Here is a 144,179-nt window from a genome sequence, read left to right as displayed (position 1 = left end):
GTTTTGCATCGAGAACATTCCAGCCGAACTCAATTAGATGATTTGTGTGATGTGAGTGGTAGAAATAAGCTCTTTCCTGGTCCTCTGTTATCAAAACTATTCAACAGTACTTTAGGCGTGACAGCATGCTTTTCGATTTCCTCCATTGAATGGTAGCCTTGCTACTTATTATTTCCAAGAACACGATGCATCGTGATGATTTGGTTTTAGAAGTGGATCTTGGCATAATTGTTTCTGCTAAGAAAAATTATTGAAAAAAGCCTTCCGGTTGCCATGACCACTCCGGAAGACGGGTGTCAGAGCATGCATGCTCTGAGACGGGCGCCATCCTAGGTAGAAAGTGCCAATGATCTGAGATGGTGCTTGAATAGCTGCTTAACTTAACCAAAATGGCTTTTGCATTCACTTAAAAACCTCTTAAGGATCGGACCCTTTTTTTCAATTTCCGCCTAAAATGACCTACCCAAATGCCTGTAGCTCAGGCCCTGAAGCACATATTCTTGATACCATTTGAACGGAAACACTTTGAAGTTTGTGGAAATGTGAAATTAATGTAGGAGAATATAACATATTAAATCTGGTAAAAGATAATAAAATGAAAAAACATGCGTTTTTTTGTATTTTTTTTGTACCATCATCTTTGAAGTGCAGGAGAAAGGCCATAATGCATTATTCCAGCCCAGGCATAATTTAGATTTTGGCCACTAGATGGTAGCAGTGTATGTGCAACGCTTTAGACTGATCCAATGAACCATTGCATATCTGGTCAAAATGTTGTATCAAGACAGCCCAAATGTGCCTAATTGGTTTATTAATACATTTTTAAGTTCATAATTGTGCACTCTCCTCAAACAATATCATGGTATTATTTCACTGTAATAGCTACTGTAAATTGGATCGTGCACTTAGATTAACAATAATGTAAGCTTTCTGTCCATATCAAATATGTCTACATGTATGTCCTGGGAAATGTTTTTGTTATTTTCAACCTCATGCTAATCACATTAGCCTACGTTAACTCAACCGTCCCGCGGGGGGACACAGATCCCGTAGCCTCCTCAGACTCACAGGCCTTGTTTGAGAGAGAGGGGTCATGATATGGCAAAGCAGTCACATAATAAGCCATCACATAGCAGGGAGTATAGTATGGTGGGACCATAGGGAGTTGCAAATTACTATTTGTTGTCCTATTTGTTTAAAATGCAATTTTGTACTGATACAGTGGTAAGTATGAAAATGAAAGCTTATTCCAAATGAAACGAACACCCCCACCTTTCTGTCATAGTTTAAACTGGTGGCAGTTGGTTCAGGTTCTTTCATCACATTCATATCTCTACTCTGCCTGTCTGCCTCTCTCTCAATCTGTCTTGATCTTTCCCTAGCAACATTGTTTCAACTGGGCCTTTACAGTTTCCTGCGCCTATGACCTCCGGACAGATACAGCTGTATTTGCGTCCCGGATTTCAGCCCTTTTTCAGGTGTCCCGACTTTTCTTTTTGACAAAAGGTGCATTAGTCAGCAAGACACAGCAATTATTTCAGGCTTCAAGACTGTAGGCCTAATGACAATCGTTGAATGTCATTACACCTTTTGGTCCTTTGTAAGAGATGTCTCTTTCCTTTCATTCATTGGCTGGTGCACTGTTTGGATAATTTAATGATTTTGTAGTAGGCAAATGTGCGAAGGTGTCTAACTTTTTGAAGTGATTCGTTTGACAGAGAAGAAAACTTCATGAGTGGTTGTGTTTGTGCCACATTAAAAGGTAATACAGTGCCATGAAAAAACAATTTTCCCCCTTTCTGATTTTCTCTATTTTTGCATACTGATCCGGACCTCAGTGTCCTGTTCATGATTGAAAGTATTTGCTTCAAATATGTAACCGGGAACTTGAGTTGATTTCAAGCTATTTGTTATTTTTTCTCTTCTCTTGTGTAATTTCTTCTCTTTCAACATTCTGCAGTAGTCTTGGCAACCTCTCTCACTGTCACTCTCTCTCTTTCTTTTCCTCTCTCTCTCTGTCTGTCTGCACCCCACGTTCTTTTCAAACCTTCGTCAATCCCTCTCCCTCTCTCTATCACCAGCCTCTCTTGCTTCCTCTTTCTCCTGTTCATTCTCTCTCTCTGGAAATAAAGCTGTCTGATTTTGTCTCATGAGTGACATGTCTCTATATCCGATGGATTTTCCCTCTCTTATCCAACCATGCTTTCTCTTTCTCTCTCTCCCTTCTTCTCTCATCCTCTCTCGTTTCCTTTGTGTCTCAAACGTTGTGATTATGCAGCTGAATATAGCCACATTCTCCATACAGTACAATACATAGTCATTTATTACCCTAGCAGTGCTAAATAGGACATTTGTGTTTCTAGCCCAGTTATTTTGTTCTTTCCTATGTGAATTGTTAGTATAATTTTGCTGTTGAAATGGTGCAGAATCGCACAGAGACTCGTATTTACATAAGCAAACATTGATCACATTACTCCACAGCAAGGCAACAGCTGCTAAATAACCTGTCAACATTTCAGTAATGCCAAATTCTATAATCACAAAGACTTGTTAATTCTGTTTAAACCCATCAATAGGACCTCAATGAGGGGGAAACCATGAGCTCTTTCTGCACTTCTTCCAACACAAGGCACTGAGCATTCACACATTAGCGTTTCAAGGCAAGCATTTCCCAGCAGTGAATGGCTTGTTCATATGCAAATTCTACTCTTTAATCCTCCATTATTCTCCATTTGCACACGATTCAGAGAAATTGCCCTCTCCCTACCTATCCTTCATCACTTACAAAACAAAGGCACTTACATGATTCACTGTTGCAAATGCTGCAGTGAGGAACATGGCCTGAGTCTCTGTAGGGATCAAAATGAGACACAGGTGAAATGCTGTAGCGTCTAATCCATTTCCAGGCCCCGATTCTCATGACGTCGATTTTTTTCTTAAATCACAGTTTAATTTTTAACGTAATGGGCCCTTTGGGATTTTTACATTACAGCCTTAGACTATAGGAAGAATTATGAGAAAGAAATGCTAGAACCATGATGCAGCAGGGATATGTCAAAGCACTGCAGACGATAAAATGTATGTTTAGAATAATAATCATCTTTAGATCTATTTTCATAATAAGCTCCCAAGATGATGCCAAACTTCTATCTCCATAGAGATATATTGGAAATCTTATCCACATCTCAGTGCTGTTCTTGAGCTAAAGTCTGACTGGAATCTATATTCAGGGAAAGAAGCAATGTGCATGTCAGTTTCAACAAATCCAACTCAGTACAAAGGTATGCTATTGCTATTCCCAAGGTCGGGAGAGGGCTTTGATGATTTTCTTCCTTAAAACTCATTTTAATAGGATGCATTGAATTATCTATCAAGGGCAGATGACAAAGTAGACATGCACAACTTTATTAGGCATGTTCCTTTTAAATGCTGTCATAGGAACGATGACAAAAAAAATGCCTGCTCTCAGATATTCCAACCCAGGTGAAGAATGTTTCCGGGCCTCTTTGTCTTTGCTTCCACTTCTTTACCATGGTGCTCCTGTGTCTCTCCAACCGCGAGCTACAGTTGGACAGCTGAAAGAGAAAATGTGTGCAAACCCCCCCTAGCTCTTTATAGATTTGTGGTCTCCCCTGTTCATCCCACCTGATTGGGAAGAGAAAAAGACAGAAAGATTCAGGATATCTTTGGGAGATCTGTTTAACATCCTAATTGGAAATGACAAGCGCTGTGGCGCGTTCAGCCCTGCAGGTAAGATCAAAGAAGCATAGAGCTCCTAGAGACATATGAGGATGGATCAGAACCCAACCAATCCTTGAATCACCCCCTCGCCAGGGCTAATTAACACCTGTCTGCAACTAATTACCCAAATCCACAAGAACCATGTTTAAGAGGGGAAAATGCACGTTGACCCTTATATCTCTAGGGCCTCTGCATGTTTACCTGACCCTGAAGGTAAAGTTTGTTCAGATATTTTCCTCTCTCCACTGTATGACTTAGAATTGTGAAGTCGTGTGGGAGAGGATGGGGAAATGCTTTGCTCATGGGAGAAAGATGGTTTTGTGCAGCATTTACAATGAGACGTTAATTGCTTTTGGTCTAAAAAATTAATTGAAAAATAAGGTAACATTTTTGTTCATCCACTTGCACTTCCTCCCATGATTTTTCAATTTGTAAAATGTATTTATTATTTGGTGCCTGAACATCTATGTTCACAGTAAATTGAACAGTGCTTGGAGCCTAATATATTCTATGTACTTCACCAAGAGAATCACAAGGACACGTCTTCATGCTTTGTGTGCACACATTACTGCTCCCACAGCAATCAAAGACATCAATTTCATGTTTCCAAACTGTAGATTGCAGGGTTTCTTCTTTTCTCCCACTGACAACTAATAGATCGTCAAAAGGACAGCATACTGCGTGTTTTAGAATTGCTGTAATTCATGTTGTGATGGCAGTCAAATGTTGACAAGAAAAGATAAATGTTTGACTGTTTGATTTCTTGATGGAAGTGAAGGAGGATGAATGTTACAGTGACTGAATACAGTTGGTTGGATATTTAATTTAGGTGCCACGGCAAGAAAGAGAGGGTAATTAACCCTTAAATGTGTATGACGTTGGAAAAGGGTAATATTAGTTTGTAGCCCAAGTGGTCCGGACGCTACAGACAGAAGTTGGCACATTGATGGCGCCGTCTTCAGTCTGGTCCTGTGGGACTTGCGGGGTTGTAGAGCAAAACGGAGAACACCATTGTAGTTGTGAGAGTCATTTTTTCATAGAGTGATCATTGTAGTTTGTAGGCCAAACTAATGGCCGTTCGGATACTACAGACGTTTTCACGAGAAGACCGATTATCTGGACGTCTCCTGGTCTGACGAACAACGCTATAGGTCTGCGACTTTCCGCCGCAGATGCGGAAGGCCGACATAGGCGGATGTGGTGGATTGATGGGGATTATTTTATTATGTTGACGGACGGGTGCGTCAATCGACTCTTAAGGGTTAACTGTGTGGCTTGGCACGGCGGCGGAGGTCGCGGTGGCATCATGTCCTGGATGAGTGTTCTCTGTTGTCTCTGTGCAGCGTGGGCGTGGAGATGTTGCTAAGGTGGATAATAGGACCACAGCAACAGGCTGGTCATGACTACAGCACCTTGTAAATGGCTTCTATAGCCTTTGAGGTTGCCTGTGGACAGCAGCCTGTTCTACATCAAGAAACTAGGCATCAGAGGCCACACGTGTGAGGAACAGAAACATGCCCTTAACTGCACACGCCAACCTGTGTTCAGTTCATTCCCTTCATCGCATCACCTCTGGTGATAAGTGTTTGTAGCCTACACATCCCTTTCCTAGCCTCAGGCCCCATCGAGGGAAATTGACTTAACTTTGGAAAGTCTATTGTGACACTAGCATTTCAGGTAATGAGCGAGAAGATCTGTTTTCCGCTGGCTGATTACAGGCAGTAATTAAGACACTGATCCCGCAATTGGGTGGAGGCAGGTATCTCGTGCCTGGAATGCATCCTCTCTATCTCTCCTTCAGAAGACACCTACACCTACATAAAACAGAGATATGCACAACAATTTGATAAACATTGGTTTGAAATTGGAGCCTGGTTTGATGTCCATTTAGCTTTGTGTGTATTATAATACACTGCTCAAAAAAATAAAGGTAACACTTAAACAACACAATGTAACTCCAAATCAATCACACTTCCGTGAAATCAAACTGTCCACTTAGGAAGCAACATGGATTGACAATAAATTTCACATGCTGTTGTGCAAATGGAATAGACAACAGGTGGAAATTATAGGAAATTAGCAAGACACCCCCAATAAAAGAGTGGTTCTGCAGGTGATAACCACAGACCACTTCTCAGTTCCTATGCTTCCTGGCTGATGTTTTGGTCACTTTTGAATGCTGGCGGTGCTTTCACTCTAGTGGTAGCATGAGACAGAGTCTACAACCCACACAAGTGGCTCAGGTAGTGCAGCTCATCCAGGATGGCACATCAATGCGAGCTGTGGCAAGAAGGTTTGCTGTGTCTGTCAGCGTAGTGTCCAGAGCATGGAGGCGCTACCAGGAGACAGGCCAGTACATCAGGAGACGTGGAGGAGGACGTAGGAGGGCAACAACCCAGCAGCAGGACCGCTACCTCCGCCTTTGTGCAAGGAAGAACAGGAGGAGCACTGCCAGAGCCCTGCAAAATGACCTCCAGCAGGCCACAAATGTGCATGTGTCTGCTCAAATGGTGAGAACCAGACTCCATGAGGGTGGTATGAGGGCCCGACGTCCACAGGTGGGGGTTGTGCTTACAGCCCAACACCGTGCAGGACGTTTGGCATTTGCCAGAGAACACCAAGATTGGCAAATTCGCCACTGGCGCCCTGTGCTCTTCACAGATGAAAGCAGGTTCACACTGAGCACATGTGACAGACGTGACAGTCTGGAGATGCCGTTGAGAACGTTCTGCTGCCTGCAACATCCTCCAGCATGACCGGTTTGGCGGTGGGTCAGTCATGGTGTGGGGGGCCCCACAGCCCTCCATGTGCTCGCCAGAGGTAGCCTGACTGCCATTAGGTACCGAGATGAGATCCTCAGACCCCTTGTGAGACCATATGCTGGTGCGGTTGGCCCTGGGTTCCTCCTAATGCAAGACAATGCTAGACCTCATGTGGCTGGAGTGTGTCAGCAGTTCCTGCAAGAGGAAGGCATTAATGCTATGGACTGGCCCGCCCGTTCCCCAGACCTGAATCCAATTGAGCACATCTGGGACATTATGTCTCGCTCCATCCACCATTGCACCACAGACTGTCCAGGAGTTAGCGGATGCTTTAGTCCAGGTCTGGGAGGAGATCCCTCAGGAGACCATCCGCCACCTCATCAGGAGCATGCCCAGGCATTGTAGGGAGGTCATACAGGCACGTGGAGGCCACACACACTACTGAGCCTCAATTTGACTTGTTTTAAGGACATTACATCAAAGTTGGATCAGCCTGTAGTGTGGTTTTCCACTTTAATTTTGAGTGTGACTCCAAATCCAGACCTCCATGGGTTGATAAATATGATTTCCATTGATAATATTTGTGTGATTTTGTTGTCAGCACATTCAACTATGTAAAGATCATTCAGATATAGGATGTGTTATTTTAGTGTTCCCTTTATTTTTTTGAGCAGTGTATATTCACAGTACACATAAAATAAATAAATGTGTATTTTAGTTTTTGGTATAAAAAAAATACTATTTTTTGAATTACTTAAAAAAATATATATACATTTAGGAAATATTTTCACCAATTATTCCTATGAAGATGTGCAGAAAGAGCTCATGGTTTCCCCCTCATTGAGGTCCTATTGATGGGTTTAAACATAATTAACAAGTCTTTGTGATTATAGCATTTGGCATTACTGAAATGTTGACAGGTTATTTAGCAGCTGTTGCCATGTTGTAGAGCAATGTGATCAATGTTTGCTTATGTAAATACGAGTCTCTGTGCGATTCTGCACCATTTCAACAGCAATCTGTGATCGTGTGGCAACGTAATCAAGGTATGAAATTATTGTTATTTTCTAATACAATCTCTTTTTTGGGCTTAGTTGTGGTCCACTTGCAGTGTACAAGTTATTATAATTAAATTCCAGCCACCTAACCATCCACTCCAACAAAAATCATGCCATGGCTGAATCTAGTTGCCTACCCTTGTTCTAAAGACTGATGTTGGAAATCAACGTAAACTAAATGAGCTGTGTGTCTTAGTCTTTCTCCACTCCCTGTCACACAAACACATTGTCTCACTTCTCAGTTGCAGTGGCCAAGGCAACTTTCTGGCTGACGATGACTCATCACAGCACATATTTAAAAGACAGCTATGTGTTTTTGACAAGACCTAATATTCAAACGGTCAGATATCTAATTTCCTCTGTACTCTGTCTGAGTGTTTCTGCTGCTACCCAGAGACAAAAATAAAATAAAATGTAAAACAAGATGGACATGCTAGAATAAATGAAGGTTAAATAAAATAAAATAATGTCTGTCGGTACAGGTTCCTTCTACTAATATATTCTGTTTAACAAATAGTGTTTTCTACTTTTGTATTCCGCTTTGAACCAGTTTGTTTGTCGTATTCTTTGTGAGCAAGGCTGTTACAACTTTAAAAAGCTTTTCATTACATGATGACACTGATGTGGATGTCGCTACTGAAGCATCAAGGTTTGCTTGAGACATTTTTTTTCTTCGCTCTTTGTATAGAAGTAGAGAACCCACGTTTTAACACTCACCTTCACAGGCTGTCTCTGCCGCCGTCTTTTCCTTCTGGGAGTTAGTGTTATAGCACTGTGTAGGTACTAGGCAGGCAGATTTCATTGAACACACTTAGGGACGGACACCTTGGGAAAGCCTTGTAAGTAAAAGCTTGATGCCTGCTTGGCTACATCAAAGTAAATACACGATTATGCAAATGAAATGCTATTCACCAGCTATTGGTTGAGATCAAATGTGTGAAGGTGTGGCAGAGGTGTGTCTATAGACACGCCCTATTCTGACCTTGACTTAATTCCCTAATATCTCCAGCACCTTTACACGTTAGGAAACTATGAATAAGGTCTAGCCAACCTACCGGTCCTAAGTGGAACATCATCTACTTTATTTTTTCCAATCGAAATAACACCATTCTCCATGCACTATCATGTACTAATTGAAAAGAGCTATTGGTAAGAGCTAGGTAAATGAACAAGCCATTTGGATAAGGAAATTGTAAATATAAATTACACTTGTTTTACATATATTTGACCTTATAATCGCTGGAGACAAATATAAAACCAGTCATAAATCAGCAAACGGAAGCATATCAACATATCAACTTTCCTACAGTAAAGTTTATGAAATTATTTGTCATTATTTAAATTGTATGGCCTTTTAACTTGGAGGGATGGGCACTCTCCAATGTCTTAATGATAGGCTACCCTGACCTTCTCTGTCTCCTTTTTCTATCATGTTAAATATTAGCCTCTATCAGTATCAACCGTCAGTTGGCTTAATAACCACACATATTCAACTGACAATTTACTGTTAGTTCCCCTCAGTTGGTATAGCCTACATTATCATTCCATTTAGTTACATTGTTTCGTTTACCTTCATTTGCTTCCCCTGTAAACGCCGTCACTGCCGTGTGGTTGTTGCTGTGAAGATCATTAATAACAGTTGACAACGTAAAAAAATGACATGTAGGCTAATTATCATTTTATTGCAGTGGGCTAAATCAGGGTCACACAGAGTGATTCTTGGTTGTCTTAAACAAATCTACTTTGAAATGAAAGTATACACCTCACACACATGGTTATGGACATTAACACAAGAATAAACCTGTACACCACATTTTTTTTTTTTTTTTTTAAATGATGAAATGATGAAAAATATGAACATTACACCCATGAGGCCGAAGAGGGCGTTTTTGGTAATTGACTGCAGGAAAGAGCTACATCGTTATGGAACGAAGTGCAGGCCAAACCGTAACAGTTTGAACAGGATGATTAGTGCAGGCAATAGATGAAGATATAGTCTACTATCGTATACTATTCTCCCTATTATAATTATATGTACACTAATCTTCCAAAATTAACATGAATTTAGGAACTGAATATGGTGCCTTTAAGGATGACAAACCACTGTATTATTGATTCTTCTATATATTTAGTATGTAAAGGCTCTCCAAACCTGTTTTTATGATTCATAAATACTTTCCTAAACCTAAATAATCGACAAGATCAGAGTATTTCTTTTCTACATTATAGAATAATAGTGAAGACATCAAAACTATTAAATAATATTTGAAGAATCTCAAATATAAAATACACTTTGATTTGTTTAATACTTTTTTGGTTTCTACATGATTCCATATGTGTTATTTCATAGTTTTGATGTCTTCACTATTATTCTACAATGTAGAAAATAGTAAAAATAATGAAAATACCTGGAATGAGTGTGTCCAAACTTTTGACTGGTACTGTATTTATGTATGTGGCGCATCGGTCTAAAGAACTGCATCTCAGTGCAAGAGGTGTCACTACAGTCCCTGGTTTGAATCCAGGTTGAATCACATCTGGCCGTGATTGGGAGTCCCATAGGGTTGCGTACAATTGGCCCAGTGTCGTCCGGGTTTGGCCGAGGTAAGCCGTCTTTGTAAATAAGAATTTGTTCTTAACTGACTTGCCTAGTTAAATAAAGGTTAAATAAATAAAATAGATGGCTTTTTTTCATTGTTCCCTAATATTCTGAACTCGTTCTAGTGAGTTTGTCAGCAAAATTTGAACGACAAAGCACACCGTATTTAAAGAGATGGCTTAAGATAAATGAACTGAAAACCCTATTGAATGACAACTCCACAAGAATAGATATTGGCCAGTAAGTGGGAGGATTTTTAGCAGTTGAATGAAATGTATTACACAACTGAATAAGGTAACTCTGAATATCAAATACTGAGAAGTGCGTAGGAAAGACGTGTAGGAAAGGTGTACATTTCCTAAGTCTGAATAAGTCCCTTAAGGAACAGTGTGCTACCAGCAGAGCATCACATTCTGTGTTCTTTCATGGAGCTACCAGAAGGAGTGTTATCCAAGCGAGGGCATTATGGATTTGTATCTCAGTTCTCTGTTGAGTTCCTCCGTTGCTCCAGTAAGGGAGTTATTGCCTCAGTAAGAATACTAGTATAAATGATTCACAAAATGTATTCAGAGATGCTACTCAAGCTATTCTGTGTTCCACTACATGATATAGTTTCTCTAGGAATACAATAAACCTAGATACAAGTGTAATACCTATTTTCTATGACCAGGCGTAGGTTGCGTTTATGCTATTAAATATTGTTCTAAAACTACTGTATGCGTTTTTGAACAGGACAAATCGATTGGGAGCTCAGTGTAGCCTATGACAAGCCATGCCTCAAGATGATACTCTATTGGGGTCGTTCACATCATTTTAACATTATTTCATAAAGAGAACATGTTCAACTTCATAAAAAACATGTTTTCCCATCTCAAGAGGTTAAATAACAAAATGACTATAGTAAGTGCCTGTTAAGTGCCAAATAAAGTTCCAGCGTTGACGATTTCATTTGAAATCAGCCATAAATATCCTTGTGACAGGAGGAATGGAAGCTTGTTGTGTGCAACAGGAAGGTTCAATTGAATGCAAGATTCCCCAAAACATTTCAGTTGTTTAAACATTTCTAGCCTGTCTATCTATGGGCAACAGGATTGCCGTGTTATTCTCGACCCGTACAGTTTTCCACCACAAAACACTAGAAAATGGCCAAAAAGAGTAGAACCAGCTCACCTGGTTTTTGAACTATTATTTTACTATTAGATGTTCAATGTTTCTTTATGTTTTTTTTAATGAATAATTTCACCATATAAAAATGAGAGTTAAGTTCATGTAACAGAGTTATTCTCTATATTATGGCAAATCATTTAATATAACAGGGTTTTAAAATTACATTTTGGTGCACAATTTCTACTTAAAATATCAAAGGGACACAAAATGGAGTAATTTCATGGAACGACCCATCACTGTTGCAAATCCACAAAGGACAGAGTGACAGGTGCTGGTTTATGCTTGTTGCTCTCATCGCTGTGGTGTGATGCATCTCTTTAGGAGACAGCCGCCTTGATGCAAACAAGTGCTAACTAAAAATAACACACCGCACATTTTCAAAGACGAAAGGCAGAACATCATTTTTTTCCTGTTTAATATCTGTTTCTCAAACGGCTTTTTTCCTGTTTTGCTGTTGTTGTTGCCAAGGAGGAGTAATGTTGAGCTCTCTGGCTCAAACAGATTGTGGACTAAAGGGTTTGGACTCCTGACCTTACAGATAGCCACATATAAAGTTAGAGACGGAAGTTGTGTCTGGGAGGAAGGATATCAAAAAAGCAAACATTATTACTTACCGGATAGTTGTCTTTGAAGGAATTTAATGGTCAAAGTATATCTACAGGTTGGTTGAAAATATGCTTCTCTGTAACTCAGGGCTCTATTTTCGTCTGGTGTTGAGTGTCAAATGCAAACTCGTTGACACTTTCGACTTGTAAAAGCCAGCGCTCTTCTTTTTTCCAAGTTTTGCGCCAGGATTGGTAATTTACCTGTCTAACATCAGCTTGCTTGCGCTGAGGTGGGAGAGGTGGAAATATTTGAGGTGTGTCCTTAAAATACGTGTGCCAATATGGCCAGTTTCAGTTAGCAAACACATTGTCATATGATGCAATAGCGTCATAAGATTGTAAATACCAAAATATAGATTTGGGGTGGAGTTTTCCTGAATGTGTTATCGCTGTGTTTCATCTAATAGCAAAACCAGGTCCTAGATTGCAGTTGAGATTACATTAAAAGTAGCGTTGATGTATCCTCTGTAAGATGGTTCCATTAGGTTTATAAACATTATATTTGGGAGCATTATAACGGTGAGTGGACATTCTCTTAATATTGAATCTATTTCCAGCTCATAGGAAAAGCTTGGATATGCGTAAACCCTCCATAGTCTATGTTGTTTTAGGCCTAATATTATATGCCCACGGGGAGCAATTATGGTATCTGTAACTGTATTTAGCGTTTACTGTATTTAACTGTAAATTGTTGTTTTGTTTTATTCTAATTTGATTAGGATTAATCACTGTCTTTTTAGGTATTGTCAATAGTGAGTATAATCTTGCTTTTTGACAACTTTTGGTATGGCTCAGACATAATTCATTTTACAGTAGGTCTATATCAGTGTGAATGCTATGTTTAACAACATATGTCCATATTAAAGTCATGCAATTAATGTGGACTGCAAATATGGGATTGGCCTACATTTTGTTCATTTGTTTCTGTAGACTATTTAACAAATGAGACTATAAATGACTAACATTCAAAATGGAATTGATAACAACACAATACATAAAAGACTGTAAATACACAACTTGAAGTAACCAGGGTTCAACACACCTATAACTTGTTTATTCATCAAAAACACAGCCCTCTGCACCAGCGCCAGTTACTGCAGCCATAATTCCTGCTGTTAATATAGTTCAAATATTTCTGACACACCCTTAGACCAGTGAAGGCAGCTAAGGGGAGAATGGCTCATAATAATGGCTGGAATGGAGTAAATGGAATGCGATCAAAACATGATTTTCATGTGTTTGATACCATTCCATTCACTCCATTCCACTCCATTTCAGTCAGTATTATGAGCTGTCGTCCAATCAGCAGCCACCACTGCCCTAGAAATGTAATGCTACCGCCAGTGCTAAGATTTACCATTGCTTTAGGTTTGTTAAAATGCAGCCCTCAATGACTTATTACATTTGGAATAATTCTATAGCTACCAGTGGTGTAAAGTACTTAAGTAAAAATACTTGAAGGTACTACTTAAGTACTTTTTTCTTTACTTTACTATTTATATTTCTTACAATTTTTTCTTTTACTTCACTACATTCCTAAAGAAAAGGATGTACGTTTTACTCCATACATTTCCCCTGACACCCAAAAGTACTCATTTTGAATGATTAGCAGGACAGGAAAATGGTCTAATTCACACATTCACACAAGATAACATCCATGGTCATCCCTACTGTCTCTGATCTGGAGGACTCACTAAACATATGCTTAGTTTATAAATTATGTCTCTAGCTATGGAATTAGAAATTATTTATACTATATTTACAACCAAATACTTTTAGACTTCTACTCAAGTAGGATTTTACAGGGTGACATTCACAATTAATTGAGTAATTTTCTGTTAAGGTATCTTTACTTTTACTCAAGTATGACAATTGGGTTCCTTTTCCACCACTGATAGCTACTTACCATAATGATTTACAGAAAACCCATGGCCCTATATACACTACAATTTATCCATAGGGTTTCAATCCTTTTCCTCAAAGGCAAAGTTCAAACATATATAAATGAATCTTCTAACTGTGCCATCTGCTCTCCTCCCAGGGACCAAAGCCAAATAATACCCGGGTACAAAAGTCTGCTTCCTTGTATCTCCCATAATCCTTCTCTCTCCCAGCTATGCAGTAGCTGGAGGTTGAAGGTTATGTATCCTTCCTCTTCTGTGGTCATCTCTCGCCGCCTTGATAAATATTTCCCCCCCTTCAGCCATTAGACCCCTGCCAGCTCAAATCCATGCCCTGCAGAGACCAATGTGCCTTGATAAATTTGCCCTATTATGCTGATAAATTAGTGGCTTGTCTAAGCTTTCTGCAGTGCTCTGTTGCTGGTGGCAGGGTGCCTGTCATTACCCCAACTAAATGCTTTTTTACATAAAAAACCCCCACATAAAATAGCAAGGTAAGATTAGAAACAAAATAGAGTCAGTTACATGCTGACATGGCGTTTGGACATGTTGATATAAATTGTGGGAAAAAAATGGAAATACACTTGAAAGACTAACGTTACCAAACAGGGTTTCCTTCTGCCTGCTTTCTGTTCATTTAATGCCCACTGCCACTCATGTGTTTTGATTTCATTAGGGGCTAGATGGAATCAGATCTGCCTTAACCCATGATAACCAGCAACTGCATATCATAAACTAGTTTTTGTTTAGGCTATGTTGGAGGTGTAACTGAGCTGGAGCTGTCAAACCGGTGAGCGGCTGCTCTTGTGGTCATTGTCACGAAGCCACACCCGTCTCACCCACATGAGAAGTTTAGAATGAGAAAGTGGCTATATAGAAATAATGACTCTCAAATGTAATATAATGAAACAAAAGAATAAGGATTTCTATCAGCCTAATCAAGGTGTAGACTGCATCTCACATTCCAGTGTTCGATTTCTACTAATGCAACTCTGTGCATCCAATGGCAATGACCCCAATAGGTATAATGTAGGGAGCCGCTCCAACACAGTTACATCTCTAAACAACGCCTAACAGAAACAATTACATGCTACGCAGTTGTTGGTTATCACGGGTAATGGCAGATCTGATTGAATCTAGGCCTTATAATATGCCATGTTTTGCTGTATGTAAAATGTGAATTCCTTGGTGAGTGACTTGTTCTGAACAAAAATAATTGCTATTGACTTTGTGGTTGTTAGTATTAAATCTATTTATATTATTCAGTTCTACACAGTCCATGACATATTATTGGTTTGCATGAGATGTTTTTCTGCCATCTCACCATATTCTCCCTTAACACCATCATGGATGTTTTTAACTCTTACCTCCTGAGTCTGTAATCCATTATGTACTGCAGTAATATTTCATACTGGTAAGCATACCGTAATCCTGTATTATTTACCACTGAGAATCCTCCAAGGCAGTTACGAATTTTTTTTTGCATATGGTAAACATCCGGAGAGAAGCGAGGGAGGAAAAAGCCAGACAATAAAAAAACACTGAACACTCAGTAATATTAAATGTTGACCTGGACGTAAACGGCGCTGGTGGCCAAACTCCTATGTATTAGTTTGTGCGTGTGTGAACATAGGGTCAATGAGAGGACATGGGACGGTGGAGGAATCTGCCAAAAGGAACAGGGAGATGAGCCCGTCTTCTATTGCTCAAGTAGGGTAATACTATGGGGTTGTTCTAGGGAAGTCAGCTCCTAAAACATGAGGTTCAGACTGTACTGAGATGGTAGCCCTCATCAGGTCCTCTGAGAACAATGACATGTAAAATAGATTCCTCTCTCCCTGCACATAAAATCCATTACTTGACCGGATGTTACCATGCTGCAATAGAATAATTGACTGCATTGCCAGCTTTGTAATACTTGGACAACATAATAAATCACAATGTATTCAAGAGAGCATCCCCATCCACTCAACTCCCCGCCCCAGCACTTTTCTCTTTCTCCTCCTCTTGTTGTTTGCCTCTCAGTGAAACCATGGGCAGCATCACACAGCAGTAAAGGTCAGGAGAAAATCACTGTCGGAATACAGAGGAGGCATCTGACCAATCAGCCCCAAGCTGTGTGCCATTTGCTCCAGATTAAAACTAGGGAGCTGTGTGCAGTCAGGTAAGAGAGGCTGACCTGGCGGACAGCTGCACAATACCCTTTTATGTTTTGGGGTTTACAAAGTATGTGCAGTGCTAGGAATTAACTGACTTCTTTCTTTTGGAGGCCATTTCCAGAGCATGGTTTCATTATGATCAGGCATACATCTCAAAACATAACTGGAAATAAATCAGTTTGTATCAAAAGCATTTTGATTAGTTTGTGTGGATATTTGAAGGCCAAACAGACTGGTGCATCACTTGATTAACATCTATGGTGACTTGCTTTTGCGTGGCAAAAAATAAATCGCCACTTCTATGGATGATGTTATTGCTCCATACTTAACATATCCTCTGAGGGTATATAATAATTGGATTGAAAGGCAAAAGATGTCATGCCTCTTGCCATGAAAGCAACTGCAACCTGGACTGTAAACAATTCTGTCGTTTTCTTCCAACATGCTGATATGTTGACGTGTGGACGTATATGAACTGACAGTACTATATTGCCCGAAGGGATTACAGAAATGAGAGACTGTTATAGGATTTTATGAATAATGACTAAATAATGTATACATTTGATGCGGGATTGTAACTAACGTAATTCTACCCTGTCTAACAAAGAATGTTTCTACACAGGCAAAGAGGAAGTGTTAACAGACTAATTGTGACAGACAACTTGTGACCTCGTGACCAAGGTTCGGGAGAAACTGTTAGGCTTGCAGTAGATTATGCAACTTGTGGTAGCATATGATAAGCAATATGTGTGTGTTGGAATGGACTTTTGAAGCAGCTTTGTCCTTGTCGGAGAGGAGGAGGGACGCTATGCTATCATGCTATGAGTGATATATAAACTAATGTACATGTGATTATGATCCGAGCTCTCGGGAATAAACGTTATTGATTAATTTTGAGACTGATCTTTGTCTATTTCATGCAAATAAGAACCTTACAAATTCTTATAAACGGACAAAGTGTTTTGCTTTGTTATAATTGAATTGGTTAATGAACATATAGGAATTAAATTCCTCTAACAGAGACTAAGCTTAGTATTTATGAAAATGTGCTTATTTTCTTCTCACATAATCCGTTTTAATATTTGTAGTTGATATTTCCTAATTGCTTCTCTGAAATTAGGAGTTTTTCTGCTGCCTCAGAATATGTTTAAATACATATACAATACCTGTTGAGCTACTGTACGGCACAATAATATTCAGAGACCATAATTGGTGGTTTAGGGTAAGGTATCAACAACTAGAACAGAGGAACAACGCGGTGAACGTTTTAATCTTTAAATGTATTTATTTTAGATTTCGTCATCAAAATTTTTACAAAACATTTTCTGACAATAATATACTCAACGAAAGAGCCATATTTTGCGTTTGGACCAGGTCTCCACAAAACCGCTTTAGGTCTGAGTACATAAAAATAAAATATAAAAACCCAAACAACAACAAACCAACTACAGAAGAAAACAATGCAGCGTATATTTACATCCCACAGAAATCAATGCCCTCCTTAGGAGATGGATGAGAGGGAAAAGCAGGAATTCCCATGGAAATATCATGGAAAGAATAAGAGGATATTGGTGGGATGGGAGAGTGTGGAGAAGCTTGGAGCAGGCAAGGAGAAACATAATATGATAATATTGTTTTCTGTCAGTTTTACTATGCGTTCACATCTCTACATTGACTGTGGCAGTAAAATGGAGTCTATATGAAAGTAGTGTTCCTTGTTTTCTGTTAACAGAAATCCAATTAGGGGTGTAAACATGCTTGGTCAGACCAAAATATCGCCTGTTTCTCTGACAGAGCTTAATGGGTATTCTTAGATTTTACTCGGCCCTTTGGCATAAGCGATGGTTACAAACCAGGGTCAAGACAATAGGGATTAAGGTTAAAGACTTACAACTAATATGTAACAGCATGGAACAATAGAAATCAATGGGGAGGTAAAAGACTGGCCTGAACATCCGTAATGGGACATTGATTCAGGAGAATTACAGGGATGTAAGAGCTCCTCCTACTGTCCTGTGTGCCTCAGGTCTCCACATGCTCTGGGCCCTATAGAGGCCCTCTACTGTAACTGTATAACACCCCAGTGTTGGTCTCAGAGATGGATGGGAGGGACTAGAAAAGACGACCCAAAACCACATCTGGCTGGGAATACATTTTTCAAATCTATTGATCACTTAGAAGCCATTGAAGCTCTGTGGTTGGCCTCAGGTGAACTGGATGGGGGATGTGTTGTGTTGATGGCAGGGAGGCTGAGGTGCTGCAGAGCCCGGAGCCATGGTGAGATGGGCCAGGTTTAAGACACCACAAACTTGGTGTGCACCAGCAGTGACAGAGCCTGGGCAACAAAAGCCATGGTACATCAGCAGCAGATGTTAGGCCCTGTGGGGAAGTTGCAGAGTACAATGATGAGACCGCTCACTGCATCCTCAGCCATGTGCACCAGGCGTGATAAGACTGCACACAGCCAAGGTGTGGAAGGATTTAAGAGATAGGCAGGTGTCTGTGTGCCGCCTTCTACATGTTTACTATCAATGTGTAGCAAGGTGTTAGGATAGCATCCCCTGGTGTGCATGGGACACGGAACCTTTGTTTTAACCAAATACAGTACAATCCCCTTGTTCTTACCCCTTTCCTTAATTTCTGTTCTCCCCCCCCTCCCCATTCCCCCTAGCGATTTGCATTTTAACCATTCCTCTGAGCATAAACAAGGAAATATGAAAGGCTTCCCTGCAACACTTCAGACCTTCATTCAGCCCCCCTTCAGCAAAATCTGTTCCCAGCAGGGATTTGAGCCCAGACTCAGAGGGTGGGGGTAGAGGGGAAAACAGAACCAAAAGAAACAAAGCAGAGGAAATCTGGGCTAGCACAGATGTTCCTGAAGTTCAGTCCCGGTGCTGATAGCCCCCATACAGTACGGCATAGGAAAAATGGGACAAAAGACTAGTTAGTGCTGATCATGGATGTAGACAATGGTAAACCGATTACTTATTAGTCACTAATTTAATTGTGATCATAATGTGTTAATTTCACCTTCCAATTACATATTGGGGTGAAATCGCTTTGAACGCTGTTGGACTGCTGTTAAGAGATTACTGCTCAAGGAAACATATTGATGAAGAAAACTAAATAATGAAGACTGGTCTAGAAACGTATTACCAGGATAGAAGAGGAAAGCCTCTCTCTGGGGTATAACCTCATCCAACAAAAGCCTCTCTCTGCAATATGCATACAGACTGCATGGAGAATGGAGGGCCCATTGTGCTAGAGCAATCTACTCTGGAGAGGAATGGCTATGGTGGGCTCAGTGAACAGCTTGCTTGAGAGAAACCAAAGTGACCAGTGTGTGTGTGTGTATGTGTGAAAACATGTCTTTGTGGTTCTAGGGCATGTCAAACAGGAAAGATTCTCCATACTTTCTGTTTCTAGTTCAGTGCACACCCTCATATCAGGATGTGGTTTGCCTAATAGTCAGCATGCGGGAAATAATTTGAATGTTATAAAACAGGTTCACCAAAGTCACCAAAGACAGACATGAGATCCAGGCCAGGGAGATGGCAGGGGGCAGGGGAGTTGTCAGATCCAGGCCAGGTTGATGGCAGGGGGCAGGGGAGGTATCAGATCCAGGCCAGGTTGATGACAGGGGGCAGGGTAGGTATCAGATCCAGGCCAGGTTGATGGCAGGGGGCAGGGGAGGTATCAGATCCAGGCCAGGTTGATGGCAGGGGGCAGGGGAGGTATCAGATCCAGGCCAGGGAGATGGCAGGGGGCAGGGGAGGTATCAGATCCAGGCCAGGGAGATGGCAGGGGAGTTAAGAGATCCAGGCCAGGGAGATGGCAGGGGAGGTATCAGATCCAGGCCAGGGAGATGACAGGGGGCAGGGGAGGTATCAGATCCAGGCCAGGGAGATGGCAGGTGGCAGGGGAGGTATCAGATCCAGGCCAGGGAGATGGCAGGGGGCAGGGGAGGTATCAGATCCAGGCCAGGGAGATGGCAGGGAGCAGGGGAGTTAAGAGATCCAGGCCAGGGAGATGGCAGGGGAGTTAAGAGTTCTAGGCCAGGGAGATGGCAGGGGAGTTAAGAGATCCAGGCCAGGGAGATGGCAGGGGAGTTAAGAGATCCAGGCCAGGGAGATGGCAGGGGAGTTAAGAGATCCAGGCCAGGGAGATGGCAGGGGAGTTAAGAGATACAGGCCAGGGAGATGGCAGGGGAGTTATGAGATCCAGGCCAGGGAGATGGCAGGGGAGTTATGAGATCCAGGCCACGGAGATGGCAGGGGGTAGGGGAGGTATCAGATTCAGGCCAGGGAGATGGTAGGGGGCAGGGGAGTTACGAGATCCAGGCCAGGGAGATGGCAAGGGAGATATGAGATCCAGGCCAGGTTGAAGGCAGGGGAGTTATGAGATCCAGGCCAGGGAGATGGCAGGGGGCAGGGGAGTTATGAGATCCACCCCAGGTTGATGGCAGGGGGCAGGGGAGTTATGAGATCCAGGCCAGGGAGATGGCAGGGGGCAGGGGAGTTATGAGATCCACCCCAGGTTGATGGCAGGGGAGTTATGAGATCCACCCCAGGTTGATGGCAGGGGAGTTATGAGATCCACCCCAGGTTGATGGCAGGGGAGTTATGAGATCCAGGCCAGGGAGATGGCAGGGGGCAGGGGAGTTATGAGATCCAGGCCAGGGAGATGGCAGGGGGCAGGGGAGTTATGAGATCCACCCCAGGTTGATGGCAGGGGGCAGGGGAGTTATGAGATCCACCCCAGGTTGATGGCAGGGGAGTTATGAGATCCACCCCAGGTTGATGGCAGGGGAGTTATGAGAACCAGGCCAGGGAAATGGCAGGGGGCAGGGGAGTTATGAGATCCACACCAGGTTGATGGCAGGGGGCAGGGGAGTTATGAGATCCAGGCCAGGGAGATGGCAGGGGGCAGGGGAGTTATGAGATCCAGGCCAGGGAGATGGCAGGGTGCAGGGGAGTTATGAGATCCAGGCCAGGGAGATGGCAGGGGGCAGGGGAGTTATGAGATCCAGGCCAGGGAGATGGCAGGGGGCAAGGGAGTTATGAGATCCAGGCCAGGGAGATGGCAGGGGGCAGGGGAGGTGTCAGATCCAGGCCAGGTTGATGGCAGGGGGCAGGGGAGGTATCAGATCCAGGCCAGGTTGATGACAGGGGGCAGGGTAGGTATCAGATCCAGGCCAGGTTGATGGCAGGGGGCAGGGGAGGTATCAGATCCAGGCCAGGTTGATGGCAGGGGGCAGGGGAGGTATCAGATCCAGGCCAGGGAGATGGCAGGGGGCAGGGGAGGTATCAGATCCAGGCCAGGGAGATGGCAGGGGAGTTAAGAGATCCAGGCCAGGGAGATGGCAGGGGAGGTATCAGATCCAGGCCAGGGAGATGACAGGGGGCAGGGGAGGTATCAGATCCAGGCCAGGGAGATGGCAGGGGGCAGGGGAGGTATCAGATCCAGGCCAGGGAGATGGCAGGGGGCAGGGGAGGTATCAGATCCAGGCCAGGGAGATGGCAGGGAGCAGGGGAGTTAAGAGATCCAGGCCAGGGAGATGGCAGGGGAGTTAAGAGTTCTAGGCCAGGGAGATGGCAGGGGAGTTAAGGGATCCAGGCCAGGGAGATGGCAGGGGAGTTAAGAGATCCAGGCCAGGGAGATGGCAGGGGAGTTAAGAGATCCAGGCCAGGGAGATGGCAGGGGAGTTAAGAGATACAGGCCAGGGAGATGGCAGGGGAGTTATGAGATCCAGGCCATGGAGATGGCAGGGGAGTTATGAGATCCAGGCCACGGAGATGGCAGGGGGTAGGGGAGGTATCAGATTCAGGCCAGGGAGATGGCAGGGGGCAGGAGAGGTGTCAGATCCAGGCCAGGTTGATGGCAGGGGGCAGGGGAGGTATCAGATCCAGGCCAGGTTGATGACAGGGGGCAGGGTAGGTATCAGATCCAGGCCAGGTTGATGGCAGGGGGCAGGGGAGGTATCAGATCCAGGCCAGGTTGATGGCAGGGGGCAGGGGAGGTATCAGATCCAGGCCAGGGAGATGGCAGGGGGCAGGGGAGGTATCAGATCCAGGCCAGGGAGATGGCAGGGGAGTTAAGAGATCCAGGCCAGGGAGATGGCAGGGGAGGTATCAGATCCAGGCCAGGGAGATGACAGGGGGCAGGGGAGTTATGAGATCCAGGCCAGGGAGATGGCAGGGGGCAGGGGAGTTATGAGATCCAGGCCAGGGAGATGGCAGGGGGCAGGGGAGTTATGAGATCCAGGCCAGGGAGATGGCAGGGGGCAGGGGAGTTATGAGATCCACCCCAGGTTGATGGCAGGGGGCAGGGGAGTTATGAGATCCACCCCAGGTTGATGGCAGGGGAGTTATGAGATCCACCCCAGGTTGATGGCAGGGGAGTTATGAGAACCAGGCCAGGGAAATGGCAGGGGGCAGGGGAGTTATGAGATCCACCCCAGGTTGATGGCAGGGGGCAGGGGAGTTATGAGATCCAGGCCAGGGAGATGGCAGGGGGCAGGGGAGTTATGAGATCCAGGCCAGGGAGATGGCAGGGGGCAGGGGAGTTACGAGATCCAGGCCAGGGAGATGGCAGGGGAGTTATGAGATCCAGGCCAGGTGGATGGCAGGGGGCAGGGGAGTTATGAGATCCACCCCAGGTTGATGGCAGGGGGCAGGGGAGTTACGAGATCCAGGCCAGGGAGATGACAGGGGAGTTATGAGATCCACCCCAGGTTGATGGCAGGGGAGTTATGAGATCCACCCCAGGTCGATTGCAGGGGGCAGGGGAGTTATGAGATCCAGGCCAGGGAGATGGCAGGGGGCAGGGGAGTTACGAGATCCAGGCCAGGGAGATGGCAGGGGAGTTATGAGATCCACCCCAGGTTGATGGCAGGGGAGTTATGAGATCCAGGCCAGGGAGATGGCAGGGGGCAGGGGAGTTATGAGATCCAGGCCAGGGAGATGGCAGGGGGCAGGGGAGTTACGAGATCCAGGCCAGGGAGATGGCAGGGGAGTTATGAGATCCAGGCCAGGTGGATGGCAGGGGGCAGGGGAGTTATGAGATCCACCCCAGGTTGATGGCAGGGGGCAGGGGAGTTACGAGATCCAGGCCAGGGAGATGACAGGGGAGTTATGAGATCCACCCCAGGTTGATGGCAGGGGAGTTATGAGATCCACCCCAGGTCGATTGCAGGGGGCAGGGGAGTTATGAGATCCAGGCCAGGGAGATGGCAGGGGGCAGGGGAGTTATGAGATCCAGGCCAGGGAGATGGCAGGGGAGTTAAGAGATCCAGGCCAGGGAGATGGCAGGGGAGTTAAGAGATACAGGCCAGGGAGATGGCAGGGGAGTTATGAGATCCAGGCCATGGAGATGGCAGGGGAGTTATGAGATCCAGGCCACGGAGATGGCAGGGGGTAGGGGAGGTATCAGATTCAGGCCAGGGAGATGGCAGGGGGCAGGGGAGGTGTCAGATCCAGGCCAGGTTGATGGCAGGGGGCAGGGGAGGTATCAGATCCAGGCCAGGTTGATGACAGGGGGCAGGGTAGGTATCAGATCCAGGCCAGGTTGATGGCAGGGGGCAGGGGAGGTATCAGATCCAGGCCAGGTTGATGGCAGGGGGCAGGGGAGGTATCAGATCCAGGCCAGGGAGATGGCAGGGGGCAGGGGAGGTATCAGATCCAGGCCAGGGAGATGGCAGGGGAGTTAAGAGATCCAGGCCAGGGAGATGGCAGGGGAGGTATCAGATCCAGGCCAGGGAGATGACAGGGGGCAGGGGAGTTATGAGATCCAGGCCAGGGAGATGGCAGGGGGCAGGGGAGTTATGAGATCCAGGCCAGGGAGATGGCAGGGGGCAGGGGAGTTATGAGATCCAGGCCAGGGAGATGGCAGGGGGCAGGGGAGTTATGAGATCCACCCCAGGTTGATGGCAGGGGGCAGGGGAGTTATGAGATCCACCCCAGGTTGATGGCAGGGGAGTTATGAGATCCACCCCAGGTTGATGGCAGGGGAGTTATGAGAACCAGGCCAGGGAAATGGCAGGGGGCAGGGGAGTTATGAGATCCACCCCAGGTTGATGGCAGGGGGCAGGGGAGTTATGAGATCCAGGCCAGGGAGATGGCAGGGGGCAGGGGAGTTATGAGATCCAGGCCAGGGAGATGGCAGGGGGCAGGGGAGTTACGAGATCCAGGCCAGGGAGATGGCAGGGGAGTTATGAGATCCAGGCCAGGTGGATGGCAGGGGGCAGGGGAGTTATGAGATCCACCCCAGGTTGATGGCAGGGGGCAGGGGAGTTACGAGATCCAGGCCAGGGAGATGACAGGGGAGTTATGAGATCCACCCCAGGTTGATGGCAGGGGAGTTATGAGATCCACCCCAGGTCGATTGCAGGGGGCAGGGGAGTTATGAGATCCAGGCCAGGGAGATGGCAGGGGGCAGGGGAGTTACGAGATCCAGGCCAGGGAGATGGCAGGGGAGTTATGAGATCCACCCCAGGTTGATGGCAGGGGAGTTATGAGATCCACCCCAGGTCGATTGCAGGGGGCAGGGGAGTTATGAGATCCAGGCCAGGGAGATGGCAGGGGGCAGGGGAGTTACGAGATCCAGGCCAGGGAGATGGCAGGGGAGTTATGAGATCCACCCCAGGTTGATGGCAGGGGAGTTATGAGATCCAGGCCAGGGAGATGGCAGGGGGCAGGGGAGTTATGAGATCCAGGCCAGGGAGATGGCAGGGGGCAGGGGAGTTACGAGATCCAGGCCAGGGAGATGGCAGGGGAGTTATGAGATCCAGGCCAGGTGGATGGCAGGGGGCAGGGGAGTTATGAGATCCACCCCAGGTTGATGGCAGGGGGCAGGGGAGTTACGAGATCCAGGCCAGGGAGATGACAGGGGAGTTATGAGATCCACCCCAGGTTGATGGCAGGGGAGTTATGAGATCCACCCCAGGTCGATTGCAGGGGGCAGGGGAGTTATGAGATCCAGGCCAGGGAGATGGCAGGGGGCAGGGGAGTTACGAGATCCAGGCCAGGGAGATGACAGGGGAGTTATGAGATCCACCCCAGGTTGATGGCAGGGGAGTTATGAGATCCACCCCAGGTCGATTGCAGGGGGCAGGGGAGTTATGAGATCCAGGCCAGGGAGATGGCAGGGGGCAGGGGAGTTACGAGATCCAGGCCAGGGAGATGGCAGGGGAGTTATGAGATCCACCCCAGGTTGATGGCAGGGGAGTTATGAGATCCAGGCCAGGGAGATGGCAGGGGGCAGGGGAGTTATGAGATCCAGGCCAGGGAGATGGCAGGGGGCAGGGGAGTTACGAGATCCAGGCCAGGGAGATGGCAGGGGAGTTATGAGATCCAGGCCAGGTGGATGGCAGGGGGCAGGGGAGTTATGAGATCCACCCCAGGTTGATGGCAGGGGGCAGGGGAGTTACGAGATCCAGGCCAGGGAGATGACAGGGGAGTTATGAGATCCACCCCAGGTTGATGGCAGGGGAGTTATGAGATCCACCCCAGGTCGATTGCAGGGGGCAGGGGAGTTATGAGATCCAGGCCAGGGAGATGGCAGGGGGCAGGGGAGTTATGAGAACCAGGCCAGGGAAATGGCAGGGGGCAGGGGAGTTATGAGATCCAGGCCAGGGAGATGGCAGGGGGCAGGGGAGTTATGAGATCCAGGCCAGGTTGATGGCAGGGGGCAGGGGAGTTATGAGATCCAGGCCAGGGAGATGGCAGGGGGCAGGGGAGTTATGAGATCCAGGCCAGGGAGATGGCAGGGGGCAGGGGAGTTATAAAGAGTAAGGCAAGATGATGATAGAACTGAGAGTGAGACATTTGCTCAACATTTATTACAATTTAAACTCAAACCAGTACTGCAGTCAGAAACCATTTTGAGTAAACCGACAGTTTTTATGTAATATGTGGGGCATATCTGAAAAAACTTCTAGATCATGATATCATTATAAGAGCATTATTTCTGTGTTTGCTTAGGGGTTGGTAAATTATTAAATGAAAAAAAAAGTTATCATGGCACAACAATAAATAACTTGTGTCGAAAGAATGATTTGTACAAAGAACATTTGGGTGAGAATGAAGTAATAATAATAGTAACCGCGGCTTATTTGAAGCTTGCTGTGAAAAATACTCTACTACAGGCCAGACACTTCAAATTATTGACACTTCAAATCATTATGTTAGGGCTTCCAATGTCCCTGTCATGTGTGGTTCTGGTAGGGGGTGTGACCATGAGAAATGAGTAATAACCTCAGTGATAGACTATCTCTGCAAGAATGGTGACTTGGTGGAGGGACGTGGTGGAGGGACATGATGGAGGGAGGTGATGGAGGGATGTGATGGAGGGATGTGGTGGAGGGACATGATAGAGGGACGTGATGGAGGGACATGATGGAGGGACGTGATGGAGAGACATGATGGAGGGACATGATGGAGGGACGTGGTGGAGGGACGTGATGGAGGGATGTGATGGAGGGACATGATGGAGGGACGGGATGGAGGGATGTGATGGAGGGATGTGGTGGAGGGACATGATGGAGGGACGTGATGGAGGGACATGATGGAGGGACGTGATGGAGAGACATGATGGAGGGACATGATGGAGGGACGTGGTGGAGGGACGTGATGGAGGGATGTGATGGAGGGACATGATGGAGGGACGGGATGGAGGGATGTGATGGAGGGATGTGGTGGAGGGACATGATGGAGGGACGTGATGGAGGGATGTGATGGAGGGACATGATGGAGGGACGGGATGGAGGGATGTGATGGAGGGATGTGGGAGCAGTTAGAAACATATTCATCATTAAAACAAGGAGAGCAGAGCAAATGGTGGGAATCATCACCTCCCTCCCAAAGCCATCTTCAGGACAGACTCCCTTCCTCACACTGGTTCGTGGATAAGGCTCCTCTTCTGGCCACAAAAGCAGTTTGTGTTTCAGAAGAAGTGAAATATGTAACTTTTTTCTATATTTACAAGACACATAAGTCCAGATGGATGTTGTCCTTTTGATTGAGTATTTTATAGAATTTCTTGACATCTTTGATCATCTCAAAAAGTGTCACTTTTGCTCCCAGGTCAAGAAACATCACAAAAGCATATCCCCCCCCCCCCCCCCCCCCCCCTTTCCAATCCATATCACGGCCCTTACCTTCTCCTGTGGCAGGCCAATGATGACCACAGACAATTATCCAGACAGATACAAAAATGACCATAGCATGTTGTTATTTGGACATGGGGAGTATTGGAGGGTGGGGGATGCCGATTGAAAGCAACCACAACAAATGTTCAAGTCCATCATCAACTCCATCAATCAATGGTTAAGGATGTCCAATAGTGGCCATGGGTGACAGAGAGAGTGTCCACATTCATCTGGTTAGAGTCCGAACACTGTCAGGCACACTGGCTGGCAAATGGCTGTGTTGTTAACAGGCAATATCCATCCCCAGTGGCAGTTCACCACAGTCAGTGAGTTCATCTGGAGGTCGAAGGAACATCAACGTGTCAGCCAGTCCAACAAGCCCCCACGAGGCACTGGGCTCTGTGTCTGCACTGTCTCTGAGGGAGTAGTGGGCAGCACAGGAGCAGTACATCACCAACCTATCGGTCACCTCACAAACAGTTACAAGAAAATTAAACATTGCTTTGAGAAATCAAATATGTAAAATGGCTTGCTAGGCCTTTACAGGTGGTAAGAGATTCAACCTTCAGTTGACGTCCCTCGAAGGACCTGCAGACATCCTTGTTAACTGCTTTGCCCAATTTGATCAAACTGAGCATCGCAAAGCATTGGCATTTTAAAGAGCTTCATTCTGCCCCAATACTTCACTTCCAGCTATTCCATTTAAAGGATTTAATGAGATAGATATCAACCCACGAATTCCCCGGATCATAGAGAGTATAATACATGGTGGGCCAATTCCAGCCAGCTGCCAAATCTCGACAAGCCATTACACATGCTTGCTATATTTTACCTATAGATCGGACTACATCAAATGATCTTTTTGTAATGACAACTTGGCAAACTGAGTAGGCTCCGCAACCATTTACAGACACAGGCCTCGGCAGCCTGCGTAGACGATATCATGTGGTTTGGTTGTACATGTCTGTATACAGGTGGCGGACGTACATTTATAAAAAGCAAACCATCCAAAGCGTGTATTTAATGTGTACCAGTTTGGATGTTTTCAGAAACAAAAAGTATAAAGAAAACAAATGCTAGTATGTACATCTAAAATAACACATCTTTGGTATGACATGAGCACATGAAAAGAACTTAGCATGAGACTGTGACCTCCATGGAAATCATACACTGCTCAACTTCTTCTCCCTCGCCACGTCATTCTCCTGTTCAGAAAAATTAGCTCATTTTAATGAAATAATGATTCCCATTAGATAGCATTATGGCCGCTGACTGGCAATTTTAATGGGAATAACAGCAAGCCTTTGAGCTCTGGTAAACATGATTTTGTATCATGATGTTTCTCTTTCTTTATATCTCCCTCATTTCATTTTCCTCCAGAAACCTTGTTTATTGCACATTCCTTTTTCACTCCAAACACAGCGTGAAAGAACTGTCATTATCCATTCCCTGGTGCAGGCACCCTACAATGTTGTCGCTGTATGGGCCAGAGCTGTAACCAAAGCGATGTTAACGTGTCATGCATGTTGCATCACGTTTCAAGTTTCCCAAGAGCCAGGAGGAGGGGAGCAGGAGGGCCACTTTGAAGTGTTTGGAAAAATAAAGAGAGATGATAGCAGAACTCCCAGGATGCATCAGCCTTCATAATGGTCACATTCCGGGTGCCAGATGCCGAAGGCATCTAGCCATGTAAATTTATATTTTTTTGTTTTCTTCTCCTCACCTCCGCCCCCTTGTGGCTTCCCATGCCAATGTGCTAAAAAAGGCCCCAAAGAACCACTCCGCTCCATTGCCCTCTATTCAAGAGTCATGGTGGACCTGTGGCATCCCCACCCTGCCTCAACTGACAGCCTGTCGCTCCAGCTGTTAGCGTCCAAAGGTGAGCGTGGTGGTGCGCTCTGGGGGAGGGAAGGGACCACCGGTGCCCTCGGACGGGACTCTGAGGATAGAGGGCGGTGAGCGGGGCCTGGCCCTCACCCCCATGGTGGCAGAGGGCACAGTGGGCAGCGCTACAGTCTGTATGGTGGCCCTCTCGCGTGGCCCCAGCTCCTCCAGGCCCTGTGGGGGGCCCTCGTAGCCCATGTTGAGCCGCAGGGGCTGATGGGCTTGGCAGTAGTCCACGATAGGCTGCTCATACCGGTAGTACGTTAGGGCGCCCATCTGGTGCGGGGCCTGTTTAGAAGAGGGAGGGAGGGAGGGAGGGAGGGAGGGAGGGAGGGAGGGAGGGAGGGAGGGAGGGAGGGAGGGAGGGAGGGAGGATGACGCAGGGATTGAGAATGGCAGAGGGAGAGAGAGAGAATGTGGGAGAAATTAGGTGGGAGAGGGAGAGGAGGGGCAGAGAGAAAAAAACATCAGAGATGTCAATCTCAAATGCTTCTATTTTTTGTTGAGAGCTCTGTGCACTCTAGATATCAACAAGCATTTGGGAACAAATATTCATCAATAATTATAGTAATATCTACAATTCAAACAAATATTTTTGTCAAACAGTGAGTCGTTTGTCAGAAAACAATAACAATGTGTATCAATTCCCTAAATGAGTCATTCATTTACATTTGAGTCATTTAGCAGACTCTCTTATCCAGAGTGATTTACAGTTAGTGCATTCATCTTAAGAAAGCCAGCTGGAACAACCACATATCACAGTCACTTATCGTTCTATGTCATTTCAGCAAGCCATGACACCATCTCAGATTATTCTGAAATCTTTTCTGTAGTTAAAAACAGAATAGATGAGCTTTCCCGCAAAATTATTTTGCTGACATTTAATTTGATCTCTGAGAAATTAAGCTAATTGATTGTACCCAAATTGGCCCTTTTAATTAAAAGGATTTACATTAAATTATATTTATTATATATTTACATTACATATCAGTATAGTACCCAACATCTGATTTGGACTATTGAGAAAGACATGAAGAAGATCCGTTTCGGATCAAAACATTGTCATTAAAGAGGTGAATTGGGAAGTTCAACAATATGGACGAACACCCCACACACCATGCCACCCACGAACACCCCACACACCATGCCACCCACGAACACCCCACACACCATGCCATCCACGAACACCCCACACACCATGCCACCCACGAACACCCCACACACCATGCCATCCACGAACACCCCACACACCATGCCATCCACGAACACCCTACACACCATGCCACCCACGAACACCCCACACACCATGCCACCCACGAACACCCCACACACCATGCCATCCACGAACACCCCACACAACATGCCACCCACGAACACCCCACACACCGTGCCATCCACGAACACCCTACACACCATGCCACCCACGAACACCCCACACACCATGCCATCCACGAACACCCCACACAACATGCCACCCACGAACACCCCACACACCATGCCACCCACGAACACCCCACACACCATGCCACCCATGAACACCCCACGCCATCCACAAACACCCCACACACCATGCCACCCACGAACACCTCACACACCATGCCACCCACAAACACCCCACACACCATGCCACCCACGAACACCCCACACACCATGCCACTCACAAACACCCCACACACCATGCCACCCATGAACACACTACACACCATGCCACCCACGAACACCCCACACACCATGCCACCCATGAACACCCCACGCCTTCCACAAACACCCCACACACCATGCCACCCACAAACACCTCACACACCATGCCACCCACGAACACCCCAAGCCATCCACGAACACCCCACACCCCATGCCACTCACAAACACCCCACACACCATGCCACCCACGAACACCCCACACACTATGGAGCTGCACTTCGAGTATTGGTTCTTCACCCTATGTAATTTATTTCCGTGCAAATCCGGTGATGTTTTTTTTCCCTGTTCAGAGACATTAGCAATTGAAGTTGCTTGTATTATTTACCATATATTTGTGTGAAAGTACCGGATGCCACTGTTCCTGCTACTGCCACACCCTTATCCATTATCCATTTTGCTGGTCTCTTGTGTTTATTAAATGGATCACAACATTTTCTTTGCAAAAGGTGGGTAGAAACACAATAGCTTTTGCTCAATGTCTTTTTACCCAATGTGAGGGTAGCATCTGTCTTTTTATACGGTGTACACCATGCTGATTTCTATTTTCAAATAGGCATGCAGCCGTCCACATACATAAATATGTCCTACATAAAAGAGAGGATCAGTGTAAACTGAAGCAGAGATCCATAGAGTCTAGACAACCACAAATGATACAAAATCAGCCACAGACACAGGATGTTCACTGCTGTTACAGCATTCTCCCCTCATTCAAGTACAATGACATAACTCAAAATTACTATGCTCGCTCCATCACCATGTCACTTGTGTCAGTGCCAGAAGCACTCGTCACATTTGGTGCTGTGTCAAGTCTCCCATTCCCTCCGCAACCAGAGCACAGTGCCAAACAAACAGATGAGGGACTTCCAGCGTTTTCCCCAACTCACTGCCTGAGTTCACTGCCTTAACAAAGACCAATTAGTGGAGGTTGAAAGGTGCCCAGAAACAATAGTGAGAGATGGCAGTCGTCTGGAATTAAACACATGTGCCTGACAGCGATGATCAGATCTTACAATGGCGGCTGTGACAGAAACAAACAAAACAAACAACAACAACAAATAGGAAGCTAAGAAAGAAAGCAGAGAGAGATAAATAATTCCAAGGGTGCTGTCTTGTCTGGGAGGATACTGCATCAATTCAGCCCTATAAGTTCTCTAGTCTGTTGGCTGACAGAGCAAAAACAAAATGAGCCTCCTCTTTGGGTAACATGGATTCAAGGTTTATACAAGAGTAGAAGTCATGGACCCAGTCAGTTGAGCAAGATCAGTCATTCAGATAGTTGAGTTACCACAGGCAGAAGTGTGGAATAACAATCAAAGTAGCCGTGCGCAAAGTTAAAGAGATCAGACAGATACCAAACATATAGTCCCACTGAGCTATATTGACTTGATTTGGTGTCTAATGAGCAGGGTTGGGGGCAATTCCATTTTAATTCCAGTCAATTCAGAAAGTAAACAAAATGCCAATTTCCTCATTGAAAAGCATTGAAGAGAATTGGAATTTCAGACTACTTCCTGAATTGATTGGAATTGAAATGGAATTGACCCCAACCCTGTTAAGGCATAGGTTCCAATTCCTGGCTAATCTGACTGGGAACAGACTGGCCTATGTCAATAAATACAGAAAACAAACAAACTGTACAGACTACAGAGAAAGTATGACCTCTTTTCACAAATCTGTCCCTCCCCCCTCTCTCAAATGGACTCCATTAAGCTAGACCTATACTCATTACATTATGTGCACTCAGCGGATTACTCCCCCCTCTCTCTGAGTCTCTCCCCCTCCTCCCTCCTCCCCCCATACACCCCTCCCCCTTATGATTAATTAATGGATATTAACTCCTAACTGTTTCAGTGGATTCTGTCGAAGTGCCAGGGCATAAATCTTCCCAGAATGCTAGGAATGTGTGTGTGTGTGTGTGTCAGAGAGAGAGACAGAAAGAGAGAGAGAGAGAGAGAGAGAGAGAGAGAGAGAGAGAGAGAACCTGTTAACACACACCTGGCAGTCTAGCAGCAACTCCACAGCACTCTCTGGCCTCAGCGTTTTGTGATTGAATTGTCTCCTCAGAGAGGAGTGGAATGGAATTAGGTGTAAATCTCAGACTGATGCGCTTGGTGTGATGAACCAGCTTAATTGGCTTACATTGTTCTTTTTGTTTGTCTCCAAAGAGAGAAAAATGTCCCCATTGGTTAATATTTATAACAGTGACAGTGCCTCGGGCAAAGACAATGCAAATGGTTCCCTTGGACCGCTTCGCCAAAACACTTTCACTTTGATCCTCTCAGCTCCGCCTCGTCTGTCTGTCTGGACACTAGGATACTATAGCAAAGGGGAAAGATGGAGAGCGGACCCATACTCATGCATTTGCAATATGACCTTACAGTATGTTTCCAGGTAGTCTCTTAGGAACCAGGATGTGAGAGTGAATCAGAGCCATTGATTCTCTGTGCTGTGGAAGGTCACATTCAGAGAAGTGTATCCATCCCACATGCCTGCTACTCATTACGGATAGCAGTGTGCACAGTGACCGGAAACGTCATTTGCAGCTGCTAAAAACTAGTACAGTGTGGAAAGACATTACCATCATTTATTGCAATGTGATATCTATATTTAATTAAATGTAATTCACTTGTCATGAAAATACTTCACTTACTCTGATTATATGGAATAGAAATAATTGTGTTCCAGAGTGCTGATTTGGTAAGGTACTTATAATGCTATCAGGGGTAAAGCTCTGTTTTCATAATGTGTTTGCAACGTGAGTGATCTCCCTCTCTTTGTGTGTGTGTGTGTGTGTGTGTGTGTGTGTGTGTGTGTGTGTGTGTGTGTGTGTGTGTGTCTGCTGAACTGTAGGCCTAAATATATCCAATAAAATAAATAAAAAATTGTCACATGCTTCGTAAACTACAGGTGAAGAGCAACAGTGAAATGCTTACTTACGGGTCCTTTTGCAGAGTTAAAGATTTAAAAAAAAGTGTTATTAAAATATAAATAATGACACAAGGAATAAATACACAGTGAATCACGAATAACAATAACGAGAAAAATAACATGGCTATATGTGTGGCCTATACACTGAGTGTACACAACATTAAGAACACCTTCCTAATATTGAGTTGCACCACCCCCTTTTGCCTTCAAAACAGCCTTAAAGCTTTCACCTGGATTCACCTGGTCTGTCATGGAATGAGAAGGTGTCCTTAATGTTTCGTACACCCAGTGTATGTGTGTGTGTCACTGCGTAGGTGCGTGAGTCTGCAACATTAATGTTGTCCTTTCCTTGCGTGCAGGTTTAGACGGCACAGATATTGCACTGGGGGCATCCATGACATGGAGCCCACCAGACAGGTTTTCAGCCCCAGAAAAACAGACGGTGTCTGAGGGGAAGTTTAGCCAAACATCATTACATTTACAAAAACAAAGCATGACCCCAGAGGAAAGCAGCTGCAATCCATGTACGTACAGTCCATTACTGTGTGGCCATTTGCATCTGTGTGTTTGTGTGTGCATGTGTGTGCGTGTGTGTGTGTGTGTGTGTGTGTGTGTGTGTGTGTGTGTGTGTGTGTGTGTGTGTGTGTTTGTGTGTATGTTTGTGTGTATCAAATCATAGCAAATTTTATTAGTCACATGCACCGAATACAACAGGTGTAGGTAGTAGACCTTACAGTGAATTGCTTACTTACGAGCCCCTAACCGACAGTGCAGTTTCAAAAAATACGGATAAGTATAAGCGATAAAAGTAACAAGTAAAAAATAAAAATAACAATACATACAGGGGGGTGCCGGTACAGAGTCAGTGTGTGGGGGCACCGGTTAGTATGTGTGTGTGCCCGTGTATGTGTGTGTGTCCGTGCTAGCTAAGTGAGTGAAGTGAACATTCTGGCATTCCTATTCCATTCCGTAAGCAATCATCATCTGCTGTAAAACAAACCCAACAGTCTAACAAGTCACTAAGCTTGTCGTAAGGACCGGATGTTGGGACAACCTTAAGGGCAGTAATTAGCAGGAGACAGCTGGATCAGGTGCAAAATAGTGTCCAGTGAAGGTAGTTCCAGGTGAATGACAAAATACAATGAATATTTACAAAATGAACAGACTCAAGTCTGAATCGAAAACCTAAGCCTCAATCAGGCCTACCTTGCCAAACCAACTATAGCAGATTGGGGTATACCAGGCTATGGACAGCCTCCCCACACAGCTCACATACCAGAGCTGAACATAACTCCTGCTGACATACCAGAGCTGAACATAACTCCTGCTGACATACCAGAGCTGAACATAACTCCAGCTCACATACCAGAGTTGAACATAACTCCTGCTCACATACCAGAGCTGAACATAACTCCTGCTGACATACCAGAGCTGAACATAACTCCTGCTCACATAGCAGAGCTGAACATAACTCCTGCTCACATACCAGAGCTGAACATAACTCCAGCTCACATACCAGAGCTGAACATAACTCCAGCTCACATACCAGAGCTGAACATAACTCCAGCTCACATACCAGAGCTGAACATAACTCCAGCTCATATACCAGAGCTGAACATAACTCCAGTTCACATACCAGAGCTGAACATAACTCCAGTTCACATACCAGAGCTGAACATAACTCCTGCTCACATACCAGAGCTGAACATAACTCCTGCTCACATACCAGAGCTGAACATAACTCCAGCTCACATACCAGAGCTGAACATACCTCCTGCTGACATACCAGAGCTGAACATAACTCCTGCTCACATACCAGAGCTAGAACATAACTCCTGCTCACATACCAGAGCTGAACATAACTCCAGCTCACATACCAGAGCTAGAACATAACTCCAGCTCACATACCAGAGCTGAACATAACTCCTGCTCACATACCAGAGCTGAACATAACTCCAGCTCACATACCAGAGCTGAACATAACTCCAGCTCACATACCAGAGCTAGAACATAACTCCAGCTCACATACCAGAGCTGAACATAACTCCTGCTGACATACCAGAGCTGAACATAACTCCTGCTCACATACCAGAGCTGAACATAACTCCTGCTCACATACCAGATCTGAACATAACTCCTGCTCACATACCAGAGCTGAACATAACTCCTGCTCACATACCAGAGCTGAACATAACTCCTGCTCACATACCAGAGCTGAACATAACTCCTGCTGACATACCAGAGCTGAACATAACTCCTGCTGACATACCAGAGCTGAACATAACTCCTGCTCACATACCAGAGCTGAACATAACTCCTGCTCACATACCAGAGTTGAACATAACTCCTGCTCACATACCAGCGCTGAACATAACTCCTGCTCACATACCAGAGCTGAACATAACTCCTGCTGACATACCAGAGCTGAACATAACTCCTGCTGACATACCAGAGCTGAACATAACTCCTGCTCACATACCAGAGCTGAACATAACTCCTGCTCACATACCAGAGCTAGAACATAACTCCAGCTCACATACCAGAGCTAGAACATAACTCCAGCTCACATACCAGAGCTGAACATAACTCCTGCTCACATACCAGAGCTAGAACATAACTCCAGCTCACATACCAGAGCTAGAACATAACTCCAGCTCACATACCAGAGCTGAACATAACTCCAGCTCACATACCAGAGCTGAACATAACTCCTGCTCACATACCAGAGCTGAACATAACTCCTGCTCACATACCAGAGCTGAACATAACTCCTGCTCACATACCAGAGCTGAACATAACTCCAGCTCACATACCAGAGCTGAACATACCTCTTGCTGACATACCAGAGCTGAACATAACTCCTGCTCACATACCAGAGCTAGAACATAACTCCTGCTCACATACCAGAGCTGAACATAACTCCAGCTCACATACCAGAGCTAGAACATAACTCCAGCTCACATACCAGAGCTGAACATAACTCCTGCTCACATACCAGAGCTGAACATAACTCCAGCTCACATACCAGAGCTGAACATAACTCCAGCTCACATACCAGAGCTAGAACATAACTCCAGCTCACATACCAGAGCTGAACATAACTCCTGCTGACATACCAGAGCTGAACATAACTCCTGCTCACATACCAGAGCTGAACATAACTCCTGCTCACATACCAGATCTGAACATAACTCCTGCTCACATACCAGAGCTGAACATAACTCCTGCTCACATACCAGAGCTGAACATAACTCCTGCTCACATACCAGAGCTGAACATAACTCCTGCTGACATACCAGAGCTGAACATAACTCCTGCTGACATACCAGAGCTGAACATAACTCCTGCTCACATACCAGAGCTGAACATAACTCCTGCTCACATACCAGAGTTGAACATAACTCCTGCTCACATACCAGCGCTGAACATAACTCCTGCTCACATACCAGAGCTGAACATAACTCCTGCTGACATACCAGAGCTGAACATAACTCCTGCTGACATACCAGAGCTGAACATAACTCCTGCTCACATACCAGAGCTGAACATAACTCCTGCTCACATACCAGAGCTAGAACATAACTCCAGCTCACATACCAGAGCTAGAACATAACTCCAGCTCACATACCAGAGCTGAACATAACTCCAGCTCACATACCAGAGCTGAACATAACTCCTGCTCACATACCAGAGCTGAACATAACTCCTGCTCACATACCAGAGCTGAACATAACTCCTGCTCACATACCAGAGCTGAACATAACTCCAGCTCACATACCAGAGCTGAACATAACTCCAGCTCACATACCAGAGCTGAACATAACTCCAGCTCACATACCAGAGCTGAACATAACTCCAGCTCACATACCAGATCTGAACATAACTCCTGCTCACATACCAGAGCTGAACATAACTCCAGCTCACATACCAGAGCTGAACATAACTCCAGCTCACATACCAGAGCTGAACATAACTCCAGCTCACATACCAGAGCTGAACATAACTCCAGCTCACATACCAGAGCTGAACATAACTCCAGCTCACATACCAGAGCTGAACATAACTCCTGCTCACATACCAGAGCTGAACATAACTCCAGCTCACAGGTGAAACAGGTACCTTTATATCTATGGCCCTTCCCTATGGACCAAACCTTTAACCATGGAGCTCTTTACCCAAATATGGCATATCAAATCATGTAACAGACATCATCATTATACCCACATTTACATATTCCATCTAAATAAACATCTTAAACATTCCTAGCTTATCCTCAAAGCGAGAATACTTTCCATGAATGAATACACATTTCATAATAATAGTTCTGCAGGCCAACAGGAGAGAAAACGTACTCCTTATGGAGCCGTGCACCCATTTTGCCCGGACATGACAGACAAGACATGAAGCTTCGAGACACGCAAACTTCAAACACAGGACGCATTACAATATTTAAATAAACACACTTTTCTCGTCAGTGTGCCAAAGTGCTCATGTGCACCTAAACATCACATCCACTGGGAGGATTGCAAAGTGGTAAATTACTGCATTTAAATGTGAAACTGAAATACGTCACAATGCAACTTGACCAAACATTTCCACTACACATAAATAGCCTTGCGCACAGTAAATACCCAAAAGTATATATATTTAGGATAAATTAATTACTACATAAAGTATGTGGGGAAACATGAACTCCCTAAACAGTTTATAAGGGGAGTTAATGCGCGTTTGTGACCAGAGCTACCGAGTCAGCTTTGTCACAAAACTCTTCACCCAGGCTTTTGGCCCTGTCTACAGAGCTCTGACACCCTCTGTCCTCAGTCATTTGGCAGATAGCCCTGGAAGTGGGGCAGAGTTTTCCTTTATGGGTGTGTTATCCAGGTGTGTTATCCACATGTGTGTATTTAAATCCAAGTGTTTCTCTAAACAAGCTGTTACCCTCCTGCTAATTCCTTAATGCACGCCACTCCCTTTATGTGCACTGCAGTATTGATTACAGGTCTCTGACACCACACAAATGAACCGGCTTCACTCCACACATAAGCACACACACACGCATTGACATACACACGCACATACAGAGCTAAATAAAATGTTCTCTGCCCCCTTCACGCACCAGCATCTGACCACCGTTGATGCACTGTGTCCTCAGCTGTACAGACACTAGAGGAGGTTCTAAGGACAGATCACAGCAAATGGGCCTTGAAATGTTAGTCAATGCTCAACACGGGTCCCCCTGTACTACATTCCCAAGTTTTTCTCTTGTACTCCATGCCCTAGTCTTTCACATTCAACACAGAGCATTATTACCGCTGCTATTGATTTCTCTGCTGCGTTTCTGCGGCTGCATGGAAAAGTAGTACGGCTAAAATGGCCAACAACTCGAACCTCTCAGAGTTTGACAGGCTCTGTAGCTGCTACTGGGAATATAAAACACTTGCTTCTCCACTCAGAGTGGGAACAAGAGATTCTGTCGTGACATTTCATGTACTGCTCTTTTAGTCCACAGTTCCTTGCATCGCTCAAGGATAAATCTGTGTCTGCACTGTCCTGACACAGGGGTCAACGACCTTAGATTCATTCATTAGGGAATCTGTCCGTAGACTCTTATATGTTGTTGTTGTTTTTTATTCAATAGAAGGGCTTCGTGTGTTTGCTCATTCAAATCATCACAAGTGTCCCCCATGAATAAGGATGGGGCTTATTCAGTTAACTCAAACAAAAGGGATGAGAATTAATGCAAAAAAGACAACAGGGTGTCCTTGTAGGTACTTCACATGGCTTTCATTTAGTCTAAGTCAGCATGGGGCTATAAGTTCTAGAGTGAGTCATCTATAGTTCATCATGGTAATGCCGGGTTGACCGAAAAGACATACTGTAATAATGAGTAAAAAGCTATCCTCTACACAGTCTGACTGATGCAAACACTCAAACAACAACTGATAGAACATTCGCTCTTATTAAGCAAGTGCATTTTTTTCTGTGGAAATGATGTCTGGCAAGATAAACAGAAAAACGGGTATAAAGGAAGTTATGGCGAGGTGTTATTTGTGTCAAAGGGATACCATTAGTTTAATATTTTTCTGTTTTTCTTTGTGAATTTAAACTTTCCAGATTACTTGGCCTGAACCCTGGGTGCTCTGTCCAAGTGATGACCACAGGGCAAAATAAGGACTGTGTGGCCAGTCTTGGCTCCACGCTAGGCTGTGTGTCTGAATTTAATCAGAGATATTGGGAAGGAGTGAGCCTGACGTTGTACAGGCTATTAAAGACCTGACTAATAAGACATGTCAGGACGACCTAGGTGACCACCATCCCAATATACAGAACTTTAACTTACCTAGCTATCTCCGTCCCTGTCTCTTCCTGTCTCTCCCACTCTCTAATATACAGACCTTTAACTTACCTAGCTATCTCCGTCCCTGTCTCTTCCTGTCTCTCCCACTCTCTAATATACAGAACTTTAACTTACCTAGCTATCTCCGTCCCTGTCTCTTCCTGTCTCTCCCACTCCCTAATATACAGAACTTTAACTTACCTAGCTATCTCCGTCCCTGCTTCTCTTCCTGTCTCTCCCACTCTCTAAATATAATATAAATATAAAAATATAAATATAAAGTCTCTCACAGTTGCCGTCTGCTATAGACCACCCTCTGCCCCCAGCTGTGCTCTGGACACCATATGTGAACTGATTGCCCCCCATATATCTTCAAAGCTCGTGCTGCTAGGCAACCTAAACTGGAACATGCTTAACACCCCAGTCATCCTACAATCTAAGCTTGATGCCCTCAATCTCACACAAATTATCAATGAACCTACCAGGTACCACCCCAAAGCCGTAAACACGGGCACCCTCATAGATATAATCCTAACCAACTTGCCCTCTAAATACACCTCTGCTACCAAGATCTCAGCGATCACTGCCTCATTGCCTGCATCCGTAATGGGTCAGCAGTCAAACGACCTCCACTCATCACTGTCAAACGCTCCCTGAAACACTTCAGTGAGCAGGCCTTTCTAATCGACCTGGCCGGGGTATCCTGGAAGGATATTGATCTCATCCTGTCAGTAGAGGATGCCTGGTTATTTAAAAAAAATGCCTTCCTCACCATCTTAAATAAGCATGCCCCATTCAAGAAATTTAGAACCCAGAACAGATATAGCCCTTGGTTCTCTCCAGACCTGACTGCCCATAACTAACACAAAAACAACCTATGGCGTTCTGCATTAGCATCGAACAGCCGCCGTGATATGCAACTTTTCAGGGAAGCTAGAAACCAATATACACAGGCAGTTAGAAAAGCCAAGGCTAGCTTTTTAAAACAGAAATTTGCTTCCTGCAACACAAACTCAAAAAAGTTCTGGGACACTGTAAAGTCCATGGAGAATAAGAACCTCCTCCCAGCTGCCCACTGCACTGAAGATAGGAAACACTGTCACCACCGATTAATCAACTATAATTGAGAATTTCAATAAGCATTTTTCTACGGCTGGCCATGCTTTCCACCTGGCTACCCCTACCCCGGTCAACAGCACTGCACCCCCCACAGCAACTCGCCCAAGCCTTCCCCATTTCTCCTTCTCCCAAATACAGTCAGCTGATGTTCTGAAAGAGCTGCAAAATCTGGAACCCTACAAATCAGCCGGGCTAGACAATCCGGACCCTTTCTTTCAAAAATTATCTGCCGAAATTGTTGCCACCCTTATTACTAGCCTGTTCAACCTCTCTTTCGTGTCGTCTGAGATTCCCAAAGATTGGAAAGCAGCTGCGGTCATCCCCCTCTTCAAAGGGGGGGACACTCTTGACCAAAACTGCTACATACCTATATCTATCCTACCCTGCCTTTCTAAGGTCTTCGAAAGCCAAGTCAACAAACAAATTACCGATCATTTCGAATCCCACCATACCTTCTCCGCTATGCAATCTGGTTTCAGAGCTGGTCATGGGTGCACCTCAGCCACGCTCAAGGTCCTAAACAACATCTTAACCGCCATCGATAAGAAACAATACTGTGCAGCCGTATTCATTGACCTGGCCAAGGCTTTCGACAATCACCACATCCTCATCAGCAGACTCGACAGCCTTGGTTTCTCAAATGATTGCCTCACCTGGTTCACCAACTACTTTTCTGATAGAGTTCAGTGTGTCAAATCGGAGGGTCTGTTGTCTGGGCCTCTGGCAGTCTCTGTCGGGGTGCAACAGGGTTCTCTGTATACATCAATGATGTCGCTCTTGCTGCTGGTGAGTCTTTGATACACCTCTACGCAGATGACACCATTCTGTATACTTCTGGCCCTTCTTTGGACACTGTGTAAACAACCCTCCAGGCGAGCTTCAATGTCATACAACTCTCCTTTTGTGGCCTCCAATTGCTCTTAAATACAAGTAAAACTAAATGCATGCTCTTCAACCGATCGCTGCCTGCACCTGCCCGCCTGTCCAACATCACTACTCTGGACGGCTCTGAATATGTGGACAACTACAAATACCTAGGTGTCTGGTTAGACTGTAAACTCTCCTTCCAGACTCACATCAAACATCTCCAATCCAAAGTTAAATCTAGAATTGGCTTCCTATTTCGCAACAAAGCATCCTTCACTCATGCTGCCAAACATACCCTTGTAAAACTGACCATCCTACCAATCCTCAACTTCGGCGATGTCATTTACAAAATAGCCTCTAATACCCTACTCAATAAATTGGATGCAGTCTATCACAGTGCCATCCGTTTTGTCACCAAAGCCCCATATACTACCCACCACAGCGACCTGTGCGCTCTCGTTGGCTGGCCCTCACTTCATACTCGTCGCCAAACCCACTGGCTCCATGTCATCTACAAGACCCTGCTAGGTAAAGTCCCCCCTTATCTCAGCTCGCTGGTCACCATAGCAGCACCCACCAGTAGCACGCCCTCCAGAAGGTATATCTCTCTGGTCACCTCCAAAACTAATTCTTCCTTTGGCCGCCTCTCCTTCCAGTTCTCTGCTGCCAATGACTGGAACGAACTACAAAAATCTCTGAAACTGGAAACACTTATCTCCCTCACTAGCTTTAAGCACCAGCTGTCAGAGCAGCTCACAGATTACTGCACCTGTACATAGCCCATCTATAATTTAGCCCAAACAACTACCTCTTTCCCTACTGTATTTATTTATTTATTTTGCTCCTTTGCACCCCATTCGATCTTTACTTTGCACATTCTTCTACTGCAAATCAACCATTCCAGTGTTTTACTTGCTATATTGTATTTACTTCGCCACCATGGCCTTTTTTGCCTTTACCTCCCTTATCTCACCTCACTTGCTCACATTGTATATAGACTTATTTTTCTACTGTATTATTGACTGTATGTTTGTTTACTCCACGTGTAACTCTGTCGCCAGGTTGCAATTGTAAATGAGAACTTGTTATCAACTTGCCTACCTGGTTAAATAAAGGTGAAATAAATACAATTATAAAAAATATACAGAGCTATCTCCGTCCCTGTCTCTTCCTGTCTCTCCCACTCTCTAATATACCGAACTTTAACTTACCTAGCTATCTCCGTCCCTGTCTCTTCCTGTCTCTCCCACTCTCTAATATACAGAACTTTAACTTACCTAGCTATCTCCGTCCCTGTCTCTTCCTGTCTCTCCCACTCTCTAATGTACATAACATTTTAACTTATCTAGCTATCTCCGTCACTATCTCTGCCTTTCTCGCCCACTCTCTGACTCACTTGTATTGTCCTTTCTCCAAAGGTATTTGCTTCTAATAGAAATAAACATGATACAGGTAAGAGATGCATCTCTAAATGGTAGGCAGCACTATGAGGTCACTCAATTTCCTCATGATCTCATCCTCCTCGGCCGTATCGCTCTAAGACAGTAAAAGCACTGGAAGTTATTTTTTTGTACTGTAAAGTTGATTTCCCGTTTCAACAGAATTTCATTTAGGGCTTACACAGCTGAAAAGGGGAGTTTGCTGTGAAATGTCAGGCTGTAATTATAGTGTGGTGTAATGCCGCTCCTCTCTCCTCGCCCACCACTCTTTGTGTGATTGCATTAGCGAGAAGGTACGGCAGTGTGAGAAGCAGCCTTGGTGCAATGCTGGGTAGCTTATTTGAGTGTGGCATCGCTTAGTTTGACTGTTTTCTTTATGTGATTAAGTGTGTGTTTATGTGTGTGTTTGAGTGAGTGTGTGTGTGATACTGGGTATTCTAATGAGTGAGCATCACAGCCACTAATTTTAATTAAAGCAACAACCACTTATTTGGTAGTAATTATGATAGATTGTGGACTGCTGAATTAATGAGGGGGTGTACGTTTTAAACTGTAAAAAATAATTAACCATGTGGGCTAAAGTGATGAGGGAAGAAGAATCCAGGTTGTTGGAAACAGCCCCTAAAGAGATATGTTGTTTTCATACACGCAGCGTACATCGTGATCACTCTTCACAATCAAAGAGAACATTTCACTGAGAAACCTTGACCAGGCTGCACCTCTGAGGCTGGTGCATCACAGAGCTGAATATCAATCAGAGGTAATGGATACAGGTTAGGACTGCTAGGCAGGAAGCTAGGCACGATTCAGACAGTGTAGGGCCAGGTAATTAGTGTAACGACTTGGCACATTCCTAGACCTTGATGCAGCACTGCAAGAGACGGAAATGGCACAGCTGCTTCCCCTATAAACTTTTCCTAACAATTTCTCTTTCTCTCTGTCTCTCTGTTTCGCTTGCTCTCAATCACTTGCTTGCTCTTTGAAACGTGCACACAGATAACAACAACACAACATGCACCCAGCAGCACAGGTGCACACAGAGACACATGCAAATACTGAGTGACAAGACCAGTGTTTCTCTACTAAACGTGGTTAGATGCCTGCTTTGCAAATGGTAATTAAAACAGCTTGGATCCTCAAATCCCTGATAAATATTTCATTAGGTGGCTCTTGGTGGATGCTATTGTTGACAGCACAACAATATTTACAATGGCCTTTAGAAATTATCGCACCCACAGGGACATCACCTACTCACACACAAATAACACAAATCCTAGACAAATTAATATACGTAATACTTGCTCATAACAGTAAATTCACATAACATATCAGTAGTTTTGAGTTCTGCAAAGTTGGTGTAAAAGGGGTGAATACATTTTGCTATCTATGAATAAGGACAAGTCATCTGGCACAGACAACCGGAATGGTAAAATGCTGAGGTTAGTAGTGGAATACATTGCGACTCCTGTTTGCCACATCTTCAGTTTAAGCCTAGAAGATGGTGTGTGCCCTCAGGTCTGGGGGGAGGCAAAGGTCATTCCGCTGCCCAAGAATAGTAAAGCACCCCGTTAATGGTTCAAACAGACGACCAATCAGCCTGTTACCGATGCTTAGCAAAAAAATAAAATAAATGGTGTTTGATCAAATACAATGTTATTTTATAGAAAACAAATTGGCAACAGACTTTCAGCATGCTTATAGGGAAGGGCACACAACATGCTTGACACTGACACAAATTACTAATGATTTGCTGAAAGAAATTGATAATAAGAAGATTGTGTGAGCTGTTTTGTTAGACTTCCGTGCTGCTTTTGATATCATTGATCATAACCTATTGCTGAAAAAACTTAGGTGTTATGGATTTACACCCTCTGCCTTATCATGGTTGAGAGTTACCTATCTAATAGAACACAGAGGGTTTTCTTTAATTGAAGCCTATCTAATGCAAATTTGGTTGAGTGTGGTGTACTGCAGGGTAGCCGGCTTGGGTCATTATTGTTTCTGTTTTTACTAGTGACCTTCCACTGACCTTGAAAAAAGCCTGTGTGTCTATACATGCTGACGCCTCAACAGTATACATGCCGGCTACGACAGTAAAATAAATAACTGACCACCTTAACATAGAGCTTCAGTCAGTTTTAGAATGGGTAACTAGCATTAGGCTGGAAATATATATATTTTGGGATAAATCACACACTCAACCCTAAACCTCATCTAGATATATTATTGAATAATGTGGTGATTGAGCAAGTTTAGAAGACTAAACTGCTGGGTGTAACCCAAAATAGCAAGCTGTCATGGTCAAAACATATAGACTGCTAAAATGGGAAGAGGTCTGTCCATGATAAGGCGTTGCTCTGCTTTCTTGACGTCTCAATCAACCAGACAGGTCCTACAGGCCCTAGGTTTGTCACACCTGGACGACTGCCCAGTTGTGCAGTCATGTGTGGCAAAGAAGGACCAAGGCAAATTTCCATTGGTCCAGAACAGAGCTGCACATATTGCACTTAGATGTACACGGAGGGCAAATGTCAATGACATGCATGTCAATTTCTCCTCACTATTGGTCTTTGTGCGAGGTGTTCATGTGTTGAAGGTACCGAACTGTCTGTTCAAGCAGTTCGGACACTAATCGGTACCACACAAGACATGCAACCAGAGGTCTCTTCACAGGTCCCAGGTCCAGAACAGAGGCTGGGAAATGCACAGTATTAAATAGAGCTGTGATTACATGGAACTCTCTGCCACCCCAGGTAACTCAAGCTAGCAATAAAACCAGATTGAAAAAACTGAAAAAAGAACACCTTACTGCACAACAGGGACTGTGAAGAGACACACAGACATTTGTATATATTTGGTATTGTAATTTGCATTGTATTATACACTGCTCAAAAAAATAAAGGGAACACTAAAATAACACATCCTAGATCTGAATGAATGAAATATTCTTATTAAATACTTTTTTCTTTACATTGTTGAATGTGCTGACAACAAAATCACACAAAAATTATCAATGGAAATCAAATGTATCAACCCATGGAGGTCTGGATTTGGAGTCACACTCGAAATTAAAGTGGAAAACCACACTACAGGCTGATCCAACTTTGATGTAATGTTGTTAAAACAAGTCAAAATGAGGCTCAGTAGTGTGTGTGGCCTCCACATGCCTGTATGACCTCCCTACAATGCCTGGGCATGCTCCTGATGAGGTGGCGGATGGTCTCCTGAGGGATCTCCTCACAGACCTGGACTAAAGCATCCGCCAACTCCTGGACAGTCTGTGGTGCTACGTGGCAATGGTGGATTGAGCGAGACATGATGTCCCAGATGTGCTCAATTGGATTCAGGTCTGGGGAACGGGCGGGCCAGTCCATAGCATCAATGCCTTCCTCTTGCAGGAACTGCTGACACACTCCAGCCACATGAGGTCTAGCATTGTCTTGCATTAGGAGGAACTCAGGGCCAACCGCACAAGCATATGGTCTCACAAAGGGACTGACGATCTCATCTCGGTACCTAATGGCAGTCAGGCTACCTCTGGCGAGCACATGGAGGGCTGTGCGTTCCCCCAAAGAAATGTCACCCCACACCATGACTGACCCACCGCCAACATCTGAGAAGTGGTCTGTGGTTATCACCTTCAGAACCACTCCTTTATTGGGGGTGTCTTGCTAATTTCCTATAATTTCCACCTGTTGTCTATTCCATTTGCACAACAGCATGTGAAGTTTATTGTCAATCCGTGTTGGTTCCTAACTGGACAGTTTGATTTCACAGAAGTGTGATTGACTTGGAGTTACATTGTGTTGTTTAAGTGTTCCCTTTATTTTTTTGAGCAGTGTATTATAATACACACAAAGCTAAATGGACATCAAACCAGGCTCCAATTTCAAACCAATGTTTTTATCAAATTGTTGTGCATATCTCTGTTTTATGTAGGTGTAGGTGTCTTCTGAAGGAGAGATAGAGAGGATGCATTCCAGGCACGAGATACCTGCCTCCACCCAATTGCGGGATCAGTGTCTTAATTACTGCCTGTAATCAGCCAGCGGAAAACAGATCTTCTCGCTCATTACCTGAAATGCTAGTGTCACAATAGACTTTCCAAAGTTAAGTCAATTTCCCTCGATGGGGAAAATTCCACTGTAACTTGAAACAGCCCAGCATTGGGGGGAAGAGAGGGAGAGGAGAGGTAGCTAGAGCAAAATAAAACCAATTGCCAAATTGCTTTAAGATGAAGCAGACACAAAAAAATGTAGAAACACTTTGGGTGGATGTGTCCTGTCTGTTTACTTACGTTTCAGGAGTGACAGTTTTGTTTCTCCATCAGTAGAGGCCTGAGGCTAGGAAAGGGATGTGTAGGCTACAAACACTTATCACCAGAGGTGATGCGATGAAGGGAATGAACCGAACACAGGTTGGCGTGTGCGGTTAAGGGCATGTTTCTGTTCCTCACACGTGTGGCCTCTGATGCCTAGTTTCTTGATGTAGAACAGGCTGCTGTCCACAGGCAACCTCAAAGGCTATAGAAGCCATTTACAAGGTGCTGTAGTCATGACCAGCCTGTTGCCGTGGTCCCAAGTGGACAGTTTGATTTCACAGAAGTGTGATTGACTTGGAGTTACATTGTGTTGTTTAAGTGTTCCCTTTATTTTTTTGAGCAGTGTATATTGTATTATGTAGGTTTATGTATATTAAGTATTCTATTTGGTGTGTTTTGTTTCCTGTTTGGACCCCAGGAAGAGTAGCCACTGCCTTGGCAGCAGCTAATTGGGGATCCTAGTAAAATACTACATACTAAACACACACGTGCACACGCAGGCACATACTCAGAAAGATGTTTTCACAAATTGGTAATCAATGGCCTTGTTTCCAACAACAACCTTGCTGGCTGTATAGCAACATGCACACACACAACCCACCCAATCCCTGTGAATACTTGGAATACGATATCAGATGAAGTGAATATTGGAATATGAGGACAAGAACTGGGAATTCTTCAAATGTAAAATATCTGAAGATCTGAATTCTTCTGAAAATTGAGAGTTTGGAATGGAGATTGGATTCCTCTTCTACACATACAGTGCCTTCAGAAAGTATTCATACCCCTTGACTTATTCCACATTAATTGTGTTACAACCTGAATTCGAAATGGATTATATACATTTCTATCTCACCCATTTACACACAATACACCATAATGACAAAGTGAGAACGTGTTTTTTTGAAAATGCTTTGAATATGAAATATGAATATGAAATACAAAAATATGAAATACAGAAATACAGAAATATGTGTTCACACCCCTGAGTCAATACATGCTGTATTTGTATATTGACTCAATAATACTTATTATTATAATACTTATTGACTTCGATGTTTCATTTGTAATTAATTTGCAAAAATGTCAAAAACATTATTCGACTTTGACATTGTGGATATTGTGTATAGGCCAGTGACACAACATCTCAATTCAATCCATTTTAAATTCAGGCTGTAACACAACACAATGTGGAAAAAGTCAAGGGGTGTGAAAACTTTCTGAAGGCACTGTACACATCTGACTGACAGCGTCTCTCACCACGTCCACAGCCTCTACGGTACAGCCCTGTCTGTGTCAGATCACTACCAAGGCAGTTATTGAGGCTAAGGTACATCTGTTTTTCGACCAAGTCCTTACCACAGCCAACAGTACAGCCCTGTTTGATATTCTCTGATGTGATGATCACATGCTTCGTAAATAACAGGTGTAGCCTAACAGTGAAATGCTTAGAGAAAAATAATATAACGATAACTATACATCTTTCTATTAAGATGTATAGTTAAGTAAGACTTCACAACGGGCTGATGTTGATTCAGTCTTACCGGCTATGGATTCTCTCTTCTGGATAAATCACACAAAACTCTTGACATGTCTGAATGCCTCACTGCACAGAGCATTCTCTGGGGAGGAGGAGAAGGAGAGATATACAGGGGTGCTACTCTTATCCTTACTCCTCCCTTTCAATCATGTAGGATTCATTCACTTTCAGTTTAGACTTAAAAGTGGGCCGGTGGTTCTCCCCTGTTGCTGTAATTGCTGTTTCCCGGTGTCTGTGATAGCTCAGATAGACTGTCTGACGTGCTAAATGACTTCCTTGAGGTAACCCGAAGCAGCACTGTCTATATAATAAGAAAAGGCTGATATTAAAGGAAGCCTGGAATCACAGTAATCCGGTGTGCTCCCTGGTATAAGTGATTTGAATATATTATTACACTGTGAACATCACACTACCTGTTACTGGAGAAGTGCTACTGTCAAATCGAAACAGGCCTCAACTGACAATGACTGGTTCAAAACCATCTCACAGAGGGGATGCTTAGTTATGAAACACTTCACTTAAATTATACATCATAACAGTGCCATAATATATTGTTGTAAACAGTACAATAAATGTCATAAGACGTCATGATATTTTAAGTGGCAGGACAGTGAGGCTATAATCAGCAGGCTGCACATGCCTTGTGAAGTTCAGCTGGAGGTAGAATAGAAAATTATTCTATGCGTGTTTTCTCATTATAGCCCTTACAAATTGTCTCGTTGTCCTGCTCCTATCGTGGAGCTAAAGTTGCCTTTTACTTCCATTATGCTAAGTTGATGCACCTCCTTTGTGGCTGTTGTGTCCTATTTGGAGTCAATGAGGAAGGCTCACAGGGGAAGGAGTCATTATCACTGTTTATTCACAGCAAGTCAGATGTCTGAAAGGACACAACTGTTTCTGTGTGTCACACTAGGCCTATTTTAGAACGTCATTTTTTCCTTTAACAAGCACTGTTTGGTAGCAGCCACTGCTGGTACATGTATCAAGGTGAATGCTATGATATTTCCTAGCAGATTAGCTATGGTCAGTCTTATACTGGATAAACACCTATGAGACAGGTTTGATCAAATATAATATCGCCATTAAGATCCTACATCTTATCAAATCAAAAATGTAATCAAATCAAATTTGTATTAGTCACAAGCGCCGAATACAACTGTCACGATCGTCGTAAGAAGCGGACCAAAGTGCAGCGTGGTGTGAATGCATCATTTAATAGATGACGAAAAACACAAAGTAAACTGTACAAAAACAATAAACAAATAACGACCGTGAAGCTATCATAAGAACCGTGCTGACACAAGCAACTAACATAGACAATCAACCACAAACAAACAGTGAAACCCAGGCAACCTAAGTAAGATTCTCAATCAGAGACAACTAATGACACCTGCCTCTGATTGAGAACCATACTACGCCGAAGCATAGAAATCCCAAGATCATAGAAAAACAAACATAGACTGCACACCCCAACTCACGCCCTGACCATACTAAATAACGACAAAACAAAGGAAATAAAGGTCAGAACATGACAACAACAGGTGTAGACCTTACATGGAAATGCTTACTGACGAGCCCCTAACCAACAATTCCAACAATCAACATAAAAATATGAATAATAAATAAATGTAACAAGTAATTAAAGAGCAGTAGTAAAATAACAATAGCGAGACTTTATACAGGGGGATACCGGCACACCGAGTCAATGTGAGTCAATGTGCGGGGGCACCGGTTAGTTGAGGTAATATGTACATGTAGGTAGAGTTATTAAAGTGACTATGCATAGATGATAACAACAGAGAGTAGCAGTGGTGTAAAAAGTGGTGGTGGTGGTGGGGGGGCAATGCAAATAGTCTGGGTAGCCATTTGATTAGTTGTTCAGGAGTCTTATGGCTTGGGGGTAGAAGCTGTTTAGAAGCCTCTTGGACCTTGACTTGGTGCTTTGGTACCGCTTGCCGTGCAGTGTCAGAGAGAACAGTCTATGATTAGGGTGATTGGAGTTTTTGACAATTTTTAGGGCCTTCCTCTGACACCGCCTGGTATAGAAGTCCTGGATGGCAGGAAGCTTGGCCCTAGTGATGTACTGGGCCGTACGCACTACCCTCTGTAGTGCCTTGCGGTTGGAGGCCGAGCGGATGCCATACCAGGCGGTGATACAACCAGTCATGCTCTCGATAGTGCAGCTCTAGAACCTTTTGAGGAAATATTTTCAGTCTCCTGAGGGGGAATAGGTTTTGTCGTGCCCTCTTCATGACTGTATTGGTGTGCTTAGTTTGTTGGTGATGTGGACACCAAGGAACTTGAAGCTCTCAACCTGCTCCACTACATCCCCGTCGATGAGAATGCTCGCTCCTCTTTTTCCTGTAGTCCGCAATCACAATCTTGATCATGTTGTGGGAGTGGTTATTGTCCTGGCACCACATGGCCAGGTCTCTGACCACCTCCCTATAGGCTGTCTTGATGCTGTCGGTGATCAACAACCAACAATCAAATGTTGCCGATGACATTGTTGTGTCATCGGCAAACTTAATGATGGTGTTGGAGTCGTGCGTGGCCATGTTGCCATGAGTGAACAGGGAGTACATAAAGGGACTGAGCACACACCCTGAGGGGCCCCAGTGTTGAGGTTCAGCGAGGCAGATGTGTTTTTACCTACCCTTACCACCATGGGGGTGGCCCGTCAGGAAGTCCAGGATCCAGTTGCAGAGGGAGGGGTTTATTCCCCTCCCTCTTTAGTTGTGGGCACTATGGTGATGAACACAGTTATAGTCAATGAATAGCATTCTCACATAGGTGTTCCTTTTGTCCAGGTGGGAAAGGGCAGTGTGGAGTACAATAGAGAGGGCGTCATCTGTGGATCTGTTAGGGCAGTATGCAAATTGAGTGAGTCTAGGGTTTCTAGGATAATGGTGTTGATGTGAGTCATGACCAGCCTTTCAAAGCACTTCATGGTGTGCTACGGGTCGGTAGTCATTTAGGCAGGTACCTTAGTGTTCTTGGGCAAAGGGACTATGGTGGTCTGCTTAAAACATGTTGGTATTACAGACTCGGACAGGGAGAGGTTGAAAATGTCAGTGAAGACACTTGCCAGTTGGTCAGTGCATGCTCGCCGTACACATCCTGGTAATCCGTCTGGCCCTGCAGAGAGCATGATCACACAGTCTTCCGGAACAGCTGATGCTCTCATGCATGTTTCAGTGTTAATTGCCTCGAAGGGAGCATAGAAGTAGTTTAGCTCATCTGGTAGGCTTGTGTCACTGGGAAACTCTTGACTGTGCTTCCCTTTGTAGTCTGTAATGGTTTGCAAGCCCTGCCACATACAACGAGCGTGAGAGATGGTGTAGTATGATTCAATCTTAGTCCTGTATTGACGCTTTGCCTGTTTGATGGTTCGTCTGAGAGCATAGCAGGATTTCTTATCAGCTTCTGGGTTAGAGTCCCGCTCCTTGAAAGCGGCAGCGCTACTAGCCTTTAGCTCAGTGCGGATGTTGCCTGTAATTCATAGCATCTTAGCATCTGCTTCATCTGACCACTTTTTTATTGATTGAGTCACTGGTGCTTCCTGCTTGAATTTTTGCTTGTAAGCAAGAATCAGGAGGATAGAATTATGATCAGATTTGCCAAATGGAGGTCGAGGGAGAGCTTTGTATGTGCCTCTGTGTGTGGAGTAAAGGTGGTCCTTTGGTTGCACATTTAACATGCTGATAGAAATTTGGTAAGGTGGATTTAAGTTTCCCTGCATTAAAGTCCCTGGCTACTAGGACCACCAACTCTGAGTGAGCATTTTCCTGTTTGCTTATGGCAGAATACAGCTCATTCACTGCAGTCTTAGTGCCAGCATCAGTCTGTGGTGGTATGTTGACAGCTATGAAAAATACAGATGAAAACTCTCTAGGTAGATAGTGTTGTCTACAGCTTATAATGAGATACTCTACCTCAAGCGAGCAAAACCTTGAGACTTCCTTAGATATCATGCACCAGCTGTTATTTACAAAAATACATAACCAGCCAGCTGTATGTTGATAATGTCGTCGTTCAGCCACAACTCCGTGAAACATAAGATATTACAGTTTTGAATGTCCAATTTTCGGTCATAAGAGACGGTAGCAGCAACATTAAGTACAAAATATGTAAAAAAAAAAGTTACAAACAACGCAAAGAAATTATAAGAAAACCACAATTGGTTAGGAATACGTAAAACGTCAGCCTTGTTCTCCAGCGCCATCTTGTCAATCTTCAGAGTAGTTTGCTGTGTTTTTCTGTCCAACCACAATTCAAAATGGCCTTGTACGGTTGTATTGTAAAATGCCCTAAACCCCTCAAACTCAACTCTGGACCTCAGAGCCAGTTCCACTGTGTTTCTTTATTATTCCCCTCTAACCAGGGACTGATTTAGACCTGGGACATCAGGTGGGTGAAATTAAGTATCAGGTAGAACAGAAACCCAGCAGGCTCCGGACCTTGTAGGGTAAGAGTTGAATGCCCTAAACCATCCACACTAACAATAGCAGTGCCAGAGAAGCAGGGAAACTCTTTGTTGGATGAAGGGGGTATGTGTCTACTGGCTTCTATACTTCCTGCTAGTGGGGTAAGGCCCAAATCAGCTTGGCTATAAGCAGGGCTGATTGGTGCATAATTGAATGGCTTCTCCAGACGGTTTTCAAGGCTGACTCTATAATCATTTTAATTGAACTGTGACTCAGGGTGCAGGCCTAATCAGAGAATCTGTGCCCAAGACTGTGTGGTGCCAAGAGTTCCGCGGTTGCAGAACAGAAGTCACTCAGCAGTAAGAGGTGAGCTGAAACTAGTGTTCTGTTACAGGCTAGGGGGAGAACAATAGCAGAACAATATCATTATGCTGCAAGCCGAATGTGCGAACGGTTTCCTTTTTGTATATTGCTTTGATACTGATATCTGTATCGTAAACAAACTACATGAAAAAATACTGAATCAAATAAAATATATATTTTTTTTATTTGTCACATGCTTCGTAAACAACAGGTGTGGAATAACAGTGAAATGCTTACTTACGGGCCCGTCCCAACAATGCAAAGAGAAAGAAAATTGAGAAGTAATAGAAAAGTAAAACACGTAATAATAAAAGTAGTAATAGATACATAATGAGTAATGATAACTTATATATATATATACAAGTGGTACCAGTACCAAGTCAATGTGCAGGGGTACGAGGTAATTGAGGTAGGCATGTACATATAACTAGGAATAAAGTGACAGACAGTAGACCAGTAGCAGCAGTGTATGTGATGAGTCAAACAGTTAGTGCAAAAAGGGGTCTATGCAGATAGTAAATGTAAATAGTTAACCAAATAGCTACGTAGACTAACTATTTAGCAGTCATGTGGCTTGAGGGTAGAAGCTGTTCAGGGTCCTGTTGGTTCCTGACTTGGTGCATTGGTACCGCTTGCAATGCGGTAGCAGAGAGAACATTCTATGACTTGGGTGGCTGGAGTCTTTAACAATTTTTAGGGCATTCCTCTGACACCGCCTGGAATAGAGGTCCTGGATGGCAGGGAGCTTGGCTCTACTTATGTACTGGGCTGACCGCACCACTCTCTGTAACGCAGTGAGGTCGGATGCCAAGCAGTTTCTTATTCTTTATAATACATTTTTTTAACCTTTATTTAACTAGGCAAGTCAGATAAGAACAAATTCTTATTTAAAATGACGGCCTACCCCGGCCCAATTGTGTGCCACCCTATGGCACTCCCAATCACGGCCGGATGTGATACAGCCTGGATTCAAACCAGGGTGTCTGTAGTGACGCCTCTTGCACTGAGATGCAGTGCCTTAGACCACTGCGCCACTCAGGAGTCCAGTTGCCATACAAGCAGTGATGCAGCCAGTCAAGATGCTCTCAATCATGCAGTTGTAGAACTGTTTAAGGATCTGAGGGCCCATGCCAAATCTTTTTAACTTCCTGAGGGGGAAGAGGCATTTTCGTGCCCTTGTCACGACACAACAGTAGTGGGCTTGATTACCAACAACAATGTGGCAGCCTACAGGGAGGAGGTGAAGGCACTCGGAGTGTGGTGTCTGGAAAACAACCTCTCACTCAACATCAACAAAACAAAGGAGATGATCGTGGACTTCAGGAAACAGCAGAGGGAGCAGCCCCCTATCCACATCGACGGGACATCAGTGGAGAAGGTGTAAAGTTTTAAGTTCCTCGGCGTACACATCACGGACAAACTGAACTGTTCCACCCACACAGACAGTATGGTGAAGAAGGTGCAACAGCGCCTCTTCAACCTCAGGAGGCTGAAGAAATGTGGCTTCTCACCTAAAACCCTCACAAACTTTTACAGATGCACAATTGAGAGCATCCTGTGTGGCTGTATCACTGCCTGGTAAGGCACTCCAGAGGGTGGTGCAGTCTGCACAACGCATCAACGGAGGAAAACTACCTGCCCTCCAGGACACATTTGCTCGAACCTTGAGTGGGGGGGTCCGTGAAACTGTACTACGCCACTGTGTAGTACTAAACTGTAGTATCTTTTCATGTAGGAACGCATGCTTTGCCAGCTTGCATGTTGAGCCTATAGAGTAATCGACATACCATAAATTAACTGTCGTTAGGACCAGTGACGTGGGTTGTCAAGTGAGCGTTGATGGGGTTTTTCATCGTGATTTCAATTGGGAGGAACTGAAGTGACTGAATTACTAACCAGCCTTTCCACTCTCTGTGAGGCTAACATACGGTGAGGCTCAGCAGTCTCTCTCTCTCTCTCTCTCGCTCTCTTGCTCTCTGTGTCTGGCAGCCCACAGGCAGTGTCAATCCCAGTCTTTGAAAGCCAGTTACGGTGACGTGCCACTGAGCTTTTGCTGCGACTTCATGAAATCCCCAGCTGCATCTGAGTGTCACGCCGTCACCCCATCCATCGGTCCCCTGGGCCAACCCCCCCACCCCTCCGCGCCTGCCCGACATCACCAATTTCCTTTATTTCCTTAGCAATGTCTACCTGTGCTCATGTTTGTCTCAATCTAAAGCCCGTACAACGAAACACCACAATGCTCAACACTTCACTGCAAACAGGTTCATCAATGGGGAACTAAAGGGGATGTGCAGATATGTGCTTCACTCCTTACTGATATGACACAGTCCCTCAAATGTCTTTGTCACGTCAAACTAAAAGGAAAATAAGGAACAGTGTCTTCTCAATGAACGTTCTGATAATTTTATGCTTCATTTAGCATATACAAAGGATTTTTTAAAATAAGACAGAGGAATGCAGACAAAAGTAAGGAAAGAGGATATTCACCCCCCAAAAAACATTCAGACAGCGAGAGAAAGGGATTGGCAGAAAGAAATAGAGCGAGAGATGAAGAGCGATAGAGGAAATAACATAAAGAGAAAGATAGAGAAAGAACAGACAAAGAAAGAGAGAGTGAGAGTATGGAGCCACGTGAGCAGTGAGCCGTGGCCATCATGGCTGGGCTGAGGTGCTCATTATTGATGTGGCAGAAAATGTGCGCCGACAGGAAACGAAGCTGCCAGCTGTCCCCCCCGTTATGACATTATCTCAGAACAATGGGCGACAGCATCACTGCATCCTCACACCCAGGCAGTCAGCCCATGGCAAGATCAGGAGAGCCTGGGCCCACCGTTGCTACATAGGCTACATGCATGCACGCATGCAAGGACGCACACAAGGACGCGCACACACACAATGCTAAGCTCGGGGCCCTGGGTCTGAACCCCATCATGTGCAACTGGGTCCTGACAGGCCGATACCAGGTGGTGAAGGTAGGCATTAACACCTCCGCCACACTGATCCTCAACATGGGGGCCCCACAAGGGTGGTCACTCTGACAGAGCTCCAGAGTTCCTCTGTGGAGATGGGATAACCTTCCAGAAGTACAACCATCTCTGCAGCACTCAAGCATTCAGGCCTTTATGGTAGAGTGGCCAGAGGGAAGCCACTCTTCAGTAAAAGGCACATGACAGCCCACTTGGAGTTTACCAAAAGGCAGCTAAAGGACTCAGACCATGAGAAACAAGATTCTCTGGTCTGATAAAACCAATATTGAACTCTTTGAGCTGAATACATGACCAGTGTGGAAAATATTTGTGATAAACTTGCGGAGGAGACAAAGACGAACAAGCGGAAAAAGTTTGAGCGTGATACTTTCGGACTACAAGGAGCAGAAGGTATATTTCTGAAGGGATGGTAGGAGACAGCCAATTGGCACTCCCCACACGAGAACGCTGGAAGGGCAAACGCCAGCCCAGCTGTAATCCTAGAGGGCCACTAATGTGGCGCTTAACCAAATCCCTCACATCTGACTCCAGTGACCAATCTAGAGCCGGAGCGTCTATTTTTGGGGGGAATCCCGACGGACGACGTCATTGACTAGGCCATCATCACAACCACCGCCCACCCTGCTTCCCCACAAGAAATGCAGGAGAGGACTATGTAGGAAGACGGCAACACCCAAAGTTCCCGCTACATACACGGACGGATATGGTAATTAACTTGTCTGATACATAATCTGATACATGTTCATCTGGCCTAGGTAAGGGACTATCATTTGTCCCAACATCACAGGCCAATGACTTTGATGCAGTTATAGACTTTCAAAAGTTTTTTTGCAGTTTGAGATTGACTGGGTTTTTTGGTAATGGGCTTGCTGCCTATGCACCTGCACATGTTAATATATTGAACGATATTAGTAACCAGACAGGAAATAGTGCTAATGATTTCCCCATTGATAACCTGAATGACAATGCCCTGAGGACATAACAAGGGAAAATACATATTTTAAGAGGAAAAGCACATTTTTACAACCCAAAGGAAATCCCTTTCTTGAAACATATTGCTGCCTAGTTGAGAAAGATGTGCATAATCTCCTGGCTAAGAAAAAAAGAATACAAGTTATTCCACAAAATGTCCAAAGCAGAGAAAGAATCTCTTATGGAACTGAAAAATGACTCCGGTATCATTATAAAACCTGCCGACAAAGGAGGTGCAATAGTGATACCAAATGCAGCAGACAATGAAAAGGAGATTCTGAGACAAATTAGTGGTGATGAATTTTACAAAAGACTCCCAAAGGACCATACTAATCAATTCAAGTCTCAGATCCATGATAAATTGTAAAAAAAAAAGAAAAAAAAAGTTGAATGAAAGGGAAATTACAAAGACAGAATATGAGTATATGAAAGTTGACTGCCCAACCACACCTGCCATATATGCTCTACATAAAATTCACAAGAGCATGACACCACCGATACCAGGCAGGCCCATTGTGAGTAGTAATGGATCTCTGACAGAATATCTCTACCTTTGTAGACTATTTTGTGAAACCCTGGGCGATCTCCCTCCCCACGTATACTAGAGACTGTATTGATTTTCTTACCTTTGAAATCTGTGGACCATATACCTGAAAATTATATTCTGTGTGCTTTTGATGTTACCAGTCTATATACTAACATCCCCCATCAGGGCGGCCTAGAGTCCTTCAAGTTCTACTTCAATGAACGTCCCCCTAATGCTCTACCCAGCACCAATTGTATTGTGGACTTGATTGAACTGGTACTAACCTAAACTATTTTCTCTTCAGAGAATACTTTTTCCTCCAGACCAAAGGGGCAGCGATGGGGAGCACTGTGGCTCCTAATTATGCTAACCTATATCTAGGAATGTTTGAAAACAGGTGGTGCTGAATCCAGACCTTAACCTTTTCTCTCCAATATCCTCCAAATTCTGAGATATTTGGATGACATTTTCGTGATCTATACAGGGACCCAAGAAGAACTTTTGGAATTCCATGTTTACCAAAACTCTATGAATGAACACCATTTCACCATTAACTATGACCTATCACAAATCAGTTTTCTTGATGTGATGGTTATAAGGACAAAACCTCCCTCTCTACATATCTCTATAGGAAACCTATAGACAGGAATACCCTCCTTAGAGGTGACAGCTTTCATCCACGTCCACTTATTAAAAGTCTTCCTATAAGTCAATTCAGTCACATCAGAAGAATATGCAGCTCTGATGCTTCTTATCAGGAACAGACCACGGACCTCACACAAAGGTTTAAGGAAAGGGGGTACAAAGAAAATTGGGTAAAACATGCCGATGATCGTTTTGAAGGACTAACACAGCGTAATGAACATGATGGGAGACAGAGCTGGTTTCAAGAGCAGGGCGCAGCAGGTGTTTATTGTAAAGGATGACAGGAGGAGGCAGGTAGCGGGGTCCAGGGGCAGGCAGAAGGTCATACACAGGGGGTCCAAAAAGGCAACAGTACAGGCAGGGAAAAGGCTAGTAACGTTGTCCGGGAGATCAGGAAATAGGTTGATAACAGGAAATCCGATAGGCTAAAGTACAGACAGGGAATAGACAAAAGGCGTCGTTAGTGAGGCAGGCAAAAACTATCATACACGGGAGGAGTAAATTATGGGCAAAACAGAGCTCCGAATAGAAGTGTCCCAAAACAAACAATACCTCTCAATGATGGGGTGCAAAGAACTGAACTAAATAGTGCGTGATAATGACATACAGGTGTGTGATCAGAATTCAGGTGATTGTGATCTGGAGAGTGAGCTGCGTTCAGGGGATCTACATGTTTGAGAGTGTGAGTTGGAAGCAGATGTTACACACAGTGTAAAGAAAGCCTTCAACCAAAAGTTAAAGAAAAAGCAGAACATGTCCCTTCATGCTTCACCCAATACTCACCATTGGGGAAGGCATTTAAGGACATTATCAGGAAGCACTGGTACATTGTTGATACTGACCCACAATTGAAACCCATTTTTAAATATCCCCCATATATGGTCTTTAAAAGACCCCCAAACGTGAGAGACATTGTAGTTAAATCTGATTACCCACCAGAGAAAAGGGAAACTTTCTTGGAAAAGGTTCTGGAGAGTAATAACACATATGGCCAAAGTGCTCAATGCACCTTCACATACAAATGCAATTCATTTACCCACCCCAGGACAGGACAAATATTTAAGATCAAGGGCCTGATTACCTGCATGTCCACCAATGCTATTTACATGTTGAAATTTCCTTGTGGTCTGTCTCACATAGGGAAAACGTTTAGAAGCCTTAAGATACGGATCAGTGAGCACTGCAGCAATATACGGACAGGTGAGACAAAATAATCTGGTTGCTGTTCATTTTGTACAAGCTGGACATCCTATTAGTTCTTTGAGATAAATTGGAATTGAAATGGTCAAGATGTCATGTAGGGGAGGAGACATTAAGAGGAAACGTCTTGAAAGGGAATCTTTCTGGACCTAGCTAGCCAACAAGCTTGTGTGTGCAGAGCGGCACCAGAATTAAAATAAAAACAAATCTTACCTTTTCCTACTTAATAAATCCAATGTAATACGTGATAACTATAGTATCCTTAACTGGCATTGTAAAGGTTAATCCATTCTTTTCTAAGTAGAAATCTCTCTCCATAATTTCTGAATCATGCTTGTAACGTCAGTAAACTCCTATACTATGCTTCAGAGTGGAAGGGGCAGGTAGCCTACGCACACACTGGCAAAGATTTGCAGCTGGCAGGCAGGCAGGCACTGGAATAGGTTTCTGAGTGACAGAGTGAGGGCTTTGCATAGCAGCTTTGTTGAGTCCTTTTGTGTGACTGGAAAAAAATGCCCGGAACGTAAAAGAACATTAATAATCGGTTCCATTCTGGAACAGTACTTTCGCTCTTGGTTCTGATTCTGTTCCTCGGTTTTCTGTTCTGTTCCCTGAACCGGTTCAAACCCCTGGTATAAAAAAAGTTTACAATATTACAGGGTGAGAGATGAAGAGAATACATCAGTATCACTTCTTAGTGAATGATATGCACATAATAATGTTGTCTTAGTTGTAGGGACAGCATAACATTTGTACTTAGTGATGCCACCTTATGTTTTATTGGCATAGGGATGAAGCTCGGCGTGCTGAGTTGGTGCAGGTAGGTGATGTGGCTTTCATTAGACTGAAGAGAATAGGCTGCCTGCTATAAGCCCTGGCAGCTGCCGCCATAGCTGCTCTCCAACACAAGCCAGCCATGGCTGTAATCATGCTGAGGACAGAGCCCAAAACGCAGTGCAACAACACAGACAGAAATAGACTTGAACTCTGTCCGGCAACCAGCCGTATAGCCTACAAGCCACTGATGCAGTCCTTTGGAACATCTACATTTTAAAAAGTCTAATAAATCAATTTAATATAGTCTACACTGTCACAATAAATCCATTATTTATTTTAGACAGGTCTAAAGAAACACGATATGAAGAAAATGTAGCCTATTTCAGAATAACAGAATAGCTCACTCTGAGTTGTCCTTATGTTAGGTCCTGATCTGGCTACGTCATATGGCTGTGGGCTACACTTGTTCATTTAGCAGACAAGATTAGCTTAGAATTCCGTGGAATTATATATATATTTTTTATAGTATGAAGAATACAATTGAACATAGCTTAATAAAATATAAATAACTTTCAAAAGAAGTGCGTTCATGTGGATATTTTGTGTTGAGCGGTTAACAAAGAAACTGGTCCTCCTATATGTTTAATTTAAAGTTATTTATTCAACTTCAGTTATGATACAAACGTTGGGCTATATATTCCATTTTTAATACATTCTAAGGCTGCATGAAGGGACTCATGAAGGGATTTGAAAAAAGTCACAAGCTGCACACACTTCATGTCTCTCATTCATAATTTGACAATCACTTGATAATATTCACACCAGGCCTCAAATCCACCTTGTGTGGCCGTAATGACCCCTAAAAAATTCCATGCCTTTTGCAGCCAAAGTGGCCGTTGTGCCCTTGGGCTGAATATAATAATTATAATTCCCTTCTCCAAGCTGCCCTGTTCCGAAGCACTTCTCACTCACATGTCTCTCTCAGCCACTTCCCATCACGTGATCAGGTCCATCTCACAGTCATTTCAGATAAGAAGTAAGATACCTCTTGCGCACTATGTGCGTCCCTCTTATGGAATTCCAAGGCACATATTGAAGAGGTTAGAAATGTCCACATTTAGCCTACATTTCGTCTGCCAACAAGATCAGTAGGCCTAGCGAACAGCATAAGCATTAGCCTATGCCAATCTACTATCCCCCATAGTACAAAAGTTGACCTATGCTATTGGTCAACTTGTCTTTCCGTGCAATAAATACATATTCCAAACCTACTCTGGGACTGTTGTAGGATGTGATAGATCCAAATTAATACAACCACTCACATCAAATAACCTTTTAAAAGCAATGAGGCTGATGCAACAGATCAGAACGTTTAGCTTAAAATGTTCATCAACTATTAGGCTATTTCTTAACATTATAAGCGCAGCAATGCGGACACGGCAGTATAAGCCGAATGTTCCAAAATGCAATCAATTAGTGGAAAAACAATGTTCTCGAAAGTGAAGGCAAATGCGATTATGCATGTAATGCTTTATTAAAAATGTGCGTTTTTATGGTGAAAATGATCTTTCCCAAACTTGAAACTCACTCGCTGCTTATGTATAGGCTCTACACCCCTTGTAAAGCGGATGAATATGCTTAATTTTAAGGAAGTATTTGGCCACTTTAGTTGTGATACAGACCTTATCATAACATATAGGCCTATTGCTAGGCTACATGAGGTGTGTGACTATGATTTGAAAAAGTCACAACAGAAAGGCATGTGCTGTTCCTTGCCTTACTGCACAAGCTGAGCATCATTCACAAGTGATAATACATAATCCACAAGTGATAGGATAATATTGTCACCATCAGCTACTCTTAATTGAATGTTGTCTTTACACATATTAAATAATATGTGTGAAATTTGTTTTGATGTAGAATGGACCATTATCATGCACCTGTCTCTGAACAGGAGCAAGGGGAAAAGATATGTGTCATCTATGCACTTAAAAAGCGAATGGAGGACGCTTTTCCCATAGTTCATTTTCATGCCAGCCAGGTGGCCTATACTCCTGTGGTAAAGTGAAGCAATGTGCTTAATATTAGGAAAGTTAATAAATAGTAGGCCTAGCCTTTAGAAATCTCCTCTTTTTAATAGAGGCCATCAAAACTATTTTCTCACGCAACTGCATAGCCTGAGCTCATGGGCTCTTATGAAGTGTTTGATTCGATTTCTGATAACATTTGCATTGATGTCAGAGTGATTAAAGGGAACATAGAGTGCTGAGTACCAGGCAGTTAGCAAGTTTGGTAAGCTACTAATGACCATCAGCAGCATCAAAGCTTGGAGAAGCCTAATTACCCTGACAAAAGGGTCAAGTGGAATTTAACTGCCGTCATGACTCGTGACCGCCCGTGTGGCGGTAATACGGTCACCATAACAGACCTATCTACAACACATGGACCTCTGAACTTTGAACCTCTGTCATAAAGCTGCGTCTTAAGTCCCATGCATACTTTTAAAATGAAACAAAATGTCATACAGTATATACAGTATGTATACTGATTTAACATTTCATTTAACTTATACAAAGACTGTTTGCACGCTAAGTATCACAGCTTCCATCCACTGCCTACAAGTAATCAGAATAGGGGTCAGCTAGCAATGAAACAAGTAGTTAATCCCTCCTTCCAGTGTGAACCCCTCAGGTATAAATACAAGCAAAGAAATGACAAGGCTTTAAATGCTGTCTAACAGCACTGCACCTCCCAATTACACACACAAATGCACGCACACAAGCACGCACTCATGCAAGAACGCACGCACGCACGCACACACTCACGCACGCACGCACGCACACACACACACACACACACACACACACACACACACACACACACACACACACACACACACACACACACACACACACACACAGGGAGAGAGACAGCAGACATGGATAAGTGTGTGAGGCAGTCTAGATGTGGAGGCTCTCTGAGGTCTTCCTCTCCTGCTCAGCAGTAATTGCTTGTGTTGGATTTCAGGTCCTGTGAAGGGCGTTAATGGCTTAATTTGGCATTAAGAGAAACATCAATAGGTGACACATGCGCTGGATCCCATATGCTCTGTGCCTGGCTACATTACCTGCCTACATCACCATGCCTTTTAGGGGTATATAAAAGGAGAGGTGCTTAATGTAAGCATCTGATATGAACAGGCGCTTGATTGCCTGAATGATTATGTTTTTAAAAAGATGTGTTTTTTACATCCTTGGGTCATTTTAGTACTCGTCAACAATAGCTTCCTAGTGCCTACGGAGCTGGTATTACAGCGTAAGAACATGACGTACTGGGTGACTTGATGGCTTGTACAGCAACTGGTGCATTGATTTCAGTGACTAACAGTAAAGCAGCAACCTTGACCATCACTACTAATTTGCTAGCCTCTGTGCCGTTGGCCCTCAGTGTCTCCATACCTCCTGATTGGTTATGGTAAATGTCACTCTGTATGCTGCAGATGTGTGTAATGGAAGAGGGGTGTGCCGGGTCGAGTGTTTGTTTAGCAAACAGGTAATGCAGCTTTCTGTTGCAGCCGCTCACAGGAGTATTTACAGCTGCCCTTTAATAGAATCCTGCCTCAAAACGCAGCGAGCTGATGAGCAGACCTCTGAGCTGGGTTGTAAAATGTTACATTTGACTCTTTTCCAAAGGATTTTCTCACGGGCTGGTTTGTTTCCTGTCTTTTCCCCCTGATTCGGTGCATCCTCCAAGGCCAGTGAATAAAAATGTCATGTCAAGGAGGTATGAAAGAAAATCTCCACGTAGACCTGCCAGTGATTTTCCATTCCCCTTTGCTATCGAGAGCAAGTGTATTGTTCACCTTCCTCACAAAAGAGAGGGACAAATTATTTTCCCCCTGACATTTCCTCTTGAGATGTCACCAGGCCCCTAGGCTGTCTGCTCTTTTCAGGGAGGTGACAGGACTATTGTTGGGTGCCCATCGACAGTGCCTCTCTGGCCCCTTTGTACCTTTTTGCTCTTTGTTATTTGCATGAAGACAGCCAGCTAAAGACAGGTGTCACTTTCTCTCAAGTGCCGAGTCAAAGCGACCCCTTGCTATTCCTGCTATCCAGGCCATGGATAAAGCTGCAAGGAACACACTGTTTCTCTTTTCACCTTTCCTAATAGTATAATTGCAATAGCCAAACTTCCCCCACATCTCACAAGCTAATATGAGACAAGCATGGTGGTGCGGATGGCAGGTGTGAATGTGAATTTTGTCAGATATTAAGGATGACAAATCTGTTAGGCTCTAAAGTATGCGTCCCTGGAATACAGAATTCTTAATTCCCCCCACATATACACAACTCTTCTCTTTCCACCCGCATATCCTCATTCCGCTGCTTATAATGAGCCCGGCAACATTTTGGTACCTCATTGCACCCCCACACACCTCCCACACTGTAAAATAAACTCATTATCTGGGGAAATAGATAGCATGATCCTCTACAAATGAAGAGTATAAGTGAAAAATCCAGGTGCATATTTCTGGGGCCTTATAAAAACGCACTGTCTTTAACACCGGTGCTCATTTACATATGAAAGAGTAGGCATTTCCCAGGAGATTGACATCAAGTGTAAATACATCAATTCAAACCTCAGAGGCCTTATTGTGTATAGCAAGGCTCAAACCATGCCCACCTGCGAATACATCTCTCTTTAGCTTTCATTTGGAGTGTTGAAGTGAATAATCCCTTTCTCAGCTAATTGTCACTTCACTGATTTCTTTCAAAATAGAAATGTACAATATTCATACTGTTACCTGTGAAAACCACCTTTACTCATGGATTTTTACTATTGGGTAAAAGTGTGAAACAATGTCTCACGAGGATGAGGGTATCGTCAAAAATCGTAGACATGGGACTAAAAGGATTTGACCTAGGTGTTTATAAAAGTTGATATATCGATGGGGATTAAACGCACTGACACTGACCTTTGGCAGCGATTACAGAGTCTTTCTGGGTAAGTCTCTAAGAGCTTTGCACACCTGGATTGTACAATTATTCTTTAGTCCCAGTATTCTTTTCAAAATTCTTCAAGCTTTGTCAAATTGGTTGTTGATCATTGCTAGACAACCATTTTCATGTCTTGCCATAGATTTTCAAGCAGATTTAAGTAAAAACTGTAACTCGGCCACTCGTGATCATTCACTGTCTTCTTGGTAAGCAACTCCAGTGTAGATTTGGCCTTGGGTTTTAGGTTATTGTCCTGCTGAAAAGTGAATTATTCCAGTGTCTGGTGGAAAGAAGACTGAACCAGGTTATCATCTAGTATTTAACTTGTGCTTAGCTCCATTCTGTACATTTTTTTTATCCTGAAAAACTCCCCAGTCCTTAACGATTACAAGCATAGCCATAACATGATGCAGCCACCACTATGCTTCAAAATATGAAAAGTGGTACTCAGTTATGTGTTGTATTGGATTTGCCCCAAAACATAACAGTTTGTATTCAGGACAAAAAGTGTGTTGCTTTCCCACATTATTTGCAGTATTACTTTATTTAGTGCCTTGATGCAAACATGTTTTGGAATATTTGGATTCTGTACAGGCATCCTTCTTTTCACTTAATCAATTACAGTAGGTTAGTTTTGTGGAGTAACTACAATGTTCTTGATCCATCCTCAGTTTTCTCCTATCACAGCCATTAAACTGTAACTGTTTTAAAGCCATCATTGGCCTCATGGTGAAATCCCTGAGCGGTATCCTTCCTCTCCGGCAACTGAGTTAGCCTCTATCTTTGTAGTGACTGGATGTACTGATACACCATCCAAAGTGTAATGAATAACTCCACCATGCTCAAATGGATATTCATTGTCTGTTTTTTGTTTTTGTTTCTTTTATCTACCAATACTGTAGGTCTCCTTCTTTGCGAGGCATTGGAAAACCTCCCTGGTCTTTGTGGTTGAATATGTGTTTGAATTTCCCTGCTCGAATGAGGTTTCTTACAGATAATTGTATGTGTGGGGTACAGAGATGAGGTGGCTATTAAAAAAAGCATATTATTAAAAAACTATTATTGCACTCAGAGTAACTCCGTGCAACTTATCATGTGACTTGTTAAGCAAATTTGCACTCCTGAACTTATTTAGGCTTGCCAAAACAATGGGGTTGAATACTTACTGACTTTCCCCTTTTTATTTTTCATTAATAAAAAATATATACTGTATATATTTCACTTTGACATAGTGGGGTATTGTGTGTAGGCCAGTGACACAATCTCAATTCAATCCATCTTAAATTCAGGCTATAACACAACAACATGTAGAAAAAGTCAAGGTGTGTGAAAACTTTCTGAAGGCACTGTATGTAATAAAACATTACCTTTGGGGTGGTACCTTAGAAAGAGCTGTTTGGATAGGGAGTAATTTCATGCTATTTTCCTTCATTATGCCCATGTGTACAGCATATGCAAATTAGTTGTTATATGATAGAAAAACATAGATATTTTCAGCTTAATCTCAAGTTGTAAAATGTATCAAAACAAATCAGCCCTACTGCCTCTCCAGACCCTGATGGACTACTTTTTACTTGCTAGCCTCTGTGCCGTTGGCCCTCGGTATCTCCATACCTCCTGATTGGTTGTGATAAATGTCACTCTGTATGCTGCAGATGTGTGTAATGGAAGAGGGGTGTGCTGGGTCGGGTGTTTGTTCAGCAAATAGGTAATGCAGCATTCCATTCCAGCCAACCGTTTCCCATTTTAAATACCTGTATTTGGGAGTAGATACAGTATATTTCCTTCCTTCCTTAAAACCATTGCCAGAAACTTTAACAGAATTCTCAAATCAATTCAATCTGACCTCAGTAAATTGAATAATATCCCAGTTGCTTTAACCGTCAGAATAACTATTGTCAAAATGAATAAATCTGAAGATCAATGCTTCCCATGGCTCCCCCTTCTGGCTACTAGGATACAAATCATAGTGTGGTTTCAAAATGTATATGGCAAGGTAAACGATCCCGGATAAAATGAAAACATTTACAAAGAGGGAAAGACATAGGAGGACTATCCGCACCAACTTAAAATTGTATTTCCAGGCACTAGCACTTCGCCCGATCCTAAAATTGGTATAGACTTTTTTATTCTGCCCCCTTGCTAAGTATAGAGATACATATGGTGTCTCCTATTTCCCTGGAAGAGGTGGTCTTCACTGATATATCCCTTAAACAATATAAACTACACTCTGGTCCTATTATTGCTCACACAATTTCTATTTGAAGCAATATTTTCAAACAATGTAATTGGGAATCAAAACGGCATGCCCATACTCCAATATCTCACAATAATGACTTGCAATCTGGAGGGCGGCCTTTTGCATCCCCCAATGGTCCAAATGTGGAAACCGTACCCCTACCGATATCATGGACACTAACAGTTTGAAAACATTCCAAGATTTGAAAGATACATACACATTACTAGACAGAGATAGGAGGCATGGTTTCAGAGCGGGAAGGGAGGATGCGGGTGGGTGGATGGGTTGGGGTTCTCTTTGAACAATTGTTTTTTGTACCTGTAACCTGTACCCCCCCCCCCCCCAAAAAAAGACTAAACTAAATAAAAAGTTGGTCCCCAAAACTGTTTATATAATAACAAAACACATACTAATCAAGTCAAATCACACCAGATTAAATCAAAGTTTATTTGTCACGTGCGCCGAATACAACAGCTGTAGACATTACAGTGAAATGCTTACTTACAGGCTCTAACCAATGGTGCGGGGAAAAAAGGTATGTGTGTGTGTGTGTGTGTGTAGGTAAGTAAAGAAATAAAACGGTAAAAATACATTTGAAAAAAGAGTAGCAAGGCTATATACAGACACCTGTTAGTCAGGCTTATTGAGGTAGTATGTACATGTAGGTATCATTAAAGTGACTATGTTGAGGGATAGGTTGTTATTCTGGCACCACCCGGCCAGGTCTCTAGGCTGTCTCGTCGTTGTCGGTGATCAGGCCTACCACTGTTGTGTCATCAGCAAACGTAATGATGGCGTTGGAGTCGTGCCATGCAGTCGTGGGTGAACAGGGAGTACAGGAGGGGACTGAGCACGAACCCCTGGGGAGCTCCAGTGTTGAGGATCCGCGTGGCAGATGTGTTGCTACTTACCTTCACCACCTGGGTCAGGAAGTCGGCAGCCTGTCAGGAAGAGTGCCATATATGGTTTAAAAACGCTGGCGCGTATCATTTTGAAGAAGAAAAATGTAATATTTGACATTCAATCAAATACCTGAAGTCCCACCAAAATGTCGGGATTCCATAGATTTTCTGTCTCTCATTATACAATTGTTTATGTGCTATAATAGTCAATATTTGATGGCTTTATTAAAATACAGAAATGGTTGAGTATCTTACTCCATTATGCAGCTGTTTTATCTAAACTGTATTTTTGACCTTTTATCAGTTTTGACGAACATTGCTATTATATTAACATCGGCACATGGCTGGCTGAGATAAATGCTCTAGACTGAGATGCTCTGTGACAGTTGGTAGCTTGTGGCCCTCCACTGTAGTGGGACATGGTTGACTGGGTCAAACTGCCACTGATTCTCGTCAGGGGGCAGCAGGCCTGCTGGGAGGGCGGCGTGGGCGGCTATACCGGGTTGGGGCAGGGGCTCCTCATGTAGACATCATCCCATCCCGGCAGATTAAGGGAGTATGACATGGCAAACCTCTAATCCTTTATCTGACTGAGAGATTAGAGGAACATGACACAGCGCACCAAATCCCTTTAATCATCCAAATGTTTCCTCTTCTGCCAATGGCTCTGCTGCGCTGGGAATGGGAGTCCGCTCCCTGGAACAATAAAGACTCGGGGGAGGAATTGTCTGGGAACATTGTTACATCCCGAGGTCTCACGGGCGCACTCATGACACTGACAAGCAGCTTTGGTCGCAGAAACACAGAAGAGTTATTCCGGTTGGGGCCAAGTCAATTAAGCAGCAACACTGATCTAATAGGGTGTTTGAGGGATTGGAGACCGAACAGGGTCGTACTAACTATGTGTCTCTTATCACTGATGCTCTGTGAGGCTGACGTCTCTTTCGCGACTCATTTAAGACTGGGAGCAATTGGTCTGACTCTGATGATGACAGCGGGTTGTTGATAGTTCGATGCTTATTAATGTCTATGGGACAGATGTCTTATTAATTTCAACCTCAATCATTAAATAAAGCATATTTTTTAAAAAGCATACTAATCTTATTAAATTGTTAGGGGTCAAAAATGGTCATTGTGATGTTTCTATTCTACTTCCTGAACTGAAGGTGCAGTTCTGAGATCTATGCAGCATGACTTTGTTGTACTGTATGTGACAAAGGGGAAAGGTGCCCTCTTCAGGTTGCTGACCACCCAACAGCTCCTTGTATACCCATGTACAATTGCAGTGTGGTGAGTCAGGAGGGAGGTTAATGAAATGCAGGGGATGGAGACCTGTGACCCTGTGCCTGAGCGCTGTGCCATGCGGCAGCAGGAGAAGCATCAGCTGGACGTCTGCTGTGTTCTGGACAGCTGGGGTGACATCAGACCAGACTGATGCCAAGGCATATCCCAATCACTGGCCCTCACTACTATCCACTCCACTCTCAAGTGATGGCTCTGAGAGTGTGTGGTTTACAGAATCTGTGTGTGTGTGTTTACAAGTCTTTGACTGATGGTAGCCAATTGCGACAAGTCTCAGTGCCTGGGAGGCAGCGTGTCGCACCATGCCCTATATGCCGAAGAGCTGAACATGACTCACATAAGGACAGTGAACACACATATGTATCTATGCATGTGTGAGTGTCCATGTGAATCTGTTTGTATGGCCTGACTGTCAATGAGCTCATGATGACTGGCGTGTGTGTGGGCCTTGCAGCTTGACTCGACAGGGGACACACTCCACACCTGTGCTGTCATCTGCCAGGCCATGGGAGGACTGATATTAAGTAATTACTGCAGGAGCTGCCGATGCTGTAGGATTCCTCACGCCTGCCAGGGCGACTACTATACTGTCAGCTTTCTCTGCCTCAGTCTTCCTATTCCCCACCATACACTGATACATAGTTGACACAGTGCACAGACAAATGCTCTCACGCGGTCTTTCCTACTCTCACTTTCACTATCCCTTTTACAGACAAACACGGTGTTATGTCAAACATGTTTGGGCATGCTGCCAGCAGGATAAGACACATCCTCCACTGCCACTTCACACTTTCTTTGGAGAGGTGTGCTGTACCTTGAGTTTACGGTAATTGTGTTTCCTGTTCAGAAGATTCAACCTCCAGCCATTCTGTTGGTTGAATCATAAAGAAAGGGACGATGGGGGGAGGAGGAGTAGAATGAAAGAGAGGACAAGAGAAAAACCTGCAAAGAATGCGAGACAGGATGAAAGAGCATATCCAACATGACTATCAATCACTTCAGCATGTCTTTGGAAGAGAGGCCCTAATTACAGTCCAAATGAACATCGACCATTTTCTAATGGAATAATTCAGACGGCCTGTGTTTGTATATGCCAGTCCCTCGTTCTCTATTCCCATTCATTAGGCTGCATTACATTTTTGTGATTTTTTGGCAGCTGATATTTGCTCAGCGAGTTCAGAAGCTAGTTCACTCTCAAAGAGAATTACTTTCTCTTGTCGTCCTTTTTTCCCCCCTCCTCTTTTTCCCCCCCTTCTGGGCTGTTTGGCAGGAGTGTCAGCACTCGCAGTGCCCTGGTGAGGAAGGCATGGGATTATGTCTCAGCGGCTCGGCAGAAACCATGTGGAAAAGGATACACTGTGGACGAGCGCACCATGGGTTTTCACGCCCACCGCCGGACATGGAGCGGGGTAACCGTGGGTAACGTGGCACAGTGTGAGACATCACCCTGAACACAGAGGGTGGGAGTGTTGGAGATTGGCATTTAGCCAGAGTGAACCAGACACTGGTGGGTATGTGTGAGATACTAGAGGGCTTTGCTGTTTTGAAGGAGACTGAGTTTGAATATCAATGAGCTGATTTAAAAGACGAAAAATTAAACATGTTAGGTTTAGTCACCCTATGCCTGTATCAGATATAAGACCTAAATATCTATGACGGAGCACTACAGACACAACCTACCACAGTGGAATAACAACTAGCTGGACGAAGATGAGAGAGAGAGAGAAGGAGAAGTTGGGGTAGCAAGGTTTATTGTAAGATCTAACATCACTAGCTTCATTTATTATAAGCCAGGTCCTCAGGCTCTTAGAGCAGACAACATACATCTTCTCTGCTTAACTTCCCCCTGTGAGATGACCTCCATTTGAATCTTATTTGAGGAGCACTGCCATGCCTTTCTGTTCCCAGGTGGCTCCGGGGTCTGCTCTAATAGCTCTTCCGGATGGGATGTTCCTTTAGTTCCAGACCTGCATCTTTTGCTCAGCATGGAAGGGATGTTGTATCTGTTTTGGAGAGACATTGTGGTAGAGCGAGCGACATTGGGTTTCATGAAGCCTGACGGAAACATCATTAAAGATGCATAACATCTCACAACTGCCGACAATGATGACTTATGACATCTGTCACAACGCGTCATGTTGCCTGTCACTGGCAGTGAAAACACTGTGGTGGTTAGAGCAATCACTGAGAGGATTTATTACTGTACCTACTGTTGATTTCACCATCTAGCTCCTCCTTCTAATATGTCACATGGCATTTTTGTGAAGAGGTCACAGGGAGGAGGATATAAACAAACACACTTGGCTTGCTAGGGAGGGACACAAGATGTTATGTACTGTAGACCCGGCAAGATGGGTTGTTTTAGCTTGTAGATGGCCTGTAGCACGGGACAAAACAGATATTCTCTAGAGCAGCTAGTTGTAATATTCTGCCCAAGGACACATTTAACATTGATTTATGTACTGTCTTTTCTATAAGATGAAGACCGAGCAATTGACTAGGGACAAAGAAAACAATATGCCTTATGCAGGCTGATTTGGGAAGAATAAAAGAATGAAGCTAGCTTATTGGCGACACCATGGAAATGGCAGTGGGGGATTATTAACATTACACCTTGAATCAATCCGTCCCATCAGCAGAGTTGACATTGGGGTGTGAAGAGAGAGAGCTAAAGTCCCGGATGAAAGGGTGGATTGTGGAGGGGGAAAAGACGCAGGAAGGACTTTGCAACTGGGAAAGGTAAAGCTATTTACAGCCGCAATGTCTGGGGAAATAGGAGGTGAGAAAAAAAGAGAAAGCTCCAGGAAACATCTCACCAAAGACGCTGACAAAAACAAGGCAAACAAACAAACAAAGCACACGAAATGGAGGGAGGAGAGTGTCAAAGCCTGCAGGTTGATTTGCAAAATGAACTTCATTAGCATATGGTCGACTGAAGGACATCTTTTGAAAAAGCAGAGCCACGGGTCCAGAAGAGAATGACATTAACAACACTAATAACACAGGTATAACAACGAGCCACTTTTTATAACAACGATAATGTCAAGTGAATTTAAGAGAAGAGTTTAATCACACTGTGATTAGTGAGTACAGTACTGCGTGTAGGAGAACATAGTTGAATCATTTACACGCAAGTCATGCACGCGAGAGGTACTTAGTTGAATCATTAACACTTGATGAAGAAGAGAAGCCCGTAGCTCATTGACTCATGCCCAAATCATGCAACACTCATGCACACTTTTTTTGTAAATGGCCTTTAGCTCCAACACTAGACACTATTATTAATGTTTGTTTTTCCTGAATAAAGGAATATTTCATTAACCTCTAGCCTTTGTGACTTTATAACCTGAACAACAGAGTTTGAGTCCTTTACTTATGACTTCATCCTATGTATATAGAACCAAACCTGCCAGAGTGCTTTTCCCCTAGCCCCTTAACCCCAGTTGCCTCTGTGAATGACTTAATCGTACAACTGTAACCCATTTCACTACAATGCTCTGATAAGAGCATGACAACAGTAACTTCCTAACCGTACCAATCTAGGCATCAAATAGCTTCCAATCTCCTGTGAAGTACCAGAGAGAGAAGTGACTCTCTAAGCAGTTTGGCAGACGTCTTATTCTGTCTGAATCTATGAGAGGGTAATACTCCAATGCGTTCAACTACATCTGATAACCGCTCTCATCCTGCTCCATAGGAGAGGACGCAGTCAGAATGGCAACCTGGTCTCAGAGCATTTTGTATTATTCTGTATGTAAATCCATAACACTCCATTTAGTATGATATGTTACATTTTGTATGGTATTAATATGTGATGTCCATCACCCATTTCATATGATATGTTACAAATTACAATTCGTGTTACAAATGTTACAAATGTTATGACATGTTACAAATTTAGCAAAATGGATGATATATTACAAATTCCAATTTGTTGTGGCTAACATTAGCTAGGTTAGGGATATGGTTAGGGGAAGGGTTAGCTAACATGCTAAGTAGTTTCAAAGTAGCTAAAAAGTAGTAAGTAGTTTCAAAGTTGCTAATTAGCTAAAATGCCAAAGTTGTCTGTGATGAGATTCAAACACGGAATCTTTGGTTTGCTCGATGTTCACGTTATACCCAACCACCCCAACCTACTACCCTCCTTTTGCTTTTGTAACCTTCTGTCTTATATAACCATATCAAACGTAACATATCATACTAATTTGGGTGTCCCGGATCAACGTTTACTATGTTATGTCTAGTCTATGAGACCAGGCTGAGAACAGGCTCTACGTGTTGTGCTGTCCATAGCAACAGCAGACAGAGTCGGCAGACAACAGAGTCGGAGCATGGACATATACCACAGCCACTCTCGACAGTATCTTCTTATAACAGACACATAAAATGATACAATTAAAATCCAAATGTTTACTAACAGTTTAAAATATTGCTTAAGCAAAGTGACATTGCATATGAGACAACTTACTTATTTTCATAATGACAAATGTCCTTCCACACCTAAGAATAGAGTGGGATCCATTTATGAGGCACACAGAGAATAATAGGCCAATATGCTACCCTGCTGTTGCGGCAATTTCACAGGCAGACACACCTGGTCAAGTCACCGAAGAGTAAAACATACAAAGACAGTTAAATGTGTCGATGGAAATGGATGACAAGTGATGTGAATAAATGATGTGTCATGTATGTAGTGCATGCATGTACTGTGTGTGGCCATGGGTGTGTCTCAGAGGCTCTGCTCATATAGGCTTAAAATGCTAGAATATGTACACACCTGAGTGGACAATGCAGGTGTCTGCTAATAACTACCCCCTGAGAGAACAGAGAAAGGTCATAGTGCTGTCAATGTCAATCATCCAGCATTCTACAACAAAACAACGCTATTCCAGTTGAAAACCCAAAGAGGCCAAGGAGTTTCCTTATTTTCCATTCGCTACATTTCCTTTTGACATCTTAAAAGCTCTTAGTTCAGCAAGGCACACCAATGCTTTACACAATATAACTGGTGAGAGTTCCTTTTTGGACTAGATGTGAGGACGAACGACAACAAAAATATAGACTAGAAATAAGTAAGTGAAAGGAATGGGGAGCCAGAAAGATGACAGATGGTAAAGGGAAGAAGGAACAACTAAAATGTCTAGAGTAGAAAAGAGAAAATGATTTGAAACAGAAACCTTAGAGATTCATCTGGCCAAGCCAAACCCATTAAGTTTAAATTAAGGACCATTGTAAGGCTAGTAAACTTGGCATGGACTCCATATATATTGACAAAATGGTCTCTAGTTTTATTATCAAACAAAGGGCATAAAGCTAGCTTCCAGGCACTCTGTAGAGGCAAAGTTATCTGAACGGATAATCATATGTATCAAATATTGATTTTGTTTCTCAATGCAACTTTGGCTCTCTCTGGAAGCTGAGGCAACTCAGAGGCCATTGAACTAATGCTCCCCTATGCACAGAGACCATTACTCAACATACAACCTCACAGCTACTGTCCATATGGAAAGATTCTTCAGATCATTTTGTCTATGTATTCAACATGTTCACAAGAGGCATTCCTGTGTCACAAGTGTATGATTACATTCGAAGTCGAAAGGGGCAGTAATGCTGTCCAGAAAAGCACTGTGTAGCCCTACTGTCTAGCCTAGCGTTGTGGCCACAGCATTGACTGGTGTCGTCCATCATGTCGTATAACTCTGGTGAGGTTGCTGGCGTGGGCAATTTGTCAACTTTGAGTCCTGTGACTCCACATCCCCTCCCCCTACTTCCTTTGATTCCTATCGTTACGGGGCTCCTGAGCCGACTATCAAGAGTGCTCTGTAAAGTTCGAAGTGTTCTCTATGAGGCTAACGAATGCTCTTTTAAGGTAAGTCCGATCTCTATGTTTGCTCTCTCTGACCTAGTTAAGGAACATGCTATCAGTCTTCTTAACTATCCTGCGCCACGCTTTCAATTCACCTCCCTCTCAAGGCTCTTTTATGTCCTTTTTCTGACTTTAAAAATAATAATTTAAATGTTTCTCTCTCTCTTTCCTCTCCCTCCATTTTGTCTGTAGGTAAATGGATGCCCTAGTTAACAAGGAGAAAAGCCACTAGAGCTAATGCTGCTGCATCTGCAGATACGGACTTACAAAGCTAACGCAACTTTATAACAAGTTTTCCATTTAAGGAGTAATTCAGATAAACAGATATAATGTGTTATGTAGAACCTGACATGTTATATGTCCAAATCATGCACAAAGTGTTTAATACAACATTAATCCTCTTCATCGGCTTACATTGTGCAATAAAATAAATTATTAAACAACAAATGGATCCCGCTTTAAATTCTGTGCAGCTTAAAAAGGCTTCATAAAGCCTTCATAAACACTACATAAATGTGTTACAAATCATATATAACCGTTTGTCATGCTTTATAAAGGGATCATAAATGTGACATAACCACCGATGTCAAATGTGACATAACCCACTAAGTCAAATATGATATAAACCTGTTCTTTATAAAGGGTGACATAAGCACTGCTTAATTAAATGCCTTATAAATCATATTAAATGGAGTCTTCACAAAGCATTTACAACCATGTCATGCATCTTGGTAGCGCATTGCATACGTGGAAATGTATTCATGCATGACTGAAAGTTGCTTTGGCTAAAAGCCTCTGCTAAATTTTATATACTGTATTATATTATATTTTACTAAAACATTTCCAGGATGGCCCAACCGCTTTCCCTCTTGGGTGCATAGTCAATATTGGACTTGACCTCAACCTTCCCCAAAATACTGTGCTGCAGGATGACACAAACTCTAAAGTGTAGTCATGCACAACTAACACATGGTAGGGCCTTTTAAAATCAGTTTACATTTTTGCTTACTTCTGTTTTGTTTTAGATTTTTAATTCCATTTTCTTGGTTTTGTTTTTCCACTTTTCAGCTGTCCCAATCATTTATTCACACTTTTTTTTATAAGAAAAATAAATACATTGGAATTTCTGTGTTAATAGCAATGCTTAAACCACATCAGGAGATGACTTTTGAAGTCTGGAAAAAATCTAAGAAACATTGATTTTGAGTGTAGTTGCCCTTTTATTCGGTGAGCATGCCCTGTTGTTTGGTTAGCGTGTTTTCTGTAATGCAGTAAGCGCACATGGGATGTGATTCGGCTGGCAATGTAATGGGTGGAGTAAAATGCCAGCAGCACTTCGTATTATTCAGAGCCCCATGAAATGACACCATATATACATTCTACAGATCATACTGAGTATTCCATACAATACCTGGGACCCACTGGGGAGTCAGGCCTAGCCATTCAGAATGAGTTTTTCAACCACAAAATGGCTTTATTACAGACAGAAATACTCCTCAGTTGATCAGCTGCCCAGGGGGCTGGTCTCAGACGATCCCGCATGTGAAGAAGCCGGATGTGGAGGCCCTGGGCTGGTGTGGTTACATGGTCTGCGGTTGTGTGGCCGGTTGGATATACTGCTAAATTCTCTAAAACAACATCCCATGTGCGCTTACTGCACTACAGAAAACAGGCGGCTTATGGTAAATTCTCTGGCAACAGACCTGTTGGACATTCCTAAAGTCAGCATGCCAATTGCACACTGTGGCATTGTGTCATGTGACAAAACTGCACATTTTAGTGGCCTTTCATTGTCCCCAGCAAAAGGTGCACCTGTGTAATGAACATGCTGTTTAATCAGCTTCTTGATTTGTCACACCCATCAGGTGGATCTTGACAAAAGAGAAATGCTCACTAACAGGGATGTAAACAAATTTGTGCACACAATGAGATAAATTTGCTTTTTGTGCACATGGAAGATTTCTGGGATCTTTTATTTCAGATCATGAAACATGGGACCAATACTTTACACGTTGTGTTTATATTTTTGTTCAGTACAGTATGGTAGAAAAATTACAAGATTATGTTATAATACTGTTTATGCATCGAATAGCTTTGATGAGTATTCTGTCATCTGTGTCTGTGGGACTGAGTTGGGCCTCTGGGGCTTGGGGCTGACAATTGATTTATGATGGCTTGGTGATAGAACCTACAACCTACATTCCATTGAATGACTAGCATCTGTGTGTTAAGGGGTGCGAAACTGAGAAGCTAACCCTGTATAAACAAGCAGTAAATGACCTAGAGACAGAAACCTTGCACAATGTACACCTTGCTGTCTGTTGCTTGATATCACAATGTACTTTTGTATAATTCTACATATCTTTTCTTTGTCACAGAAACGCAGGAGGACTATAAAGAGTGGTAACCTAACCCTGCTTATTTGAGCTCTTGGCATCACACTTCAGAGTGTGGGATTGACCAGCTTCATTATTGCAATAATTAATCGATATTAAAGAATGATTGTTTGAAGAAATAAAAAAGGTCTCTCTCCTTTGAATCAGAAATATTCCATGACAACAGTTTGTAGTAGTTACAGTAAGTGTTGAGTTAGATGACATACTGTTGCTACCTCAATTGTTATTTCAAATAATTTCAGTGACTTCACAGCAATTTCTAGCTATCCAAAGTTTAGCAAGGTAGCAGGCTCAGCTAAAATGTACAAAATCCCTCTAGACACAGCCATGTCTCATAGTCAAATCATGTACATTTGTAAATTAATTAAAGAGGAACATAATAATACGAATTGAATGGAGTCTTCTTCCCATTTAGAGTTTCTGGCGCAGGACAGAAATGCCTTTATCCAGATGGTGTGACAAAGGCATTTTCTAACAGGGCCTCCTGAGAACCAACAGGGCCTCCTGAGTGGCGCAGTGGTCTAAGGCACAGTTGCTAGTGTCGTCTGGGTTAGGGGAGTGTTTGGCCGGCAGGGATGTTCTTGTCCCATCGTGCTCTAGTGACTCCTGTGGTGGGCTGGGCGCATGCACGTTGACACAGTCGCCAGGTGTACAGTGTTTCCTCCGACGAATTGGTGTGGCTGGCTTCTGGGTTAAGTGGCCATTGTGTCAAGAAGCAGTGGAGCTTGGTTGGGTCGGGCTTTGGAGGGCGCATGGCTCTTGACCTTCGCCTCTCCTGAGTCCGTACGGGAGTTGCAGCGATGAGACAAGACTGTAACTACCAATTTGATACCATGAAAAAGGGGGTAAAAAAAAGCAAAAAAAGGCCCCATATACCACCAACCACTGCGACCTGTATGCTCTCGTTGGCTGGGCCTCGCTTCATAGTCGTCACCAAACCCACTGGCTCCAGATCTATAAGTCTTTGCTAGGTAAAGCCCCACCTTATCTCAACTCACTAGTCACCACAGCAGCACCCACCCGTAGCACGCGCTCCAGCAGGTATATTTCACTGGTCATCCCCAAAGCCAACTCCTCCTTTGGCCGCCTTTCCTTCCAGTTCTCTGCTGCCAATGACTGGAACGAATTGCAAAAATCACTTAAGCTTATAGCTCCCTCACTAACTTTAAGCATCAGCTATCAGAGCAGCTTACCGATCATTGCACCTGTAAACAGCCCATCTGTAAATAGCTCACCCAACTACCTCATCCCCATTTATTATTTTTTCTCTACTTGCACATTCATCTTCTGCACATCTATCACTCCAGTGTTAATGCTAAATTGTAATTATTTCGCCACTATGGCCTATTTATTGCCTTACCTCCCTAATCTTTCTACATTTGCACACACTGTATATAGAATTTTATATTGTGTTATTGACTGTACGTTTGTTTATCCCATGTGTAACTCTGTGTTGTTTGTGTCGCTCTGCTCTGCTTTATGGCCAGGGCGCAGTTGTAAATGAGAACTTGTTCTCAACTGGCCTACCTGGTTAAATAAAGGTGGAGAAAATAAATACAAATAAAATAATAATAAATATAAAACACATGTTTATTTCATATTCGACATAGTGGGTTATGTCACATTTGACATTGGTGATTATGACACATAGTTATGCCACATTTATGAACCTTTACAAAGCATGAAATAGTTATAGATGTTTTGTAATACATTTACGTAGTGCTTATGAAGGCATTATAAGCTGAACATAATTTAAAGCGGGACCGATAAGTGCAACAGCCAGTTGGATTTGATAGTGGAAGACAGAAGTCGAAAAAAGAAAAAGGTCAAAAAGACAGGCGGTCGTTGGATTCTGCTGGTGGATGATGGGTAATGGGATGGTGTGTGTGTTGTTTGTGGATGTATTACCATTCAGGGCACACACTCCTAGAGCAGTCAGTGGCGTTTACCGCCATTGACCAGCCAGCATCGTTTGATCAGTACTTAATGTCACTTAACGCAATCGCTTCAAGCCAACCCTGCCTGTTTAGAGTGGAACAGATGTTTTGCCAAAGCGATCTCGCAGTTCTAATTAGCCACTGATAGTAAATGCATTAGCACTGGGAAGCAACACAGTTTAAAATATAGCTGCCTGCGATAGGAGGTGAAAGTGAGTGGGATATGGAATTAGGGGGTGGAGAGAGAGGGGAAGGGGAATAATCAATGTGGCTTGTTAAGATAGCGAAATCGTGGGGTACCATTACAAAGTGCTATTTGACTGTGCTCTCATGCTAGCCTCCTCTGTTGTTGTTGCTTTTAAGAAGATGTGTCTCTGTTTTTTACGATGATGAAACGTCAGGAGCTTTACCTGAAAAACAGACTGCGTGCTGGGAGTGTGTAGGAGTACATCTCTAGGTGAAAACATCACTTTTTCCTTTTACTCATACATTATACTCCGAAACAGCATGAAAAATAGACTCACACTCCTTATTCATCGAGTTGGACAGCTAAACCAGTATCTATTCTCTCCAGTTGGTTTTGCTGAAGGCAATGAAAGAGAAGTATACTGTGGTCTTGGATTGGAAACCATTTTCTACAAACTCATTTCCCCTCAACCATGGGCGTATGATATTGCAAAGATTACCTGGATTTCAAAGTCGTCAATTCTCAGGACGGAATTATTTTAAAAAAGGCTCTCAACTCAAAACTAAAGCCCTATTCTAACACAGTGGGGGCTTTTCAAATCATTTCTGCAAAGCCCATTGTACAATACCATCCAATCCAAACCAGCAGGACTCCAACCCTCTAGAAAGCGTCACTCCAAATTCCATCCTCCAACTGATTCCCTTCCACCAACTATAAATACACACGTTCACACAAAGCCACAGAGCTGATTGCCTTTGAGCCACTTGTGAATGGCCAGCCACCAGCCACCTGCCTCCCTTCCTGCACACCTTCAATAGAATTTATCAGAGTGGCAGTGCCCCAGCTGCTTCCCTCTTCAAACTTAAAGACATGGAGCTGGATGTCTCCTTTGCCCTCAGTGCCATGTCCCCTGCTATCCTACAGGCCTAACCACCTGGCCTCTTTTTGTGTTCTGCTGATACTACTACAACCTGGGCTACTGCTAACATTAACCACTGCCATGTATTCTGCCTACATTTCTAAGCAGCCTCAGTCTGGTTGCCTCTGTGCCTCTGACTCTTCCCCCTTCAGGCCACAGCCTCCACAAACACCACTACAATGGATCCAAGGGCTCTGAAAACTATATAGGGCTGATGTAAACCTTTTGCCTTTAATGGCACAGGAAATGAATCTCCTGTTAGGGATTACTGTGGCGTGTAACAGCCCTTGAACGGCCCGCTTTAAAGGGTTTAACAAGGTTAAATGGGTGTGAAGCGGCGGTGGTGGGATGGGGTCGTGGGCGTAGGGGGGGTTTCATACCTGGATTTCTAAAAGTGTGATGATGCGTTATGAGTCTTTATAAACTCGTAAACACCCCCACTAGCACATTGAGCAGTAAAAAGAAGGCTGGAATGAGGTGAATGGTGGCAATAAACGCAGAACAAACGCAAGCTGGAACACTGGCTGTCTGCATGTAAAACACACGTAATAGAAGTGTTTTAATGGAAAATGTCCCCTCTTAGACCTTAATCTATCCTAGCATCCTATTACCCAGGCCTGGTAATGATCGCGAGGACAGAAGACATGTGGTATAGAGGAAGAAGGTGGTGTGGTGTTGAGCTTGGCCAATGGCAGTGCTGTTGGTGGCTACTGGTTCATTTGGGATAAGATTCATTGTGTGGATGCTGTCCCCTTTCTCCAGGCCAGGGTTAGACTAATCTCCTGAGGAAACAAAGAGTGCTTCCACCTCAACACATACACTCACGTGTGCGGACATGCCCACCCACCCAGACACATATGCATGCACCTGTATGTTCTGTGCTATAATTAAGCAATAAGGCCTGAGGGGGTGTGGTATATGGCCAATGTACCACGGCTAAGGGCCGTTCTTATGCACAACGCATATAGCCATTCGGTGTGGTAATTTGGCTCAAGGTGCCTTATTGCTATTATAAACGGGTTACCAACATAATTAGAACAGCAAAAGGTAATCTTTGGTCATACCAGTGGTATATGGTCTGATATACCAAGGCTTTCAGCCAATCAGCATTCAGGGCTCGAACCACCTGGTTTATAATTGCACCTATACACTCTGGCCGGTTATGCAGCCTCTCACTGTGCTTCGCACAATAAATCTGAATTCACATGGACTCTAAGTGTACGGAAGCTTTCTTCCGCAAAGTGAATAAAACCAGTCTTGACTCACGAGCTTGAGGTTCACTGCCAAAAAGCAGCATTCAGTTATTTCCTACGCTGAGGCATTCAATTGCACATGCCCTTTGTTGAATTTCCATAATAGGTGCTTTGGACATCATGTAACACGGCAGATTAAAGCCAGATGGAGGCAGCGGTAAAATAGCAGGTACAAATGCTGCGGCAGAGTGTGTACGTGTGTGTGCATGTTTTTCTTTCTTCACTGATGTGAGGTGCAAAATGGAGAGCCTGAATGTGTGTCTGTGTGCATGAGCGCATGTGTGTGTGCATGTGTGTGTGTGTGTGTGGATGAGAGAGAGAGTGTGTTTGATGGAGAGTGATTGTATTTTCCTTTTCTCCTGTCCCCTGAGGAGGTGACGGGGTTGGTATTGTAATTCCACTCTCATTTCCCAAGTCGCCGCGGCGACTGTGGACTTGTCACTCAGAGGAGGCAGAGAACGAGCCTGTCAATCAATCAATGGCCCATTACGGAAACTTTTCCAAAAATGACTGCTTTTTCCTTCCTCTTCCTTTTTAGCATAACACAATTTCAACACTTTGTCATTGGCACAGAGTGTGATTAGTCTGCTAAGTGAAAGGGGGCTGCAGGGAGAAAGAGAATGAGGAGGAGGGAGATGTAGGATGGAGAGAGAAAGAGGGAGGGTAGTAGCATCATTACATTACAACGCCCTTGTCTAAATGCAAAGATGCAGTAAGGTATGGAAGGTAGTGAATGGCATGTTAAAAGCAAAGGCCCCCACTACTATATCATTTCAGAAATTCTACAAAGTACACTTTATATAGAAAGCCTAAATCATGTCATTCATGCTTTATTTTCTCACATGCAGTGAACACAACATTTCAAGTTGTTATTGGTTGCATGACTTAAACGGAGGGGTGAGAGAAGTACGAAAAGAGGACAATATAAAGGAGAGTACAGAGAGATAGAGGGAAATAAAGTGAAAAGAAAGAGGGCAAGGAAGCAAAACATGGGGAGGTGGTGGGCTGAAGAGGACGAGATAAAAAGAGGGAGGAATAGACTTGGTAATGCAGGCAGACGTAAACACGGTGATCGTGAGACGCGTGACAGGCAGGGGGGGGGCGACGACGAGACAGAGCCATGCCGTGCGCCTTAAACAAAAGCGAATGTAAACCTGCATATAGTAACATCCATCACACACGCAGACACTAGTGTGACACGACAGCTAAAACAGATCTCCTCGCCTCGGCAAAAAGTCGGAGACGAGGTAGTGGGTTGGGTGGGCTAGAAGGGGTAAAGAGAGAGAGAGAGAGAGAGAGTCGGATAGAGGGATAAACCAGAGAGAACAGCATTACATGACAACCATCGTCACGATGAACCCTCGCTCCACTGCAGACTTGCGTCAAATGGAGCAGGGAGTTGTAACCTTGACCAGGCTCACCAGCCCCCACTGGAAGGAAGCTTCGGCCTCAGCATATCTCAGCAATATACTGACCTCATGTTTCTACACCATGGCTCGCTCTGTGGTCAACGTTTAGTAAAGCTAAAAATCATGAGGAAAATGTGGATTAGGCTCATAGGATTGACTTTCTGTTGACCATCGTTTGATATACATCTAGACAATTTGATTCAAACCGCCAAGGGATGTATATCGCATCAGTGGAAGGATCCCTGTTCCCCACAACAACACTGCATTTAGAGAAAGGGAATGCATTTAGGGCATGGAGCCTTGAGATGCTGATCTTCCTCAGTATTTTCCATAAACTCTAGCCCCGGTTCTCTTCAAACCATTTACTGTGTTTCTGGGGGAATAAGAAACAAATAATGCTCTTCAGAGTACTGTGAGAATGCATGTTTGGATTCAAGCAATCAATTAAAACAGGGTTTATGGTTTAAGACAACATTATAACTCACAAATTACCCCTTGGAGTATTATTTATAACCGGGTTAGATTGAATAGGGCCATGTGTCTTGAAAGCGTTATTGTTTATGGCACTAAGTTCAAATAAGATCTTATTTTCCAGGCAAATAGGATCCTGTGTTATCTGTGAGGATCCCCCGGGATCTATAGAACATCCCCAGAGTATAACCCCCATCAGTCATAGGGGTGGTTAACTACTACTCCTCTCCTCGTCTCTCCTCGTCACCCTTTCATTTCCTTGGTCTCATTTCCCCACTTGTTTTCTTCTTCAAACCCCTCTTTTCATTCATCTCCTCTCAGCTGCCTCTCCCTTTACCCCTCTCTCTTCTCATCTCTCTCTCCTGCTCCTGCAGGCACGGTGAGTAGAGGGCTCCGCGGGGGGACCAAGTATCGATCGCACTGAGTCAGCTATGAATTCATTAAATTAATTCATTAAATCCCCTCTGTCAATGCCCGTTTGTTTTATTTTCTATTTTTTATTGAACCTTTATTTAACTAGGCAAGTTAGTTAAGAACAAATTCTGATTTACAATGACGGCCTACCCCGGCCAAACCCGGATGACGCTGGGGCAATTGTGCTCCACCCTATGGGACTCCCAATCACGATACGGTTGCGAACCAGGGTCTGTAGTGACGCCTCTAGCACTGAGAGCAGTGGTTTAGAACACCGAGCCACCTGGGAGCCCAATAATGTAAGGGGACGAGTCAGAGTTTATACATAAAGTGGTTTAATGTATAGGTGTGTCCTGAGACATGAATATAGTATACTGTATTGTATCAGTGGTTAAATGTACAGTGAATAGGGTACTAGGTACTCCTCAGAGATCTTTCTGGAACAAATTAATCCATTCATTCTGTTTTGAACAAGGTCAATAATTATTTGGGACTCAGTTACAGTTGAGAACAGTTACAGTTTGTGTAAGCATATAATGCCTTTTTGATAATGACTATGAATAATGATATAACTGTACTAGGGCTTTTCTAATCCTTATGTTTTTTGATAATGACTATGTTTAATGATATAACTGTACTAGGGCTTTTCTAAACCTTATGCTTTTTGATAATGACTATGTATAATGATATAACTGTACTAGGGCTTTTTGATAATGACTATGTATAATGATATAACTGTACTAGGGCTTTTCTAAACCTTATGCTTGTCAAATGCCAATGGTGACGACGGACTAGGCGATGAGAAATAAATGGTGTGTTTCTGTGTGTGTGTGTGTGGTTGAATGTTTATGTGTGTGTGTGTGTGTGTGTGTGTGTGTGTGTGTGTGTGTGTGTGTGTGTGTGTGTGTGTGTGTGTGTGTGTGTGTGTGTGTGTGTGTGTGCATCCGTAAGCTCTTGTGGAGGTGTATGATGAGATGACGCACTAAATGAATACATAGAGGCTAATCACATTTCCTTTGGTGAGACGAGGGTAGAAGCTTTTAAATCAAAGGTGCAGTTGAAGCACATACAACCATGGCAGTGGTGGGAAAAGTACCCAATTGTCATACTTGAGTAAAAGAATAGATACCTTAATAGAAAGTTACTCACATAAAAGTGAAAGTCAGCCAGTAACATACTACTAAGTATCAAAAGTAAAAGTATGAATCATTTAAAATGTCTTATATTAAGCAAAGCAGACAGCACCATTTGCTTGTTTTTTAAATATATGGATAGCCAGGGGCACACTCCAACACTCACACAGTATTTACAAAAGATGCATGTGTTTAGTGAATCCGCCAGGCCAGAGGCAGTAGGGATGACCACGTGTTCTCTTGAGTGCTTGAATTTGCCCATTTTCCTGTCCTGCTAAACATTCAAAATTAAACTTTTGTTTAATACTTTTGTACTTTTGGTGGTCAAGGAAAATTAATAGAGTAAAAAACACAATATTTTTCCCGAAAATGAATTAAGTAGTACTTTAAAGTATTTTTACTTAAGTACTTTACACCACTGAACCACGGTAAATCATAAGTAAATCAATTCCACACACCGTCTCAACCAAACAACCGGCAAACTATTATTACATACACTGCAGAGAGGATGGCAACAGAGATCCTAAAACAGAAACAGGAAATACGTGAAAATCTGCCACAGACAGCAAAGCTAATCAGAACAGATGTATCTGCAATCTGACATTGGACTGTTCAATCTCCGGCCTGCTTAAAGGGCGAGAGATATCCAAATCGTCATGATCCCCCTCTCAAGGCTCAAGGCCTTATCCTGCAGTGTGAAGAAAGAATCTCTAGAAAACGACGGGCCTCTGTGTATGCAATCACATTACACACTTGTCAGCTTAAAAGGTCAACATATTAGGTTAGTCCCCTCTCCAACTGCTGTTTCTATACTTGCCTCATCTGCAAACACATTATTTATTTTGTTATTACAGAATGGAGAAAAAAGAACTTAACATTTCTCTGAAGAGGAAAGAGGACCAATGGAGAGGAGAAAAGTTTCAGTGTATTCTATAATCTAGTGGATGACATTTTACTTCCTCTCTTTATCCCCTGTGGTCTCAGTGAAAATGAGTAGAGGATGATATTATAATAGGGATATATGCATCCGAGCGGAGAGCCGCAGACCAATGTGACAAACCAAAACACAGAGAGTGGGTGAGAATGAGGAATTGGGACTTCAACCAGCCAACACAGCGAGGAAGGAGGACACTTGACTGCAACCACACTGATCTACTCCACTGCATCCACCCAGAGAGATTGGGTTAATAACTTAAGCCTGCACTGTGTGTGCCTGTGTGCATTGTAAGTCCACCTCCATCTGCATTGGTCAAAATTAGTTGCTAGCAGTCCCATCTATCTAAATCAGTTCACTCCTCAGATTCTCTCCAGTCTCTGCGGCACTAGCTAGCTCTGCATGACACATCACTATGCATCACTATGGCTTATAGGCAGAGAATAATTCATATTCGAATGCAGTGTTTTGCAATCACTGCAATCCCACGATTCCCTCCTACTTGTCATTGTCACCCGCCTGTGTGGCTGCTTGGCTTGATGGGATGTGACGCCTCTCCTCTTTAGTAGTCTCCCCTCCTCTCCCCTGCTGTACGCTCCTCTCCCCTGCTGTACGCTCCTCTCCTCTCTACTCTCCTCTCCTGTACGCTCCTCTCTACTCTCCTCTCCTCTCCTGTACGCTCCTCTCTACTCTCCTCTCCTCTCTACTCCTGTATGCTACTCTCCCCTGCTGTACGCTCCTCTCCCCTGCTGTACGCTCCTCTCCTCTCTCCTCTCCTGTACGCTCCTCTCTACTCTCCTCTCCTCTCCTGTACGCTCCTCTCTACTCTCCTCTCCTCTCTACTCCTGTATGCTACTCTCCCCTGCTGTTTGCTCCTCTCCTCTCTACTCCTGTACGCTCCTCTTTGCCCTCTGGTGCTGCTCCTGCTTGGGCCTGGACAGGAATGGCATTAGGATGCTGGAGAGGGCCTTCCTTTGTGGCAGCCTCTGCCAGCCACTTAATTTGCTGTTTATAGTTTCACCGCAGCAGTAATTTAATCTTCAGCCCACAGAAACATCTCTGTCAGGCCTCTACATATGTGTGTCCCTGCCTATGTGACTATACAGTATGTGTATAAAACAGAGATATGGGTGGGTACATCTCCTGCCATTTTGTGTGCGTGCATGTGAGTGTGTGAGTGTGTTTGTTTGTCTGTATGTGTGTGTGTTTGAGTGTCTGCGTGTGTGTGCGTGTGTGTGCGTGGTTGTATGGCCTTTCCCTGTGGGATGAAGCAGTGGTATTCACAAGGCCTTATTAAAATGCCAGTCCTGACCTGGTTGCACAGAGTCATGGAGAGAAGGCGGAGATAGCTGTCCTTGATTCTCGTCTACCCCCTTGAGCTGCTGCCCAAGGCCTGCTGAACTCTCCCTCTCTCTCCCTGCATCTCTCTTTCTTGCTCTTTCACACCCCTGATTCTCTCGCCGTCCATGTCTCTCTGTCTCTCATCTCTCCCCCCGTACCCATCCTTTGTGTAGGCTGTTTAAAGACAGGATGGGTAGACTAGAAGGATGGACTTTATATAATTACACAGCCACCACGGTCAGATGCAGCAGTCCACTGTGTCATTTTAAATGCACTGACTGTACAAAACATTAGGAACACCTCCTAATATTGAGTTGCACCGGCCTTTTGCCCTCAGAACAGCCTCAATTCGTCAGGGCATGGACTCTACAAGGTGTCAAAAGCATTCCACAGGGATGCTGGCCCATGTGGACTCCATATGAGGGGGTGCAACTCAACAGTGTACACAGTGTTCTTAATGTTTTGTACACTCAGTGTACACAATCCATGTCTCAATTGTCTCAAGGCTTAACAATCCTTATTTAACCTGTCTCCTCCCCTTCATCTACACTGATCGAAGTGGATTTAACAGGTGACGTCAATAAAATATCATAGTTTTCACTTTGCTTCACCTGGTTCGTCTGTTATTGTGAAGTGGAAACGTCTAGGAGAAACAACAGCTCAGCCACGAAGTGGTAGGCCACACAAGCTCACAGAACTTGACCACAGAGTGCTGAAATGCGTAGCGAGTAACAATCGTCTGTCCTCAGTTGCAACACTCACTACTGAGTTCCTAACTGCCTCTGGAAGCAACGTCAGCACAAGAACTGTTCGTTGGGAGCTTCATGAAATGGGTTTCCATGGCCGAGCAGCCGCACACAAGCCTAAGATCACCATGCGCAATGCCAAGCGTTGGCTGGAGTGGTGTAAAGCTCGACACCATTGGACTCTGGGGCAGTGGAAACGCTTTCTCTGGAGTGATGAATTACGATTCACCATCTGGCAGTCCGACTGATGAATCTGGGTTTGGCGGATGCCAGGAGAATGCTAACTGCCCGAATGCATAGTGCCAACTGTAAAGTTTGGTGGGGGAGGAAAAATGGTTTGGGGCTGTTTTTCATGGTTTGGGCTAGGCCCCTTAGATCCAGTGAAGGGAAATCTTAACGCTACAGCATACAATGACATTCTAGACGATTCTGTACATCCAACTTTGGGGCAACAGTTTGGGAAAGGCCCTTTGCTGTTTCAGCATGACATTGCTCCCGTGCACAAAGCGAGGTCCATACAGAAATGGTTTGTAAAGATCAGTGTGGAAGAACTTGACTGGCCTGCACAGATCCCAGACCTCAACCCCATCGAACACCTTTGGGATGAATTGGAATGTGGACTGCAAACCAGGCCTAATTACCCAACATCACTGCCCAATCTCACTAATGCTCGTGGCTGATTGGAAGCAAGTCCCTGCAGCAATGTCCCAACATCTAGTGGAAAGCCTTCCATGAAGAGTGGAGGCTGTTATAGCAGCAAAGGGGAATCAACTCCATATTAATGCCCATGATGTTGGAATGAGATGTTCGACAAGCAGGTATCCACATACTTTGCTCATATAGTACAGTTTATCAGGCTTTAAAGTGTCAATTTAACAGTAGGCACACAGGCTATTCCACCACACAACACAGTGACAGGCTAATTGGAGGGCTTAAAGTGTTGACTGACGTGTCCATGACACTGCATGACGGTTTCCTGACTAGTGTTTTCCGACAGAGCCCTCCACACCGAGGAGACTGCTATTTACTCATCCCTCTGAGCCTCTGCTATTTATTTGTTGGCTCCGGGATGCGGTCTGGGTTGTGCCCCCTTGTTTGTACTCTATGTCTCTGGGTAGAGACGATTCCCTCTCCTGCTGACAAATCCATTTGTACCATGAAGTTCACCACTGCAATTCCTTCTTCCCCGAGCACCACTGAATTGTCTCTTCCCATTCTTTAAATCCCCTCCCTTGAGTGTGTATGTGCGTCTGTGGTTATTTGTGTACTGTTGTCGGCCTTTGTGATATATCATACAGATATCTTGAAATTTGCTGAGTTCCTCCATTTCTAAGTAGAAAAACAAAGCCTCACATCTCTTCCCCACATAGAACAAAGACATTATGGCTCATATCGAACTTTTTATCTCTTACTCTGTATCTAATAAACACTCTGAAGATCACACTGTCTTTTGTATGTTACGCTCTATTCATTCACATGAAACAGAAACATTCTAAATATATTTCACAAGGCACAGAGCACAGCTGAAATTTCTCAAAATGAAAATCTTCAACCTAGGGGATATTCACCTAACTATCCAGATATGCCTTTTATCTTTCTCACTCTCTTCCTCTGTTCTCTCTCTCTCTCGTTCTCTCTCTCATTCTCTCTCTCCCGTTCTCTCTCTCTCTCTCTTACTCTCTCGCTCTCTTACTCTCTCGCTCTCTCTCCTGCTCTCTCTCTATTTCTGTCTCGCGCTTTCTCTCTCTCTGTCTATTTCATTCCACTTCTCTCTCTCCTCATCTTTTTTTTCTGTCTCTCTCCCTTTCTTCTAATTTTCCATTATATTGGAATGAGGAGAAAAAAGGAAAATTGAACTGCCCTGCTTGATTTCCTGCACATGCTCCATGAAAAAAAAAAAAAGCAATTAGCTTTGTAGCTTTAATGGTAGTAGAGAAAGGTGTTAAAGACTTGTATGTTCTGGGGCCCCAGTGTTCTCTGCTCCCTGAGGAGAAAGGCATTAAGCTAAAAACTCATATCATTCTATTGTTCTATTCTATATGCCCATATGTTCTCTGTGTGTGAGCTTATACTATGAGTCAGAGTGTGGGTGTGAATAATATCAGAGTGCAGAATGTATATGGTTTGACCGAAGGTATGAGGTGCAGCACAGTAGTACTCCACTTCAGATAAAGCTGGTGGATTAGAGTGCAGCTCTGACTAGGAATGATTCTGAGAGGCTCATACAGACTCACACAGACGCCCTGACGTTCTCCATGCACTTCATTAACAGCTGGCCCAGCAGCAGCAACACATCTCTTCTGTCTTCTCACACCCTGCCAGGAGCTCCCCTCCACCAACCAAGAATGAAATGGAATGAACCCATGGGCCAACCCACATAGGGAAGAGGCATTTCAGATTCTTCCCACTCATCAAGCAGTTATACTTTTGAGTTGTGTGGTGACAGTGGTGGTGGGAAAGTGGTAGTGTGACGTAGATGGCTGAGTACAGCAGCATCTCTAGTGGAGGACTTGAGGTTGACGGCTCTGTGTAGGAAACAGGACTGTGTCACTGGAGCTGTCATTGTGAATTCAAATAAAAATGCGCCGAATACAACAGGTGTAGACTTTGCTGTGAAATGCTTGCTTATGAGCCATTACCAACGCTGCAGAGTTAAAAAAAAGTATAATAAAAGTTAAAATAGCAACACAATAGGAATAAATACACAAGAATGAAGCTATATGCAGGGAGTACCAGGACCAAATCAATGTGCAGGTAGGTGTACAAGGTACTTGAGCTAGATACTGTATGTAAATAAAGGCAGGATAAAGTGACAAGGCATCAGAATAGATAATAATAAGAGTAAGAATAAAGAACAGAGTAGCAGCAGCATATGATGGGAAAGACAAAATATTTCAGTGCCTTTGAACGGGGTATGGTAGTAGGTGCCAGGCGCACCGGTTTGAGTTCGTGAAGAACTGCAATGCTACTGGGTTTTTCGCCCTCAAAAGTGTTCCATGTGTATCAAGAATGGTCCGCCACCCAAAAGACATCCAGCCAACAATTGTGGGAAGCATTGGAGGCAACATGGGCCAGCATCCCTGTGGAACGCTTTCGAAACCTTGTAGAGTCCATGTCCTGACGTGGAACTATCAACCGTTTCCAGTATCTCAACTCTCCAGCTATATTCATGTTCATTGGTTCATCCAAGGGGTATCTACAGCCTCAGTTCATCATAACCAGATAGGTGAAGCTGAGGGACTACATAGCCAATAGGGTTACCCAGCAATACTGAACTTTCACTCTCCTGACTCAGTTTGTTGCCTGGGTTTGCATGTCTTCTGACATAATGTTAGGTGTGTCATGACAACTCATGGCAAGTCATGACAGTGTTTACTCTTCCGTCAAATCCATTGTGTGGAAATATGTGTCCACCACCTGGAAATTGAAGTTGTGATTGCTTACTGGGATGCTTTTGTGATGCTCACTTATAACAACCTATACATGAGTCACGCTATCTAAACTATATCCTAGCTTTATGTTGCTTCCCCGTGTGTCCCAGTCTAATTTCACTGGAACAGATTGACGGGATGAAATACAGTGGTACTGTTTCAGTTGGATTTGCACGTACAGTACTAGGCCGACCCTGATAACCGCTCTGAACTACACCCCCGTTGGATCACATCAACTAAAACTAAGTCAAGACAGACCACAGTTGACTACAACTAATTTTGCAATCCCCAAATGGTGCCTCTCCATCAAAGCAGAACTTTGAACCTTTTAAAGGCACATCTGTACTGTAGTAGCAGGCTAAAATGGCTTTAAACATTTTTTTTATTCCTGAAAGCAGATTATAGCACAAGAAAAAAATGGATGATGTGGGCTGAGGGTTGAGATTAAGCCTCAATTTGTTTAAAATTTGAAACCCCCACCTAAAAGAAGGCCATTAAACGCTAGTGCTGAAAAATATGTTCTTTAACCTTTATTTTACTTTCTGAGATCAGCCTCAGCTCATAAGATTCCATAAACTCCTCCTCCGGAAGCATAGATTAAGGCGTTTGTGAAAATCCAATCTTTTTTAGAAGCCAGAAGCCAGAGCGATAACGCTTTAATGTGTTATGAAGTCTTCATTGATCTTTGGAGTTCAGAAAAGACTGCTTCTTAAGAGTATTAATTAAGACAAATGTTGATATGGCCCTCAATAAAAAATGCAAAGCTATAAATCATCAGTTGAATTGAAAATGATTTAAATGCATACATGACTTCAAGAGTAATTATCCTCACCCTTTCCATTCCACTTTGAGAAGGCAAATTGCTAATGTATGGCTATTAGGTATTAAAAGGGTTATCTATTATATATTCTGAACTTCTAATTGCTCTACTGAATGAAGAATTAGTGGGTTGTAAAGTTTCCTCGTCACTATTTGTTAGAGAAATGGCACTCTGCCTTTAACTGAGGCAAGCCTGCGTGCTGCAAGCCTGCGTGCTGCAAGCTGTTACTGTAGAGACAGAGGTTGTGTAACTGTAATGCTATGAAACGAGTGGACTGGTGACATTTACCTTTAGAAGTGATTGACAGGGTTTGTACTATAGTAGATACAGAACATGATGCAAACATGCAATCCAATTACACACAATAAATCTCTCTCTCTCTCTCTCTCTCTCTCTCTCTCTCTCTCTCACACACACATACACATACACACACATACACACACACACACAAACCTCACTCTAACAAACCTCACTCCCTTCTTTAATTTATATAAAAGGGGTGGTGACTAGCTGACACTGAACTAAACCTCAATATATCTTCCCCCTCTGCGGTCTCCATCCCTCCATCCCTGCTCTTGGGGGAGTGAGGCAGCCTGCTTACCTGTCCTCCACCAGTGACAAGCTCTCCATCACTCTTCAAGGAGACACATAAAACACAGGCAGGCCAAAGGTGATGATGCTCAGGGCCCTTCATCACAGAGGTTGATCAAAGCAAAATATATGTATTGAAAAACATCTTCACAACTAATTCTCAGTTGAATGTATTTAAGGGTGGGATGGTGGGAGAGAGGGGGGGGGGGGGGGGGGTGAGAGAGAGAGAGGGATAGCTGTTGGAATGTGGATTTTCCTGTTGCCTAGAAACCATGCAGGGACGGTCAGTCAGCTAAACAGACCTTATTGTTTGAATTCAAATGGATGATTTCAGATGCAGTGAAAAGATGGACTTGGTGCTGTAGATGAAGTCAAGGTCATAAAAGAGCATGATTGCTATTGAGAAGCTTTTTCATTGCAGTTGTCATGGATTCTTATCAAATCCTAGATGCCATTGCCTGCCGCTGTGTCCTTGAACAAGGCAGTTAAGTTAACCACGGGCACCCAGTGTGGCAGCCCCCTGCTCCAACCTCTCCAACCTGTATGTACAGTATGTGTGTCTTTTGGAGGGGTTGGGGTAGAGCAAAAATCAAATTTTGGTTGGACTTGTGTGTACAATTGACTAATACATGTATCTTAATCTTCTGCATCCCTCTGACATGGCTTTTCGTGACTGACTGTGGCAGAATAAAAATTATCGAAACGATTTCATGGGACTGAAAAAAACATTATCAACTCCAATTTCAAAGGAAATAATATATAGAATCTATTCCTTAATTTGCGCATGAAACAAGGGGACTATGATGCACACATGGATTAACAAAACTCTACCAAACAAACCCTCCAATTCTCTCCATGGCACCTCATTTGAGTCAGCGACTGCGTGGATCCAGCGCTCTCTCGTGCTTTAAACGCACTGATTTTTGCTTCCCAAGCCCAGAGGAGAAAGTAGCTAATTACGAGCTTTGAAAGCTTTACATGCTATTACATAATGACTCCAACCATTCATTTACTTAGATGTGTTTTATTTGTTTACTTTTATATTAGAGGGGGAATTAAGTAATTAAAACCCAACTTAATGAAGGCTGTTGTGTCTATCAGAGTGGGTAGAGAGTTCTTCTTTGATTTAAGTGGAGGCAGGAAGTGAACTCAAAGCGACAGGTTTATGGGAAGAGGACGGCTCCAGTCGAAAAGGGAAATCATGAGCCAAGCCGTTAAATTAGCATCTAAAGCAGGCAGTCTTAATTTCCCCAAATTGGAGGGAAATAACTACATTGATGAGGTAAAAGACCCTCCTCTAGAGATATCGCCTTGCCTTTGGTACGGTGAGCACTCTTCGGCTATTTTTGAGATTTTAGCCTCTTTCTAAAGCCCAATCACTAGCATCTGTTGTGCGAGGGGGCCAGGATCACGGTGTAATTTGGCTCTGCAAAATTGGATGGGCGATAAACTACTTTTTGAATATCCACAGGGATGGCCTATTTCATTGGCTGTAATTGTTTCTCACTCATGTATAGAGGAACAAACTGGTAACCACTCTACTGGGACATCAGATCAAGTACTGGCTCTGATTGGATACACCCTCTTTGTTATAAACAGACTAAGCCACTCTTATTTGAGGATATGGTGGGTTGCAATCAAATCATATACAAGTCACAACAAAAACAAATAATACAGTACAGTACATCTGTTGAACATAATAATATAGACTCCCTCTAATAAATACACAGCTACACTACATGACAAAGTATGTGGACACCTGCTCGTTCAACATCTCATTCCAAAATCATGGAGTTGGACCCTTTTTGCTGCTATAACAACCTCCCACTCTTCTGGGAAGGCTTTCCACTTGATGTTGGAACATTGCTGCGGGGACTTTCTTCCATTCAGCCACAAGAGCTTTAGTTTGGTCGGGCACTAATTTTGGGCGATTAGGCCTGGCTCGCAGTCGGTGTTCCAAATCATCCCAAAGATGTTTGATGGGGTTGAGGTCAGGGCTCTGTGCAGGCCAATCAAGTTCTATAGCGTATATGGGTCCATACTGTACAGATCAGAGCAGGTTCTCTGAGGCTATATCCTGTGTGCCTTAGTGCTGTGACAGGCTAGGCCTCCGTGCTCTGTGTGTCTGTGGCCGGCCTCCCTAAAGGCCCCACTGTAGGCTGCTCCTAGCTAGGGAGCCATGGGCCATATAGAGGGGTAATATAGGCAAGGGGTGAGTCATGATCAGTCTGAATGAGAGGGAGAGAGAGGGAGATTGGGAGTGGGGAGGGAGGGCAGGAGACAGGAAATAGCTGGAGAGATGGCAAAAAAATTGAATGGGTGAGAGAATGAGAGAGAGAAGGGAACATACTGTAAGGGATGAGGGGGAATGGGTAAGCAGAAAATCTGAGAGCGGCAGAGGAAGAAAAGGTAGAGGGTGTGATGGAGTGAGTGGGTGGGTGGGGGAGGAAAGAGGGAGGTTGGTGAGAGTAAGGGATGGGAGAGTGAAGGAAGGAGGGAAAGAAATGTTATAACTCCTGCTCTGTGGGGGGAGGTCTCTAAATTACAGTGCAATGCGGACAGCTTGTCAATGCCGAGGCCGGGGGCCCTTGCTCTGGAGAAACACCACACTCCTTTCATTAGGTTCCCCACGTCAGTGCCTGACTCTAAATCTCAGGACCACTATTTATTTATTTATTTCTGTATTTACCCTACTCGCTCAGAGCTCTGGGTTTCTCCAGTCCAGTGTAACCACTCAACCCCCCCCCCCCATCAACCTTACCTCCTAAACAGACATGAACACCCACACATCTACTAAAATGGAATAGCCCATCTACATTTCACACTGGCCACTTTCCCGTATGCAAAGCCTACAGTAAAGTTCCTGCCACTCTTGACTTGATAATTACAATGACAAGTGACACTCATAAGAGCTGATGAGGACCATTCTATTGTTGGTCAGCTGTTCACCTCATCCCATAACCTTTCATAGCAACAGTTAATTCATGTGTAGGGACATTTCAAGTGTAGGGACGTTTTTACTGATAAAAACAATAGATGTGTATTGCCAGTTTTATTGCTTCTTTAAACAGGACAACAGTTTTCAGCTGTGCTAATGTAACAGTATAACTTTAGACCGTCCCCTCGCCCATACCCGGGCGCAAACCAGGGACCCTCTGCACACATCAACAACAGTCACCCACGAAGCATCGTTACCCATCGCTCCACAAAAGCCGCGGCCCTTGCAGAGCAAGGGGAACCACTACTTCAAGGTCTCAGAGCGAGTGACGTCACCGATTGAAACGCTATTTAGCGCGCACCGCTAACTAAGCTAGCCGTTTCACATCCGTTACACTAACATAATTGCAAAAGGGTTTTCTAATAATCAATTAGCCTTTTAAAATGATAAACTTGGATTAGCTAACACAACGTGCCATTGGAACACAGGAGTGATGGTTGCTGATAATGGACTTCTGTACGCCTATGTAGATATTCCATTAAAAAAACATTAAAAAAACAGCCGTTTCCAGCTACAATAGTCATTTACAACATTAACAATGTCTACACAATATTTCTGATCATTTTGATGTTATTTTCTTTCAAAAACAAGAACATTTCTAAGTGACCCCAAACTTTTGAACGTTAGTGTATGGAAAAACAGTATATGGAAAAGAAAAAAATATAATCTACAGAGTAAATAACCTCAATGTCCATGGCGATAAATTAGGCTGTATATGTGCATTATAGATAAACGTAAATATGTGGATTTTAGCTTGCACCCACACCCAAAATATTATTGTTAAAAACAACCCAATTTGGGTTTATTTGGTAACCCATCACTAGGTAAATATTGCACAGAACACACGCTGGGTTATTTTGACACAGCCAGTTGGGTTGTATGAATAACCCAACATGTTGGTTTATTTGGATTACGCAAACATGGTTTCATTTAACCATCAGTTGGGTTTTTATTCACTTTCATGTGGGTTGACCCAGCAGCTGGGTCTTTTTTAATGCAATCCATAGGTTATTTCCAGGAGACGTGGCTAATTAGGTGTATGGTTTTTCAGGTAGTTGTTTTTGGCCACCCATGAGAGTAAATGTCATTTCTGTGAACTTTGCTCGAATATTTTTTGAGCATTACATATAAAAAAGAATAACATTATTATTTACATGTGGTAACAAAGTGGTGACTATCCCAACATTTGGATATGCATACACTTGATTAACTCATACACTTGTGTAAGCTAGCGGAGGCTGCTGAGGGGAGGACGGCTCATAATAATGGCCGCAACGGCAAATGGAAAAATTGAAAGACATCAAACACATGGTTTCCATATTTGATACCATTCCACTTTTTCCGCTCCATCCATTACCACGAGCCGATCCTCCCCAATTAAGGTGCCAACAACTTGCTGTGGTATAAGCATAATTTAAGATCCAAAAGCGGTCAACATGAACATACGATAATAATACAACAGAATAAATTAACTGAAATAACATTTACTCTCAAGGGTGGACAAAAGTAACTGTCGGAAAGCTAACCCCCTTCTAAACCATAACTCCAGTCTTCTGATCTGACCCGCTGGGTCATATCTCAATAACCCAGCATCAATAACCCAGCATCAACAACCAAACCTTGCTCTTTTTTAAAGACAACAACCCAACTAAGTGACCCAATGCATGCAACCCAGCAGTTGGATCATCCAAACAACCCACCATTTTTTAGAGTGCATAGTTAAATAACTGAGCGTGTGTGTGCATGTTTATTTATGAGTATTAAATCATACATTACAGTAGATGTTGTTGCCCCTCCATGAGTTCATGTGGAACTGGCCTACTTTCACCATCACAGCGGACTCTCCAGTCAACTCTCCAGTCTATCGGTTGGGGCTTTAAGGCAGCTTCTGTTTTAGGTAGCTAGATAAGTCATATCCATTATTTACAAATCACAGCTTTGTTCAGAAAAATCTAACACGTCAGTGCAGTGGGGAAGGTTGGAGCACAGCATTGGAACACACAATTTAATACATGGCTGCCTCTGCTGCTGTGCCCAGAAAGACCATAAGGCAATGCTGTTTTGCTGCAGGTATACATCTCTGTTTGTTCAATAATTCAACTGCCCAAAATGCCTTATTTAGTAGACCCCCTGGCCCTGTCTAATTCAAATTTCTGCCTATGGAGCGTCACAATGACAGTATTTATAACGGCTAACAAAAATCCCTAAACCTTGGGACCGATGAGTCACTACTACATATTCACACGTATGATATTGAAACAGACAAAGTGAGAATAGACTGCCACAGTTCATGGGTGTGTAGTGCAACAATCAACATTCATTTTACATTGCGTCGTCGGTCGCTCCCTGGTCTGCAGTTTCATATGAATGCAGCCATCCATCGTCCAGCCAGAGGACAGTCAATTAGCCCCTATACCTTACCCTCTCTCCACACTGTCAACAGGGTCTGAGGCAAAACATCAATCAATGCAGATACCTGTCAATCATAGAGGGAATCAATGAAACAGGAAGAGAAGTACGCTGGGTTCAACCAGCGTGACCGATCTGAAATGGAGTGGCGGCATGTCTGGACCCGGGGTGTGATGCCTGGTTGCCCCCCTGGCTCAACACACAGCTCACAATAGCCCACAGCTCAGCTGATTTACAGTTAGCTCCCGTATATTATATTTGGTTACCCTGTCATCCATTATCTCCGACCGCGCTGCAGGCGTCCCTGCCTTAGGCTGCCTCAGCCTGCCCACTGTCCAGCCTTCGCAGAGAGAGGGTTGGGAGATGACCCCCAGCTGAGCCCACTCAAGCTGCCCCATCATTCGCCTGATCCACCGTGCAGGACCGTGAAGAACCACAGAGAACACACAGGAACTGGCACACAGAGACTTGCTCGGGCTAAGATTACTGATCAATAAAATAATTCAAAGAATGTGAGTTTATAGTGATTTTGAAATTATGTGAGTATGACATTATGAAAACCTATTTGAAAGTTGACTTTAAACGTTTCACAAACATGGATTGTATTTAACAAAAAAGGATAAACAAACAAATGTCTGCTTTGGGTAAATAAAATGGCAAAACTAAGGGTTTTAAATGAAAATTATTGTAGACAGTACACACACACACACACACACACACACACACACACACACACACACACACACACACACTCTCTCTGTCTCTCAACAGCTCCCCTGCTGAGCCAACAGGACCGCAAGTCCTACAGATCTGGGCTGTGTGAGAAACACTCCATGTAGATAAAGGTAAACAAACACATTAATACACCATTTTAACTTCCCATTCCTCTATAGTGGTCTCCTCCTCTGCAACAACGTCCTTTTTAAATAAGAAGCTGATTCGCCACCCCTACTTCCACTAGGCAATTTCCAGGGAAATATTGGGGGATTTGTTTAGCTTAGTCGTGATGGAACATGGCGGTGAATCTAAACCAGCTTAGAGTGGGAGAGAAAAGAAGAGAAACAGAGGGGGTGGGGGGTGGGGGGCTCAAATCCCCAGACTCTGGTCTCCCCTTTCCCCAGGAGAGGGGCTTAGTGGCTTTTCCTCCAGTCAAACAGAGACAGAGCTAGCGCTGAAGGAATTAGAGCTCTGCCGAAGGAGGTCCCGTCGTGCCGGAGTGGCGCAGTGAACCTCTCCAAGCATAACGGCAGGTAGTGTGGAGGAGGAGGGAGAGGAGGGTGGAGAGGGGAATGACAGGGAGAGGGAAATGCTGCTTGATATACAAATGGATTACAGATGATGATGAGAGAGAGAGAGAGAGAGAGAGAGAGAGAGAGAGAGAGAGAGAGAGAGAGAGAGAGTAGACAGAGAAATGAATAGGAAGAGAGGCCGGGGGTATAACTGATGGATTGAAACCACAGGTAGACCCAAGACTGTCTCGTCTGCAATTACAGTGCAGTATGTGTTTGAAATAAATAAACTGCCAGAAACTGCAGCGTCTTCCTACAAGTGTTACCTTACATGTCTTTATGGTAAAATACAGCGTAAACTCTATTCCAAAGTGAGTTTGCAGCCCTTCACATCACAGAGTATTGCTATACCACGCCCGTGTACTGGGGAAGGAGCTGAGTACCTGAGAAGAGGAAGCTGATTGGGGATATCTGAAATCTGGATTTGTGAGACCACCTATGAAGGTTATTGTCATGTGTATATGCTGGGGGGTTTTCTACAGCAGCCATTTTCCTCCTACCTCCTACAGACATGGAGGTGAGGATACAGCAGCAACATTTACCAGGGGGCTCATTAGATGAACATCAGGTTTGAACCTGTCAAAACTGGGCAGTGGACACCTCCACAATGCTGGGAGCCCAGGGCCCTCACAGCTTACCAAAGCTCACCTCACACCTTGCTAATGGGCGTCAGTGGTTATTATGTTCTTCCAATGACTCACTCACATGCTCTTGAACGCAGTCTCCTCATCTCTACTGGGACCACTGCTGGGGTTTTATGTACAAGCAGAAGGCTGTTGTTATTGTTACTACTACTGATGTTATTGATATTTGTTCACACTTTCTCTTAACACAACAAGCTAGATACCTGCCAGGCAAACCACACATACAGCACAACACAACACCACACACACAGCACACTCCAGTGCCCCACCACGCCACATAAGCCTTCCTGTGGTCAGTGTCTATACCTGCAAGCTGGGGGATCTAGATATACTCACACACCCATGCAAACACACACAGCACACATCCCTCTAATGGAGATCCCTTGCTCTCTGTCACTCCTATCGCTCTCTCTCTGTCACTCTGTCTCTCCTATATCTCTCTCACTGTCACTCTGTCTCTCCTATATCTCTCTCTGTCACTCTGTCACCCCTATATATATATATCTGTCACTCTGTCACCCCTATATATCTCTCTCTCTCTCCTATCTCTGTCTCTTCTATCTCTGTCTGTCTCTCCTATATCTCTCTCACTGTCACTCTGTCTCTCCTATATCTCTCTGTGTCACTCTGTCTCTCCTATATCTCTCTCTTTGTCACTCTGTCACCCCTATATATATCTCTCTGTCACTCTGTCACCCCTATATATATATCTCTCTCTCTCCTATCTCTGTCTCTTCTATCTCTCTGTCTGTCTCTCCTATATCTCTCTCTGTCTCTCCTATATATGTCTATGTCTCTCCTATGTCTCTGTCTGTCTCTGTCTCTCCTATATCTCTCTCTGTCTCTCCTATATATCTCTCTGTCTCTCCTATATCTCTGTCTGTCTCTGTCTCTCCTATATCTCTGTCTGTATCTCCTATGTCTCTCCTAATTGTGTCAGTGTGTCTAAATACCCTGCAGTGTGAGGATGAATATATGTGTTTCCTAGTATCTGTATTGTGTGTGTCTGCGTTGATGCATTGAAGCATGTGTCCATGCACATGCATGCCTTGTCTTTACATGGAGGTGTCAGATATCTGATGTGCTCTCTGTACTATGGGTAGCAAGGGTGTTAGGTTAGTGTACTTGCCTGCCTCACCACTAGTGGGCATTGGCCAACGGGCCCTCAAGCCCATGCCAACCTTCCTGGCCTGCCCGTGGATTAGTACAGTAATTACACCACCCATCAGGACAAAGCCTGACAGAGGAATACCAATGAGAAAGGCAGGGAGGGAGGACAACAAAGCAGCCATTACAGCATAGAATCTCATTCATCCATGCATGGACTCAGCCTCCTCAGGAGCACGGGCCCACTACTACGGATGGATGACGCCACTCATTCGGGATGGCATATAACAGTTATCCCTTACAAATTAAATTACAAAGGAAAGAATGGAAAAATGAGTGGATGCGAACCTCAGAAGGAGAAAACTGGATGTCAAATGAAATGTGACATCTACTGACTATGGATTTCTCACTCTGTTTTTCTCAGTTGACATTACTGGCTTTTCTGGGCTATTTGAGATATGTATAAGGGCTATATTCATACAGGGTTAGAGTAGAAAGGATAAGCTGTGATTGAGAGGGGCCTATCTCATCTAGCCAAAAACATAGGCCAAGTACATCATAGCTCATATAGAGGGGGAATAGGGGGAGAAGGGACTGGGAAGAAAACACAGCGATCATACACACAGTCCATCTGGCTCTGGCTGGTCGAGACGACAAGGCCTTCTGGGATTCTGGAGGACTAGGATGGATCCCTTCAGTGAAGAGCCTTATCTGGCCTGGGATCTCTCACCTCCAGGGCACTGTGGTGATATCACAGCCCAAAGGAGAGACACGCACAAATACAAACTCATAGAGAGAGGCTAAAATCTGCACCCCAAATACAAACTCAGAGAGAGAGAGAGAGGTAAAAAAAAAAAAAAAAAAAAAAAAAAAAAAAATCTGCATCCCAACTTGGCAGAGTGGGTATGGAAACAAAGCACTGTGTTTTCATTGATAAACGGTTACAGGGAGGCCATCCACTTCCACCCCCCCACCCCCCCCCCCCCCTCTACTGGCCCTTCTCTGCCAAGTCTGTCAGCCATAGAGCCAAACAGAGACTTATCCCTCACTCCCTCTTTCTATCTCTTCCATCGGTCCCCTTCTTTTAGTGAAGTGAAGACCACTGATAGGCAGATGAGCAGATGGGGATGGACAGAGCACCCCGGGCCAAAAGCTAATAGGGGGAGACTGGGGAGGACTTTGGCGGTGCTGAAACTTCTCACATGATGGGAAAATCAATGTACACTTCTAATGCGCTTCCATCACGCTGAACCGAGGGACTCACTGCGCTAATGTTCCCTCATTTAGAGTAATGTTTCACCCCAACCCCAATTCTGAAGGCCTATGTCGGATCCCATGTCTTCTATGTGGTTCACCTATACTCAGAGGTAAAGCCATGTGTCTCCACAATTGTAACTTGACACATGAAACGTACATGGACATGTTGCCATTTAATAGGCCCATTGAGGGGTTCAATTCATGATGATGACAAACTCCCATGGTAGTGCATCTAAGACACTAGGGTCCATTACTACAGAGATAAACTCAACACACTAAATTATGTTCACTCAGGGTACTTTGAAAATAGTAACTCATATGTTGTGACCACTCTGAGGATGTCTCCGTTGTCTGGAGCATTTTGGACAGTCAGTCAGTCAGCCAAGAATGCCGCCCACCTGCTCCTATCATAATGAAGAGACGGTCACATCAAACATCACCCCAATGTCCTGCCTACAGATCAGTCAGCATTAGACACTCTCAACAGTCATGGGAGAGAGTGGCTCATCATGTCACTGCTTAGAAGTGCTCGACACTCTTATTCAGTATAATATGCAACTTTTCTAAATACCAATCTGCTTTAGTGGATATTGTCAATGTGTTGATTGTCAAGTGACCTATAGCGACATGGCAACATTTAGGTGTTTATTACACAACACATATAATGCCTTCCACTAGACAATAACGTACACATTCTCTGTAGGATGATGCAATACACATAGGTCATTTCAATGTTCACACAGTATCCAATAATGCCTGTGGATAAAGAGTATCACTAAGGAGATCCAGCATAAGCACCTTGCCAAAGGGTACAGCCGCCTTGGGATCTAAATCTGTGAACTCTTTGTTATTTTTTATCTGCCATCCGTCTCCTGGCACAGTGGGCAGCTCGCAAAGCCTGGCCATTCAGAGGTGATGTCTTGATTGTTTTGACTTTGGTAAGGATGAAAAACATTACATTAGATGGGCGGAGCTCGCCTGATTATAAATTGACACCCTCCGGCATTATGTGATGTTGGATAAAATTGGAAGGCAATCAAGGGGCGCGGCTTCATTAGACAAAGATATAACGCAAACCAAAAAAAGAAAGAGCTGAAGGGGGGACAAGAAGAATGAAAAAAAAAAAAAAAAAAATCATCCTCAAAGCATGGGGTGAACGAGGAGGCCATATTCCACTTTTTAGTCGAGTTGGCTCAGCGAGGGCCAGCAAGGACCTCAAGACCCTATAGGAACAGCAGAACGTGACAAGGGAAAGGACTCCATGTTGTCATGGCAACACCCGGGTCGTGGTGAAATTGCCCTCTTTGTAACAGGCACTCCGGCACCATTGACAGGTGAAACAAGAACTGTCTCTTGGCTTGCTTTTTCAGTCTGCCGTTAAGTCGCAAGCACCATCTCTCTACTCTTTATTTTCTTTTGGGGGTTTCACTATGTGTATTTCCTCCCCTATCTAGACCAAGTTCAGTGTCTCCTCTGACCTCTAAAACAAAGTCAGACACAAAACTTGGAGAAGGTGTTTATAGCGCAGTCGTTTCATAGCGCAGCTCCCATCCCCGAATGTCTTGCAACATGCGAGAGGGATATTAACTTTCCAACATTCTTTGATCGTGATGAGCACACAAGCATACACACAATTCCTCCCTAAATAATGTAGTGTGTAGAGAAAGATAATGGAAGACTGACATAAAACGAACTTTTCAGAAATGGGAGAGTGCACTGTAACTGTTTGTGATTAGAATTATATCAAAGCAATGGGTGGAAAAAGTGTTGAGAGTTGTGTGTGAGAGGGAGAGAGAGAGAGAGAGCGAGAGAGACAGAGAGAGACCCTATAGCCAGGGTTGGGGTCAATTCCAATTCAATTCTTGAATATACTCATGAAGAGGAGAATTTACATTGAATTCAATTATGGAATTGGAATTGAATTAGAATCATACTGCTTGGACTGTCTGAATGGCAATTGAATTGGACTTTTAGAAACATATCATCTTTGGAATTGAATTGAATTGCAATTCAATATTTGTACATGTCCCAGTTAATGGAATTAATCCACTTAGTATCAAACATTGACTGTAGGATTTAAAAATATATATATTTGAACTTGTATCTCGGAATTCAAAGACTGACTTAGAATTTGAATTTAATTTCATTTCATTTACAGGGAGAGGGAATTGAATAAGAAATGAATTTGTGGAATTAATATGCTATACTGTATATCGAGGACCTAGGTACTATACAGGATTGGCTCTAAACAACACTGGTGAATTCATTATAGTCTCACACTGATGACTGACTTGCTCACATCGTTAGAGCCAAGCGTTATCTGGACACACAGGGGTGTGTGATTTGCCCAGAGAGATACGGGTGAGAGTATTTTGGCCCCTGAGGATGCGGAGGGCACAGGCAAAATGGGCCTTAAGTTGATCATTTCATTGGGGAGGGCCCGCTGGCACTCACGACAAGTGAAGGCTTTACTACTCAGAAGCCCCTCGATGGGGGTATTAATCGAATCCCACACAGAACAGACGGTAGGCCATGCAAATCATGCCGAGCACAGACTGAGAAGGAGTGGAGAGGATTGGGGAGAGGGAGAGCAGACAGAACCACATGGAGGAAATTGTTCACCAGAGCAGAGGAAGGGAGGCTGAGAGCTTAATCCAACCTAACAACACAATACAAGGAACATGCAAGAACAGGAACTAACACATTGAGTTCATGAGTTTCAGAGAAGGGAGCAAGAGGAGCGAGAGGAAATTGCACAATACAGTGATACAAAGTAAAATGCAAGTCATCAAAAAGTAAATAGGTGAGAGAACCGAGAGAGAGAGAGAGAGAGAGAAAGAGAGAGAGAGAGAGAGAGAGAGAGAGAGAGAGAGAGAGAGAGAGAGAGAGAGAGAGATAGCGAGAGAGAGAGAGAGCGAGAGAGAGAGAGAGAGAGAGAGAGAGAGAGATAACGAGAGTGAAATACAGAAGAAATAGAGAAAGAAAGAGAAAAGGAACGAGACAGTTCTCCAACTAGAGACTTACGGTGGTGCCTGAGGGTTACGGTCGTTAAGTCTACAGCCGCTTCACGGTGAGTCACCACCGTTGACACCAGCTTGACCGCAGAGCCAAAGAGCCTCACATAGAGCCTCCATAGGGGCAGAGCTCAGCCCCACACAGCCTGGGAACAGGCCTGGATTACAGGCTGGCGTAGGAGAGGGAGATGCAAACTCACAAGGCTTTTACAGACCACCCAGAGCGAACCAACTCAACTAAGTAACACTGGAACACCTCTGAAAGCAAAAGCTCTATTTCTGCCATGACATGTTGTTCTCTAGCGTACAGGTGCAGTGTTTCAATATGTTCCATCCTGACCTGTCTTAGCTCCAGGTGAGTCCGGAGGAGGATATTTGAAGGACCATGCTTCACCACAGGACATCTCTGCTTGACGAGGCAACACTTCACAAAGCCTGAATAGTAGCGGGGATGACATTACACTGTTCAATCCAATATTAAGGGTGGTCCAAGGTTGTACCTGAAACGTATTCACAACAGAAATATCCCCAGTATGAACATAGACATAACTACTACGGTATACATGTTGAATTACTAGCTAATAAGCATTTCAGTGGTACCTGTACTTAGATTAGATTCTGACTTGACATGCGAGAGACCAAACACATAGGAGACCTGGATCTCATTAGCCAAGGGCAGTCAGAAAGTAGATGTTCACATTTCAGGACTCAAAGAGAGAGCTTCACTTCTAACCCTCCCTTGACCCTTACCTCCACTCCTCCATCACCCATAACCCAACCCAATGTGGCCGTCCCCAGGGAGAAGACAGGTCACAGATGAGAAAAGAGAAAGAGAGTGTCCTGTTGGAATGCAGCGGGAGTGGACGATGATGACCTTGATATGCAAATAGACCATCTTCATTAAAAAGAGGATACATCTTCCCTGAAGATATTTATCATATCAGGGTCCATTGCCAGTGAGGTAGATCGCCTCTGCTTCATTTAATTATCATCATCTATTCAGCACTATTTTTCATCTAGGCTTTTTTATATATCAAATGGGGCAGAGGTGGGCTGTGAGCTGTCTTTTAGATGCATGTAGGCAATTAAACACCAAGAAATAGCCAAGATTTACATTCGTAACCTTTTCCTAATGCCTGATCTTTCAATGAGAACCATGAAGAACTGGCTATTGATTTAGCACGTGTAATAATACATTGACATGCAAGTTAATATCATAATGCTGTGTTACCATGAATATTATCAAGTGCTATGCTGATACATTAGTTCATATTGATATCGTTCAAGTTAAAATGGGCATAAAGTGGGCACTATACCTGTATATCGTGTTTTTATTTTAGCTTTAAATATCCAAGTCTTATATCAACACCTGTATCATTTCCACCTACCCCATCCTTAATAGGGCATCAAACTCCACTGAAGACATTTAACAAGGAGAAAACCAGCTCATGATCAGAATTAATCATGAAGTTCATAAAAAATGCAGAATGTCGCTAGACAATGTCAACAGTTAGTCATGATCAGCAGTCAACGTACACTCAGGCTGATTGGTCCGGGAGGGCTGCTGTGGAATAACAGACTAAAGCCATCATTATGCTCGGCACAGACAGAACGCCTGGGCCTGGGAGAGGGAAATGTCATTCATGCCGACATCTTCCCTCCCAGCATAGCTGGCGTGGTCCAGCAGCAGCAGCTAGAGCCACAGCCACAGCCTGCTGTTCCAGCCTAGCTGGAGGCCACTCTCTGTGTTCACCAATGGAATGGGCTGTGGACCACCGAAGTGACGCGTTAGTAATCGTCACGAACATGCCGGGAGGTGCAGTGTTCGGGCCTCGGTGCCATCACGCCACACAATGACCACAATGACACGCCGAAGATCTCCCCCAAAACAATGCAAGGCCAAAACACCCATAGCTCTACAGCTGGGCTTTTGTCTCATTCTCTCGTGGCAACACAGGCGACAGCTCATACACCTACACCCTCTGCTTAAGCTGCCCTCCACAGCGAAAAGAGCTTGTTTATCACCTCGTAGCATATTGTCACCATCCTCACAGGGAAAAAGTTGGCAAAACAGACAGACAGAGAGAGAGAGAGAGAGAGAGAGAGAGAGAGAGAGAGAGAGAGAGAGAGAGAGAGCGAGAGAGGGGGGGGGGAGAGAGAGAGAGAGAGAGAGAGAGAGGGGTAATGGGAGAGAAAGAACATAATAGAGGGGACATAGGCTAATTAAGGGAGGCTAGATTAATTAGGCTTAGAGTCTGCCTGCCTCTCATACTCCCACTGTGCTCAGCACCAGACCCCCCCATCAGGTCCCCTTGGCCCAAACACAGCTGTGTTCATATAGATGATTCCGCCATAGTCTGGGACTGATAGGAACTTCAACTAAATAATCTGCTTTCTACTATTTAGAGAGAGGCAGGACCAATTGGAATGTGCATGTTTGTCGCAATGCCTTGGCCTGCACCAGGGGCCATGGGAGCTTTACACCAGGTAGACACATACATTGTAGGCCAATAATCGGAGGAGAAAAACAAGCTAACACTAAATGCACGGCTGTCTGAGCCTACGGGAGACTCAGAGGAGAATTGAGGAGAAAAACGTCTAGTGCAATACTCTCTCCTCACCAGTTGCACTGCCAGAACCCATCATAGGGGCAGGAAATAGATGAAGTCATGACCTCACACACTAAGCACTGAGGGGGTATCACAGGAGGCTGCTGAGGGGAGGACAGCTCATAGTAATTGCTGGAATGGCGTGAATGGAATGGCATCAACCACATGGAAACCATAAAGCAACCAACTTCAAGTGTTCCAAGGACACTTCAGGTCTCTTGGGAAGTTCTTCTTGGGTCACAAAGCTTCTTCAACAATCCTGCCCCCTCTGTTCCCCCTCTAATGCCAACCCTTAGTAAATTCATTTATTATCAATTCATCAAAACACAGTTTATGCAAGTGGGAAAAGGGGATACCTAGTCAGCTGCGCAGCTGAATGCATTCAACCGAAATGTGTCTTCTGTATTTAACCCAACACCTCTGAATCAGAGAGGTGCGGGGGGGCTGCCTTAATCCATGTCATCAGCGCCTGGGGAGCAGTTGTTGTTGGGGGTTAACTGCCTTGCTCAAGGGCAGAACAGCACATTTTTCCACCTTTCTGGCTCAGGGATTCGAATCAGCGACCTTTCGGTTACTGTCCCAAAGCTCTTAACCGCTAGTCTACCTGCAGCTAAGTGCCAGGGAGAGGAAAATGGCCTACTTGGAAAGACTGAATAAAGCCTCCCACTGCATTCAAGATGACACTTTCAATGGCTCTTGGATCACCCTGCATGTTCAAAACAGAGGGAGAAGGCTTTTGAGATGCTGAATGTTCCATAGGTTAATTTTACTGGCCACAAAGACACAGAGAACAGCCAAGCCCCCTCAGCCCTTCCCCATCTAACATTCTTGGTCCACTCCATACTCTCCATGGTGGAGTATGATGGAATGAATATTTATCACATTCCTGGCCAAGATGCTGGGAAAGGTTTAGGAAAAACAAAGTGGAAAAAAGCTGGAGTCTGCTATTTCTGGCCTGATTGACGGCCGGGCTGGTAGCGAGTAATTCCTTTTGAGGGGGAGGCACAAGTGCCCTTGCACCAGATCCCAGCACAAGTTTATGATAATCCCAATAAATGATGATGCACCGCGCAGTCATTAAAAACTGTGATTGGCACTAAATCAAACAGGCTGCGCCTTTCAGGTCAGTGAGAACTATGTACAGCCTGTCCCTCTCCTCTCTCTCCCTCCGACTATCCATCCATCTCTCTCTCTCTCTGTCTCCCTTTCTACCTCTGCATCTCTCTGCTCCTCTCTCTGCTCCTCTCCCCTCTCCTGTCTCCTTTCCAACTTTTGTTTCAATTGTTGAGTCTTTCAGCTCATGTATTTCCACCCAACGCCACTTCTCCTATATCGCCTCTTTGAAGTAGAATGAATGAGCAGGTAAACATAATCACTTTGAAACTGTTCTTACTTTTTTATTTTTTGCGTACGTGCAGATATAACAGCCTGAACATTTCTATAAGTGTCTGCTGGTGTTTTTGTGAAACTGGTGATCTAATTCACGCTTCAACTGACAAACAGGTTCAAGCCAACAGTTATAATCTCTACCGTCTACCGCATGGATTAATCCACTTTCATCATCTAGAGCGGTCAAAGGTACAAAACATCAATTTGTTAACCTAAATCTGGATAGTCCACTGACGGTTGATTACTGCCCTTAGCATGCCCATTATTATGTGCAAATGGAAATAGTGAGCCTTGATTTTTAAACATCAGAAGAAGGAAAAAAATGGTATTATCAGGCGAATCCTTTAACGTGAAGGTGGATGGTTTATCTCTCTGCTCCGACATGGAAATGCCAGCGTAGCTTCCACTAGGCCACGTCCGTGGGTCAAAACCACAAAGACACCCACACTAGTCACAGTTTCCATTAGCAAATAGACCTTGTTACCCTCTTGAGTGTGCAAAGACACAACTCAAGGTATTATGACCATAGAGACCTCACTACCCTGTCAAGTGGGAGCCCATCCAGCTCAATTGTGTCAGTGTTGAGAAGGTACGGTAGCAAATCAGAAATGCATTAGATGCATGGGACTGCAAGAGAGAGAGAGAGCGAGAGAGACAGAGAGAGAGAGAGACAGAGAGAGAGAGAGACAGAGAGAGACAGAGAGAGACAGAGAGAGAGAGAGAGAGAGAGAGAGAGACAGAGAGAGAGAGAGAGAGAGAGAGAGACAGAGAGACACAGAGAGAGAGAGAGACAGAGAGAGAGAGAGAGAGACAGATAGAGAGAGAGAGAGAGAGAGAGAGAGAGAGACACAGAGAGAGAGAGAGAGAGAGAGAGAGAGAGAAAAAAAAAGAGAGAGATGAAGGTGTGTGTGGTGTGGAGTGATTAAAAACGCAGCTCCCTTTGCACTGATTGCGCTGAATTTTGGAAAGCATCCCAATTTAGATAGGAACGTCCCAGAGCAAAAAGGAACATGTCCACTCATCTTAATAAGACATATAGTAAAGTGAATGGCCTGATGAATGGTCTGAAAAGAGAAAGCAGAAGCCTCATCCTTTCAGAGTCAGACTCTACAAACTCAATACCCTCTACAGACGCTGCCATCAAAGGCTAAACAGCTGCTGGTATTATATCTCAATCACTGGAAATGAAGCAAGATTGAGAGGCCATTGCTGCAAAAACAATCAGAATGTACCAAATGACACTGTGAGAGGGGCATTGTGGGATAGTTTCCCCCCCTATTGAGGTTGGTGGGTATGGAGCCTTATTGTGAAAATATCCACATACACCCACACAAGTTGGTTACAGATAGCTGCTTCTAACCAGTTGTTGATGTACCATTATTGTAATTTCCGGCCCCTAATGATATACAGTACATGATTAAATACAAGTAAAAAAGGCCTGAGTGGAATTCTGCATTATGTATCCCTTCTTTAATTATCAGCATTATCTATGATCTTCCTCACATTTCAAGAGACGATCAATGAGTTGGATGGTGGGGCTCTGATCCCTAAGTGTACTTGCTGGCTTCATGGCACAATCAATCCCAAATGAATCCATTGTCGGTTTTGCAAAAAAAAAAAAAACTTTTATTACCTTGCTAATCCAATTGATAAAAGGCACCATTATTTTTCATGGTGAAAGACAGCCTTTGAATATATGACATGTATGCAAGGAGCACCCTCAGGGTCGCTTCATAGGGGACATACTGTATCTCTAGAGAATGTGTGTGTGTGAGCGTGTCTCTCTCTCTCTCTCTCCCCCCTCTCTTTCTCCCCCTCTCCCTTTATCTCTCTCGCCACCCTTCTGTTGCTCTCTCTCCCTTCTCTTCCGCTCTCTCTCTTCCTCCTTCTCCCACCCCATCTCTCTCTCTTGCACACATCCATGCTAGTCAATGCCTGGGGATGCATGACATTGATGAAAACACCGTTTTTTGCGATGGTAAGAGACTTCAAACGTGTGTCTGAATCTATCCCGTTCCTATGATGTGAAAAAGCTACACACTGGACATGTGAGGATAGAATACTATACCCTTGCAGGGAGAATAGAACTCATCAATTGTGAGTGGCATGCATTTTCCTGCAGTGGAAGGCAGCCAAATGGCATTAGAGTCTATGCAGCAGCAGCAGCAGCAGTACTTGCCATAGAGCAGGAGCCTGACTGGGGCGAAGGATAGATAGGTAATTCACTAAAAATAATGTGTGCTTGAAGAAGCATAGGAAAAGGGTGGAAAAAACAAAGATATGAGACCTCTAAGAATAGCCTAGCAGGAGAGCGAAAGGTTTCTTGTATGTGCCCACGTGTGCATATCCTGCACAGGCACTCAAGCAGAGACACACACCTACACACAGGAGGAAGGTATTTGAACTCTGAAACTGGCTGTATTTACACAGGCAGCCTAATTCTGATGTTTTTTTCACAAATTGGTCTTTTGACCAATCAGATCAGCTCTGAAAAATATCTAATGTGAAAAGATCTGATGTGATTGGTCAAAAGACCAATTAGTAGTGGAAAAAATATCAGAATTTGGCTGCCTGTGCAAACGCAGCCACTGTGTGTCTTTCGCCATAAGCAGGAAACCATGGATTTATCTACTGTTTATATTCATCAAAAGTGAATCTATGAATAGTAACGTTAGCCTGCGCTAACACAGGCAGCCCATTTCAAAGACCAATTAGTGGAAAAATTGGGCTGTCTGTGTAAATGCCTATGTAAACGCAGCCCAATTGTGTAAAAGCGGCCAAAGTGTGTCAGATCATGATAAATTCAGCACAGCTGGCCTCAATAAGTTACAGACATACTTACTGATCTGAATTGGGCAAAAGGATTTGACATTGGTTTGATAGGATCTGTCCTTTAATTCTGTCTGTTGTTTCCTCTTTTGCCTTGCAGTTTGATCCAGCCACAGAGGAAAACATGCCAATCTGCTGGACTTTGCTTAAAGACCTCTGATCTGGCAAAAAAAGAGGCTTTGCACTGGCGGTGATCACAGGATGGACAGCTGTCTGTGGAGAGCTGTCTTTGTGTATGTGTGGACCCAGCACTGCCAATCTATCTGTCTAGTCTGGATGGCTGCTGATTTTTCGGCCTGCCTAACTGCCTTTCCTGTCTGTGTGTCAAGTTTCCTACCTTCTATGTATCCTGCCCTTCCAGCTTACCTGGTTTCACCTGTCTCTCTGCCTGTCTTGCTGCCAGTCTACTGTTCTACCTGTCTCTCAGCCTGTCTCGCTGCCAGTCTACTGTTCTACCCGTCTCTCAGCCTGTCTACTGTTCTACCTGTCTCTCTGCCTGTCTCGCTGCCAGTCTACTGTTCTACCTGTCTCTCTGCCTGTCTCGCTGCCAGTCTACTGTTCTACCTGTCTCGCTGCCAGTCTACTGTTCTACCTGTTTCTCTGCCTGTCTACTGTTCTACCTGTCTCTCTGCCAGTCTACTGTTCTACCTGTCTCTCAGCCTGTCTCGCTGCCAGTCTACTGTTCTACCTGTCTCTCTGCCTGTCTACTGTTCTACCTGTCTCTCTGCCAGTCTACTGTTCTACCTGTCTCTCTGCCTGTCTCACTGCCAGTCTACTGTTCTACCTGTCTCTCTGCCTCTCTACTGTTCTACCTGTCTCTCTGCCTGTCTCGCTGCCAGCCAACTGCCTGTCTGCCTGTCTCACAACTCTTCAGGCTGCCGTGCCTCCAGCCCAGGATGACTCTAATGGCACTGTCAGCCACAATAACCTGACAAGGTTATTTTTGTCCGGAGGAGAAAAAGTCCTGCACTACTAGTGTAAGCAAACAGCTACATAACTGCATAAACAATTAAAACACATGCAATGAATGCAAAATCCCAGTGGCTCATCATGTTGTAAAATAAGTCTAGAAGCTTCAATAAAATAAGTTTAAGGCTTTGAAAAGTGGATTTTAAAAGGAAATAAGGGAGAAAATGGCGACCACCAAGCCAGACGGGGAGAAGAGAACAAGAATGGATGTTGTAGAGATAATAAAATGAGGAAGAGGGACAAGGAGAGAAAGCAAATTAGGTAGGGAATATATAAGTGGAGAGTACCAATAAAGATGCACTTGGGTTGCCTTGGGGAAATTTTTAAGGAAGAGAGCAGTCTTTGCTTCTTTTCCAGGTAATCCGATTGCTATATTGGTGATCTAACACCCTCATTAAGCAAGGATCAAAAGGCATTGTGAAAAGCGACGGCACAGAACCGCAGTGTGTAAGAGACAGGATTAGGAGGATGAGAGAGATATTCTCTCACTAACGGTGAGTGTTTGAAATCCCCCGCATGCCTAATTGTCAACTAAAGACACTACCATCTAAGTTCAGCTTGCTTGCTGAATTGCAGACCAATTCTTTTGGTGTTTGTGGTGTGATGCTGTTCAAGCAATTAACAATCTGACTTAATGATCTTGCTTTTTATGGGAAATAAACATACATTTATCTCAGGAACACTGTGATGTCATAAGACAAATTTACGTTTTTTTTGTATCCTGTTAGCAAACACGGTTTTGCTTGTCACATTTTCAGGCCTGAATAAATATGAGAGTTGTCCAAAAGAAGAAAGGAAAAATTACCTGAAATTGCAGATGAATATTAGTGTATCCTTTTCCTTTGAACTTGTTGAAGACCCATTTGAGCAATTCCCTACCTTGTAAGAGTAACATATTGCGTAACACAGCATATAAAAAAGCATATGAGTGGGCCAAATCACCAAATTCATAAAATCCACAGCTAGACAGACAAACAAACACACTGTCTTCAAAGGCAAACGTCAGAATACATAAAGACACTTTAACAGCATCAGAGCTAAACGGTCACAGTGAACACATAGAATAAGCCTTGAAACACTGATCCAAGACCAGTTTAACCAGACCTGATTGAAGACCACTTACAAGTAATCTGAAGAAAACAACACTTTATAAAATACAGTTCTGAAAATAAACAAACCTTTTTTTGGGGGTGACGCAACATAGAGGACAAAACAAACAGTAGGAGCAAATGTAAACGTTTAAATGATGTGAAATGTATGCTTAGCTTCTATCCGTTGAGATTCTACTATGTTGTCAAAAACAAGGTGATTCCAAAAGAAAGAGAAGCACTGGACTTTGTCCCACAGTGACACACGCTCCACAAAATGTGTTTTATCTTTTTGTTTGTCTAATTATTCATTTGTCCAGTGAATTCAAACATTCCCAGTGGCACTCCTTATGGAAGTTTTAGACAATGAATATTTGTAGAAGTACATGTATTGTGATGTATGTGTGTTGTGTGTGTTTGTTTGTATATGTGTGTGTGTGTGTGTGTGTGTCTGTTGTACACCTGTAGGTATATGAATGTAAGATGAAGACAGAGAGGCATAGATGGTAAGCTAGTAAGAGGAAGCTGTGTATGAAGTCTTTACCGGCATCCATTGTGAGTCTGTGCTATAATAGGTGTAGGATAAAGTCATCAGTGGAGAGGGACTCTTCTTGCTGTCACAACAGTGTCCATTATCATTCCAAGTGTCTAGGGATGAATCTCCCCACAAACAAAGTGGCTAATTGAAAATAGAACTGAGATATGATAACCACAAACAAAAAATGCCTTTGGCATTTTGGTGGGTAAAAACTGCACCTAAATAAGCAATAGAATCCACCTCTCAGAATGCATGGGAAAAAACTGTAACTTATCACAAACAAGCTAGTGAAATTATTCAGGATAGGAAATCTAATCGGTTGTACTTATTGCATTTCAACACAATTTTACATCAAACAATGTTTTTCCTCTTATTAACAGAGACAAGGGTGTAAGTGAATAGCATAACTCTTCTTTGATCACAATGAAAACTACTCAAGGCAAGGATAGCGACATCCCACAAAGAGCACACCATTCCTTACCAAAACAAAGCTACAGCCAATCCAAGAGGGGAGATACGGAAATAAAGCCACTGATGTAATATCAATCAAAAGCAGTAAACATTTACCTCAGGTTGCCTCGCTGTGGAAGAGATTTGATTAGGAGGGGTGGCGGATGGTGTGGGTCATACCTCGCATTCCCTGGAGCCTGAGATGGTGTAGGTGCAGGAGCCAGTCCCATTGACAAGCACGTCCATGGCCTCCGAATTGGTGGGCTTGTAGTCCACATAGTACTCCTGCAGTGGGGAACTCAGCGTGCGCTCCGTCTCTCTGGCTTTTTTCCGGCGCTTACGAGCTGCAGCCGAGTGCTCCTGCAGCTGCTTGACACTGCTGGGATAGCGCTTCCACGAAACGTAGATCACCAACAGGATCATCACCACAGACAAGAACAGGGCAACGCTCCCCGCCACTATCTTGTGAAAGGACACAGGCTCAAACTGTTCAGGTGGTGGCGCCACAACCGAGGTAACAGCTGGAGAGGTAGGGCCTCCTTTGGATCCCTCCCCGCTCTTCCCACCTTGCGTGGGTGGTGTGGGGTAGACTGGGCGGCGCTCTGTCTGGTCTGGGTCATTAGATGGTGTGGGTGGGGCGCTGGCCGTGAGGGTTGTGATTGCGTTATCCCGACACACACTGTGGGTGTCAACAGCATCCATGACCTTCTCTCCCTGCGCTTCCTTGGGGGCAGCGCAGATCATGTTGTTCTCCTTGTTCCCCTTGAAGTTCCTCAGCCAGACCACCAGGGGGCAGACCACAGGACCACAGTCCCACACGTTCCCCGCCAGGCTGATGGTGATCAGAGAGATCCAAGCAGACACGGTCTCCTGGGACACGTTGGTCAGCTTGTTGGAATCCAGATTGAGTGTTTGAAGGTTGGGCAAGCATTGGTAGACTGTAGCATCCACCTCTTGCAGATCATTGCCAGACAGGTCCAGCTTCTGCAGGGAGGTCCAGGTCCAGGTCAGGCCCTGGCTCATGGAGCGGATGCGGTTCCACTGCAGGTACAGCGCCCTCAGGTTATAGAGGCGTGGGAAGTGGGAAAAGTTTATCTTGGAAAACTGGTTGTGCTCCAGGTGCAGCTCGGTCAGCTTCAGCAGGCCTGAGAAAGCGTTGCGTGTGATGCTGCGCAGGCGGTTGTAGCCCAGGTCCAGGAACTCCAGGTTTCTGCAGTCCTGGAACAGACGCACAGGAATGCTTTTCAAGGAGTTGGAGCGCATGTGCAGGCTGAGGAGCTTGCGGAGGCCCTGGAACTGGCCCGGCTGCAGAGACGCCAGTTTGTTGTAAGACAGGTCCAGGTTGCGGAGGTTGGGTACAGGATGGAAAGTGGTGTTGTGGAGCATTGTGATCTTGTTTGAGCTCAGTATCAGCTCCTTGAGCCTTCGGACGCCTTGGAAGGCCAGTACGTCTACAGAGGCAATGTAGTTGTGGTCTAAGTAGAGCCAGATGAGCTGGTTGAGGCCCACAAACTGTCCAGCTCTGAGACTGACCAGACTGTTGTAGCGTAAGGACAGGCCTTGGCAGCCCCCTGAGAGGTTCTTGGGCACATCGCGAAAACCGCTGGACTCACAGTAGACAATTTTCCCATCGCAGCGACAGCTCTTGGGGCATGGACGCTCGCTGAGGGACGGAGATGCTGCCAGCCACACCTGCATGAGCAGAGGCACCATAAGCCAGCGGCGCCGCATGGCAGAGGCTGCAGAGAGGGACAGAGAGAGAGAGAGAGAGAGAGAGAGAGAGAGAGAGAGAGAGAAAGAGGAAAAAAATATTTTTACTGAAAGTGTCTGACAACAACCCATCTGGTTGGAAATGGTGTAGAAAATGGTGGTTTTAATTTGGTTTTAACTGCAATCGACCAGAATTGAGTCTTCCCACAAGCCGCCACAGTGCTTGAGCCAAAACTAGAGATGTCATAAAAGCAAGCTGAAACACAGCAAATGAACATTCAGGAGCTGGCGGTTGTGTATACAAATCCAGAGGCGTATCTATTTAGAATCTAGCCACTTCACATTGACCCATAACAGAGCGGTTAAGGGTCTGAGTAAATCATGGCGTTCACTTCCAAAAAGTTTGAACAAAGGAGTCAGCTCTCTAGAAACCCTATGGAATTAAACAGCTCTGTGTCTAAACAAAATACATACATGTATACTAACCCTTTGAACACACGTCATTAAATAAGCAAACACACAGACAAAAAAGGGAATCCGTGCCGTCTCTTTGGATATCCTGCTACTGCTACTTCGGGTTATAAAACATGTAGAAGAAATACTGCAGATACAGACGGTTGAATCAGTGATGGTGATCATGACAATCGGTCAGTATGAAGATGCAGGATCTTATTTTGAGCCAGCTTTCTACAGCAGGAAATGAATCCTGCAGCAACAGCAAATGTGAATTGTTATGTGGATTATAATTCATAGACATTTTTGCAGGGGTTGATATATTGTTCTTAAGGGGAAAATCAAGTCTGAAATACAAACTTCAGAAGCCTTTTTTAAACCTCAAATACACTACAAGTTTAACATTTCCAGAAAGTTCTCCTGTAACAGGGTGATAAAATGAAGATCCAATATCTGTACATGTAGCCTGGTGTGATATCGGTCTTCATCCTTAGGTGAGAGTGAGCTGTTTACATTAAAAGCGCTCCCCTTACAGAGTCACTAACGATCTGTTATTAAGGGTGCATTGATTTTCTCCTGAGGAGTGCATCCATTTCTTATGTGTGCTCTTTTCTCTGGGCTAAACCTCCGTAATGTGATAGCCTGTAAACATCCTCTAATCAAAAGATAGGATGAATGTCTGGTTTAACATAGTCCATAGCTGTGTTTCATTGGTTATCACATGTGTATGTCGTGGTGACAGTCCAATCATCCTAGGTTTTGCTCTATGAAAGAAAATATGACCGTGATGTTGTCTGCATGATAAAGTTTCGAATGTGTCGCAAAACTGAACAAATTATGAGATAGAATGAGACCAAGAAATACAATGCATTTGATGGTACTTGGGCTTCAGTGCAACAAAATGTATGTTCTAAAATTCAGATTTAAATTTTATCATCTCGGGGCGACAGTTTATCAGAATTAATTATTTGACCAATGGAGGCCGAGAAGCATCCTACAGCAAATGAAGAGTTCCATTACCTTACGCTATATTTCCATTTTCAGAAATGTTGGTAAATTTGCTTTTATTATTTAATTTAAAAAATGATATTTTCATAGCATGGGGTTGTTTGATGACAGACATGTATTTGTTAAAAATCGATCACTCGATGGTTTCATTTCAGAGACAAATAATAATGTTTTTTTTGCTAAATGCTATATATCCACCTCACTCTCAGAGAAACAGGTGGTACTACTAGGTTTTACACACATTCAAATGTAACAAATAACTACATTTTTATTAACAGCAGGCTAAACTGCATCTTCTGTTGAATTTCTACATTTAAAAACATTATTTTTCATTGTATGTATATTGAATTATTATTTGCAGTTGTCACTATGACAATGAACACACCCTGAAAGCACTGAATGGCATTGTGCTACCACCTTATTAATAGCCCTACAGCATGCAGTAGGATGTGGCGATCAGTTGATTGACAGGTGCACTGTAGAACGATAAACTTTCCTCTAGTGTGGATGCTCGCCAATCTGGGTTTGAGTCCGGACTCGCAAAAAACTTCTTTAATATAACTAAAAAAAAACGCTACTGCAATGCTGCCATCTGTAGGATGCTAACGAGAGTGCTTTGTTAAGGACGATGTTATGGAAAAGTGTTTGTTCACATCCATCTGGCGTCAACATTTATAATTGGCTGATGCCATAATCAAGGTCTGGTGAGGTCAGCATAATGCCAGGTTATCTGATAGGAGCCGCTACAATGCGTTCTAAGTAAATTGACTGGTCTTAATTGCATCTTGAGATTGAGAAAAGGTTTACATTTAAAGTGTGGCCCCACACTCTTAACAAAAAAAAGATCTAATTAGGCAAACCAACATTATGGAAACACAACAATGTTTATTAATTGTAAAATACATTTAATTGCATATTTTTCCGTGTTTTCTGTGTGATACATTATGTGTGGGCAGCTCAAACGAAGTGTGTTCATCAGATTCAGTGTGAATTTACACATTCTCCTAAAAGAATCGAGTGAGAAGCATTCGACTCTCAAATGTTTTCATGTGCAGCTTTATTAAAATAGATTGTGAGATACATAATTTAGCTTGTACCCTCTTCACTAGGCACCTTCATGCCCTGATTAACACTATGTGTGGTTTAATGAGCGGCCCATGCACTAATGCTTCACTAAGTCATCTTCTTCTCCTCAGCTTCTTATCTAATTCAGAGATGAACAGAAGTTGCCCTCAGAGGTGTCACTCTTAAGCTGTGTCTCTATTACCACCTCTCTACCATGCTTCCCTTGTCCTTACCATTTGGTTACAATATCATATTGGTTAACTATCACCTATTAATTCCTAGCACTCCCCCATTATCACTTCAGTTGTTTATACTACTTTCCCCTTGAACTGCATAGGCTGTTTTTGCCTGTTCCAACCCATTCAAGTCAGTCATTCACACCTCTGCACACCCTTGATACACCGTAGCTTTTTATTGTGACTACCATTATCACACTGTGCTAGGACAGACTGTATAAATCCATTTCTGTAACAGAATCACTCAGCTGCTACTACTACAACAGCTACTACTAATACTACTACAACAGCTACTACTACTACTATAACTACAACAGCTACTACTACTACTGCTACTGATCCTACTACTACAACAACTACTACTACTACTACTGCTACTCCTACTACTACAATAGCTACTACTACTACTACTAATATTACTTCTGCTACTGATCCTACTACTACAACAGCTACTACTACTACTACTGCTACTGCTCTTCCTCCTACTACTAATACTACAACAGCTACTACTACTACTACTACTACTACTGCTACTGATCCTACTACTACAACAGCTACTACTACTACTACTGCTACTGCTCCTCCTCCTACTACTACTACAACAGCTACTACTAATACTACTACTGCTACTGATCCTACTACTACAACAGCTACTACTTCTACTACTGCTACTGCTCCTCCTCCTACTACTACTACTACAACAGCTACTACTACTACTGCTACTGATCCTACTACTACAACAGCTACTACTACTACTACTGCTACTGATCCTCCTCCTCCTCCTACTACTACTACAACAGCTACTACTACTACTGCTACTGATCCTACTACTACAACAGCTACTACTACTACTACTACTACTACTGCTACTGCTCCTCCTCCTCCTACTACTACTACTGCTGCTACTGCTCCTCCTGCTACTACTACTACTCCTACTACTGCTACTGCTCCTCCTCTTACTACTACAACAGCTACTACTACTACTACTACTACTACTACTACCACTACTACTACTACTACAGCAGTTACTACTACTACTACTAATACAACAGCTACTACTACTACAACAGCTACTACTACTACTACTACTACTACTGCTACTGCTACTGCTCCTACTACTACAACCACAACTACAACAGCTACTACTACTACCACTACTTTTAGTATTTTGCATTTATTAGGATACCCATTAGCCAAGGCAGCAGCTTCTACTCTTGGGTTCCAAACTGGAATAAAACAATTACATCACAACAAAACAAAACAACAGCCTACATCACAAACAAAATAATACATCATATAAGACATTTTTACTTAATTTTTTACACATGTAAAATCTAAAATGTACAATACAACGTGTGTGTGCGTATGCATGTGTCTCTTCATAGTCCGACTTGTGCCGTGAGGTGCTGTTTTATCCGTTTTTTTATCAGATTTTATTTCTCGCTTGAGTTACTTGATGTGGAAGAGAGTTCCATGTAGACATGGCTCTATGTAGTACTGTGAGCTTCCCAGTTTGTTCTGGACTGTCTTGTGGAGTATGTATGGGTGTCTGAGCAGTGTAGTAGCTGTTTGAACAGACAGTTTGTGCGTTCAACATGTCAATACCCCTCACAAAGGCAAGCAGTGATGCAGACAATCTCTCCTCTATTTTGAGCCAGTAGAGATTGACATGCATGTTATTGATATTAGCTCTCCGTGTACAATTAAAGGCCAGGAGGGCTGCTCTTTCTGGGCTAACTGTAAATTGCCTATGTCCTTCTTTGTGCCACTTGACCATATAACTGGGCAGTAGTCCAGGTGTGATAAAACTAGGGCCTATCGGACTTGTTTAGTTGATTGTGATGTCAAGAAATCAGAGCAGCGTTTTATTACGAACAGACTTCTCCCCATCTTAGCTACCATTGCATCAATATGTTTTGACCATGACAGTTTACAATCTAGGATTACACCCAGCAGTTTAGTCTCCTCAACTTGCTCAATTGCCACATTATTCATTACAAGACTTAGATGAGGTTTATGGTTTAGTGAATGATTTGTCTCAAATTCAAAGCTTTACGTTTTTGATATATTTCTGCCTAGCTTATTACTAGCCACTGACTCTAAAACTGAGTCAGTGGCTAGTAATGACGTTAAAACGGACTAAAACTGCTCTTTTTTAAATGTTGCAGTGATTTCACATGCTGTGGTAGCTGACGTGTATAATGTTGAGTCATCAGCATAGAGAGCCTTCAGAAAGTTTTCACAACCCTCAACTTGTTCAAAATGTTGTTGTGTTACGGCCTGAATTTAAGACCTATTGGTAGATGGGTAAAAAAAAGAAGCAGACATTGAATATCCCTTTGAGCATGGTGAAGTTATTAATTACACTTTTGATGGTGTATCAATACACCCAGTCACTACAAAGATATATGCGTCCTTCCTAACTCAGTTGCCAGAGAGGAATGAAACTGTTCAGGGATTTCACCATGAGGCCAATGGTGACTATAAAACAATTACGAGTTTAATGGCTGTGAAGGGAGAAAACTGGATGGATCAACAACATTGTAGTTATAATACTAATTTAATTGACAGAGTCAAAAGAAGGAAGACTGTACAGAATAAAAATATTTAAAAACATGCATCCTGTTTGCAACAAGGAACTAAAGTAATACTGCAAAAGAAAATTGGCAAAGCAATTCAATTTTGTCCTGAATATGTGTTAAGTTTGGGTCAAATCCAATAGAACACATAACTGAGTAACATTCTTCATATTTTCAAGAATGGTGGTGGCTCCATAATGTTATGGGTATGCCTGCTTTCAGTAAACACTGGGAGACAAATTCACCTTTCAGTAGGACAATAACTTTAAACACAAGGCCAAATACACACTGGAGTTGCTTACCACAACAACAATGAATGTTCTTGAGTGGCCAAGTTATAGTTTTGACTTAAATCGGCTTGGGAATCTTTGGCAAGACTTGAAAATGGCTGTCTAGCAATGATCAACAACCAACTTGACACAATTTGACAGAATTTTTAAAATAAAAATGCAAATATTCTACAATCCAGGTGTGCAAAGCTCTTAGAGACTTACCCAGAAAGACTGGTGACGTGAAGTCAAGGGGTATGAATCCTTATTGAAGGCACTGTACATAGAACCACTGACTCAAGGCTAGTGGTCAGTCATTATAGTGCATTCAGAAAGTATTCATACTTTGACTTATTCCACGTGGTCGTGTTACAGCCTGAATTCACAATGGATTAAATGTTTTCTCTCACCCATCTACACACAATACCCCATAATGACAGTGAAACAGGTTTTTAGACATTTTTGCAAATGTATTGAAAATGAAAGACAGAAATATCTAATTTACATAAGTATTCACACCCTGAGTCAATACTTTGTAGAAGCATTTTTAGCGGTGTCACGGTCGTTGTATGGAGGGGACCAAATCGCAGCGTGGTGTGAATACATTCTTTATTGAATGAAGAACAAGAAGAACACTTAAAGAAAAAACAACAAAACGATTAAGACTAGCGTGACCGCTATATAAACACTGTGATAACATGCAACATAACATAGACAATAACCCACCAAATACCCAAAGTAGATGGCTGCCTAAATATGGTTCCCAATCAGAGACAACGATAAACACCTGCCTCTAATTGAAAACCAATCTAGGAAACCATAGACCTACATAAACACCTAGATGGAAACAACCCCATAAATCTACAGAACCCCTAGCCAGTACAAAAACCCTAGATGAGACAAAACACACATACCACCCTCGTCACACCCTGACCTAACCAAAATATATAAATAAAACAAAGAATACTCAGGTCAGGGCGTGACAAGCGGCGATTAAAGGTTTGAGTCGTGTTGGGTATGTCTGTATAAGCTTTGAACTGGATTTGTGGATTTTCTCTTATTCTATCTTGCAAAAATTCCCAAGCTCTGTTAAGCTAGATGGGGAGCTGTGGAAATAGCAATCTTCAAGACTTTCCACAGATTTTCAATGGGATTTACGTCTGGGCATTGGTTGGGCCAATCAAGGACTTTCACATTCTTGTTCTGAAGCCATTAGACCATTGCTTTGGCAAAAACAAAAAATAAAATAGTACTCTGAAGCAGGTTCTCATTAAGGATTTTCTTGTATTTGGCTACATTAATTGTTCCCTCTATCCTTACTAGTCTCCCAGCATCCCTATAGCATGATGCTGCTACCCCAATGCTTTACGTTAGGGATGTTAGACAGCTGATGAGCTGTACCTGTTTTTTTTTCCAGACATAGCACTTTGCATTCAGGCCAAATTAAATGTTTGTCTCATCAGAACACATCATCTTTTTCCTTATGCTCTCAGAGTCTTTCATGTGCCTTTTTGCAAACTCCAGGCGTGCTATCATGTGACTTTTTCTCAGAAGTGGCTTCCCTCTTTCCACTCTCCCATAAAGCCCAGATTGGTGAAGTGCTGTAGAGACTGTTGTCCTTCTGGCAGGTTCTCCCATCTCAGCCAAGAAACAATGTAGTTCTGTCAGAGAGGTCATTGGGTTCTTGGTCACCTCCCTGACCAAGGTCCTTCTTGCCCGGTTGGTTAGTGTGGTCAGACCGCCAGCTTTAGGCAATCTAGGTAGTTCCGTATTGTTTTCCATTTCCCAATAATGGAGACCACTGTGCTCAAAGAATCTTTCAACACTCTCAAAATTGTTTTATACCCTTCCCCAGATATATTCCTCATCATAATTATATTTCGGAGATCTACGGACAGTTCCTTAAACTTCATGGTACAGTTTCTGCTCTGACATGCACTGTCAACTGTGGGACCTTATGTAGACATTATGTCCAAACAACTGAATTGGCAACAGGTGGACTCCAAACAGGTTGTTGTGACATCTCAAGGATGATCAAAGAAAATTGGATGCACCTGAGCTCAATTTGCAGTGTCACAGCAAAGGGGTGGGAATTCTTACGTAGATAAAAATATTTCTATATTTCATTTTCAATTCATTTGCAAACATTTTGAAAAACATGTTTTCACTTTGTTATTGTGTGTAGATGGATACGGGACAAAAGTCATTTAATAAATTTTGAACTCAGGCTGTAACACAACAAAATGTGTCAAGGGGTATGAATAGTTTCTGAAGACAGTAAAAATATACAAAAAGTAAGGGGGCAAGACAGCTAGCTTGTGGTATGCCTAACTCTAATTGGTTTACGTTAGAGAGGCATCCATTAAAGAACACCCTCTGTGTTATGTTAGATAAGTAACACTTGATCCACGATATGGCAGAGGATGTAAAGTCAAAACACATATGTTTTTTAAGCAGCAGACTATGATGGATAATGTCAAAAGTTGCACTGAAGTCTAACAAAACAGCTCCCACAATCTTCTTATTATCAATTTCTTTCAGGCAATCATTTGTGTCAGTGCCTTAATACTACTACAACTACTACTACTGCTACTACTATTACTACTACTACCACTATTACAACAACTACTACTACTGCGGCGAGGATGATGGCAGGGATATGGATCCTTCTGTTATTAAACAAAGAATGGGAGGAAAAGCACACCGCTGACTTAATGTACAGACAAATAAACAATAACTTGGCAAATAGCCACTATGCTATGATCTTTGAACACACAAGTGGCTCATTGTTGAGTTGTCTGCCATTGACAAAACTAGTATCAGGCGCAGCCATGCACACATTGTGGCTGGACAGGAGCCTAACGCACAGGGAAGGCCATCCCATCAGACTAGCCTATGCCGTCCTATTAGTCTCCAATTATCTCTGAGATGACTGCCAGCCTTACTTTCCTGGTCCTTGGGAACCAACGCTTCATGTCCTGTGTTCATATTGCCTCAATGCTCTGAGGAAACGCAGATGTCTTTGTGTAATTACAAAAATGCTCTGCAGATTGCATTGGTATTTGCAGTTTGGTATTTGCAGTTACTGAAGTAGGCGGTCTACAGTACAAACAAGGTCAACTCGATGAGAGAGAGAATGTGGTGGATTCTCCTCAATACACCAATATCCAAATGTGCGTGCACTCATGCAAGCTCGTGCACACACACACGCAGGAACAGACTGTGTGTTAGTATAGATTTGTTTCTGCCTTGCATCTGTTTTCTGATTTCCCCTGGCGGAACAGTTCCGCCAGGGCGGAGTGACAGAGAATAACCAATCAACCCACAGCCCTCACAACACTATAGATGAGGCTGTCACATCCTCTCTCAGAGCCACCCACTGCCCTCTCCAAGTCTTTCTCAAATATACATTCACTAAAGGCAGGTGCTAGACCTCAGCACATTGGCCAATTAAGTCTCCATGGATAAACTGTCATAATTGTAATGTAAATATAACCTGATTGTGGCGGTATCACATTTATTGATCTTTTATTTCATTTTATTTCACCTTTATGTAACCAGGTAGGATAGTTGAGAACAAGTTCTAATTTGCAACTGCGACCTGGCTAAGATAAAGCAAAGCAGTTCGACACATACAACAACACAGAGTCAAACATGGAATAAACAAACATACAATCAAAAATACAGTAGAAAAATATACAGCATGTGCAAATGAGGTAGGATAAGAGAGGTAAGGCAATAAATAGGCCATGGTGGTGAAATAATTACAATACAGCAATTAAACACTGGAATGGTAGGATGTACAGAAGATGAATGTGCATACTAGGGTGCAAAGGAGCAAGATCATGAATAAATACAGTATGGGGATGAGGTAGATTGGATGGGCTAATTACAGATGAGCTATGTACAGGTGCAGTGATCTGTGAGCTGCTCTGACAGCTGGTGCTTAAAGCTAGTGAGGGAGGTAAGCGTCTCCAGCTTCAGAGATTTTTGCAGTTCGTTCCAGTCATTGGCAGCAGAGAACTGGAAGGAGAGGCGGCCAAAGGAGGAATTGGCTTTGGAGGTGACCAGTGAGATATACCTGCTGGAGCACGTGCTACGGGTGGGTGCTGCTATGGTGACCAGTGAGCTGAGATAAGGCGGATGCTTTACCTAGCAGAGACTTGTAGATGACCTGGAGCCAGTGGGTTTGGCGACGAGTATGAAGCGATGGGCAGCAAATGAGAGCGTACAGGTCGCAGTGGTGGATAATATATGGGGCTTTGGTGAAAAAACGGATGGCACTATGATAAACTGCATCCAATTTGTTGAGGAGAGTGTGGGTGTCATTTTATAAATGACATCGCCGAAGTCAAGGATCGGTAGGATGGTCAGTTTTACGAGGGTATGTTTGGCTACATGAGTGTAGGATGCTTTGTTGCGAAATAGGAAGCGCATTCTAGATTTAATTTTGGATTGGAGATGCTTAATGTGAGTCTGGAAGGAGAGTTTACAGTCTAGCCAGACACCTAGGTATTTGTAGATGTCCACATATACAAGTCAGAACCGTCCAGAGAAGTGATGCTGGACGGGCGGGCTGGTGCAGGCAGTGATCGGTTGAAGAGCATGCACACAGTTTTACTTGCATTTAAGAGCAGTTAGAGGCCATGGAAGGAGAGTTGTACGGCATTGAAGCTCGTCTGGAGGTTAGTTAACACAGTGTCCAAAGAAGGGCCAGAAGTATACAGAATGGTGTCGTCTGCGTAGAGGTGGATCAGAGAATCACCAGCAGCGAGAGCGACATCATTGATGTATACAGAGAAGAGAGTCAGTCCGAGAATTGAACCCTGTGGCACCCCCATAGAGACCGCAAGACGTCCAGACAACAGGCCCTTCGATTTGACACACTGAACTCTATCAGAGAAGTAGTTGGTGAATCAGGCGAGGCAATCATTTGAGAAACCAAGGCTGTTGAGTCTGCCAATAAGAATGTGGTGATTGACAGAATCGAAAGCCTTGGCCAGGTCGATTAATATGGCTGCGCAGTAATGTCTCTTATCGATGTAGGTTATGATACCGTTTAGGACCTTGAGCATGGCTGAGGTGCACCAATGACCAGCTCTGAAACCAGATTGCATAGCAGAGAAGGTACGGTGGGATTCAAAGTGGTCGGTAATCTGTTTGTTGACTTGGCTTTCGAAGACCTTAGAAAGGCAGGGTAGGATAGATATAGGTCTGGAGCAATTTGGGTCTAGAGTGTCTCTCCCTTTGAAGAAGGGGACGACCGAGGCAGCTTTCAAATCTTTGGGAATCTCAGACGATACGAGGGATTGAACAGGCTAATAATAGGGGTTGCGACAATTTCAGCAGATAATTTGAAAAAGAAAGCGTCCAGATTGTCTAGCCCAGCTGATTTGTATGGGTCCAGGTTTTGCAGTACTTTAAGAACATCAGCTATCTGGATTTGGGTGAAGGAGAAATAGGGAGGCTTGGACGAGTTGCTGTGGGGAGTGCCAGGCTGTTGACCGGGATGGGGTAGCCAGGTGGAAAGCATGGCCAGCCGTTGAAATATGCTTATTGAAATTCTCAATTATAGTGGATTTATCGGTGGTGACAGTGTTTCCTAGCCTCAGTGCAGTGGGCAGCTGGGAGGAGGGGTTCTTATTCTCCATGGACTTTACAGTGTCCCAGAACTTTTTTGAGTTTGTGCTACAGGATGCAAATTTCTGCTTGAAAAAGCTAGCCTTAGCTTTCCTAACTGTCTGTGCATATTTGTTTCTGACTTCCCTGAAAAGTTGCACATCACGGGGGCTATTCGATGCTAATGCAGAACGACACAGGATGTATTTGTGCTGGTCAAGGGCAGTCAGGTCTGGAGAGAACCAAGGGCTATATCTGTTCCTGGTTCTACATTTTTTGAAAGGGGCATGCTTATTTAAGATGGTGAGGAAGGCATTTTTAAAGAATGAATAGGCATCCTCTACTGACGGGATGAGGTCAATATCCTTCCAGGATACCCGTGCCAGGTCCATTAGGAAGGCCTGCTTGCTGAAGTGTTTTAGGGAGCGTTTGATAGTGATGAGGGGTGGTCGTTTGACCGCAGACCCGTTACGGATGCAGGCAATGAGGCAGTGATTGCTGAGATCTTGGTTAAAAGCAGGTGTATTTGGAGGGCAAGTTGGTTAGGATGATATCTATGAGGGTGCCCGTGTTTACGGATTTGGGGTTTTACCTGGTGGGTTCATTGATCATTTGTGAGAGATTGAGGGCATCAAGCTTAGATTGTAGGATGGCCGGGGTGTTAGGTCACCTAGCAGCACTAGCTCTGAAGATAGATGGGGGGGGGGGGCGATCAGTTAACATATGGTGTCCAGGGCACAGCTGGGGGCAGAGGGTGGTCAATAGCAAGCGGCAACGGTGAGAGACTTGTTTCTGGAAAGGTGGATTTTTAAAAGTAGAAGCTTGAATTGTTTGGGTACAGACCTGGATAGTAAGACAGAACTCTGCAGGCTATCTCTGCAGTAGATTGCAACACTGCCCCCTTTGGCAGTTCTATCTTGTCGGAAAATGTTTAGATAGGGATGGACATTTCAGGGGTTTTGGTGGTCTTCCTGAGTCAGGATTCAGACACAGCTAGGACATTCGGGTTGGCAGAGTGTGCTAGAGCAGTGAATAAAACAAACTAATGCTAAAACAAAGGATGCTTCTAATGATAACATGTATGAATCCAAGGCTTTTAAGGTTACAGAAGTCAGCAAATAATAGCGCCTGGGGAATGGGAGTGGAGCTAGGCACTGCAGGGCCTGGATTAACCTCCACATCACTGGAGGAACAAAGGAGGAGTAGGATAAGGGTACGGCTAAAGGCTAAAATAACTGGTCGTCTAGTACTTTCAGAACAGAGAGTAAAAGGAGCAGATTTCTGGGCACGTTAAAATAGATTTAAGGCATAATGTACAGACAAAGGTATGGTAGGATGTGGATACCGTGATGGTAAACCTGTGCCTAGAGTGACGATGAAAGAGATATGGTCCCTAGAAATATAATTTCAACCAGGTGATGTCACCGCATGTCTGGTGGGTGGAACTAAAGTGTTAAATAAGGCGTGTTGAGCAGGGCTAGAGGCTCTACAGTGAAATAAGGCAATACATACTAACCAAAACAGCAATGGACAAGGCATATTGACGTTAGCGAGAGGCATGCGTAGCCAAGTGATCATAGGAGTCCAGAGAGTGGCTTCAGGCAGCTTGCAGGCCGGGGAGAGCAAGCTAACAGAGGGGCCTTGGAGGGAGGTTGCGACAGAAGAAAGTCTGGTCGGCAGACAAATCAGCAGGGCTCCGTGTGGTAAACCAGGCCATTTGGCAGAATAGGTATAGTGGCCAAAGAATTTGTCCGGTGGGCCTCTTAAGCTAACAGTCCGATGTGCTCTGGACAGCTAGCAGGCCACAGCTAGCATGCTAGCGGATGGGATTTCAGGGGATGAAGCGACGGCGGAGCAAGTTGAGAAAAAACCCATCTGGAGAATCACGTCGGTGATCCAGTCGTAATGAGTGGCGGGGGTCCAAGCCAGTTGGCAAAAAGAGGTATTGTAGCCCAAGTAGTGGCTGATGGACCTCTTTGGCTAGCCGGGAGATGGGCCTAGCAATTGGTTATTGCTTCGAGACAGTGATGTTAGCCAGGAGTGGCCACTCGAATAGCAGCTAGCTAGCTGCGGTGATCAAGGTGAAAAAATCTAATTAAAAATAAATAAATAAATAAATAAAGGTTCAGAGCTTGTAGTAGGAATCCGGAGATATGGAGAAAAATACATTTGAAATGCTCTGGTTTGAGTCGCGCTATGCAGACTGGCGAGAGTTGTCCGTGCTAGAGGTGGCTGATGACCGCTAGCTGACTACTAGCTAGTAATTAGCTTGCTGGCTAGCATTTGTTGGGGTTCCGGTTCAGGCGAAAGTTCAGACAACGGATCAGCAGGGCTCCCGTATGGTGGGTATAGTGGCCAAAGAATTTGTCCGATGGGCCTCTTAAGCTAACAGTCTGATGCACTAGTAGCCAGTTAGCTGGTAGCCAGTTAGCTGGCTAGCTTTTGATGAGTTGATGAGTTCTTAAGTATAAGTATACAAATAGAAGATCCGTACCACATTGGCTGAGGCGGGTTGCAGGAGAGTATATTCAGTCCGTAGATAGAAAGTGATATTAATAGCCTCCCGGGTGGCGCAGTGGTTAAGGGCGCTGTACTGCAGCGCCAGCTGCGCCACCAGAGACTCTTGGTTCGCGCCCAGGCTCTGTCGTAACCGGCCGCTACCGGGAGGTCCGTGGGGCGACGCACAATTGGCCTAGTGTCGTCCAGGTTAGGGAGGGTTTGGCCGGTAGGGAAATCCTTGTCTCATCGCACACCAGCGACTCCTGTGGCGGGCCGGGCGCAGTGCGCGCTAACCAAGTTTGCCGACACATTGGTGCGGCTGGCTTCTGGGTTGGATGCGTGCTGTGTGGCTGGTTGGGTTGTGTATCGGAGGACGCATGACTTTCAACCTTCGTCTCTCCCGAGCCCGTACGGGAGTTGTAGCGAGTTGTAGCAATGAGACAAGATAGTATCTATGTGTCTAACGCAGCAATTGGATACCATGAAATTGGGGAGAAAAAGGGGTAAAAATTCAACAACAAAAAAGAAGGTGTGTGTACGATGCTGAATGGATGTACAGTAGACAAAGAAGAGCTCTCCTGTAGGTACCAAAACATTAAAATACAATTTTCTCAAAAGTGAGGTTAACAGTTAATCAACTTTCAAAGCAGAATTACTTTCCAATTGTTCATCAAATGCAGGGTATGATATACCATTTTGAAGCTGTATCTCTGCTTTTATCCAACATAAAAAACACAATTTCAAATTTTGCTGCATAAGACCAAATTATTGCGGTCGGTCACATTTGTGGAATTTCTTTCCTTCTTAATGCTTCTGAGCCAATCAGTTGTGTTGTGACAAGGTAGGGATGGTATACAGAAGATATCCCTATTTGGTAAAATACCAAGTCCATATTATGGCAAGAAAAGCTCAAATAAGCAAAGAGAAACGACAGCCCATCATTACTTTAAGACATGAAGATCATTCAGTCTGGAAGATTGCAGTCACAAAAACCATCAAGCGCTATGACAAAACTGGCTCTCATGAGCACCACCATAGGAAAGGAAGACCCAGAGTTATCTCTGCTGCAGAGGATAAGTCATTATTAGAGTTAACTGAACCTCAGAAATTGCAGCCCAAATAAATGCTTTACAGAGTTCAAGTAATGGACACATCTCAACATCAACTGTTCAAAGGAGAATGTGAATCAGGCTTTCATAGTCAAATTGCTGCAAAGAAACCACTACTAAAGGACACCAATAAGAAGAAGAGACCTGATTGGGCCAAGAAACATGAGCAATGGATATTAGACCAGTGGAAATCTGTCCTTTGGTGTGATGAGTCCAAATTTGAGATTTTTGGTTCCAACCGCCGTGTCTTTGTGAGACACAGAGTAGGTGAACGAATGCTCTCTGCATGTGTGGTTCACACCGTGAAGCATGGAAGAGGAGGTGTGATGGTGTGGGGGTTCTTTGCTGGTGACAGTGTCTGTGATTTATTTAGAATTAAAGGTACACTTAACTAGCATGGCTACCACAGCAATCTGCAGCGATACGAAATTCCATCTTGTTTGCGCTTAGTGGGACTATCAATTGTTTTTCAACAGGACAATGACCCAAAACACACCCCCAGGCAGCGTGAGGGCTATTTGACTAAGGAGAGTGATGGAGTGCTGCATCAGATGACCTGGCCTCCACAATCACCTGACCTCAACCCAATTGAGATGGTATGGGATGAATTGGACAGCAGGGCAAAGGAAAAGCAGCAAACAAGTGCTCAGCATATGTGGGAACTCCTTCAAGAATGTTGGAAAAGCATTCCTCATGAAGCTGGTTGAAAGAATGCATAGAGTGTGCAAAGCTGTCGTCAAGGCAAAGGGTGGCTACTTTTAAGAATCTCAAATATAAAATATATTTGGATTTGTTTAACAGTTCTTAGGTTACTACATGATTCCATATGTGTTATTTCACAGTTTTGAGGTCCTCACTATTATTCTACAAGTTAGAAAATAGTCTAAATAAAGTCTCCAAACTTTTGTGTCCAAACTTTTGACTGCTATGTAAATGAGATATTTCTGTATTTCATTTTCAATACATATGCAAAAATTTCAAAAAACATGTTTTCACTTTGTCATTATGGGGTAGATAGGTGAGAACAAAATCTATTTAATAAATGTTGAATTCAGGATGTAACAAACTATGGAATAAATCAATGGGTATGAATACTTTCTGAAGGCACTGTAAATCACTGTTACAAAAAATATATATATAATTTGGTGCTGAGGCAATGATGACTAATGTGGATTAACACTATTTTGGGCACATTCCCTATGCATAAAAAGGTGCAAAACGTATTTTCTATTCAACCTGTTGGCACAGAAGCTCATATTGCTATTTGGCTTGTGGGCTTTGTATTTGCAGAAACAAGACCACATTGCAGTGCATGGCAGTGCGTGTACCTCATCAGTTTATGGGCCATGAAGCCCTGCGTCATGCACCACATGATGCAGCTAACAAATGGCATCAGAGGAGTCAGGGGTTTAACTGCCAATGGTCAGTGAGATGACTGAGGGAGCAATGTTTAAGTAATCAACAACGGTAATGTGATTACAAGACCAAAGTTTATGGATGACAAAGGTGCTTTTGTGTAATGGAAATGATGCGTTAGAATACAAGTGAGTAGTGTTGCTTGTTACCTAAGGAAGAGAGAAAAAGCACAATTAATGCAATCCACCCTGCATGATGGTCATAAGCAATTCAAGTGCTCAAGCACTTGAAGGCTGTTGCAAAATTATTACTAAATAATAAATAGTCATATTTATCCTTATTCATGTGTGATTTTTTTGGGTTGCAGATTTAGTTATTTCAGACCAATTTTGCATTAAACAACAGAGACGTCATGTCCATAGCGGGCACGTGCCCCTCAGATTTGTTCTTGGGTTTTTTAATAGTACTAGCCACCTAGCAATTTCATGAAGTTGGCTTTAGCTTGCCCAGATAAGTTCCCAATATCCCAATCTCATATCTAGCTACCAAGAAGTCATTTCAGGCTATCAATCAAGTAAGAGAAGCTAGTTTGTCTAACTATCTTAGCTGGCATGCCTGCTGGCAAGGTTGGTATACTTTAGAAAAGCAAGCAATAACTAAATGTAGGCCTACTGAATAAGACTCACATTCCTTTAAATCTTCTACCAAGATTTTAGCAGGGATGCAGAGAAGCCTATTTAGTTGATTTTGAAAAGGAACCACCAGTCAGGTGGTTCCATACAGACAAATCAAGAGGTATGATTAGATATGCAGAAAAATACACATATTTTTTTACATCGATTTAAACATAATGAGTATGGCTCTAGATAGCAGGAAAAATCTGTTTAAGGTTTTGGCAAAATGCTCAAATGTAGCCCTTCTCCAGACCACCCCCCAGTCATCCTAACATAATTTGTGCCCCCTCAGATTTTTGTGGTGCATAACGCCCCTGGTAAACAATGTATCGATGCAGTGCAGTAGCCTGATAAATCATACCACCTTCAAAAATAATGGCACAGCATAGCCAGTGCATTTGACCATCCGTGTAAGAGTTCAATAATGGCTGTGGATAAATGAACTGCTAACAAAAACATACTGATGATTTCAAACACCAGGGGGGAAGCTATTAAAAAATCTAACCACATCCGTAGGTTTGCCCCTCATCACACACGCACGCGAGCACGCACGCAAACGCACCTACACACACACACACAGACACACTTGAGCGAACATGCTCACACTATTTAATGCTGAAATTTGCAGGCTATTCGTGCTCCAAATGGCATTCATCAAGCCTCTTGTAGATGCTAGGTCAAATAACAAAAATGATCCACAATCATCTCTCAATGACCAAACAGCAAGAGAGCGCATAACAGACTGTCTTCAAGGCTAAACAAGGAGCAGGTGCACTAGCCTACTGATTTATGATATAGCAAAGCAAAATAAAATATGAATCGATTTTATTAGCACAATTTATCTGCGTACTTCATCTGGATGTAATCCACTCATGAAACTCAAATGGTCTGTTCCCAGTTAATGTTGGACATACCACTGACACTTCTAGATCACGAAATGAAGAAAACATAACCATGAATGGGCTTTCGAAAATTATGCAGGACCACGCTTTGTAAAGTTGACTTGCATCCAACATATGCCATAATTAGCATTCCAGTCCCAGTCAATGATCCGAATTTTCTTCATAAACCAGGTAAAAAGAAATAGGATGCTCCAAACCATATAGCTAACGAACGGATGCATTACTACACTATAGAGCTTTTTGTAAACCGAACAGTTATTCAGATGCAATCTCTGGCAAAGCTTGAACGGCATATTGGCGTATTTGACATGTGTCCAATTGTTAATCGCACACAGGCATTCATCGTCTGTAGTACAACAATAAAATAAATAAAATAACCACATTGCAGCTCTGCGACTCTGTTTGGCATATCCAGACTAAATTCATAGGGACAATAGCGTGCTGAACGTGTTTAATAACAGATCAAAAATAACAATGCTTTGGTAAATATCATAGTTGAAATACACAATTTTTATGTGAACATACTAGATCTTTATGCACTCAGACACAGCAAGTCTGCTGGCATGTTGGGAGCGAATTTGAGGGAAAAGACGCAGCTTACCTTACTCTCGTTTCCTACATGGAGCAGATATGATACATTTACAGGCACATATACTTACACATATCAGCTTATCTGTCAGCTCCTGTCCACAGGTTTTAAAGCCTTACAGCGCGCGACAGCTGAGTCCGCATGACACGCGCTCTCATCAGACGGTACGGTTCTAGTCCAGGACCCCAGTCGCTTCGCGCAGCCGCCGATTCCAACGCGCACCTGCCCGTCGCTGCCCCCGGAATATAAGCGAGTCAGAGGGGTATCCGTGTGTCAAGCATGTAGTTTCACCATGGAACATTTCTCCCGATCTAGTTTTCTACCATATCCATGCACATAATTCCCGCGTAAAATCGTGGTGTCCAATTTTAACAGCGCGTCTGAGAACAAACGATGCCACATCCAAGTCATATATCACAATCCAAAATAAGCGTGATAGCAAAGTTTAAAGATTCCAGTCGAAACGTTCTCATCACCCTCCATCCATCCATTATGGCATGATGCTCAAACAACGATTTTCCCAAGAGGCTGAGTGAATATCAGCAGATCTCCCCAGTAAAAAGCGACCCAAAATGTTTACAGTAAGACTGACAGGGAATTCACATTCCCCCCGAAAGAAGCTTACCCTGAGCACAGGAGAATTCGAAGGGTATGTGGTAGTTTTACTCGGTAAGCAAACCAAAATCATGCAGGATGAGCATTCCCCCTTTCACCCCTATTCTCTCCTCAATTCCAGAAGCGCATAAGTGTAAGCGTTTGAGTAGTTAACATCACGTCTGCATGTATCACGGCAACTTTGTCAGGAAGAATCGGAATGCCCTCTTCTGGCGAGAGAGCGCCCCCCGAATAAACATATTTTCCTTGGCTCTCCCTCAGCATACAGTGCACGTCTTTGTAGGTTGTGTGTTGAAAGTAGGAAAAAATAATGACAGAGAGAAAGGGATATTATATGATGCTGACCATTCACACGCTATTTCACGATAGGCTATTGCAATTTGCAAACTATAAGCTTACCTGTTGCAGTTTTCATTTGGTTTGATTGTGCCATTTAAGATTTTTTTATGGTAGCCTAATGCACCAGAGAGAAAATGCAATCAGGGGCGTCATGCATCCCAAAAATCTGAGGGGCACAAAGAACATGAGGATGACTGGAAGGTGGTCCAGAATAAAACAAAACAAAATTCAAACACCTGAAACAGTGTTTTCCTGCAATCTAGATCCATAATAATTATGCTTTCTACGTTTAAAAAAAATATGTAAATTTTTCTGCACATTTACGCATACCTCCTGAGCTGTCTGTATCCTCCTGACTAGCGGTTCTTTTTGAAGGAACAAAATATGCTTCTATATATCTCTGCTAAAATCTGGGTAAAATATTGAAAGGAATGTGATTCTTATTCAGTACATTGAGTTATTGATTTATTGATTTAGTCTACCAACCTAAAGTCTACCAAGCTAGCTGCAAGTAGTATTTAGTATTACAAAAAAAATAAAAAGAGAAAAAAGAAAGTTGTATTAAAGGAAACCATCTGAGGGGGCATGTGCCCCTGTGTACCCCATGGGAATGATGCCTCTGAAGGCAATAAATAGCCTACACAGAGTACCCAGTCCTCAATTTCATCTGCAATGAAAAAATAACCTCTGAACTTCGGTTGCTTGGGGAATAAAGTTAATTTGAACGTGTCACATTGGCTGTCTGAGGGACATTTAAGGTTACTACCCACTAGGAACAGACTAGCTGGCAGCCTGGCTAGCTGGCTTTAGCCTGGCTAAAAACATAGCAAGCTAGCTAACCTTTTTAGCTTCCCACATGTGAAATAATCAGATTTATGATTTTAAAAATATACCTTGCCGGTGTAACCTAAAACATTATCCCTGTTTGATATGCTGTTTGTGTATTCAATCCCATATCAGCTAAAGATAGAAAGTCATAATGTGTTGGTGACAGAGAAAAAAAAACATGGCTAGCTAGTTGTTTACATCAGGTTCTACCATTTCACAATAGCCTGTAATCATTAGTTATTACTTTTAAACAAAATACCTTTTTGGGTGGATTCTTGTCGTTTCGTTTACTGTTTGAACAGTCTCTGAGAATATACACTGAGCGTTCAAAACATTAGGAACACCTTGCTGATATTAAGTTTCACCCCCCTCACTTTGCCCTCAGAACAGGCTCAATTCGTCAGAGCATGTAATCTACAAGGTGTCAAAGCGTTCCACAGGGATGCTGGCCCATGTTGATCCAATGCTTTCCACAGTTGTGTCAAGTTGGCTGGATGTCTTTTAGGTGGTGGACCATTCTTGATACACACGGGGAAGCGTGAAAAACCCAGCAGCATTGCAGTTCTTGACACAAACCGGTGCACCTGGCACCTACTACCATACCCCGTTCAAAGGCACTTAAATATTTTGTCTCACCATCTGAATGGCACACATGTCTCAAAATCCTTCTTTAACCTGTCTCCTCCCCCTTCATCTACACTTATTGAAGTGGATTTAACAAGTAGCATCAATAAGGGATCATAGCTTTCAACTGGATTCATCTGGTTGGATGAGTATATGTAATGGAAAGAGCATAATGTTTTGTACTATAAATCAGATCAAGGAACCAAGCAGCAACACTGCCCCCTGGGCTGCGGAAGGATTGATGCGGCATGTCTCAATTTCAGGTAGAAAAATAGTACTTCGAATGCCTGAGCGTTTTACAAGGAGCTGCCCCTTTTGTGACAGCCCTTTTGTGGCGACATTGCAAGACTTTGAATCTTGCGGCTGCATATAGCTTGTAGTAAGCTTTTGTCTCTGAAGTATTTATACATAAATAGGGGTGGCACACACTGACCCTTACGGCATAAGTCGAACTAACACGTTGGGTTCGATTAAACAACGGAGCCCCATTCGTTTTCAATGAAGGGAAGCGGAGTGGGCGGGGGACTGTTGGGCAATGCAAGCATGGGCGAGGGTGCGTGAACTGGGTGGGACCAAAGTTGAGGAAAGCTGAACTTTTGTTGCATACTCTGCGACATCTCGTTGCTATTGACCAATCAAAGCTCACTGTAGTTTCCAGCCCATACTAAATTGGCTGTTAATACTTAGCACTACCTAGTCTGCTTGCTAGCTTGCTAGCACCGACATGAGGGTGAAGCTAGCATGGCTATCCGTATAGCGGATCACTGCTGTTAATAGAACAAGATATCCGGGTCATGGCTGTCGTTTTAATCGGACATGTTTCCCGCAGCTCCTCATCGCTGACTTAATTACGGATAATGGGAACTTTACCTTGCGCGGTAATGCAGTACAGTTGGCCGTGCTTTTGGCTGCATTCTCAGTGATAAACAACAACTCAAAAGAGTCAGGCTTGAGAGGTTATTAGGCTATTTTTTTTGATGGATTGCAAGATCAAAAAGTATCTGAACCTTTTGCCTTATCAGTGTTTGAATGCCACTTTTGTTTTTGAGAATATAATACTGAGCCAGAGAGAGAGAAAAGTTAGCATACTGTATAATATATGTCGTCCATCTGTTTTGTCAAGTCTCTCTACAGTGCAAATCACTCAAACATCATGCGTGACAGACATCATGCGTGACCAAAATTAGACTACCAGGAGCGGCTCAGTCCGGCCGCTGTCCAGGTGCTGAATTGGCTGTTGTTGCCAGTATACATTATGTGGAGGGAATTCAAAATGGTTGTTTTTATTATCACTAGGACCATCTGTCTAACTACCTAGTAACTCTAATTAGACTCAAACTGAAGATCATAACCTGATCATCAGAGTATTTATTTACACACAAAATAATAGGTAACACTTTATTTGGATAGTCTACCTGTAGAAACTCTACAGACTAGTAACATTTCAACTAACTATCTACTAACCCTAACCATATCTCTAACCCTTAACCTGTATCTTAACCATAACCCTAATCCTAGTTGCTTATCCGGACTATCCAAATAAATTGTGACCAAATAATAATCATACTTAATTAAGACCCAGGGCAATTTATGAATGCTGAGACACACTGTACATACACTATATATATACAAAAGTATGTGGACATCTCTTCAAATTAGTGGATTCGGCGATTTCAGCCACACCTGTTTCTGACAGTTGCATAAAATCGAGCACACAGCCATGCAATCTCCATAGACAAACATTGGCAGTAGAATGACCTTACCGAAAAGCTCAGTGACTTTCAATGTGTTACCATCATAGGATGCCACCTTTCCAATAAGTCAGTTCATCAAATTTCTGCCCTGTTAGAGCTGCCCCGGTCAACCATCATTTCTGTTATTGTGAAATGGAAAGTCCTCTAGGAGCAACAACAGCTCAGCCGCGAGGTAGGCCACACAAACTCACAGAATGGGACTGCCGTGTAATGAAGCTCATAGTGCGTAGAAATGATTGCAACACGGTTGCAACTGCGAGCCAGGCCTAATCGCCCCTGCAGCAATGTTCCAGCATCTAGTGGAAGGCCTTCCCAGAAGAGTGGAGGCTGTTATAGCAGGAAAGGGGACCAACTCCATAATAATGCCCATCATTTTGGAATGAGATGTTCGACGAGCTGTCAAAAGGGCGGCGCATAATTGGCCCAGTGTCATCCGGGTTTGGCCGGTGTAGGCCTTCATTGTAAATAAAAATTTGTTCTTAACTGACTTGCCTAGTTAAATAATGAAAAACATAATGTTTCAGGTCTGTCTGTTCCTCTATAAGGAAAAGCAAGTAACATCTCACAGTTGATCTAGTTAGGGATAGCATGCTTCCTGAAGGCTAAGAATAAAAACAAGACTAGAGCAGACGTTCCCTTGGGGTCAAAGTGAGGTCAAGGAACGCAGGTGCTTCTACACAGGAAGACATTGTTGTGTTAATTTATCAGCAGAAGAAGCAAAATGTAGGACTCCAACAAATCTCGGGTGAAGTAATCAAGGATAAATGCATCTGCGAAAAATATTATTAAACGTGTAGCCAGTAGATTTCTGACCTGAAAAGGTATTTTAGCTGTTGTTGTTGATGTCTGTGGCATTTTACTGTGGGTTCTGACACTACTCTCTGAAAATCCAGTGGCAATTTGTTGATATCTATTCCATCGGCACTACCCAGGCAACATTTGCAGCACTGGGTCTTTTTAAACATGCAATAACACAGCTGAATTTCTTGTGTGTCATTGACTCTGGGGTAAAAACATTTATTAACTCCAAGGTGAAATGGACCTAACAGATATGAGAAAAGGAATAACATGTCAACATTTAAGATGTAAGATGTTTCATATCTCTTTTTAAACGTCATGTTTGCTGTATTTTTTCAAATGTTTTCTTAGAAAGCTCCTGGCGCTATTTGGTAGGTGTCAAATCTGTAACATCTGTGAAATATGTTGGAGGCATTCAGAGCATATTGTGGTGTTATGTTGAAAAAGCTATATGAATGTGCGAGTGAGTACACAGTAGTTCATCAAACGTTATGATGTTGTTCAGAAAAAATCCAGAGTTTGCTTAGTCGCCCATGCTGGTGCCAAAGTAACTGTGTCACGTCATCACAGAGACCTTTGTGCTATCTATAGAAATAAATGTTTCCAGAGTCAATAACACTTAAAGGAAGATCTCCTCAAACTCAATAAAAAAATCTATGCTAGCATATTAGAACATTTTACATTTTTCTTAATAGCAATTGGAGTGGAGTTCAGAGGAGTGTCTTTACTGGTGTTGCGTTAAGTTCAGTTCAGTTGAGTCCAGTCAAAGTGAGTTCAGTTGAGCTGAGCGAACCGGATACAACTTTTTGAGTAACTCCCTCTCCCAGTCTGGGATAGGACCATGAAAAGGTCACATTAATCATAGCTTTCTATTATGGTTAACATTTTATCTGAATATCTTTTACAGAGTCACCCATGCAGAAATCCCTCCCTGCTTGTCCTCCTGATCCCCTTGATGATGGGCATTAACCAAAAAGGCTGTGACATTTTACCTGTGTTCAGCACACTACTTCAAATGGAGCAAGACACCTATTCTGACACTTTCTCTGCTGCTTTTAAAACACACCACCCATTAGTGGGACTTGTATCCGCTCCCATCCAATTTGGCTGATGGGTTTACTTTTGGATGGAGTTCAACAAGCCGAGATCATTCTGCTGACAGCGGTGAAACAATTAATACCCTGCAAAGTTCTGGAGCCAGCAGCAGCACCAACTCATGGACCACGGCTGTGATTCCACCTCCTCGGGAAATACAGCCCACTGGTAAACCTGTGCCATCGCTCTGCCCTTTATGGATTGATCTTTCAACAGTATTTTTACCGTCCTTCACTGATACCTTCTTTAAACTGTGCGTGTGTGTGTGTGTGTCTCTAGCATGTGTATGATAAGTGGCTGTGACAGAATCCTCCCCGTCAGGCATCTATCTCCAGGGTGATAGAAAGCCTTGTTCTCTCATTCTCACATGATCGAATTAAGCCAGCACATGTTCTTAGTGCTGCTGGATCTCTTCTAAACCTATTTCCTCTGATCTTAACTCTGCCACAATCACCTCCATCTGCCTCAAGTGCTTTTTAACCTGACACCAAATTCAGGTGATGACACTTGAAAGGCAATCATCTGTGAAATGGTCTATACAGAGAAAAAGATCATCACAAAACCTGAAGACAATTAAAAACATGTCATTTTTTTAATGTTACCACAACTTTATTTTTCCAGATTTTCTTCAAACATTAGGAGGTGTTAATGCCAAGTTTGCAGCAGCACAAGCTGGAGACTGTGAATCCTTGTTTATGGGTCGACTCCATTAACCTTTACCCCAAGCTGTGGGCCAATCTGGAGGCTTCTGTTACAAACCGTGCAGCAGAGGTTGCTGGGAGCGGCTGTACATGGAAACAGACATATGGTCGGTTGTTTAACTACCTGAAAGACAAAAAGCACAAAGCACCTCCATCAGCTGAGATCAGAGAAGAGGATTGTTGAGTTGTTGAAATAAATGTATTGGCACTGCACTGCCATAATCTTTTGAAAGAGCCGGAAGTAATAAAACATCTCTTTGACATTCTAAATGGGATTCTTGAATCATACTCACATCGTTCATGCT

The 144,179-nt window shown here is 43.6% G+C and overlaps 1 protein-coding gene across 1 annotated transcript; it reads right to left on the bottom strand.

Annotated features, from left to right (window-relative positions):
• Window positions 1-25,789: 25,789 nt before the first annotated feature.
• Window positions 25,790-138,028, bottom strand: LOC110523660 (leucine-rich repeat transmembrane neuronal protein 4). Its single transcript, XM_036977338.2, has 3 exons — window positions 137,191-138,028; window positions 117,233-118,791; window positions 25,790-29,310 (listed from the first exon to the last, which is right to left on the bottom strand). The coding sequence occupies exons 1-3, from the start codon at window positions 137,192-137,194 to the stop codon at window positions 29,005-29,007; spliced, it is 1,869 nt and encodes a 622-aa protein (XP_036833233.1). The 5' UTR covers window positions 137,195-138,028; the 3' UTR covers window positions 25,790-29,004.
• Window positions 138,029-144,179: the final 6,151 nt, after the last annotated feature.

This window comes from Oncorhynchus mykiss, chromosome 5 (assembly GCF_057628025.1).
Source record: "Oncorhynchus mykiss isolate SJ-2025 chromosome 5, ASM5762802v1, whole genome shotgun sequence".
NCBI classification, from domain to species: domain Eukaryota; kingdom Metazoa; phylum Chordata; class Actinopteri; order Salmoniformes; family Salmonidae; genus Oncorhynchus; species Oncorhynchus mykiss.
The sequence above is the reverse complement of the archived record's forward strand: the minus strand, read 5'-3'. Positions and strand labels throughout refer to the sequence as shown.

Excerpts from the sequence above, each read along its gene's own strand:
- LOC110523660 (XM_036977338.2), bottom strand. Across the intron at positions 29,311-117,232 it reads CAGGCTCCAGGGAATGCGAG|GCCCCGCACCAGATGGGCGC; the intron begins GTATGACCCACA and ends TCTTCTAAACAG.